This window comes from Notamacropus eugenii, chromosome 1, assembly GCF_028372415.1.
Source record: "Notamacropus eugenii isolate mMacEug1 chromosome 1, mMacEug1.pri_v2, whole genome shotgun sequence".
Taxonomy (NCBI): Eukaryota; Metazoa; Chordata; class Mammalia; order Diprotodontia; family Macropodidae; genus Notamacropus; species Notamacropus eugenii.
In genome coordinates this window covers 526,948,361-527,070,256 of record NC_092872.1, presented here as the reverse complement: position 1 = coordinate 527,070,256, position 121,896 = coordinate 526,948,361, and the positions used below count along the sequence as shown (strand labels likewise).

Genomic DNA, 121,896 nt, shown 5'->3' with positions numbered 1-121,896 from the left:
GTCACAAGTACAGGAGGAGGGAGAGAAAATTTCTTATGAACCTCCCCTTACACTGGGGTCAGACTATAAGTGGAGTATAATGCTCATTTGGGGGTGATTTTAGCATTAGTTGGCCAATTTTTTCACCAATTTATAACCCAAATAAGCCCTAAAAGGTTCTGACTTTCCAAAGATCACAAAGGAGCAGAATTTTGATTTCAACTCTAAACCTGGTGCTTTTTCTTATTGCAACACAGGGAATGCTTCACTAGAGGTCTTTTGGACGACGTCTTTGAACTGCCACAGAGAAAGGTTTGACTAGATGTCCAAGGTTCTTTCTGAGATGCTGAGTTTTATGAGGTTGGATACATCATTCAAGAGCTTTGGTGTTTCTAGTTCTAGTTGTCTTTGTAAGAACCAACAGAAAATCACCTAATCTTTTACATTCAACTTTTTTCATTACGTAATTTGTTATTTTTACTGAGGGCTTTCCACTTCTTAAGGCAATCTATATACTATGTTCTTCTCTATAAATAAATGAAGGCCAAACCAGAGTTCAAAATCAAATTTTTGTTTTTATATGAACAGAAGTAGACCATCTAGAAATATTTCAGTTTATTTAAATTGTTAAGTAGAATATGAAACCGAATCTGTAGCTAGTGCTGTACCAGAGGATGAACAAATGGGTCGATGTTTGATGAAAACAGCATCTACACAGGAGCCCAATAGACTTACAGAAAAGGGGCTAAGCCCTAATATTAAGCAAATAAAAGCTTATGTTTTAAACAAAGATTATACAAAATTGATTTATACTCCATTTTCCCTTTTTTGATATTTAGAAAGTGCAGATTTAACAAAAGGTAGCCACATCCTGCCTATTTACAATGCCGATTATAATTATGCAAACAATGAAACTGTCAGTCTATCACCCAAAATCCCAGTGTTTTATTTCTCACCTTAAGTCACCCAATGAAAGCAGGTTTAACCAAATGAAGATGGCAAAAAAAAAGCAACCTCCCTTACCCCCATTCCCCACAAAACAAAAACCAAAAAAAAAAAACAACCATAAAACAAGTTTACATGCCAGAGAAAAGGGAAACAAAAAATTCAAATGAAATTACTATGCTGACAGCAGGTCAAACCTAGAGCTTGGAGAATGCTTTATACTGCTCTTTCAGTATTTTATAATATTTTTTAAAAAAAGTATTTGGCAAGGTTGCTTTTAGTAGGAAGTATGATTAAATTGAGAGGAAAAAAAGACACAGTCACCCACCTATGAGGCTCAGAAAGGTACATTTTAGGGTGCTACTTGGAAAATCCATGGATTTTCAGGGCAGAAATCCTCCCTTGTTTGCATGAGCCAAGAGGACGTTAACATGCTGTTCACGAAAAGGCAAGACTCATTTTCAATGGGAGCTGCTGTCCTAACCTCAGCCTCTGCTAGAAATGAATCATGCTATTCAATAATTTCAACAAAGGTATCATCTTAGGATGCCAGCAGCAAAAGGAACTTAACTTGTGCTATTCTAATAAGCAAAAGCAGCAAAACAACTGGAAACATAAGAAAAAATAGGAGCAGGCTAAAGATGGCCAGTGACCTTATATTTACATGAAGTACTTTTGGCTGTCAGTTTTCCAATCCATGTTAATTTAATTTTCCAGAAGATTTTACAATTAAAAGAGATAAAACTAATTACAGTTGAGTTTTTGAATCTTAAGGTAAACAATCTTAACACTGGAAAAAATATTTTGGGGAGGCCAAAGCTTAATACAACTGGCAATTTGTGGTGTTCAATTTGACCCTTGCCCTATGAAAAAAAAGCTCACAAACCTTTTTCTGGGCTACCAACCTGCTAGAGGAGTTGCCAAAATGGAGACTGTGTAAATTTAGGCTAACTGATACATTGGGGAACTGAATACTCTATACACATAATTAGAAAGACAAACCACATCACCCTCCATTGAAACACTAGTGCATGCAAATAACTCTTCCGTTCTCAACGGATACATAGGAGGGGAACAAGGAGAGGAAGAGGTTAGGGAAAGGAAGGTAGGGGAGAGAGAGGAAATAAGGAGAGTTGGGAGAGAGCAGATAAGGGAAAGACACCAGTGAACTGACATTTGCTAGTGGGAAGTAGTTAGTAAGTATATTTGAGAGTTTATCTTGCAAGTTAAATCAGTGCTTTGTGTTAAACTTAGCAAACATTGGTTTGCCCCCCTCTCCTTTTTTTTAATTTAAAAAAAAATTTATACCATGAAGGAAAAAAAAAAACAAATAAAGCAATATGCAGGCAATGAGGTGGGATGGGGTAAGTGGACAAGAAGAAATAAAGGTATCAGGAGCAGTTTTGAATTGCAAGGCCATTTTATAAGAAGACTCAGCAAATGAAAGTTACCGTTTCTGCATTGTCTGTTGTCTTCAATTCACTACACTGACAATCACAGCCAAGCAAACCACAAACATTTCATATTTAAAAATGGTTACATTTGGATATGTCTCCTGCACATGCGTCCACCAGAACAAAAGGAAAAAAGAAACAAAAACCAAAAAAAGTTTCTTTCCACGTAAGGCACAGGACAAAATTAACCCCATTTAAACGTTCAAGGCGGAAATGAGAATGTTTTCCTGTTTTTTTTTCTTTTCTTTTGCTAAATGCATGTCTACAGGTTATAGGGACTCAAGCACATTATCCATAACAGAAATTCCACTGTTGTACAAAATAAAATTGTTAATTCTAACTTTTATTCTTAGACAATTTGCAGAATAGAATCGAAATGATTGCTATAGGTTTTAATGTTGATAAGAACTGGACTATAATACAACCAAAACATAGTGGTGAGCTGAGCAAGTACATTTAAAAATGAAGTCACGGACATGATTCTTCTATACACTTTTGTTTGGAGAAAATTATATGGTCAGCAAGCAGTCATAAGATGAAGAACAAAGAGAGGGCAGATAGTTGTTAAGATGTGGAAAAAAATGTTTGTTTAGGTTAAAAACGGACAGAGTGGTTTATTTTGCAGCAAGAAGAGAAAACGGTTGGTGGATGGCAATTGATGAAACAGGAGAACGCTCAGCAACATTTGCTCTTCCAGCCTGTTACTCCTCCTCCACTGCTGATATCTACATTTTCACTGTTGGGCTCTTTTACAGGGGTCTGGAATAAACATACACAAGAAATTAACTGATGCCAAAAATGCCAAAAGAAACAAAATTAATGTCAACAGAAGTATTTCTGAAAATGTAAATTTTTTCAGTAAGATACCAGTTTAAATTAGATATATACATATAATAGTAAATGAAAACCTAGTGATCAGTCAACTTGACTGAAAGGTCTGTAAGCTGACCACCAAAAGTCTTTGAAATCCCTCTATGAAGAAAGCCTGAACTGATTAGTAGACAAAATGAATGGCAATTAGCCATGCCCTCTGAATACCTATTGTTATTTTCTACCCTAAAAAGTTCAAGGACTTACATGAGGAAAATTTTGTGAACTTTAGTTACAGAAATGTGATTTTTGTACTGATCAATATTTTTACTACCTGTGTATCCTTTCCTATATCTGTCGCAGGCTGTGCTATATCTCCAATTATAAGCTCCTTAAGAGACAGGAGTCACATCACTGTAGTGGCCTATGATCACACAATCCTTAACCTCAAAACAGGTTAAATGGGTTATATCCCAAAAGGTTATAAATCAACTGTTTCTACATGAATGTGCATTTAGAGTGCTATAAACAACATAGTCACTGGGGGTTTTGGGTCCCCAAACAAAATGGAAAAATCTTAAAGTCTAAAGTCGCTACAATTAATTTTTTACTTCCTCCTTGAAATAACCAGCCTAATGTCATTTCTCCACCTATAATGGATATAAGAAATACCTTCTTCCTATCACTAAGGAGAAACTATCCCTAAAAAAAAAAATAAATAAATCAGTTGTTCTATGTATGGATATTTTAAAGTTGGAAATTCTTAATCCTTGTAGCCTGCCTTTTCTTTTACTTGCTTTCTCTTACAGAGTTCCTCAGAACTTGTTTTCTAAAAGGAAAAGTGCATCTTGACAGGAATAAAAGTTTTAAAATGAATCATGACTTTTAAAGGTATCTAATTAGACATTTACCCTGATTTCATTGCAACCATTCTAGTACCCCACTCCTCTAAGATCCCAAGACAAAGTAGGCTCCTCTGTCAATGGTTGACAGCAGGCAGGCAATGACAACACTAATGACACTAAGCAGCTGCTGCTACATAGGAATCAGGGTCAACTGTATAAAATATTCTCAAACACATGATGGATTTTATTTTTTTAAAAAGTTTCATTAAATAACCAACAAAGACTCTCCTCTTGAGGGGTTCACATTATCCTAAGGAGAGGGGATCTATGACCTGTACACGGTACACAGATAAGTACATCCATGTGAATATGAGGAAGGAAAAAAGACTAATGATGGAGAGAGGCAGGAGTCACAACAGGTTTCTTTTGGGAGGTGACCAGTGCCAAGGCCAGGCTTGAAGTAACCTAGAGATTCTGAAAGATGGAGGTGAGCTGGGAGAACAGTTGAAGTATGGAAAACAGCTTATGCAAAGGCATGGAATGCTGAGTTCTGGGAGCAGCAAGGTGAGTCTGGGATTTAAGAACAGGCTGTTTGAAAGGGATGAATTGTTATAAGCCTGGAAGGCTAAGACTAGACTGTAAAGGGCTTTAAACACCGATGTGAGGTGTCTGTAGAGGCATCTGCTGAAGGTCACTGAGCAGAGGAGGGACAAAGTTAGAGACTTCTACTTTAGGAAGACTGACACCAGGGTGTAGAATGGATAGTGGTACCGAGAGGTGTCACTCTTCTCTCACCTCATAATGAAAGGCCAGTTCCTTCCTGCCCTCCTCTAAATGGAAATACAGCTAAAGCAACAAGTGGCATATATGTAGAGAGATAAATGAAGTATGCAATGACATGGAGAGGGGAGCAAAAGAAGGGAGAAAGTGGAAAGGAGAGCATGGAAAAGGGCCTGGGAAAGATTTCCAGTAAGTCACTCTATGGGCCTCAGTTTCTTTATAAGATGTGAGTTTGAACTAGGTTACTTCCAGCTCTAATACTGATTATGATACCAATTCCATACCCACCCCACCCCACTATGCATAAATCACCAAAACCACTTTTCACTTTATAATTGGGTCAGTCTCAATATAGTAAAGGTAAACCTCACAACAATCAGTTTAGTGGATATATTTTAAATAACAATGCTTTTAAAGGAGTCAAACATTCAAATGAGTTACTTCAGGTATTATTTAGAATAACTTTTAAAAAAAACCAAACCCCCCAAAAACTTACCTTTCGAAGTATGTCTTCTGCTAATGTGAGGAATGCCTTCTCAATGTTTATATTTGCTTTTGCACTAGTCTCAAAAAATCTAATACCATGCTCCCTTGCAATCTAAAATAGAAAAAAAGCAAAATGATCATAGAAAGAACAATCTAGCACATAACTTCTCCACTGACAGGTCTACAATAAGCAATTATATAAAGGTGGATAATATTTAGGGTTGTCCCAAGGGGAAATTTTAGAATAACATTATAAAAAGGCCAAGGAAAGAAAGATATAACTATATTTCTGCTCTACCGAGAAGTGAACTTAAGAGAGTAGCAGAGAGACGTTTTTCTTTCTTTTTTTTTTTTGGTTTTACTGTTCCTAGCCATGATTAGATAGAGTATGTGAAAAAAAATTAAAGTGCCTACTTGTTTGCACAAGTGTCTGATGCACAGCAGGGGCTTAATAAATGCTGGCTGACTAATTGCCCAGTTTCTCAAGTCACTAGTTTTAGTGAGCACACAATTATTAAATGCTTCTGACCCTTTTACATTCTATGAATCTTTAAGTTCTATTTAGTATTGGATTCCAACAATATAGATCCAAAGTGGAATATGCTCTTTAATGTAGAATAAGAGTTTGAAACTAAAATTTAATGAGCATTAAATATTCCTTCATTCAACAAATAAATATTAAGTGACCATTTTATATAATGACTTACAAATTGGCCCACAATGTTTTTTTCATATATGAGCTGGACATTGAATGAGGAATGGCTATTTTGAAGTGGTTTGCATTTTTTCTACTTTCTAACTTATGTTATAAAGCAGGGCAAAGGTGATCATCTTAAATCCCAGTTAACTTTGCATTAATAATTGCTGCCCTATGCCACAAACCAAAATATTTGGTGGGATGAGTGGTCTCAAAGTATGGTCATATGTATATGTGAATGGCTTGGCATCAACTATTACCACGACTATAATAACAAATGAAAGAACATTTTCCAACACTGTGCCAGTTATATCTTCTCCATGTAAGATAGTGGGGGTGAGGGGTCGGGGTGGGGGTGTGATATTGTATTTCTTAAAGTCTGGAAGATATATTGGGAAAACAGAAGAACTGAGAGTCAAGGAAAGTACTTAGGCCAGGTACCGGCAACCATGACTGACTGAGCAGCGACCAGTGAGTTTCTGATCTAAGTGACTGATGGCATATTTGTTCATTCTCCTGCATCTAGTCCTGCATCAACAGCCTCTGTAATCCTGTTCTTAATATTCTGAAATCAGCATCTACCCTGTATATAACCAAACATCTTCTGTGCAGTTGGCTCCTACACTCCAGTGTCCTCCTTTCTGTGTGTCTCATTACCTTATACTATTATAATACAGTTATTTATGAATCCGTCAGGCTGACAAGAGAATGGAGAGGAAGAAACACACCCTTCCCACTGGCCTAGAGATCACCTGTAAATATACATTTAAAATGGAATTAGTACAAAGACCTGTAGGTCAAGACTGAGGTCTACTTGGAGACTGGCCAACTGCCACTCTAAGAAATCTGATCTCGCTGATCTGAGCCCTTCGGAGCTACATGATACTAAAAAAGGGTGGTGGTGGAACAACAACAGGAAGGAAACCACCTCAGTCCTGCCCTCTGACTAGACAAGATGTGGGACGCTGTCGGTGGGCTGAATAAACATGTTTCATTTAGTTATGTGGCTGACGTGAAGAACTTCTCTTGACTATCTGCATTAAATGAGTCTACCTTTGCAGTATGTGATATAGTTTTTCCCCAAAACGCTGAAAGAAAAATGAGATAACATTAATTTCATTCAGGACTTGTTACCTGTTCTCCTTTTGATTTAGGTACAACTCTCTTATCCTCCATGTCACACTTGTTTCCTAGCAGCATCCTTTCCACATCTTCATTGGCATGCTACAGCGGAACAAAATTTTACTTTTCTAAAATATATTTTCCAAGTTTTGACACAAGCGTTAATCTTTTTCAAAATAATTATAACAGCTTCAATTTAATGTGTGTTAACATATTAATATTTAACTTATATAGCACTTACTTCATTGAGTCTCACAACAAACCTGAAATAGGTGCCCAACACGGATGAAGAAACAAGTTAAATGATGATTTGAGGTCACATAGGATGACCTCTTTTGCTAGGTGAGTGCATGTCATCTTCTTTGAATCTGCAACTATTGCACTTAAATAATACAAGCTCTAAAGCTATAATTTAAGTTGCCACAAATTCCTGTCATCCAAAAACATACACACACTAAAACAACCCCCCAAAACTACAAGGATATCCTTGACAAACATAGCAGGCACTTAATAAATGTTTACTGATTGATTTATTGATTGATAAAGTGGAAAAACACTGAACTTGGTTATCAGAAAACATACAGTTGAGCCTCTGGTTTCCCTATCTATGGAGAAAATATCTGTACTATCTATCTCACAGGGCTGTTATAAGAATAAAGTGAGAAAATATATGCAAAGTACTTTGTCAATCTAAAGTATGATACATAAATCGTGATACAGTAGAATGCTGAATTTGAAGCCAGAAGACGATAAATGACAGCCAAAATCTGAAACTATCTGAATTCCATGGGTCAAGTCCCTTAAACTCCCCCTGGACCTCAATTTTCACATCTGTACATGAGGGGGTCAGACTAGGTGAACGTTAATTTGGAAAGCTATTATTCATCCCTTCTTTTAGGTCTAGATCTATGATACTTTAAATATGAACCTCTATTACTTTTTAGATATTACTACCAAAATATGCCACAGTGCACAAACGAGGGCTAAATTCAGCTGCCATCTTGAAGACCGTCTTAGTCTCAAACTTTTAATTTTGGAGATTAGAAAACTGAAGTCCAGAGTGATTTAAATGACTTACTTGCTTGTCAACAGAGACAGAAAGTTGGTAAAGGCAGTCCTTTGACTCCAAATCTAGTGTTTTGGACAAAAGCAAAATCCCCATACGGAAACATCAAAATGCACATTTAGGGAGTGTTAACTTTCTTATTCTACATATTACACCAAAAAAAGAACATTTCTGTATATAAATAAGACACAAAAAGATAATTGTATATGAAACTGCAACTCTCCTTTATACATAGCTTGCTTTCTTTTTGTGTTTTTCTTTACAAAGTGCTTTTCTCACAATATTCTCCCTCCCATGTGGTAGATAATGCAAACATTGTTTCCATTTTAAAGATGCTCAGAATATGATGCTCGGAATTCAAACAACTTGTCCACAGTCATGCAAGTAATAAAACACCAACCCTTATAACCAGAATTTGTAGTACAACATTTTTCACTTTCCTAACTGAATTATGCCTATCCTTATAAGAGTCAGAATTTGAATGCTTCAGGGATTACTTCAAATCAATGCGGCTTCAATCAACCTATCCTTGGAAACATTTTCAATCATTAAATAGAAAAAAGGGAAGAAAATAAGGTAGATCAGTCTGAAATGAAGGCTACAAAGAGGTATTCACAATTTTGGCAGAAATGCATTCTATCATGACAAAACATTGGTAAATGTGAAAAAGGTAGGGAGGGGGGCCTCTTGTTACAGGCAAGTACAAGTATCCTTTACTTAACAGAATTCTAATGTTAAGGGATTAAATAATTAAGCCACATTTACATTAAGGAAAAATGCCTTCTCTTTTCTTACGGAATTTGAGAGTTCCATACTATAGCCTTATTCCTCGTTAACATCACTAAATGGAATATGCCAATCAATTTCTAACATGCTACAGCTAACCACAAGGTGAACTAATACTGTGGATGTAACACCACGAGGAACACAGAGACAAGCCAGTAATACTCATGGTTGGGGAATATTTAGAAGTTGCTTAACAACTATATTCCCACAGACAGAGATGAGCCTTCACTATTAAATAAAGATAGCTACTTCAGTCCTTAACTCAATGTGTTATCTCCTTTTCACAGGTAGCATTGTAAAGTATAAAGGATTTATTGTTGTGTGTAGCTGAAGACATCCAAATGAAACAAAGCAAATTCAAGTGGTGAGAGAGGTGCAAAAAAGTAAAAGAATTACATTGGTTGTTGAGTTGTAAGTGTTAAGTCTTTGGCTGTTGGGAGGAAAAACAACTAGCTGAATTGCTAAAGTCTCATTTTTAGGGGAAAATTAATCAAGGCAAGTAAAACAGTTAACTATATTACAATAGTTGGAAGTACTATATTTCTTTCATATTTTGCTCTGTAAAACTGATAGCCCAGCATTATTCAAGTTTTATCAGAAAGCTGCAGCCATTACTGTATTTTCTTCCCAGCAGTACAACTCAGTATCACAAGTCAGTATCACAAGTGCGTGGTACTATTTACAAGGTACTCAGCTAGATAAAATGTGTTGTGACACTGTGAGGAAATAAATTATGATTCTTGTTTAAATTCCACATCAAGACAGTGGTGCTTTGTAATGTGTCTACTGAATAACACAGAGCTTCTTTTTATCTCATTGATTAAGGCATTCTCCAAATGGCCAGTATGGTAGTTATGAGGATGTCCTAACCTTGTCCTTGGAGCATGAACCCTGCCTACTGGTACTAGCAAAATATATAAAAAGCCAATTGTGCTAATTTATTTTCCATATCCATGACCTATTTATTCTCATATAAAAACCTTAAGTTTTTCTCAGCTTGGTTTTAAATTATTTACAATTTAAGAATCCTAAGCATCACATTCCAATATCCAGCTATCACCCCCTCTCCTTAATGTAAGTAAGTACCACAGGCCTGGCACCAGTGGGTTTCCAGTGATACAACTTTATTCTGAGATTTAGAGCACAAAGACACAGTAACTATATCTGGATATCCTTGTAACATGACCTAAACTTCTATGTTTTATGGGGCCTTTTGCATATGTCCTGGGGCTTCTAAGCCACTGCAAGGGGATGTAGGGTTGTTGAGATAGTCAAAATTTTAAATTTCCTATTAAGGGTGACTAAGTAAGTTTACAAGCAGAGGCAATGGAACTGTGATTCCAAGGTACTCCTTGAGACTCCGGTCTTCCACTATTGCTAAATGATCATTGATCCGTCCCCTGGGACATTGCTCCCATTTCCCCAAGGATAAGTACCTAGGGATACAGGCATACACAGACTTATAAAAGTATGTAGGTGACAGTGGATGGGAGAATGTAAAAGGATGTTAGAAGGAAGAATATAACTGAACGTATAACCAGTGGATGAATAAGAAAAAAAGAATCAAAGTAACCATAGGCTACTGGTGCCAACAGAATTTTCTTAGTGATAATTTATTTGCCCAATGGCATCTAAAAAAAAAAAACAAATTTGATTAATTAACCTGAGTCTTCAAATTCAGCTTTAAAATGTGTGTAATTATGGAAAGATTAACTCCATTAATATGGAATTCAAAATAGTATATGTTTATACTTCAGAAATCCATGACTTCACTGGTATATACACTTCCCTCCACTAGGAATAGCCCTCTTCATACTTCAGTAGGTGGTCTTCAGGAGTTGCTGTTGAGATTCTCTCTACCAAATCACCACAGAGTGGGCTAATCTTCTCTTGATGAGTCTCTCGGAAATACAACTATCCTAATCTTCATAGAACAGACAGAGACCATTGCAAGGCCTGTTCTTAAAACCCTGGTATGACTTGTTTTGACTTAATTCTTCCAATCAGTAAAATTAAAACAAAGGCAATTGTTTTTCAAGGTGAATGTTAAACCGTTATTTGTGCTCTTAAGCATTCTATATAACAAATTATTTTTTAAAAGAAATTTTGGAAAGCACCTGTGACATAAATGTCATGATCACAGGGAAGGAACCAAAATTACATAATCTCATGCTTGTCTCTTATACCTATGTAAAATACCTAATGTAAAAATGGGAATGCTGACGGCTCAGACTTCCACTTTCCTTTTATTTTTAGAGTTACCAATTAACTAAAAAAATGACAGGGTCCAAACTCTCATAAGCTAGAGTTTTTAAGTGTTTTAAGGCTGGAGTTTTTAAGTGTTTGCAATACACATTGGCAGAAGTTTGGTTGACCTTAGCAAAATTAAGTGTAAAGGCCATTAAATAAGCTATTTTCTACGTGTCTGATATCTGTTTATAAAACACAAGTTAAGAGAGTCAAACCTAGCAAAGAATACAAAGAGTCAAAAAGTTCCATGTACTCTGTGCTGAGTAAATTAAACTGCAAAAACTAACATCTTCAAGAAGATTAAGAGCATTGAAAAAGAGGTATTCTTTTTTTCAAAACACAATATACTTGGGTTCTCTCAACTCTCAGAGGCTAATACCTCTGAAACACTAGCCCCAACTCACTTTAGTCTGCTCACACTGTCTTCAATTTCTCAGCCTGAAATTTGTGTCACTAATTAAACCTGAGATGGTAACAAAGATGATGATGACAAATCTGTGGCTTGATGCTCCTGGCCTACATAGAAATTAAATTAGAACACAATGAATTCGTGGCTTTAACACAGAGAATATTTCATAAAACATTTTATGCCCAACAGTTATTACTGTTATATCTGTTTAATTAGTAGATTATTTGACTTCTAAATTTTCTAAGCACTTTGAGAAAATGGGTATATTCTCACCTCATAAAGATAAGTGACTTCACTAAAGCTTTAACACTGAACTGACTCAAGCTCATCCTTTTTGTGCTATAGACTTCATTCAATAAGAATGTTTTTAGAGACAATACTATAAAACATGTGCAAAGCTGCAGAGTCAATAATTATTTATTAAGTGCCTACTATGTGCTAAGAACTGTAGACACAAAAAAAGCACAAAAAACAGTCCCTGCTCTCAAGGAGCTCAGTCTAACGAAGGAGACGCTAAAGGAAGAAAGTCTGCTAACAGACGGCACCAACACCTAAAAAACTCAAGTACATACACGACACATACAGGGTGATCAAGAGAGGGGAGGCAGAAGAATTAAAGGGGTTGATGAAAAACTTTCTATAGAAGGTAGAACTTTAGCTAGTACTTGAAGGAAACCAGGGGACAGAGATGAGGGAGAGAACTGTGGTGTGGGTGACAGCCAGCGAAAACACCCCAAATCAGAGGCGTATTTTATTCAATAAACAGCAAGGAGGTCAGTGTCACGGGATGGAAAAATACTTGTGGGGAGTGTAAGAAGACAGGAGAGGGAGGTAGGTTATGGAAGGCTTTGAGTGTCACACAGAACACTTCATATTTTTATCCTAGAGGTAAAAGGAAGCCATCGGGTTAACTGAGTAGAGGAGGTTGATAAGGTCAGATATATGCTTTAGGAGGATGCCTGTGGAGAGACTTCTGTCAGGCAGAACGATCAGCAGACTACTGCAATAGTCTCGGTGTGCGGTAACGAGGGCCTGCACCAGGATGCAGCGCAATGTCAAAGGAGATAAGAGGACATATTTGAGAAAGGTTACAAACCGACAGGGTCTTAGGCAAGAGATTAGATATGGGGAGTGAGAGAAAGTAAGGAGTTGAGGATGACATCTAGGTTGTGAGCTTGAATGACTGGGAAGATGACAGTACTCTCAAACACTAATAAAGAAGTTAAGAAGAGAAAAGGATTTGAGGGAAAAGATAATGAGGTCAACTTTGGACCTGTTAAGTTTAAGATGTCTTTGGGACATGTAATGTAATTATGTTCAATTATAACATCTAGTTCAAGAGGTCTACCTCCAGTTGGAGATCTCAGATTAGATCTAGGTCAGCAGAAAAGTTAGGGATGGATAAGTACTTTAAGAATCATCAAGCATAAAATATGTACAGAGGTGATCACTGCATTTGCAGTGGACCTGATCAATATGGTTTCATGATTTTTCTCTAGCTTTTTTCAGTAGCACATGTGTAGAAGCAAAGGCACTGGAAGGCTGGAGCAATCCAAGTGTGAGGTTTTGCAGGGCAAGTTCAGCAATACAAAAAAGGAGCGAGAAACTCAAATGACGACTAACAGTGTAGAGCTGAACTGGTCCATCAAGAGATCAAAGTGGGAAAAGAAAGAGAGTATAGTAAATACAGTGATGACAGCCTGAGGAAGAACTGAGGGGTTACAGGACTGGAGATCACAGTGAGGACAAAGAAGTGCTTGGAGTTGCATGGCAGAGGAAGAGACGAAATGACAAGACTGTCAGAGTTATAATACAATTATTCATAATTACTATGAAGGAATTGAGGGGATTAGGGCAGCAAGTGGTTAATTGCGAGAATTGAGTGAATCACACTGACTCCATCTTCTGACTGAGTTCTGGAGCTCCCTAACCCTAAATGCCTTGATTCTAAGCCTCAATTCTAAGCCTCACTTCTAACCCTAACCCTTTGTGTTGAATTATGGGGCTAGTCCAAACTCTGTCTTATGAGAAAAGTATATGCAATTGTGGAAACTGGGAGAAAACCTTATTGTATTGGTTCTGAATGGTTGAGAAACTGGACTATTTCTATCTGCTATTTAGAGACACCTAACCAAGGACTTAGCTTATGCTGACCAGAAACCTAATCAGATCCAAAGATCGGCAACAAGAAGTTTTCTCACAATTGTACATCTCAAGCAATCCACAGCTCTTATTTGAAAACTGGTCCCATACTTGATCAGTTATTGTTTCCATGTTTCTTTGACTATTTACAGACATTTAGGGGAGATGGGACACCTCCTTTTCTGATTTCAGGGAATTTCCCTTGTTCACTCTCCCCCTCTCAACTTGAAAAGTTCCTAATCTTTCATTCAATTAGAAATCAGATTACCTAATGTTGTGTTGTTTCTGTTTAATTAATTGGTCTTATTTGATTAACTGTTTTTAATGTATAAAAGTCTGTTTCTCCTTGGGTTCCAGCTCTAAGTAAAGGAAGAGGCCTGGTCCTGACTGGTTAGGCAATTGGCATGTATCACTTAATAAACAGATAAACCCAGAAGAGTGAACCTTTGTGTTTCTTCAGTTATTTCATCTTTCACCTGTCACAAACAGTAGGGAGTAGTAGACAAGAAGTATTAACTAACAGGTAAGGCTGGTATTTCAAATCAATAAGGTAGTAACATGTCACTTTCCTTGATGCTGTACTTCAATCTGGTAAAACATACAATGGAGCTTTATAATATAACCCTTCAGCATCTTTATCAAAGTGATAGGGTATAGACTCTGGGAACCTCTTCGAATCTCCCCACTTAATCTGGCTTTTCATACCCAAATCTGTTACCCTTAACTAGCCTGGCTCTCCATTGTTTGTTGCCTCAGGATTGTCCCCGCCTGCTTCCCATCCTAACCCTTCATAGTCTTGATACCTCAAGCATTGATCAGTCACCCCAGTCCCATTAAGATCTTCCTTGGACTCGTCCTCAAGACCCTCCATAAACTCTGCCTCCCCTCACCCCAGACTACTAAACCATACCCAGATCCCTCCACAGTCTTTCTGTATATACGATACTTCTCACCTTCAGGAAGGCACTCGGATTCAATCTGGTCTGCTTGCTAATACAAGTGACACAAATGGTGAGAGGCTTCTTAAGAGTCAACCCAATATGGCAAATCTTTAATAAACTTTGTTTTACTTCAGCTGAAAGAAGGCTTGGGTCGAATTCATTCAGGTAGCACCCAGGGTATCGGTATTTTGGGGTCCCAAACCTTAACATTATGGTTCCCTGACCTCAACAAAAGGGCCACCTTAAATATGAATGCCATATAAAAGGGTATGGAACTAAGAAGTAACTAAGCTTCCCTTTAATGATGATTAAGACAAATTTACTTGGTGTCCAAGCATGGTTCTAATGATTTATCAACATGTTCTAAAAAACTTCAATGATTTAATTAGCTTTTAAAAAGATGGAATACTCTCATAACATAACTGCACAATACCACATAAGTCCTAGAAAATATCAGCTTGATTAAAATTTTTCCTAAACAAAAACCTGAATTCATGAAGGAACCAAATACTCCTGTTTTAGTCTTACCTCATCTATGTTTCTAAGCCATTTGCTGATGTTTTCAAAACTTTTACCATTGGTGATGTCATACACTAACATGATTCCCATAGCTCCTCTGTAGTAGGAAGTGGTGATAGTGTGAAATCGCTCCTGTCCGGCTGTATCCCTGGGAATAAACACCCACATTTAATATATTATGCATTTAAATACTAATACATTAAAGAGAATTTTACACAATATAGATAAACTGACCATCATAAGCTAATATGTAAGTAGCAATGCAGAAATCACCACTCTCAGCACTTTAGAATATTTTAGATCTTAGGCAAGATCACAGGATCACAAATCTTTAACTGGGACTTCAGTAGTTGTCAAGTCAACCTCCATTTTAGAAATGAGGAAGGTCCAGGTAAGACAAGTGACTTGCAGGAATTAAAAGGTAGTAAGCAGCAGAGGTAGCAAGCATATAATATCACCCAAAGGTGAGAATAGTGATAGGTACTAAGAGGTAAACCAAGATCAAAATTAATTAGCACCAAAATGGGAGAACTAATGAGGTTATCATTTCCCCCTTTACCTAACAGTATAAAGCAATTATAATCAGACTTCATACGAAAATGGAGAACAGAATAATTGATACCAAAAAGACCATAACCATAAAGGTTAATGACACTTCTTGATTTAGAACCTGATCTTACCATCACTTTAAGAAGTTGGTAGGCTCTGGGTAATGTAACCAGATTATATCACTCCTTTAAAAAGTTTGTTGGTGGGGAGGAGCCAAGACAGCAAAGTAGAAAGACACACATATGCTAGCTCCAAACCCACAGCCTATAAAATATCTGTAAAGAAGAACTCCCAACAAATTCTGGAGCAGCAGAAGCCACAGAACAATGGAGTGGAGGAGATTTCTGTTCCAGAGAGCCCTGAAAAACTGACCCGAAGGGTCCATCAGGCACCGACCCGGAGCGGAGCCCAGCCCTGCCTTGGCCGTGCAGCATCGAGAGGAGCAGATCCAAGCAGGTTTCAGGGACAGAATCTCAAGCGGCCACACAGGTCCCTCCACCCACAGGTGATGGGGGTTGGTGAGAGAGTCTTTTTGGGCGGCCAAGAGGGGAGTGGAGTGTCCCCGTGGTTCGGACCCCCTCGGGACACAGCAGCAGAGGCAGCAGGGGACAAGGGCTCCCAAAGCAGGTAGGAGCTTGGATCCACAGTTGAAGGTCTCCACATAAGCTCCCTGAGGGAACTGAGCCCCCTGCGAGCACCTGAACTTAATCTCATACTGAATAGCAGCCCAGCCCCCACCGAAGCCCTAAGGCTGGGAAGCAGCATTTGAATCTCAGAGTCCAAGCTCTGGCTGGGAGGATCTGGAGGCAAAGTGGGTGTGGAGATGTCACTCAGAAGTCAAGTCACTAGCTGGGAAAATGCCCACAAAAGGGAAAAAAAATAAGACTATAGAAGGTTACTTTCTCGGTGAACAGATATTTCCTCCCTTCCTTTCTGATGAGGAAGAACAATGCTTACCATCAGGGAAAGACGCAGAAATCAAGGCTTCTGTATCCCAGCCCACCCAATGGGCTCAGGCCATGGAAGAGCTCAAAAAGGATTTTGAAAAGCAAGTTAGAGAGATGGAGGAAAAACTGGGAAGAGAAATGAGAGAGATGAAAGAAAAGTATGAGAAGCAGGTCAACACCTTGCTAAAGGAGACCCAAAAAAATGCTGAAGAAAATAACACACTGAAAAATAGGCTAACTCAATTGGCAAAAGAGGTTCAAAAAGCCAATGAGGGGAAGAATGCTTTAAAAAGCACAATTAACCAAATGGAAAAGGAGGTTCAAAAGCTCACTGAAGAAAATAGTTCTTTCAAAATTAGAATGGAACAGATGGAGGCTAATGACTTTATGAGAAACCAAGAAATCACAAAACAAAACCAAAAGAATGAAAAAATGGAAGATCATGTGAAATATCTCATTGGAAAAACAACTGACCTGGAAAATAGATCCAGGAGAGACAATTTAAAAATTATGGGACTACCTGAAAGCCATGATCAAAAAAAAAGCCTAGACATCATCTTTCATGAAATTATCAAGGAAAACTGCCCTGAGATTCTAGAACCAGAGGGCAAAATAAGTATTCAAGGAATCCACAGATCACCGCCTGAAAGAGATCCAAAAAGAGAAACTCCTAGGAATATTGTGGCCAAATTCCAGAGTTCCCTGGTCAAGGAGAAAATATTGCAAGCAGCTAGAAAGAAACAATTCAAGTACTGTAGAAATACAATCAGGATAATACAAGATCTAGCAGCTTCTACATTAAGGGATTGAAGGGCATGGAATAGGATATTCCAGAAGTCAAAGGAACTAGGACTAAAACCAAGAATCACTTACCCAACAAAACTGAGTATAATACTTCAGGGGAAAAAAATGGTCTTTCAATGAAATTGGGGACTTTCAAGCATTCTTGATGAAAAGACCAGAGCTGAAAAGAAAATTTGACTTTCAAACACAAGAATGAAGAGAAGCATGCAAAGGTAAACAGCAAAGAGAAGTCATAAGGGACTTACTGAAGTTGAACTGTTTACATTCCTACATGGAAAGAAAATATTTGTAACTCTTGAAACTTTTCAGTATCTGGGTAGTTGGCGGGATTACATACACACACACACACAGCACAGAGTGAATGGAATAGGATGGGATCATATCTTAAAAAAATGAAATTAAGGGGTGAGAGAGAAATATACTGGGAGAAGAAAGGGAGAAATGGAATGGGGCAAATTATCTCTCATAAAAGAGGCAGGTAAAAGACATTTTAGTGGAAGGAAAAAGAGGGGAGGTGGGAGAAAAATATGAAGTTTACTCTCATCACATTCCACTAAAGGAAGGAATAAAATGCACACTTATTTTGGTATGAAAACCTATCTTACAATACAGGAAAGTGGGGGATAAGGGGATAAGCAGGGTGGGGGGGATGATGGAAGGGAGGGCATGGGGAAGAGGGAGCAATTTGAGGTCAACACTCATGGGGAGAGACAGGATCAAAAGAGAGAATAGAAGCAATGGGGGGGCAGGACAGGATGGAGGGAAATAGAGTTAGTCTTACACAACACGACTATTATGGAAGTCATTTGCAAAACTACACAGATATGGCCTATATTGAATTGCTTGCCTTCCAAAGGAAAGGGGTGGGGAGGGAGGGAGGAAGAGAAGTTGGAACTCAAAATTTTAGGAACAACTGTTGAGTACTGTTCTTGCTACTAGGAAATAAGAAATACAGGTAAAGGGGTATAGAAAGTTATCTGGCCCTACAGGACAAAAGAGAAGATGGGGACAAGGGAAGGGAGGGATGACAGAAGACAGGGCAGACTGGTGATAGGGGCAACTAGAATGCTCGGTGTTTTGGGGTGGGGGGAGGGGACAAATGGGGAGAAAATTTGGAACCCAAAATTTTGTGAAAATAAATGTTAAAAGTTAAATAAATAAAAAAAATTTAAATAAAAAAAAGTTTGTTGGTTTAGTGTTTTGTTTTTTGGGGGGGAGGACAGAATTTGGGTTGGTCAAATCTTATATATACACAACACAGAATCATAAACCATGTAAATGAACAAGATATAACATTAATGATACATTCATTACAAACCAATAAAAAGAAAGTAAACAATATTCCAATTTTTAACTTACTCTACAACTTTAAAACACAATATGGCTTTGGTACATATAGTTTTTTAAAGGTCACCTATGTACCAAATAGTACAACAAACTAAATATCTGCAAGAAGAATGTAGTGCCTATATAAAAGATGTTTAATAAAAGTTTGTTTCATTTATTTGTTGAATCTGGGGACATATCTGTTTGAGTTAAAATTAGTATAGTTTAGTGCTACCAAGTGAGATTAACAAACTTTGGCCAGCCAATTAATTAACATGATACAAGAGTCAACAACCTTTGGAAGAGGTTAAATCCCAGCCCCTTCTCTCTCACACACCTTTTTTTCTTGGTAGGGCCCCAGGATCCTTCCTGTTGAATTTAGGCCACCACCAAACATCAAATTAATAAACACTTGAGCTGTGGAATGCAGCATAATATGAAACTGTATTAGCATTATGAATGCTGGCACCTCCAGGTACTTTGGCCCTCATGAGGGAAGGCAGGTAGGAAGAGTTTAGGATATCTCCAAGTCATCTCCTTAGAATCTGTTCATTAACAGAATCCTGGTACAGATGTTTTTGCTATCTGATAAGGATGCGGTACCTCCAACACAAAACTACCTTATAATCCAATAGTCAACCTACTTAAGGTTTAGCTGAAGTATACTTAATTCAATGTAAATGAAAACTTTAAAAAGCTCAACTACAGCGGAGTACAACAGCTGCAGTGTAGGAGGGTTAGAGGATCCACAATTCAATTATCTTTAAAGTAATAACTATTTAGGGAAAACATCTTCTAAAAATGCTGTCCATGTAAACACCCACCAACCACTTTCTGCATATTAAACACAATTAGCAAATTATATACACAAAATTCCATGCCTATCTGTGACTAAATTCTTCACCCAAGAGAACACTACCACAATGGATCAGGAAGCTAAATGTGAATCTAAAGTACCTGGTAAACTATCTTTCTCCTGACTACGTCAGCCTTCTGGCTATGGTTCCCATTAATCCTCCAAAGGACTCTCATTTCTAAATAACCCTCTCTTTCCAAAAGATCCTATCCCTATAATGCATATATTCTTCTGTGAAGCTTCTTTTGGTGGCCATCTGAAACCTGTTTATTGGGAAAAGAATTGTTTACCTACAACCTATTAAAGCTTAATAAAAGTGAATCCTCCCTATCTACTTCCTCTAAGCTGGATAAATTATGTTTTTCAGTCTTAGGTGCAGCGTTGCGATCAGGCCTGAAGACACAACTAGTTTTTGGCTAAAGTAAAGTAAGATTATCTATTTCAGATTTTAGGAGACAACATTTCACATAGCTTACAAAAAGGAAGGATAGCATCCCATGACCTAAGTTTCTATAGGGGAAGCTGGATCAGAAGAATGATATGTTCAAGAATGAAATTCTAAAGACAATCACAATATGATTCTGATAAGAAAGAAAAGGAGAATCTGTCAAAACAGACGAAAAGAACTACATGGGACTGTCCTTGTACTAAGAGTGTCGATCAGAGTCTGAAGACTCCAGTTGAAATTCCAGCTTGGCCACTTCCTCTTATGATCCTGAACAAGCTATTTAACGTTGCTGAGCTGATTTTTTCTTTTATAAAATGAGGGGTGTGGATGGACTAGGTGATCTCTGAGGTCCTCTCCAATTAAGAGATTCTGTGAAATCAAATGCTTCTTTTGAGTCAAAGGCAGGTATTTGAATTGTGACCAAATCTTACAATATGCTCAGAATAGCTCTTAGATTCACCATAATCCAAGCTCCAATTCAATTTGAAACATAAGTGCTTTCAATGCTCAAGGAGCTGTATTAGGGGATATAATACATATTTCAAAGTGGCTAATCTGACTACATCTGAAAGAGAAAGACAGAACTGTGAACCTATAAAATATAAGCAAGTTTTTGAAATGGAAAGAATTAAGATCACATACTTTAAATATATATAAAATATTTCATTAAACGAGATTAATTTTAATGATACCTAGAAAAGGAAATTCTATCAAATTATATATTTTTTTCTACTCAGAGGAAGACTGCTATATACTCTAAATCTAATTCATAGCTAAACAAGAATTATCTCTATAACCTGTCTGATATAAAGTCATTGTCTATAGAACTCCAAGGAAGCAAACCAAATACCACTTAAAGCAGTCCCTTTCACTTTGGAATACACAGTTCTAATTGTTAGGAAGTTTTTGTTTATAATAAGCCTAAATGTCTCTCTTTTAAACTTTCACCCATTCACCCTATCTCTACCCTCTTGGACCAAGCAGAATAAATCTCACCTTTCTTCCAGATGTTGGTCATTCAAATAATTCAACAGAATTGTCATGTTCTCCTTTAAGTGTTCTCTTCTCCAAGCTAAACTCATTATTCCTTCAACTGATCCTTACATGGCATAAAACTTAACAACCTCCATCATCCTGGCTGCCCTCCTCTGAACTCTTTCCATTTTACCTATTTCATTCTGAAAAATGTAGGGCCCATAAATGAACACAATACTTCTGATACTGTTAGAGCAAGGTAACACATAGTGGAACTAATCCTTTCCTAATTTGGTTTAAGAAAACATTAGCTTTTGGGGAATTCCTGATCCAAACATTGACTTGATAAAGGCATCCACAGATTATCTGCTTTATCAGATTTGAAAATGACATGAAGCTGGGAAAGATAATTTACATGTTGGATCACAGAATCAGGATTCAAAAATACCCAGACAGGCTTGACTATTATGTGCCAAATCTGGTAAAACTGACTTCAGTAGGAGTAAACGTAATATCTCATTTGGTTTCAAGATATAAACTTTACAATGGGAGTTAGCTAGCTGTGCTGTCTTGATCTTGTAAAGGTGTTATCAGCCCCTTAGTCCATTTGGTTTACTATTTTATCCACTCTCCTAGTTTTTCCACCAACTTAGTCTACTTTTGTCTTCTTATTTACCCCAGCAACAAGATGATTTTTTTTTTTGTATAAAAGGAGAGTGGTAGCTTATATATAACAAGCTTGATCTTTCTGCATTGCTTCTAGCAGGGCTTAGCCTACTCAACTTTGAAGGAGGACATGGGAAGCTAAAGAAGCTTTTAAAATGACCTGGAGTTGGCTTCCCCTATCCAATAATTTCTAACAGATGGAGTAAAATCTCATCCATTTGAGTAGTAGTGGACCATAGCCATAGATAGATATACTCCACTTGATGCAGAATTAAATCAAAGCTGTTGCATAATTTGAGATTACTATTTTAAAAAAAGACACTACCTAAAAAATATAAGTCAATATCTTGTTGACTGACAACATTCCGTTGGAAAATAATTGCACTTATGTGTATATGTTGCTTACTCAATTTTTCATGTAAAAAATATTCAGGGAAGGGATCTATCCACAGGCTTGGCAAGATTGCCAAAAGGTGTCCGTGACACAAAAAAGGTTAAGATCCCAGTCTAGCTCACGCAAGGCAGGGTGAGGGTGATGAAGATGAATGATTAAAAGTAGGCTGGAGGATCAGAGTCAAGATGGTGGAGTAGAAGGAAGGAAAGCAGCTGAGCTCTCATTCACAACTACTCTAAACATCTATAAAACGCACTAGACTGAATTCTGATAGAGAAAATCCAGAAAAGTAACAGGAGTCCTTTGTCTGACCCAGGATCAACAAAGGAAGACAGAAATCTGTAGACACTGGAGACAGTTGGAATAAAGAATACTCCCATGGGCAAAGTACTTCAGTTCCCAGGGAAAAGGTTATGCACCAGTACAAAAGAAGGCTCCAGAACCATACTAGGGCACCCCAGATCCACACCAGGGTACCAATTGTTAGCTATATCAACCTCTACCCAGTCCCTGATCTCAAGAAAAGGGGATCTGTGCACATTAGTGGCATTCTTAGAAGGGAGGTCCTGAACAACATACCAAGAAAGGAAGAAGCCAGAAGCAGCAGTTGTATGGCACAGATTCAGACCAAAGCTAATGCTTATTGCTTCTAAGCCTCTATTGCCCAGCCTGTAGATGAATAACCAAGGCAAGACACCCTGGCCAAAAGGGGCTACAATTCTGCCACTTTGAAACAACAGACTTTTCCCACAGGCTGACAGGGGTGGAATCCAGCAGCAGTCTATTCTAGCACAGATCCAAATTCAGGTCAGGAACTTGTAGCACTCAGGCCAGGAGGACAGCGATCAGTCAACGTCCTGAATCAGACCCCTTTGGAAACAATGAAAGCATGTAAGTCTCCAACCTATTCCTGAGATCCTGGAACAATACAACACTCAATACCCCCAAGAAATTAGCAATAGGACCAGCCAGAACTTCCTTCCAAAGGGTTGGCAGAGCTCAGCCCTAACAATAATCCAAAACCAATTATCAGTTTAGAAGAATGGGCCAACCTCTCCCCACCAATGAGCTATTATGGTGGAAGGGATACTCAAGACACAAATGTAGAAGAATGGATCCAAAATATCTACAAGCAATACTTCAGAGAAAAACATAGCTTGAGCACAAACTCGATCAAAATTCCTAGAAGAGATGAACCAAGCGTTAAAAAAAACCTCAAATTTTTTTTTTTTAAATTATAAATTTATTTATTTATTTCACTTTTAACATTCATTTTCACAGAATTTTTGGGCTCCAAATTTTCTCTCCCCTTGTCCCCTCCCCCCACCCCAAAACACCGAGCATTCCAACTGCCCCCATCCCCACTCCGCTCTCTCCTCCATCATTCCTCTCTGCCCTTGTCTCCATCCTCTCCTCTGTCCTGTTGGGCCAAATAACTTTCTATACCCCTTTACCTGTATTTCTTATTTCCTAGCGGCAAGAACAGTACTTGACAGTTATTCCTAAAACTTTGAGGTCCAACTTCTTTTCCTTCCTCCCCACCCCCTCCCTTTGGAAGGTAAGCAATTCAATATAGGCCAAATCTGTGTAGTTTTGCAAATGACTTCCATAATAGTCGTGTTGTGTAAGACTAACTATATTTCCCTCCATCCTATCCTGCTTCCAATTATTTCTATTCTCTCTTTTGATCCTGTCCCTCTCTGTGAGTGTTGACCTCAAATTGTACCCTCCTCCCCATGCCCTCCCTTTCATTATCCCCCCCCACCCTGTTTATCCCCTTGTCCCCCACCTTCCTGTATTGTAAGATAGGTTTTCATACCAAAATGAGTGTGCATTTTATTCCTTCCTTTAGTGAAATGTGATGAGGGTAAACTTCATGTTTTTCTCTCACCTCCCCTCTTTTTCCCCAAACTAAAAAAGTCTTTTGCTTGCCTCTTTTATGAGAGATAATTTGCCCCATTCCATTTCTCCCTTTCTCCTCCCATATATTTCTCTCTCACTGCTTGATTTCATTTTTTTTTAAGATATGATCCCATCCTATTCAATTCACTCTGCACACTCTGTCTCTATGAGTATGTGCATGTGCATGTGTGTGTGTGTAATCCCACCAAGTACCCAGATACTGAATAGTTTCAAGAGTTACTAATATTGTCTTTCCATGTAGGGATGTAAACAGTTCAACTTCAGTAAGTCCCTTTTGACTTCTCTTTGCTGTTTACCTTTTCATGCTTCTCTTCATTCTTGTGTTTGAAAGTCAAATTTTCTTTTTAGCTCTGGTCTTTTCATCAAGAATGCTTGAAAGTCCTCTATTTCATTGAAAGACCAATTTTTCCCCTGAAGTATTATACTCAGTTTTGCTGGGTAGGTGATTCTTGGTTTTAGACCTAGTTCCTTTGACTTCTGGAATATCCTATTCCATGCCCTTTGATCCCTTAATGTAGAAGCTGCTAGATCTTGTGTTATCCTGATTGTATTTCCACAGCACTTGAATTGTTTCTTTCTAGCTGCTTGCAATATTTTCTCCTTGACCTGGGAATTCTGGAATTTGGCCACAATATTCCTAAGAGTTTCTCTTTTTGGATCTTTTTCAGGTGGTGATCGGTGGATTCTTTCAATATTTATTTTGCCCTCTGGTTCTAGAATCTCAGGGCAGTTTTCCTTGATAATTTCATGAAAGATGATGTCTAGGCTCTTTTTTTGATCATGGCTTTCAGGTAGGCCCATAATTTTTAAATTGTCTCTCCTGGATCTATTTTCCAGGTCAGTTGTTTTTCCAATGAGATATTTCACATTATCTTCCATTTTTTCATCCTTTTGGTTTTGTTTTGTGATTTCTTGGTTTCTCATAAAGTCATTAGCCTCCATCTGTTCCATTCTAATTTTGAAAGAACTATTTTCTTCAGTGAGCTTTTGAATCTCCTTTTCCATTTGGCTAATTCTGCTTTTGAAAGCATTCTTCTCCTCATTGACTTCTTGAACCTCCTTTGCCAATTGAGTTAGCCTATTTTTCAGTGTGTTATTTTCTTCAGCATTTTTTTGGCTCTCCTTTAGCAGGGTGTTGATCTGTTGTTCATACTTTGCTTGCAAGTCTTTTATTGCTCTTCCCAGTTTTTCCTCCACCTCTCTAACATGATTTTGAAAATGTTTTGAGCTCTTTATGACCTTTTCCCAGAACTGATCCCATTGAGTGGGCTGGGATGCAGAAGCACCAACTTCCGTGTCTTCCCCTGATGGTGAGCACCGCTCTTCCTCATCAGAAAGGAGGGGAGGAGAAATCTGCTCACCAAGAAAGTAACCCTCTATAGTCTTGGTTTTTTTCCCTTTTCTGGGCATTTTCCCAGCCAGTGACTTGACCTCTGAATATTCTCCTCACACCCACCTCGCCTCTGGATCCTCCCAGCCAGTGCTTAGGGTCTGAGACTCAAATGCTGCTTCCCAGCCTCAGGGCTTTGGGTGGGGGCAGGGCTGTTATTCAGTGTGAGATCAAGTTCACCTGCCCAGGTTGGGGCAGGGCTGCCTCACGGGGCTCAGTTCCCTCAGGGGGTTTATGCACAGACCTTCAACAATAGATCCGAGCTCCTGCCTGCTTGGGGAGCCTTGGTCTGCTCCCGCCTCCGCTGTTGCCTCCCGAGGGGGCCTGAGTATGGGAGCACCCCACTCCCCTCTTGACCCACCAAAGAGACCTTCTCACCGACTCCCGTCACCTGTGGGTGGAGGGACCCGCGGCCCTGGAGATCCTGTCCCTGAAGTCTGCTCGGATCTGCTCCTCTCGGGAGCCGCGGCAGGGCTGGGCTGGGCTCTGCGTCCACAGTGCGGTGGACCTTTTGCGAGAGGTTTGCAGGTCCCTCTGGGACAGAAATCTTATCCGCTCCGCTGTTATGTGGCTTCTCCTGCTCCCAAATTTATTGGCAGCTCTTTACTACAGATATTTCATGGGCTGTGGGTTCAGAGCTAGCGTATTTGTGTGTTTCTACTCCGCCATCTTGGCTCCGCCCCCCGACACTCTCAAATGTTTTAAAAATGGAATAAGAGTGTTTGAGGAAAAAATTGGAAAGAGAATTAACAGCTTGGCAGAAGAGGTACAAAATCTTGCCCTAAGCAACAAGCTCCCTGAAAAATTGGAATATACCAAATAGAAGCCAAAGACTTAATAAGGCAGTAAGAAATAGTAAAACAAACTCAAAAGTCTGAAAAAAGGGAGAAGCAAATATAATGTATCTCATGGCCAAAATAACTGACCTAGAAAACAGATCCAGGAGAAAAAACTTCAGAATCACTAGACTGTCTAAGCACCACAACCAAAAAAAGAGCCTAGATATCCTATTTCAAGAAATCTTACCACTTCACACCTATGAGACTGGCTACTATGACTGAAAAGGAAAATAATAAATGTTGAAGAAGATGTGGGAAAATTGGAATAGTAATGCATAGCTGGTGGAATTATGATGGGAATTTGAGAGTGCCCCTAAGTTGGAGAACAGAAGGATAGGTTATAGTATAAATAAATGTGATGGAATACTTATTGTGCTGAACTCTTTATCAGCGTAATGACTAACCAGGATTCCAAACTACTAATTATGAAACATGCTACCCACCCCAAGAGGTAAAAGATTCAGAAGGCAACAAAATTTTTTTAGATAGCCAATGTGGAAATTGGTTTTGATCGACCATACAATCTGTAATGGGTTTATTTTTCTTGTGTTCTCAGCTGGGGAAAGGTGGTCAAGGTAGGAGCATGAGAGAGAGAAAGAAGTCCGCATGGAGGGGTAGGGGTGGGGGAAAAGGCACAACTGGAAAAAATTATATATACAATGTTAATAGATGGGGGGTGGGGGTGGGGGCGGAAGGTAGGCTGGAAAAGTCCTCCTACAGAAGTTGGGATTTGGGCAGAATATTGAAGGAAGTCAGGGAGGTAAGGCTGCAGAGGTGAGCAGGGAGATCATTTCAGACACTGGGGAAAGTCAGTGAAAAGGCACATGACACAATGCCATGAGGGAGAACAGTAAGGCCAGTGTCGTGGATTTAAGAGTACATGAAGGCAGAAGCCAGATAGGAAGGGGCCAGACTCTAGAAGTACAAGAAAGCCAGTGGAGTTTACTGAGGGGTAGGGATGCAGGGGTGGTTGAGACAAAGTATAAAAAGAGATATATTTTATTTCTTCTCAGTAGCTGATGACAATAAAGCGCACTCTAGCCTCTAACTGGTCAACCAATATTGAATGAGCAGGTCCTATTTGGCCTCTCCCCTGCAGTAGTCTATAGTCTGGGAATAGGGCTAGGAATAGGCCACATCTTCTGCTAAAGTCATGGGCTTCTTTTGCCTCTTGTCCTGTTGGCCTAATGTGGGTATTGGTTTGAACCTATCTTTGGATTAATTTTGTGACCTGCTGTGGCCCTCACTGGCCCCAGTTGGCCTCAGGCCTCACTCAAGTCTCTCTTATTACTGAACCAGGAGGAGCACTGGAGAATAGCCATCCTTTCCTTGTTTTCTGCCTCCCTATGTAGTGACCTATGGTTGATCCTGTTCTCCTGCCTATCTCACACAGGGTTTTCAAGAGGTCATGTTGGTTGATGGCTACTGCCTTCTCCTTCCCCTATCTGAAAGCCTGCAGGTTCTTCCTATCTTCTTTGCAGTCTGTGATTGTGATCATCTTCAATGCTATTCCACTTGGTGCCTTTTCAGTTCTTTGTTGGGTGTTCAAGGGAGAGTTGGACTCCTCCCTTACATGTCATCATATTAATAAACAAAAGGTCTAAAAGTAATTTTAAAAGCTACATTGACCATTTCCTATTTTACTCTCTTAAATACAAAAAACAAAACACCAAATTCTTTTGTGCTTGTGTCCAGTCTTTAATTAAAATTTTTCCCCTGTGAATAAGAGGGCTCCCATAAGAAAAAGAATCTCCATTCTTTCATAAATGGTTATCAACAATAGTTATTTGAAAAATAGCTAAAAATAAGAACAACAACAACAACAATTGGATATCAGACAAAATGCTCACTGCAAAAGAAAGTTTGGGGAAAATTCTACTTAGAAACAACAGAGGAAAGTAAAATACAATAAAAAGAGAAATGTACAATGATGTATCCATAACTCAGGTAACCTTAACTAAGATAACCAAAGAATTAAGGAGTGAAACATATAAATTCTCAGTGAAAAAAACATAGGAATCTAATAATCAAAGTTAAAATACAGATTGGACAACTTAACAGTAATCACTAGTCAAGTACAGTTTAAGACACAACAGCTAAAAATAGTGAGATGATGAAATTAGTGTTGAGTTACAGATGAAATTTGGCAAATAATTCATAAAAGGAATAAGTCATGTCCTTAACAATAAACTAGAAATCTGTATACTGATCACTAAGTTATAACCTTATTTAGGGAGGCTAGAGTGTTATGTTCTAGAATAGTGATTCCAAACTTACAGTCCACTGATCCATGGGGTACTGGGGTGTTTTTACAAGGAGTCTTAAAATTCATATGGCATCTAAAGCATGTCATTTCTATATTTATTTGGCTCTAATAAAATACACACTGTTTTATGTCAATGGTTTCCTATCTCCAACACTTCAACGGATAGGGAATTTTTTGTTTTTAATTTTTAGAATGTGATATAGACTTTCCTTTTGCTGAGACTCCTCTCCTGGGAGATGGGTGGTGGTGCACCAAGTTCTCAGTTATTTACTCCTAGATTTTGAGGTCTTTTAAAAGAAGATATATATTTAAACTATAATAAGGTATTGTGACATAATGGAAAGATCAGATGATCAAAAGTTATCATAGGAGGACAGATTTTGAAGCAGAAGCACGTATTTTCTCAAATCAGTGGACACTAATAGTATAATCACAGTACATACAGTACGACTGCAACTCACCCTAGGTTCCAAAGATAAATGACAATGCCAAAAGACTGGAACCCAGGTCACTTTCTTCAAAGATAGCACTACTTTAACTACACCACTTTAACTACAACTTTGTGTGTGTTAGGGGTTGAGGGGAGAGGGAGGGGGCAGGGTGATGAGGCAGGAACTGCTTGATACTAAAAAGAGATCTTAATACTAAAAAAATTAGTAACCATGCATTGCCTACGACAAAAATAATTTCTACATTAATGATTATTGGAGTTAGGCATTGAAGTGGAAGAGGGGAGAGGGTTAGAATGTCTTACGACAGACTTCATGAAGCGGGGAGCAATGCATAATCAACCTAAAAAGTAAATCAATCAGATCATGAAGGACTTTAAATGTCAGTGAGGAGTCTGCATTTTATTCTAAAGGCAAGAGGGAACCATTAAAGCTTCCTGAGCTGAGAAGTGATGTGTTCAATGTTTGTACTTTAAGAATATTAATTCAGTAGCTGTAAAGAGATTGAACTGGAGAGGTTACAGGCTAATCAGGAGGCTTCTGCAAAAAAGGCTTGGAGCACTTTTGTGTGGTGTGGTGTGAGCGCACAAAAGGAAGTTTGTGAGAGATGGTAAATGGCAGAATCAGCAAAGATTAGATACACAGGGTAGGAGTAAAGACTTGAAGAGGACACTAGATTGCAAGAATGGGTGACGAGAAAAACGTGGGTACCCTCAAAGGAAACAGGGAAGTTAGGGGGAGGGGTGGGTTTAAGGGCAAAAGATAAAAGTTTTTCTGGACATGTTTAATTTGAAACACTTAACATCCAAGAAGAGATGTCTAGCAGGCAACTGGAGAAACAGAAATGGAGTTCCAGACAGAAGCAAGGACTAGATTTGTAAATGTGTAAAGCAACTTCACTGAGAAGAGAACTGAATCCACGCAAGCTGATGAAATGAGCTGAGGGAAAGGAGGACCAGGACAAAGCCAAGGGAAACAGGCATACAATAGGGAAGGACAGAGAGCCTCAAAAGGCTTTGAGTTAACCAAAGAACTAGCTAATCAAAATATTTTACTGAGCTTTGGGGCATGAGGAGCAATATAAAGTACTAAGGAAGAGGAAAAAAAGAGGCTAAAAACATTAGAGAGAAGAACTGGTAAGGTGGGAGCAAAATAAGGTAAACATACTACCTAATAAAAGTCAAATAAGCAACCTTTATTAAGTTCCTCCTATGTGCAGGCACTAGAGGATACAAGGACAAAAAGTAAAACAATCCCTACTCGTAAACAGAATTTTAAGGAGATGGTCAAGAAGTAAGAAGCCTTAAAGAAGCCACTGGATTTGGCAAGAGTTTCAAGGAATTCACCTGGAGTTTCAAGGAATGAAAGAGCAACTGAAATACTATCTAACCTCTTGACTACTTTACAAAATTTTCCTGCTAAATATATTTGTCTATTGGGAATACAAATTTGAACTAAAAGAAACCTCTCTCAACTCCAAGAAATTGGAAAGTAGGCTGTAAAGCTAGTATAAAATGTGCTTGATATATTGAAAACCTGGGTTTACAAATTACACAAATGATCAGTTTAAAGAGATTTTATCAAAAGGAAAAAACAAGTGGAGCTTAAACTGGTTGTCTTATTTTCAGAGTGACCTAAATTTATACACTGTGATTTGGTCAGAACCATAAACTTAAAAGACTTTGGGGTTGAAAACTAGACAATAGCGAAACAAGAAATAAAGTTAATATACAGAGAAAAGGAAGAAGAGGATGATTCTATAACATCTGTAGAGAGGTTGCTGGTTTTTTTCCCAATAGTTTTCTTTATAGTATAGAAGTGTGTGTTTTTATTCCTTCTGTGATAAATAGAAAGGTTGGATTCTATTTGGTACTTAAGAAGACAACAGAGAGGCACCATGCTTTCTTTTATGAGTGATCATCTTCTAATAAAACTGAAAACAGAAGGATAAAATACACTTCCAAAAAGTCTTAATATTTATTTCTAGTAATCAGTTGATTTACAGTCTCCTGTAAAAGATTCCCTTGTCATTTTATATATAAAAGATACTTTAATTCTATTCTATGAAAACCATTGCGAACTATCACTCACACTGAATACTGGTCAATAATTCATCAAAACTGATGGCATCTACATATGAAGCAGCACTTTCGCTATCAACTCTTTTCAAATATAGATCACTGAGATTCACAGGGAAAAAATATTAGCATCACTTACCAAATCTGTAGCTTGATCTTTTTTCCTTGTAATTCAACTGTTTTGATCTTAAAGTCAATTCCTACAACAGAGAAAACAAGAAAACTTTTAATAGTGATTTCACAATATGTAACTACAATTAAATTTGTATACAATTTTTTTCTAGTTTTTGGCTAAATTATTAGAATCATAGTTATGATGAAATTCACGCTTTTTTAGAAGTAAGAATAAGGCTAAAATTAGAAGTACCTAATGACAGGATAGCTACACAGTTTTTAAAATATCAACTTAAAACAGAAAAAAGTAGACTGTACATGTAACTTTTATAGGTCTCTATTTTGCACAGTTTGCTTTTCTTATCAAGCACGTTCAACCTATTAATTTTCAAAGTTGTCCTCCTTGCCTGTGTTCCTTTCTAAGTCTTCATATGTTTCTCACTCTCTGCATTTTATGGTGTCTCAATAAACCTCTTTTTCTTTTTGGTACTCTATCCATGTCTTTGTCTTCCTACTTTCTCAATGGAGAAAAAAATGTAACAAACACATACTGACAAGCAAAATAAATTCTCACATTAGACTGAGCCTGAAAATACGTCTTTTTTGGTATCTTCAATGCACGACCTCCCCTATCAAAGTACGTCTTTTGAAATTATAATTGGTCTGGGCATTGCTCAAAGTTTTCAAATCTTTCGAAGTTTTTTTAAAAATGTTATTATTATACTGTTATCCTGGTTCTGCTTATTTTACTCTGCATCAGTTCACACTTTTTTTTTCCAAGTTTATCTGAAGCTTCATTTCTTACTGGGCAATAGTATTTCATTACAATAATAAATCATAATTAGCCATTTCCCAATATAAATAATTTTGTACATATGAATTCTCTCACTGTTTTTTATCTCATTGGTATTTAGTGGTACAGGTGGGTCAAAGGACAATTTAGCGATTTTGGGGAACAGTTGCCAGTTTCTTTCAAGAACAGCTAGACCAATTCAATTACACCATCAGTGTACTGGTATGCCTGTTTCCATCATTTGTCATTATCCTTTTTTGTTTATCTTTGCTGAGATGGAACCTCAGAGTTGTTTTATTTTGCATTTCTCTAGTTATTACTGATTTGGAACACTGCTTCATGTTTGTTTATATTTTTCCCTTTGAAAATTGCTTCTTCAAAGTTTTTGCACAACCAAACCCAATGCAACCAAAATCCGGAGGGATGTAGTAAATTGGGAAAAAATTTTTACAGCTAAGCTCGGGGATAAAGGCCTCATTTCTAGAATATATAGAGAACTGACCCAAATGTATAATCATACAAGTCATTCCCCAATTGATAAATGGTCAAAGGATATGAACAGGCAATTTTCAGAGGAAGAAATTAAAGCTATCTATAATCATATGAAAAAATGCTCTAAATCACTATTGGTTAGAGAGATGCAAATCAAAACAACTCTGAGGTACCACATCACACCTATAAGATTGGCAAACATGACAGAACAAGAAAATGATAAATGCTGGAGAGGATGTGGGAGAGTTGGAACACTAATTCATTGTTGGTGGAGCTGCGAGCACATCCAACCATTCTGGAGAGCAATTTGGAACTATGCCCAAAGGGCTACAAAAATGTGCATACCCTTTGACCCAGCAATATCGCTACTAGGACTATATCCCCAAGAGATCATAAAAATGGGAAAGGGTCCCACATGTACAAAAATATTTATAGCAGCACTCTATGTAGTTGCCAAAAACTGGAAGTCAGGGGGATGTCCATCAATTGGGGAATGGCTGAATAAATTATGGTATATGAATGTAATGGAGTACTATTGTGCCATAAGAAATGATGAACAAGAAGACTTCAGAGAGGCCTGGAAGGACTTATATGACCTGATGCTGAGTGAAAGGAGCAGAACCAGGAGAACTTTATGCACAGCAACAACCACAGTGTGTGAGAGTTTTTTCTGGTAGACTTAGATTTTTGTAATAACACAAGAACTTCTGAAAAAAAAAAAAAAATCCCAATGGTGGACCTCAAGGCAAAATACCTTCCACACTCAGAGAGAGAAATATGGAAGTCACTCACATAATGTAGCAGATCATGTTTGTGTATGTGTATCTGTTTGTGTATCATGTTCTGATTTGTAATACGGATTCTTTCATTTATCTTAGTCTGACTACATAGCATCACTATAGTGAAAATATACTCAATAGGAAAGTATATGTAGAATCTATACAGAATTGTATGCAGTCGTGGGGAGGGAGGGAGGTAGTGGGGGGTGGGTGGGGAGGGATAAAATCGCAATTGTATGGCAGTGATTGTTAAACATTAAAAAAAATAAAAAAAATAAAAAAAAAATGAAGGACAAACACAAAAAAACAAACAAACAAAAAAAAAAGAAAATTGCTTCTTCACATCCTTTGACCATGTATCTACTGCAGACAGTTGTCCCCCTTTTCCAGAGAAGGCTAAAAATACTACTGGAAAAGAAACTGGGAAGATGGAGACCAGGAAGTGAGAATTAAAAGCAGTGAATATGGTGTAAAGACTTACTATAGTCTAGAAAACTTCTTTCCAACTCACCCACCTCACTATTCTCTATTTTTTCTATCTACCTAGCCATGCTCTCTCCTATGTAGTATTTTCTTCCTTTTTACCCTATACTCTCTGCCGCTGCTCTAATTATAGGGCTTCTATGACTTCCAAAGAACAGACCCCAAAGATTTCTGAGCTTCTCTGTAGCATGTACTTTAAAGTCTCAGTGTAAGTGTGATGTAACCACATGCCAAGTCCTGAAAGTATCATCTTGACAGGCTATTCCCTTATGTGTTATCTCCCTATCGCAATGTAAACTCCTTGAGGGTTTTTGTATTTGTATCCCTACCGCATACCATAGTGTTTGGCATATAATAAAGGGTTTAATAAATAATTATATTCACTCACTGCTATAAGGCCACTCTGCTTGAGGCTGCCAGACAGAATTTCTGATTATGTATTTCCTCCTCACTCTTTCCCAGAACCCTTACAAAATTGTCAAGACTGGTACTAGTGTGAGAGGCTCCCCTGTACTACACTAGCACTCTTTTCCTTGTGTGTCTCTAATTAAAAGGAATGGGCCTTTCCTTAAACATATCAAAGGATCTTTTGGTTTCAGCACTAACTGGTTTGTCTCATTTTCTGGGAAGTCATTTTAGTCTCAAGCAACAGACTCTGAGGTAGAGGCTACATTTTTTTCACAGTAAAAAGGAAAAAAATCCATTTACTCCAAAAAAAAAAAAAAGTTCATTACAAACATTTTTGCTGGAGTTAAAGTTCACAAATCCATGGAATTTGAGGGCTCTTAGAGGTCTCTGTTCATAGGATCATCAGTTTTTTTAAAAAATTAAATGATTTTGTTTTCAGTGTTCTACAATCACTTCTATATATCCTAGATTTTTTCCCCCTCCCTCCTATTCCTTCCTCCTCATTGCCTCTCTGAGACAATGTACAATTTTATATAGGTTCTACACACATTCCTATTAAATACATTTTCACCAGTCATGATGCTTGGAAGAATTAAAATTAATGGGAGAAATCATAAAACAAAACATAATACAAAAGAAAATGGTCTACTTCGTTCTGAGAACAAATTCCACAGTTCTTTCTCTGGATGTGGAAGGCATTTAGCTTCAAGAGACCATTGGGAATTTTTTAAGTCCTTGCATTGCAAGTCTACCAGAAAAATTCCTCACACACTGTGGTTGTTGCTGTGTACAAAGTTCTCCTGGTTCTGCTCCTTTCACTCAGCATCAGTTCATATAAGTCTTTCCAGGCCTCTCTGAAGTTTTCCTGTTCATCATTTCTTATAGCACAATAGTATTCCATTACATTCATATACCACAATTTATTCAGCCATTCCCCAATTGATGGGCATCTCCTTGATTTCTAGTTCTGGGCCACCACAAAGAGAGCTGCTATAAATATTTTTGTACATGTGGAACCCTTTCCCATTTTTTATGATCTCTTTGGGACACAGTCCTAGAAGCAATATTGCTGGGCCAAAGGGTATGCACATTTTTGTAGCCCTTTGGGTATAGTTTCAAATTGCTCTCCAGAATGACTAGATCAGCTCACAGATCCACCAACAATGAATTAATGTTCCAACTCTCCCACATCTCCAACATTTATCATCTTCCTGTTTCATCATGTTAGTCAATCTGATAGGTGTGATGTGATATATCTCAGAGTTGTTTTGATTTGCATTTCTCTAATCAATAGTGATTTAGGGCATTTTTTCATATGGCTATAGATAGCTTTAATTTCTTCCTCTGAAAACTGCCTGTTCATATCCTTTGACCATTTATCATTTGGGGAATGACTTGTACTCTTGTAAATTTGACTCAGTTCTCTGTATTTTAGAAATGGGGCCTTTATCACAGTGACTAGTTGCAAAAATTCTTTCCCAGTTTTCTGCTTCCCTCCAAATCTTGGTTGCATTGGGTTTGTTTGTGCAAAAACTTTTCAGTTTAATATAATCAAAATTATCCATTGTGCACTTCATGTTTTCTCTTATTTAGTCAAAAATTTCTCCATTCTCCATAAATCTGATAAATACACTATTCTTTGCTCCACTAATTTGTTTATAGTATCAATCTTTATACCTAGATCATGTACCCATTTGGACTTAATTCTTGTGTACGGTGTCAGGCATTGGTCTATGCCCAGTTTCTGCCACACTGTTATCCAGTTTTCCCAGCAATTTCTGTCAAACAGCGAATCCTTACAGGATCATCAATTTTGAGATGGAAGGAGGATAAGCAGAAGCCATCTAAGTTCAATCTCTTTGTTTTAAAGATAAGGAAATTAAGTCCAGGGGTTAATGATTTGCCTCCCAGGTTACACAAGTATGTAACAGTAGAGCCAGGATGTTAGTTCAGGTTTTGTGGTTCAGAACTTACAAATTCCTAAGGACTCACGTGAGTTCACCCAACAACCAGTGGATGAATTGGTACAAGTATCCAGACAACCTGACTCTCATTTGCTAATATATAGAACATTTCCTTCCTAGCTAATAAAAATATTTTAATAACTACAAATAGTTACTCCAAACGCAAATAAGTCAAACTAACATTTATATTACTATTATTTCATTAATTTGTTCTGAACCTTTACAAAGTATAAGCACAGAGCAATCTCTTTTACATAGCACAAAAAATATCTAAAATCAAAAGTAAGCACTGTATATGCAATGGAAACGCTAGAAGTGGTTCCAATAAAAACGAGATTAAAACAAAGATGCCCCCATCTCTTCACTATTATTTAATAGTTCTAGAATGCTAGCAATAGTCATAAGACAAAAGAAATAAAAGTTGTAAAGACAGCCAAGGGGACAAACTATCCCCATTAGCTGATGACATATTGGTTTTAATTTAAAAAATCCAGAGAACAAAAAGAAACAGTTAATAGATTCATAAAAGTTGCAAGCTATAAAATAAGTCTGCAAGACCCACACAACTCCCAATATAATAACAATAAAATCCAAGACAATAACAAAAAGGATAATACCATTCAAATAAATACAAAACTCAAAAAATTTGGGAGGCAATCTACCAAAACACATTGAATATTTGTGTAGACTGAATTATAGAGTGTTACTTTAAGAAATAAAAAATTAACTAATTGGTCAGTGTAATGCTCATGGCCGGATCATGTCAATATAATAATACTATCCAAGTTGTTTGCATAAGCCAAATTACTAAAGGGACAAAAAGTTAGATAAAATAGTAACAAAATTCATTTGGAGAAATGATGAAGAAAAAGATAGGCATGAAAGGGCACTCCAGACTCCAAACGATAAAATAAAGTAACAATTGTTAAAAACTATTTGGCACTGGTTAAAAATACAAAAATTTATCAATGTAACAGAATAGCCAAAGGAGACTAAGAAATAATGAAACCCAAAAGTCTGGCATTTGACAAACTCCAAAACATAAACTACCTAGGTTAGAACTCCTGTATAAGACTTGTGAGAAAACTGGAAAACAGTCTGACAGAGATTAGGTTTAAACCAACATCTTATATTCTTACACCTTACCATAATCCACAGCATATTCAAAATGTATATGTGACCTGAATATTACAGATCATAACCTAAAGAAATTACAGAGAAAGTCAGATGCCTCCGTAACAGCTATGGATGGGTGAATTCTTAACCAAACAAGGGATAGCAGTGAGGCAATTACAAAATATAAAAAGGATAATTTTGATTATCTTTGTGTCCAAGATATAAGACAACTAAAGGAGTATCTAAGACCAAAAAAACTTCCCTAATAAGATAAGTGGTCAAAGGATATGAATAGGCATTTCTCAAAAGAATTTCAAAATATTGGAAAGAATATTCCTAACAAATTACAAACAAAAAAATGGAAACTGCTAAACAAATTGTGCTAAGACTTACATGAACTGCAAAAGTGAAGTAAGCAGAGCCAGGAAAACAATATATATAATTATAACAAAGTAAATGAAAAAACCACAAAACAAAAACTGATTATTGTGAAATTAAAAAGAACAGATCTGGACCCAAAGAAGAGATATACACATCCCTCAATTCTTTTGCAGAGGGATGTGGGGGCAGAGAGGAGGCATGGCACTATGGGTATAAGATAAAATATAAGATATATTTTTCAATTTTTAAATTAGTTTTGCTGGTTTGTTTCCAATCTTTCTTCATGTTTTCCTTTCTTTTATCCAAATTTTTGTCAAAAGGGAGGTTCTCTGGAAAGGAGAAAGGAGAAATTCAAGTGATGCAAAAATAAAAGACATCAATAATAATCTATTTTTAAAAACTGATGGGTTAGATGCTTATATCACTGAGGAACCAGAAATGCCCTCCATGTGATGCTCTATCTTTGGCTTTTCTGTCTCTTTCTTGTCCTCTGGTGTTAATATACATTTATGACATTTTGATGATTCTGTTTCCTTCTTCCTCTTTTTCTTTTACCAGGAATAATGAGGTGACATTAGTCCCACTGTCTTATGTCCCAGTCACACTTCATCTGGATAAACAGATTAAAACCAGGTAAAATCTCATTATATTCAGTTCTTCCTTTTCGCCACTTTCTGTTTCATTGATTCCTCTCATCCAACAATAACTACCCCAAAAACACATGCTGAGTAATCTTGCCTGAAGCTCAGTAAATCTTTTCCTCCAACAATACAAGAGCTCCATCTACTGACTGAAATAAATGTAGGCAAACCTGTACAAATCTAAGAGTGCAAGACAAGAGAGATGGCCTGAAATCTTACTAAAATTTTTGTGATGTGAAGTGATGGCCCTAGATTCCTAAAGTCTATGTCAGCACAACAAAAGTGCCAGAAGATCCTACCAGGCTCAAAAGGCTTTTCTTATGGGCCAGCTAAATAGAATATCATAGGAGGCTCATCCCCTGAGATTTGTCCAACCCCTGGATACAGAATTTTTAATAGCAGGAGCAACTCATGGAATCATCTAAGGCTCAGGTTCTTGACTTGGCGGATCTGTGAACAGATTTCAAGAATGAACTTTGAGGTGAAATTATTTTTGTTTCAATATAACTGATTTCCTTCTTAAACCTAAACATTATTCCAAAAGGAAGTCCCAAGGCTTTATGAAACTATCAAAGGAGGTATATAACACACAAAAAAGTTTAGAACCTTTACCTAAGGTATAAAGGCAACTAGACTGCACAGTGGATAAAGCACTGACCTTCTGAGTCAGAAAAATCTAAGTTCAAATCTAGCTTCAGACACTAGCTGTGTGAACCTCTTGATCTGTCTGCCTCAGTTTCCCCATATGTAAAATAGATGTTAATAGCAGGGTTTTTGTGAGGATCAAATGATATCACATTGGTTATACTGGTCAAATGAAATATTAGCAAACATTAGGGGGCACCACATAAATGCAATCTATTATTTTTTAGGGGGGTTACGAACAGTTACCTGTGGAAAGGCTGGTTATATCACTGAAATCATATATCTCTTAAAGTAAAGGAAAATGAGAAAACAACTCATATTCCAACAGTTTCCCTGATCATACACAGTGAAAACAAAATTAATTTCACAGGGCAACCAAACTATTTGATTGAAATGGAATTTCACTTCGTGGTTACCAAGAAGTGACAAATCAAGGACTCGTGACTGGAGAAGGAGGTAGGATATTCACATTAAGAATAAGAGATAATAGAAAGTGATGTGACACTTGGGCTTAAAAGGAAAGCTCCTAGAGCCTGTACAGGAATTGCACAGGATGAGAAGGCATGGATAAGTTACCTTCATCAATGGAAGAAATATCCACACCACTGGCTATGGACTGAGAAGCAAGCACGTTAGACTACACAAAGGAATGGTGGAGTAGGAGAAAATGGTTAAAATGAACACACCACTAGAAACCACATCCCCAATCCCAAAGTGTCAAAAGCTTTCCTCTAGCTATCAGAAGTGGGTTTGGAGTGGGGTGGTTGCTCTGAACCCAGCAAAGCAAGGAGAAAGGTTCTTTATTTGGTCCTTGTTTGGCTAAGATGTCTAATATGTTGAAGAGCTGAAGAGTAATAAACACTAGCCCGTTGAGCAGAGATCAAGCATTACTTGGTAGATCTATACGCTGGCAGCTGCTTTAATAACACAGGGAAGGGAGTAAGGATCAGGACAGGGCCCATGTTCTATTCCTACCTAAGCAATCTCAGATACTGAAAAAAATCAAGAGTTGCTTTTCAGTTCAGAAATGGTTAGGAAACCCTTGCTATGATTCTACTACATGAACGAGGTCCAGAGAAAGTACTCATCTGGGTGGTGTTTTTGGGGGGTTGTTGTTTTTGGTGTATAAAATTTATTGTAACTAAATCAATAAGCCCATTCTATGGCCAGTTGTGAAAATATGACAACTGTCAACAAGAAAATTATCTGCAATGGTATACACTAGGGTGAAATTTTACCTGTAAAACAGTCCTACTAAAAAGTACACCAGAGATGGCAAAATGAATTGTGGCACAGGAGTATAATACTATATAACTACACTGTAAGACGTGAAGAATTCAGGGAAACATGGGAAGACTTAAGATGAACTGATGCAGAATAAGGCAGAACCAAGAAAGGAGTATGCCCACTGATGAGAACATAAATAGAAAGAAGCACAGCCCAAAAGTCTTATGTAAATAAAATGACCAAATCTGGCTCCAGAGAAGAATTGAGAAAATATACCTTCCTTTCTTCGCAAAAATTGGGGGGAGATTATTCAAGTGGAATACTTAATACTGTCAAGACACAACTGATATGCTGGTTGGTTTTGCTGATATTTCCCCCTTCCTTTTAATAAAAGCTATTAATAAGATTAAGAAAAATAAATGATCATCATCTAATTCCCAACTCTACTCCAATCTGCAGTGACAGAGTAATACAATTTGAAAATAGTTTCAACAACAAATGTACTAACTTTTAAAACTAGGAAACATATCCTGTTTGGAAAATTAGGACTATATGTATATCTTAAGGCTGAAATGTGAACACTTATCCATTTCTAGTCATTCAGACATGTGCTAACTTCAACAGAAATGAATGCAGCATTAAGAACTTTAAAATTTGGAGAACTATGACCTTGGGTCTGCTAATGCAGTCAATCCTCAATGCTCATACTTTAACTTTTGCAACTTCAAACATTTCTGTGATTATTCAGAATCTCATTTTCACTTTCACATCACAACTGTGTACATTCACACCTATGTGCAGTAGAGCCATGATGCACTCAAGTCTGTAGAGTGGCTGGTATCCTACTAGATGCTTCATTGTTACAAAGAGCAGTCCATGCATTTGTTGTATATTTTCATTGTTTACCTTTAAAACTTGAGTTCCATATTACAATTATGCCCCCAAAGTCATTTAGGCTCTAAAATGTTATTATTGAGACCTGCACAGTTGCAGCATGTTCCAAAAGCAGTGAATAAAGTCCCAATAACTTCTTCCTTGGTTTTTAGAGGGTGGCCAAGGTAGGAGGTCTAAAGAAGCACAGTACACATTATAATGTCCTCGTGATGCGACACAACATAACAGGCTAAAAGATAGCTTAGTTACAAGAATTTTATTTGCTATACAATATTTATGATACTATGGATTTCATGTAGTATGAAAAGTGAACACTACCTGAAATAATTTTTTGAAAAACTGAGATGTTGTCACAATACCAATGAGAAAAAATATTCTGCATGTTACTAATTTTATTTTGTGTACTACATTTTATGGGTTATTTCACAGTTACTATTAGGAAAAGTGCATATTATCAGAATCAATGCTTTGTTCAAAAAAATACTATACATCAAAGTGTATTTTCAGCAATCTCTAGCAAAAGATTGTATTTTTTGGTGGTCTTGGGAACCTAATCTCCTACTTTCCATAGGTTCATATCAACATCTGCATTTTTGACTTTTGCACCATTTTCTAGGAACATTGGCCTCCAGTAAAGGTAAGGACTTTCTAAATCACTCTGTATGAGGCAGGGCTGCCTCAGATGTAAAATGAATAATGGGCTAGATAGACTCTAAAGACCTTTCCACCTGTGATTGTGATGCTACTGTACCTTTTCAATGCTACCTATTAATGCCTTCCATGAACAATCAATATGCCAAAATGTATGACTCTCTGCTCCAAGACGCTGAGCTCTCAGTAAGTCATTGCTTAGACAACAACTCTACAACAATTTCAAAGGGACTCATGATAAAAAATGTTATCTGCCTCCAGAGAGAGAACTGATGAACTCTTGAATGCAGATTGAAGCATATGTTTTTCATTTTTTTAAAATTTTTCTTGCTTCCCCCTCCACAATATGGCTCATGTGAAATATGTTTTACATAACTCAATATGTATAATGGGTACTATATTCCTGGCCTTTTCAATGGGTAGAAAAGGGAGAGAATTTGTAATTGAAAATACATTTTAAAAAAGTTTTTGAATACCTCTAATTCTATTTTATCCTATGAACTTATATGAAATTGATGTAGATGGCAGTCTGAAACTTGTATTCATGTTGCTTAGTAGAACAGTATAAAAGGTAACAACAATCTAAATTAGGGCTATACTGTTATCACAGCTATAACATAATATGCTACAAAGAAGTTAATAAAAAGAAAACTGCCACTGGCTCCTTCACATCATAGAAAATTGGAAGTTAGTTGTTCATGCATTACTTCCTATTACTCAATGACCAGCTTCTGGAATTTACAATCAAGAGATTCAACAAAGGTCAACAATTCTATTTTTCAAGTGAAAAAGGCATCACATATCTCATTTTCTCAGACAATTTCACCCTAGAAGATGGAAGTATTAAACTGAGAGTAACAGTCTAGGCAAGCAATTAAGCATACAGAAAACCAATTTGAGAAGCATGGTTTTTATGAAGACTATTGGTGTGTGTACAGTTCAAAACAGCAAGTAACTTATAGAAATAATTTTATCTAACTTGGAAATGTCTTTTAATAGCTTCATATATACCCATCTGATCTTGGGAAACTCACTTTTGACTAAGTCTGATCTTGAAAGAGCTAAGCTACAACTGGTTTCAGAAGAACTTAGGTTAAAATGCCGGTTATGAGGGCCCTTATAGCTCCAAATCTATGACTGTATAATCCACTCTAGCCTGCTAGATAACACTGCTGCATAAATAAACTTTGTAAAACTATATTAAATGATACTTAACACATTCATTCTTTTCCTAATCACATACAAGCTCTCAGTCTGCGTATTTACATAGTCTGCCTGTAACTGAGCAAGACTGCTGCATGCATAAATTGTGCTTTAATATTTTTATTTTCAAATGATCAAAATAGTTATGGGAAACCCCTTCTACCTTCAGTTAAACACTGGAGTTGATTGTATTTCCTAATATAAAAAGAAACCTAAGGCAATGAAAGCAAGTACCTTTGACATTTGATTTCTTCCCAGAGTTAAGCAATGAACCAGAACTAGCTGAGAGAACATTTAAGTATCAAAGGCATGGATCACAATTTCAAGGGCTGATCAGCTGCTAGTGACACTGTTGTTGCAAAGCAGAAAGAAAAAAAAGACTAGATAAATGAAAATGAATGTTTAACAACCATCAGCAATCTAAGACTGCGTTCCTAATCTTCTTTTAAATTTACTGTTACTTCTCCTAAACAATATCTCTATTTTGAGTGCAACTATTTTTACATTTACAATCTCATACATAGTCTGATTACAATATGGATCTAGGGAGTCAAGTCAACAAACCTGTATTAGGTCCCTACTGTGTTCCAGGCACTATGTTAAGTGATGAAAATATAAAGAAAGGCACAAACAATCCCTGCTCTCAAGAAGTTCAGTCTAATGGGAGACAGAGCAAACAAATGACCGTATACAGACAAAATCATCACAAGAGAAATCAGGTATCTCAGAGGGAAGATACTAAGACTAAAGGGACACAAAAAATGCTTCTTGTAGTAGCTGATCCAAAAGAACTCCAGGCATGGGGAACAGCTAGCAAAAAAGTCTGGGGTAGGAATATGCAGTATAATATTATAGAAATGGTAAGAAGGCCAGTGTCAGGGGACTGTTGAACACATGGAAGGGAATAAGGTATAAGAAGACTGGAAAGGTAGGAAAGGGCCAGGTTATGAAGGGCTATATTGCATTTATAGTCAGTGCATAAAAATTCCATCCCACTTTTTTTTCCCTTACAACAAGCTTGTTTGCTGGCACTTCAGTTATGAGTCACTACTAAGGTATATAGTTACCACCTATCCAACAAAGGAAGGAAGAAAGTAATTTTGTCCCTATAATCACCTCAAAAGTTATGAATGTATACTCAACTGAGACACAAATAAAATTTAATTACTCTCTCCAAAGGGGAAAAACATTTTTTGCTTTTTTAGTAATTTATATCAAATTGTTCCTACAATGGTCTGAAGATAAATGAGTGTCTTTGATTTAAACACAGCACATACTACCTCTCCTTGCCAAGGTGGCTTTGAAAAGAGATAATGCAAGTGAAGTGTAAATAATGCTAGACTGTAGTCAAGAGAGAGCCAGTTTAAATCCAACCAATGATACTGGTGTATGTGAACACGTACAAGGTATTTAACCTCTGAGCCTCTACTTCCCCTCAGTAAGGTAGAAATATTAGATTTGGTATTGTATCTCACAAGATTATGAAGAGCAACTGTAATAAAACTGTAAAATGCTTTGTAGGCCTCAAATCATTATTAAAGGTCAATTATGATTATTAGTAGGAACTGTTTAATCTGGGTCACTTTTACTTTAGTAGCAATAACAATCCTGAGAAAATTATGCCCTGGGGCTACAATTCTATTGAGGCCATTGCTCTCAGTTTAAGTAAACTGACCATGGGAGAGGGGGTGGCAGCAGAAAATGTTCAGAGATTGTATGAATAATTTTCTGATTCAATAAAATGAAGGTTTTGATCTAGATTTGTATCTGATTATCTTAAATATACTGAGTCTGCTATTCTGATCTGCTACCTGAGAAGAAAACCATAAAAGACTTCTGCTATCTACAATAAATGACACTACTTTCTTTCTTCTCACTTGTCTTCTCAAATCTTTAACAGCATAGGTATCAAACTGGTGGCCCCTGTAAAACTCCCGAGGGCACCACAAACCAGATTAAAATGTAATCAGGAAGTGTTTAACAAAATAAATGAAAACATAATACAACATACATAACGTTAATTTGTTGCTTTCTAAAACATCCACAGCAAGTAGGGAATATGTTTCTATTTGAGTCCGACAGTATTGCTCTACATTATGGCTTCCTCACCTCACCATTCAACAGAAAATTCTCTCACCAAAGTTACTGATGATTTCTTAATTGTTCAATTTAATGGCCTTTTCTTAGTCTTCACCCTTCTTGACCACTCTATAGGCTTTGACACTATTGATCACCACCTTTTCCTTGGCATTCTCTTCTTTCTAGTTTTTCATTGCACTAATTTCTCCTGGTTCTCCTACAACCTATCTGACCACTCTTTATCAGCCTCTTTCGCTAGACCTTCATCCAGGTCACACCCACCCAAAGAGTTCTATCCTGGTCCTATCATCTTCTCTCCCCCTATATTATTTCACTTGGTCACTGACTCCCACAGATTCAATTATCACCTTTATGCTATTGATTCTCAAATGTATGTATGCAACCCTAACTTTTCTGCTGACCTCCAGTCTCACTTCTCCAAACAGAGATAGACATCAAGAATTCCCAGTAGACATCTTAAACTCAACATGTCCCAAGCTGACTATCTTTCTTTCAAAACCCTTTCTTCTCTCTAACTTCCCTATTACTGTTGAGAATATCCCAACTGTCCTTCAAGTCAGCCAGGCTTGACCAAAGTTTCATTCTTGCTAGATGCCTTATTTTCTCTAGACTCTCACATCCAATCATTGACAAGGCTTGTCAACTTTACCTCTGTAATCTCTTTTCTCTGATCCTCTCAAGTTCCTTGGTGCTGGTCCTCACCACCTCAAACCTGGACTATTGCAATAGCTGGTTGGTTGCTCTCAGCTGGTCACAATTCTCTGGTCCATCCTCTACTCAGCTGTCAGAGACCTTCTGCACTTTGTGCAGGTCTGGGACAACTTCTTGGTCACATGAAGAAAATAAAGGACTAGACATTTTCTCCGATTTTCACAACCTCTCATCTCAAGCTCTCCAAAACAGAAATTATGCACCAAAGATAAAGTAATTCCAGTCCCATGTTCTTGAACACCCAAATCCAAAGGGGAAAAAAAGTACTCCAAAATAAAAAACAATGAATTGAAGTTTACTGACCCTGAAGCTCACTCAGCATCCCTCTCCCAACTCCCATGCTACTGACACAAAGGCTGAATTTTGTTGTTCAGTTGTTTCAGTCATATCTGACTGTGACCCTATTTGGAGATACTAGAGTGGTTTTCCATTTCATTTTATAGATTAGGAAATGGAGCCAAATAGGGTTGTGACTTGCCCAGGATCACCCAGCTATTAAGTGTCTGAAGCCAAATTTTAACTCAGAAAAATGAGTTTTCCTGACTCCAAGCCTGGCCCTGTACCCATCCCCTACTCCACCTAACTGCCGCTCCCAAGGCTGCAGACCCAAAAACATGACACAGGTAAAGAACAAAACCCACACTTAGATCCCGGGCCTCCCTCCCTCTTTCCAGGTTCATCAAGATCCTGAGTCCAAGCTGTGGATGTTTGTTTGGTCTTCAATAGCCAGCTTGGCCACAACCCTTTAGGACCAAAAGCCTCTTGGGGCTGAGAAGAACCAATGCTGCAAAACTCTGAACTGCTATTTCTGGCCCACAGAGCTGAAGAACAGAGGGAATGAATGAGATAGATCACCAGATAAGGATACTATGTTGATGGGAATGGAGGAGGAGAAGTAGTGAAACACTCCACCAAGTCTGAGGTCACTTGGGGAAGACAAATACAGTCCTAATACAAACCAAAAAGAGAGAACATAGAAAGAAAACTATAGGCCAACATCAATAATAAGCACTGACTCAAAAATTTTAAACAAAATTCTATCAAACCAAGTACAGCGACTTAGCCAAGAAATCATTCATTATGTCCAAGTAGGATTTATGTCAGGGATGCAAGGACAATTCAATATTAGGAAAACAATCAACATAATTAAGCATATTAAAAATCAAAACATCCAAACCACAGGATCATCTCAATAGAGGCAGAAAAAGCCCTCGACAAAGTACAAGATTCTTTTACAAACCCTACAAAGCATAGGAATACAGATCTTTTTTTTAATGTTATAAGAAGCATCCTTCAAAATCAAAAGCAAGCAACATCTACAATGGGGATACACTAGAACCTTTTCTAACAAATACAGGAATGAAACAAAGATGCTCACTCCACAATTATTTAATATAATTCTAGAAATGCTAACAATAGAAACAAGACAAGAGAATAGAATGAAAGGAACAAGACAGATAAAGAGGAGATAAAACTATCCCTATTTGTTGATGATATGATGGTTTACCTGGAAAATTCTTGGGAATCAGAAAAGACAGAGACAATAGCATCAGCAAAGTTTTAGGTTACAAAGTAAATCCTGAAAAATCAACAGCACTCAGTGAAGTGCGCAGAACCAGAAGAACATTCTAGACAGCAACAACACTGTCCAATGATCAACTATGATAGACTTAGCTCTTCTCAGCAATATAATAATCCAAGACAATTCCAAAAGACTCATGATGGAAAATGCTATGCACATTCAGAGAAAGAAGTATGGAGTCTTAATGTAGATCAAAGCAGACTATTCTTCCTTTTTTTCTGTGCCCTTTCCCTTCTGTTCTGTTTCTTCTTTCACAATATGACTAATGTGGAAATGTTTACACAACTGCACATGTATAACTTCTATCAGATTGTTTGCCATCTTGTAACTCAAAATCTTATTAAAAAAATGAATGCTGAAACCTGTCTTTACCTGTAACTAGAAAAAAATAAAATACCATTTACAAAAACAAGTCATTTCTATATAATAATTAAAAAAACAACCAAGAAGCAATAACAGAAAGGAGAATCTCATTCCAAATAACTCCAAGTAAATGCATAAAATATCTAGGGACCAACCTCCCAAAGCACAGTAAAGTCTTATGTAGATTCAATTACAAAGTTCTCCTTAAAGAAATAAAGAATTAGGTGGAGGAATACTCAGTGCTTATACTCAACTTGTACCAATAATAAAAAAAATTGTTTTATGCTTTTGGTTTATACTTTTAATGATGTACCAGTCAAATTACCAAGAAGTTACTTTGCAAAATTTTATAAAATAATGACAAAATTCATTCGGAGAAACAAGAGCTAGAATATCAACGGATGTGAAAAGAAAGACAAAAGGGGAATAGCACTTTCACACCTCAAAAGCCAATAGTTATCAAAACCAAGTGTTATTAAAGTACAGAAATAAAGTAATGTAATAGACTAGATAAAGGAGATTCAGAAATAATAGAACTCAATAACCTGGTGTTAGATAAAGTAGAAAACATAAATTACCTAGAGAAGAACTCCCTATTTGATAAAAACTACCAGAACTGAAAAGGGAAAAAGACCCAAGTACAAAAATATTTGTAGAAGCTCTTTTTGTGGTGGCAAAGAATTAAAAACTGGGGGGATGCCCATCAATTGGGGAATGGCTGAACAAGTTGTGATATATGGATGTAATGGAATACTATAGCGCTATAAAAAATGATGAGCAGGATGCTTTCAGAAAAACCTGGAAAGACTAATATGAACTGATGCCAAGTGAAATGAGCAGAACCAAGAGAACATTGTAAACAGTAACAGCCACACTGAGTGATGACTTTGATAGACTTTGCTTCTCTCAGCAATACAATGATCTAAGACAATTCCAAAAGACTCAAGACGGAAAATGCTATCCACATCCAGAAAAAAAAAAAACTATGAAGTCCAAATGCAGACTGAAGCATACTATTACTCTCTCTTTTTTTCTTTCTCATGGTTTTTTCCTTATGTTCTGATTCTTCTTTCACAACATAACTAATGTGGAAATATGTTTAATACGACTGTATGTGTATAGGAGGGGGAGAGAAAGTGAGAAATGGTCAAAAGATGCAAACAAAAAGTTCTCAAAAAAAACCCCCTGCAAAACATTCACAATTACATGAAGAAATTCTTCAAATCATTAATAAGAGAAATGCAAAACAAAACAACCCCGAAGTTTCACCTCACAAATTGCAAAATGGCAAAAATGACAAAATGTCAACAGGCAATATTGAAGGCGCTGTGGAAAGACTAGATACTAATACACTGTTGGTGGAGCTGTGAAATCATACAATCGTTTTGGAAAGCAATTTGGAATTATGCAAATAAAGGGACTAAAAAAGTGAACCACAGACTCCATTACTAAGCTCATACCCCAAGGAAGTCACCAATAAGGAAAAAGTCCCCATATACTCCAAAATAATTATAGCAGTACTTTTTTTGTGGTAGCTAAGAATTGAGGGAAAAAAGTGTAAGTCCCTCAACTGGAGAATAGGTAAACAAATTGTAGTACATAAATGTAATGGAATATTTCTGTGCTGTAAAGAAATAATGTGTGTGATGAATACAGAGAAGCATGGAAAAATCTGTGTGAACCAATACAGAGTGAAGTAAGCAGTCAAGAAAACAACACATAGAGTAACCAGGACAATGGAAATGAAAAGAACAACAAATTGAAAAATCAAAAGTAAATGTAATAAAATTATAAAGATCAAATGAGAATCAAATGAAGAGATATGAGAAGACACACGTTTCCAACCCACCCCTTAGTGAAAGTGGGAAGTCTACAAGTATTACACGTTGCATATATTTTCAGACTTTTCCAATTTATCTGTCAGTTATGTTGATTTTTCCCCTCTCCAAAAAACACTTTATCACATGGGATAACTCTTTGGGAGGGGGACTGGAAGGGAATGAATACAATGGATGCTACGGTAATGTAAGAAACAGAAAATATCAATAAAAACTTAATTTTAAAAAAAGTACAGGTCTGACTTTGTCTCTGTCACACATGAGTGGGATAGGTTTAGTGAAGACTTCTCAGATTGTAATTCTTCTCCCAGGGGTGAGGTAAGACCTAGAGGCTCAAGGTTACAATACTTTTAGAACAGAATAGTTCCATATAAGGATATAAAACTGTGTAGTGTATTAGGGTCTTAATGACTGGATAAAACATAATTCCTCGATGTCTTCATTTCAAAAGGGATTGGTTAGATTTTGTGTCTAGAATGTAAGATCATATTCTCAGCTAATGAGGATAATGGTCAGTGGGGGAGGAGGAACTTGCATTAGGGTCTATATAAATCACTGCCTTTTCTTTGTCTTTGTCTTTCCTACTCCAGATGAATTGGTGTAGGATTGTCCCAATTCTCAAGAATCTAGTAAATAAACTTTCTGTCATCACTTTGAGAGGCCTCTGAGTAATTGATGTAAGTAGGGACCTGAGCCATCCCCCCCCCACACACACACACACACACTGTCTCTGTCTCTCACACACTCACTCTGTCTTGTCCAGTGGCTCCCTATTACCTCTAGGACAAATATAAAATGTTCTGTGGGGCATTCAAATTCCATCAAAATTTGACCTCCCCTCATTTTCCCAGTCTTCTTACACCTTACACCTGCCCATCCCTCCAAATATTTTGTGACCCAGTGACATTGGATTCCTTGATGTTCACTGAATGAGATAATCTATCTCCTGACTGGGTATTTTCACTGGCTGTTCCCAATGCTAGAAATGCTCTTCTTCTTCATCTCCATCTCCTGGCTTCTCCTGACTTCTTTCAAGTCTCAGTTAAAAATTCTACCTGTTAAGAAAGCCTTTCTCTTTTAGTGCCTTCCTTCCCCTGATTATTTCCAATTTGGGATATATATATATATATATATATATATATATATATATATATATATATATATATACACATATATATACATATATACATATATGTATGTATATATATATATCTTATATGTAGATAGCTTTTTGCATGTTTGATGTCTCTCCCATTAGACTGTGAGTTCCTTGAGAGCAGGGATTGTCTTCTGCCTTTCCTTAGTATCCCTAGCACTCAGCACAGTCCCTGGTACATAGGTGCTTAATAAAAGTTTATTAACTGACTCAAATCATTCTTTCAATCAGTTCAGTAACTTTTTTTATGAAGAATTTACTAATCAATGAAGGTTCATGGGGGGAGGGGAGGGAGCAAAAACAAACAAACAACAAACAGAACACCACCAAAAACAAAAAGCAAAAACCTAACCACAAAAAGGACACAGAGATACCTGGGCTTTCTCCAGACTTGAAGGAAAATTTTTGACATCTACATTTAACTGACTTTTGTCTAAAAAATAATCTCCAAATACTAGTCTACTTATTTAGGGAAGTAATGATTATCAATGTAACAATTATAAATTCTAGTTCCAAAAACACAGAATTCTATCAAATGGGAAGTAGCTACTAAAAGATGTATGCCTGATTTCTATTAATGTATGTAAAAGATCATTATGAATCGATTTGATTAACTAGTTCATAAAAGCTAAGTAAGGTGTGTGTAGAGAGAATACAAACTCACACTGAATATAGAATATAAAAAGCAAAATCTTCCTTCAAGTCAGTAAACTACTTCCCCTTCTCTGGGCCTCAATTTTCTCACCTGTAAGATAAGTGGGGCAAACTTATTTCCTAACTTGATGTCCTAGAGATTCATCTCATTAACTGAGTATAAAAAAATAAACCTCTGCAGATTAAGTGTCCTACACATATATTACTACTTTTTAAAATTTACACGAAGATTCTGTTGAGCTCAATAAAATACAAAGTCACTTAAAAGTATTACTGAATTCAAAGTGACTTTTAACAGATGCTAACAAGTACAATTAATATCATTTGGAGGTCTGAAAAATTTGATATTAAAAATGAATCTCTGCACTCAAAAAGACTGGGAACTGGCTAATCAGGGAGTTGGAACCCTTGGATAACCTTTCAAATATCCATAAACTTGGGGAAAAAATTACATCTTTATTTCACTACGTCTAACTGAAATTTAGCATTTCCTCCAGTTATTTAAAAACACTGTTCTAAAGAAGAGGTACATAAGCTTCATCAAACTGCCAAAGGGCCTCATGACACTAAAAAGGTTAAGAACCCTTGGCTAGATGATCCTTTTGGGCTCTTCTAACTTTAACATTCTATGGTAGTTACTCTACCAAGCTTATCAATGAGAAATGTAACAATGCATAAAAGCAATGTCAAACTATATTAGTGATTTTCATCACAACCTATCAACTTGACAATCAAGCTTTATTAAAAGGATTAAGAGAAGCATAACAGCCAAAAAAAAAAAGATATGAGGAGAAAGATGTCCTGGAAAAAACACTAAATAAAACAGTTGTAAAAATCAATGTGGATTAAGACTATTTAATGAGTATTACATTACATTGTGATTTAAGCCAGACATCATCTTTCCTTACTACTGTCTTCAGTCCTATTCCTTTCTGATCTTACTTTAAAAAATCTTCAAATTCTCCTTTCTTTCCAAGTCCACAAATGTGTTCCTTTCTCCTAAAAAGTGAGAAAAATCAGCTTCCTTCCCTGAACTCTAGAAAACCTAAAAGATATCTCCATTTCCTTTCAATGAGAAACTTGATATGTTTAACAAAAGAGCAGACTATGTTCAGTGCCTCCTTTTTCTCTTTGCCCATTCACTCAATACCTTACAATCTGGCTTCTGCCCCCAAAACTACTGAGAGAGAATTAATGACAACTTCATCACCAAATTTAGTGGCCCCTTTTCAGTCTTCGCAATATAACGAATAGAAAGCCAGCCTTGAAGCCAGGCAGACCTGAGTTCAAGTCTTACCTCTGACACAAATGATCTGCTGTAACCCTGAGCAAGTCTCTCAACCTCTCAGAAGTTGAACCAACTTAAGGTGTCAACCTGCATTGGAAGAGGGAGGTCTCTATACTAATGAAATCACAAGTCTAGCCTTTATCCCTGTCCTCCTTACTTTTGTAAATTGTTTAAATTTAAAATATTAAATATTATTATTAAATATATTAAATTTAAAATACCTTTAAAATTGTTTTTAGTCTCTTGCCTTGTCTGGCCTCTAAGACACTAAGATATATTCTAACCTATTTCTACTTTTCTGTTTCTCTGTCTCCTTCATTAGTTCTTTTAAAATTAAATTCAAAACGTACTACTGAAATAGCCTTACTCAAGTCTCTCTATACACCAAAGAATCCTCTACTTAGCAACTAAAGGCAATTTTTCCTAAAGTGGAGAGGTCCTGCCCACTGAAGACTCAAAACCCTCCCCTATTCATTAAACTCCAGGGGTTCCCCATCACTTCTAAGATTAAATATAACGCAGTCTTCCTTTAAAGCCCCTAATTGAGCCTCTTCTATCTTTCCAAGACTTTTACACTTTACTTCTCCACGCACATTGTGATCCAGTCACACTGGTCTACTCATAGTCCCTTGTATAGGATACTCCAACTCCAGAATCTATACTTTTGCAAAGATTATCTCTCCCTCCCCCCCACGTCTACATACACCCTACACCACATCAAATTGAAATGCTTTACCCTCTCACTTCTGCCTTAGCTTCCCTGGCTGGCATCCTTCAGCTCAAACCCCATCTTCTACAAAAGGTTTTTTCCTAGTGTTCCTATTCCACCATTACCTTTCTTCTACTACCTATAGACCTAATAAATACATAATTATTTACCTTTTCTCTCCCCCATTAGAAAATGAGCTCCTAAAGGGACAGTTACTTGCTTTTCTTTCAACATTCAGAGCTTAGCAAAGCACCTGGCACACAGTGAACCCTTATGCTTCCTGACTAATCTTTTTAAGAGCCTATTATATGAAGAGTGGACAGCTATATGGCACGATGGATAGAGTGACAGGCCTGGGGTCAGAAGGATTCATCTTCCTGAATTCAAATCTGGTCTCAGATACTTGGCAGCTGTATGACCCTTGGCAAATCACTTAATCTCATTTGCCTCACTTTCCTCATCAATAAAATAAGTTGGAGAAGAAAATGGCAAACCACCCAATTATCTTTGCCAAGCTCAAATGCTTCTCAGAGACTTGGATGCCAACTAAAATGACTGAACAACAATATGCAAAGTACTCAGCAGGGTGCTACTTATGCAAAAATTAATTAGGCCTAGAACTTCTTTTCATGAAGACTAAAACAAATACCCATCACTAAGAGCATTCATCAAGAGGAGGTCATGCCACACAAACTGATGAAATCCTAATAAAGCAGTCCCCAGACTCAACATAGCCACAGTCCCCAGATGCTATTCACATAGTTGAACAGGTGTGTTCTTGTATTCAACCACAATCACATCATCCAATTAGCCCAAGACAGGACCATAATGTCTAACTATCCATCTTGACCACACAGGACCACAATATCTAGTCAATCAGGAAGCAGCATGACCAGGATCTTTGACCACCAAACCATAGAAGAGACCCTTCCCATTACCTAATCCCTTAACAAACCCTTTCTGCCTTTTTAATATCCATAATTTTTGTTGTGTAATCAGCATCGTTACACTATAAATTTGTCTGTGTTGTCTTACTGAGTTGCTGGTTCCTCTTGGAACCTAGCCCACTTCTTAGAGGAGTCAATCCTCAATAAATGCCTGTACTTGAATTAGAAGCTGACTGACACTTAATTCTTTGAGATAGTGCTGCCATAACACACCATGAAACTGAAACACAAACTACATTTCCTTTTCTGACACTGGTATGAAATTGATAGATAAAGTGAATCCAATTAACTTGGATTTTAACAAACTTAAGTGACAGTCTCTCAAACTATTCTTGTGCAACAACAGGGAGAGAGGGGATTAGACAGTAACAGCAAAACTAGCTAGATCTAGCATTAGCTGAAATAGCTAAATGGCCATACCTATATAATGTTGTTCAGTCATTTCAGTTATGTCAGACTCTTCATGACCCCATTTTGGGGTATTCTTGGCAAAAATACTAGAGCGGTTTCTCATTTCCTTCTCCAGTGCATTTTACAGATGAGGTAACTGAGGCAAACAAAGTTAAGTGACTTACTCAGAATCACACTGTAAGTTAAGTATCTGAGGCTGGATTTGAATTCAGTTCTTCCTGACTCTATCCACTATGGCACTCTATCCACTATCTACGGCACTCTACCTACTACACCACCATGAATGGCTCTGACCTGTTTAATAATTTTATCAAGGACCTGGATAAAGACAAATGTTGTGTTCACACTTATTAAATCTGCAGATGGCATGAAACTGGGAGGGAAACAGGATGACATTTAATAGGGATGAATGTAAAGTCTTACAACTGGGATCAAATAATCAATTTCACAAGAAGTAAATAGGGAAGGAGGGACTAGATAACAGTTTATAATAGTTCGTCTGAAAAACAAACCAGGAGTTTTAGCAGACTGGAAGAATAATACGAGTGAACAATATATGGAAGCGAAAAAACAAAAACAAAAAACTCAAATAAGTTAAATAGTTTCTTAGTCTAAAGAGATGATAATCCCACTGTACTATGCCCTAATCATATTTTTGGCAAAACGCTGATAGGCCACTAATGGTATAGCTTTCCCCTTTCCCCTTCCCACCCCAAAAACTGAAAGAGCTGGGAAACCAACTGCCTGGAGAAAACTCAGGAGGAATATGACAGTTAAGTTACATTATATACACCATACATATCACATACATACACATTACATAATACAGAATGTATTATGGATAGACTTATTCTGCTTGGCAACAAAAGATAGAACTGCAAAGAACAGATGTTAAGTTGCAAAGAAAAAATTTCTGATTTGACATTAATAATTTTTTCCTTACTATTACAATTATGAGCTATTTGAGGAAATAGTTTCTCCTCACTAGAAATCTTCAAGGAAAGACCTAAATGACCCCAATTTTCAGGAATGTTATATAGGGGATTCTTGAGCAAGTACAGAGTTGGATTACATGGTCTCTGAGAAGCACCTTCCAAATCAGATTCTGTCTTTTTCCTTCTGCTTTTCTTCTGCCCCTTTCAATTTAGGTATTCCCAAAGGTTCTATTCTGGGTCATCTGTTCTTCTACTTTCTCCCGTGGAGATTTTTAACACACTAGTTTCAATAATCAGCTCTATGCAAGTAATTTTTAAATTTATATTTTTCTCCTCAGGACCCATGTCCCATATTTCCAAATACTAACTAGAGCCTCTCCATGTAGATGTTATATTACACTTCAAACAGCATACCCCAAACTAAATTCCCTTTTCCCACTATGAAAGATGCAACTCCCTAGGGCACCTAAACTCACTGAGATCAGTTACCAGTTGAAGTGATCAAGTTCATCCTTGGATCCAATCCAAGGCTTTCACCACTTTATAAACATTCACTCTATTAAGCCCTAATTGTAGCTACCAAGTTTCCTGGAACGTTCCTGGTCCCCTGAGTCTTTTTGATTCCCAACATTCAAGTGGGAGAGAAGAAGAGAAGTATAGTAGTAATAGCAGCAATAATGATGATAATGATGACAGCATTTGCAAAATGCTTTAAGGCTTGCAAAGGCTTTACAAAAAAAAAAAGTAGGGTTAAAAAAAATTCACTTTTTTTGGTTTTATATCATAGTCTTTTCAATCAATTACACAAAATCCTCTAGACACCTGCTCCCCTTAATCTTGGATGATAGCGAAAGTTTTTCCTCCAGCCAAAATATAGAACTAAATTTAGATGGGTTTCCAACTGATAGATATACATATTAAAGAGTAAAAATGTGAGTCGATCCTTTGACCCAGCAATACCGCTTCTAGGGCTATATCCCAAAGAAATCATAAAAATGGGAAAAGGACCCACAAGTACAAAAATATTTATAGCAGCTCAAAATCAGTAACTTACACTTATACTTAATAAATCTAAAAATCAAGGGTTCTAAAAGAGAATCAAACACAGTACATCTGCAATGTAACAACACAAGGTTGGTTGCACACAAATGCAAGTTTTTTTAATACCAGATCATCATCTATTTTCAGAAATGGTTAAATTATACAGTTATAATTCAAATACCTTTTTAAAAAGAAAGTCCTTGCCCTCAAGGGGCTTATAGCTCAAAATCCTCATTATTTCTTGCTTTGATTTATTATTGCAATAGGACTCTTAAATGGCACATAACAAGCACTATATAAATGAGTATTCCATTCCCCTTTCCTAGATGATTATCTCTATTATTGGAGAGTTCCTTCTATAATCTTATAGATAAAAATATTCACTTACTTCCATGACCTAGTTCTTCCCCTACCAGTCCAAGATTCTTAAAGCTGATAGTGGCAAGTCATTTCAGTTTCAGATGTAGTAAAAAGATAATGCTTGGATATGTTAAGGAGTCCTGTGATCTCTTAACATGTATATTACTTCCAATGACAGTGCTGATAAAAACTCATCTGTACATATCCTGAATAACTCTAGCCTTCATCTTTCCAAATTTATCATAGTAGGAACATTCTAATCCCTCCCCCTTTCACTATATAACTAGCTCATTTTTTCCCTGTCAAATTTCTGATAAAAAAAATCAGAATAGTATTCATCATTTTTAGGTACTTTCATTAATCATCCTTTAAAATATATAGAAGAAATATTACTGTCCTTTTAAAGATGGGAAAACTAAGGCTCAAAGATTAAGTGATTTGCCTATAGTCATTAAGAGGCAGAGCAGCAACTCAAACTTAGGTCTTTTAATTCCAAATCCTGTGGGGTTTTTTTTTCATTGTAACATAATGCTTTCCTACTAGGTAACTATGGAGGTCGAGGCAAACTGGGTGCAAGAAGAAGACACAAGGATTGCCTTTCTTCTTATTTGTATTCCAACACTTAGCATTGTTCCTGACGCATAGGAGATCCTTAATAAATGTTTACAGCATTGTCTTAACATATCCCCCTCTGTTCTATTTTACTCTCAATAAGTGTTCTAGCAGTTAGTCCACACCAGAGGTCCCCAGTGCTCTCAGTTTCCATCCTACAAATAAGCTCAGGACAATATTATGTTCCTTTGGTCCCTCTAGGACCCACTCAACTGCTTGTTCATTCCAAGAACATTTAATTAAATGATACTGTCTCACATACATTTGGGGGGGGGGGAGGGCAAATGTGTGTGTATATATGTATGTGTGTGTGTGTGTGTGTGTGTGTATATATACACACATATACATATACATACACACACTTATTTCCTAGTTTTCTGATTAATCAAACAAGCATCTAAGTGCCTACTATGTATCTAATATAAAACCAGAAGTGTCAGTCCCTGCCCTCATAGAGCTTACATTTTGCTAGAGGAAATAACAATATGCTCAGAAAGAGAAATACACATTAATAAGCAGTGATGGGGGGAAGAAGTGAAGGAAAATGCCAATAAACTGGAGAAATCAGATGGTCCTTGAGTTGAGCCTTGGGGGGGAAATAAAGAGTTTCAGAGGCAGAAAGAAGGAAAGAACATTTCAGGAAAGAAGTCAGCGTATGCAAAATGTACACTGATATAAACTGAAATGCCATGTGTGAAGAACATTAAGAAAAAGCCAAGTTAGCTGGTCTACAGAGTGATGTGTCTAAAGAATGCATTATAAGGCTGGAATAGGAAGCTGGATCTAGATTATAAAGGGGTTTAAATGTCAAGCAGAAAAGTTTGTTTGATCCTAGAAGCAATAAGGAGTCACTGAAGTATTCTGAGCAAGGGATAATCAGTAACAGAAGGGGCATTAAAAAACAACTGTTTACATAAGTAAGAACTAGGTTTTCTCTAAAATCCCAGTAGGATCCCAAAATGACTACAAATTCGATGTGAATAACTTATTTTGTTTTCTCAAAAGAAAACAAATTCAAAGTACCAAGCAAAAATTAAAGTAAATCAAGAGAGAAAATAGTGATTTTTAGTCTTAAGAGGATAAATAAAAGGTAATAGGCAAAGGGGCTCTAGCAGAAATAAGCCTGACAATAACCTCCTTCTAATGAATCCCACTTGAATTCCTTACCCTACAATCTTACTACACTGAAATAAACAGAAGTAATTATCACTTAAAATATTGAAATATGTGCAAAATATTTGGGTTGTATATACAAGACATTCTGACAGGTAGGTGGTAAAGTAGATTAGAGAACTCCCCCCACTCCCCCACCCCTGAGGTCAGGAGCAACTGAGTTTAAATCTAGCCTTAGACACTTCCTAGCTATGTGACTCTGGGCAAGTCACTTAATCCTGATTGTCTCCAAAACTAAAGATAAATAAAAGAATGAATGCATAAATAAATGAATATGTTACTGAAAATTGGTAGAAAAAAGGAAAGAATCATTTATCAATTAAGGATTAAGAAATTTTCTACCAAACAAATGCACTGAGAGATTTGATTATTTTATAAAAATGATTATATACACCAAAAAAATTACCACTAAAAATTAAAATATTGGGGAAAATATTTGTAATAAATACATAAATTCTGGACATTCAACCTTTATCTGAAAAGATACAAATCATAATAGCTCGAATTTATTTTTAGTCCTTTGCAAAGCACTATAGTGTACAAAGTTTTCAAAGTGATTTACAAATATTATTAAATTTGATCCTTACAAGAACTCTGGGAACATCTTATTATGATCCCCATTTTTATAGCTGAGGAAACTGGAGACAAATGTTAAGTGACTCAGCCAGGATCATAAAGCTAGAAGCATCTGAAATAAGATTTGAATTCAGGTCTTCCTAACTATTCCAGCACTTCCAATCTACCACCTAATTGCCTATCAGCAGTTAGTATCATATTCTCCTCCAAAGGAGAGTGACAATTTTTTTTTGGAGGAGAAAATACAAATTGTTAATGAGTAATGTTCAAATTCCCTATAATTGGGGGACCATAAGTCAAGAAATTCAACACAGGTGGGCTGAGGAGAAACAAGAGCTCTATTACATTGCTACTAGGATTATATGCTGAAAAGAAGCTTTCTGGAGGGCAGTATAGCAACATAAGAAGCTGTCAAGCCAACCAAACCAAACTCTTTGACCAAGTAATCTTACAAAATCTAGAACTTTTCACCAAAGAAATCATTAAGAGGAAAAACAAACTTGTCACCACACAAACATTTATAGCTTCTTTATTCATGAGAGCAAAAAGACTGGAAATAGTCTTTATAACCAGTGATAAAGGAATGGATAAATAATGGTCTGTTAATGCAACACAATGACCTGACACCCATCCCCCAAATAAAGTAAAAATAGGAAGAGTTATAGAGAAAAAAAGGAAGTGACGAAAAAGGAAAATGACAGCAGAAGCAATGCAGTGTACACTAAAGAAAACAGAACTCTATAAGAAATTGAACTACAAAGGAATGAAATGAATTTTTGCTTTTTTCCCCACTTTCAACAAATTTTAAAAATTACTTTTTGTAAACTATATATTAATTTCTTTAGCAAAAATAGAAAGGAGTCTAAGTACCAAGGAAACACAGCATCACACAAGACCTGGCAGTTTCTACTACAAATGAGATTTTAGAGTACAATATTCCAAGAGGCAAAAGACATGGGCTTACAACCAAGAAAATTTATCCTGTAAAAGTGAGCTTAATCTTACAGGGGAAAAAATGGACCTTAAATGCAACAGAATCTAAATTTAAAACATTTCTGAAGACCAGAACTGAGTAGGAACTCTGAAATGAAAACAAGAATCAAAAGAAACCTAAAGGTACTGTGTGATGATGTAGTGCCAACATTGTAATAGGGAGAGAAAAATCAAGTGTTCTATAAGAATCTTAATGTCTTCAAAGGATATTGAAGGAGTTAATGAAGAAAAAGAGGACCTGGGGGTAGACTGGTTTTCTTCTAAGGTTTTTAAGGGGGAAGAGGGGGGAAGTAAGGGAGGGTAAAAGGAATACACCAGTGTAGAGAAGAAGAAGAAGGGAGTAGAACCTGATTCATAACCGGAGTCTGAAAAGAATATACAACCATGGAGGAAGGGGTGGGTAGAATAGTTATCCCATAAATTCCACTAATTCATAAAATGCAAAGGAAGGTTGAACACACACACAGAATTCAGTGTAAAAACACATCAAAGTCAAGCAGAGACAAGGAGAAGGAACATTAAGTGGGCAAAAAAATGTAGATGGAAATAGTCACAAGCAAAACTTTCTGATCCTTAAAAGGGGATCAAAAAGAAAAAAGGAGAAGAGGATGTCTATCAACTGGAAATGTCTTTTACAACTATCACTTCAATCTTCTCATACTATCAGGTCCTCATCATCTCATGCCTACAACACTACAAGAGATCCCTAGGTGGTTCCTCCTCCTACAGTTATCCATTCTCCACAATGCCATATCCTTCCTAAAATACTGTTTTCATCAAAACCACCCAAGTGCATTAAGTTTTAAAGTAAGGCATTACATAAGTTGCTCCCATCCTACCTATCTATACCCCTTTTTCTTGTTTGGAAATATTAATCCTTTACTCTGACCTCCTGTCCCTTAAAGATTCAATTTAACCCTAAGCACAATGCTATGAGTTGGCAACACAAAAACAAAAACAGAATAGTTCCTGACCTCAGGAAAAAACAGAACTACAAACTAAGTAATTTTTCCTCCTTTTTTTGGGGTGGGGGGTGTAGGGAAGTAGAGACCACTAACCAGAGGTATTAGGGAAAAATCATGCAGGCGATGGCATTTATGCTCCTTAAAGGGAGCTAGGGATTCCAAAAAGTAGAGGTAAATAGGCAAAGTATGCCTGGTAAGCAAAGCAAAAGATGAGAAGAGCAAGCATACAGTTTTCCTGGAATGCAGTGTGTAAAGGTCAACAATCAGTCTGAAAAGGCAGAACACCAAATGGTAAAGCTATTAAATGTCAACCACATGAGTTTGTATTTTATCCTAGAGAAAATAGGGAGCTACTGAAGCTTTTTGTGAAAGGAAATGACATGGAACACGTGTCCACCTTACTAGGTATGACCTCCTCTGCTTATTCCAATCTTGAAAGGAGGTGGCATTTGGCTAGACTTTAGCTCACAGACTTAAAGCTAGAAGGACCTTAAAAGGCCACCTTATCCAATTCTCCTCATTTTATACATTAGAAAACTGAAGCCCAGAGAAGTTAAATGACATGTCCATGGCCTCATGCCTTAGAGCTAGGATTTGAACCTTTCTTCCTGACTCTAAATCTACCTTAAAGCTTACTAAAAGATCCCATTCCCTCTATCAAACTTCAGTTATTTATAGCTAATATATCAACATTAGCCAATTTGTTCATGAAATACAAACTAAATACCAACTAGAATAAAAGCTATATTGACAATGCATAGGGTCTTCTTAAAATGAAATAGTTACAGTAGCTAAGATGAAACCTAAAGAGTCACATTACACTAATCAAACACCACATCACACAATTGTATGGCTTGTATAGTTAGTAGCAACATCATGAATTCATTTGGTATGCTTCTCTCTCCGTCCTCAGAGCATACAGTTCCTTGCTAGGTTCTGTCCTTTCTGCAGTAAGGACTTCTTTGTAGTTTCATAGAGTAAAAACTCAGAGCAACACAACATCCTCCTCTCTTCTTTGCGTTTTACAAAATGAGTACATGTTGTAATGGTTTTTGCTTCAGTAGCTTCTAATTACTACCACCACCCTTCTTGAGGGAATGACTCACAGTGGACATAGCTAACTAAAATTAAACAAGGTTAGCACAATTAGACATAAAACAAATAGGTGTCTTAACATGTCCCATTTCACTGACAAGAAAAAACAGGTACAAAGAGGATAGATATGTAATGTGTGTAAAGAGCAATGCATTTGGATTGAGAATTGAGTTTAGAACCTACTCTGTTACTATGTGACCATGGCACACATCATACACTAGGACCAGAACCCAAATTTCTAGTTTAGTACATTTCCCATGAAAAGTATGCCCTACACTATTATGAGACCCTCAAACAAGGATTAAATTACATTCACTTCAATCTATTATATCTACTACAGTAGTGAAGTGCATAATTAGACAGAGAGCACCTAATGTGGGAACCATAAATTTGTTTTTTAAATATTTAGATAACATTCAATAAGTAGTTTACTTTATAATTCTATTTTATTATATGAATTCAAAACATTATTCTAAGGAGTCCATATTTCCCAATTCTGACAAAAGTGGTCCATGACACACAAAAAACTTACTTTAGATTAAAAAAAAAAAAATTCTGGACCTTGAATGAAAAACTCAACTAACCTGAACATCCAATCCCTTTCTCCTCTATCTTTCCCTGCCTCCAAACACTTCCAAGTCAGTCAAGATATCAACCTTTAACCCCCTTTGGAGACATAACAGGCCATTTTGGTTAATGTTGGAGGCTCAGTTCTCAAGTCAGCACCCTCTCAGTTGAAGTTCAATGTCTGAATAAAATGAGGTACTCAAGTCATCGAACATTTACAAAAGGAGATTTACTTTGCTACAACAGCAAGGACATACAACAAGAATAGTGGCTCTTAGCTTCTCTGGACAAGTGTTTCCAACCTGAAATGAGTTTGGTCAAGGTAGGATGAAAAGTCTTAGGCATCCAAGCCTAAAATACCTAAATTCCATACAGGTAGGGTTTTTTATGTCCTGAGATGACCAGAAACTCTGTGTCAGGGAAGCTGAGGACCATCAGGTCCTTAGGACAACTTTGTTTTCTTTTAGGTAAAGGTTTCCAAAATTATGGGTGGGAGGAGAGGAGTTATTTTCTCATCAAAGTTTAAATTCACTTTTTAAAGTCACTTGGGTTTTTTAATTCTTGATTGTATAATTTTTTAATTTCGAAGAGCAAATAACATCCTCATCTGTTCTATTATTATTGGCAAGGATGATAGATGACAGGTGGATAGCCAGAGTTACAATGATGTCCTCCCAATATGTGGACAAAGTGAAGGTTTCCAGCATGCTAAGTAAGAGGACATGGACAAAAGTTGCACAGGATGTGCAGATATGGATGGGTTTTGATATCCACTGCTGAAGAGAAATCCTGAATAAAAAAGAGATCTCAGAGTCAAGAACTTTATATACTACTCCAGCTGAAAGAAGCAATGGAGAAGGGGGAGAAAAAACCCACAATGGAAAAAGTTCCTTCCTCTTCTCCCTATTCCATTTTTTTGGTTTAAACTGCTTAACTTAAAGGTTGCTTAGATTCTGGAGATTTAAAATAACAGAAATCTCTATACAGATACACAGTTTTGTTTTTAAAGTTATAACTAATTTTCCTGAGACAATACAACAAAGTCACTTGTGATTTTTCAAAACTCAACCTGTCCAGAAAAGGGTATCATTCTTAGCCCTCTTTGTATCAATTTATAAAATCTGGCTGAGGCCAAATTTCAAGGAACACTTTCTAAGAGTAGAGATGGAATTCTCAAAATGGAAATTTTGCAAAATGGAGGAAGGCTTTTTCAGATAATGTATAATTTTCTTTCTAACTTAGAAATTGCTGAACTTCTACATTTTACAATACAAGCTTCTCTCCCCCAAAAAAATCATTTCAAGAAATGCATATGTTAATAACTCTGGAGAAAAAAAGCCAATTTAAAACATGCCAAGTCAAGTCTAGCTGTCACCAGAACATTCATGTTCTGCCATAAATATGGCTACATATAGAACTCAGACTAGAAAATTCTTGTGGAGGACATCTATATGCCATGGCAGATGATTTCACCTAAACCAATCTAACATACTCCAGTGATACTCCTCCTAGTAAGTTCTCCCTATTAAGAATATACCTTCACTTTCAAAATTGGTGAATTTCAATAATAGTTTTAATAAATTCTACCAAAGTCCTCAATGGAGAAAATCTATGAAATATTTACCACTGCGATGTGGTAATCTGTGCCCAGAAGGAATTCAAAACTAAATAAGGTATAGTAAATCATGAGTCAGTATTTACTGACTGCCAAAGTGCTACAGCTAGAATTATTATTTTAGAGAGAACAGAAAGGTGAAAGAATAAGAAAGGCAACAAGAAGACCCAAATAAATTAGACAATTTAAATAGATACCTGCAGGGAAGATCTGGTAGGACACTAGACATATTAGCAAACAATGAAAAGGGGAGTGGAGGAAAAAAAAAGGATGAAAAGGAAAACCACAGAGGAAAAAGACAGAGAAAAGGAATTAAGAAACAGTGGGCAGGTATGAAGACCAATACATTGACTAATTACTATAAAAAGTACTATAACACTATGCAGTTCTTAATAAACAAGCTTCCTAGTAGTAAACTTATTTAAGAATAGGATTCCCTAGATAGTAAGTAGGTTATGTCTCATGATTCTCAAACATTTTATAATCTCTTGTAGCGCCAATATGATATTCACAGCGCCTACATGGTCAAGAATATCCTGGAGCAATTCTGAATCCTGAAATGCAACAGACTCTCCACATGGAGGACAAAACCAAAACATTTATTCAGATACCAGAGAGTCAAATACATCATAATAGCAAAGACATCTATACACAATAACAATGCAGAGCGCGACACCAATCTCAAGCCTTCCCTCTATTCCCAGCTCCATTAAAGAAATCACAAACAAGTTCCCTTAAAGAAAATGCCCTTCTCTCACTCACAGCCAGCTGCCAGCTTGCCTGAGTCCTTCAGTTCTGACAGCTCTCTCACTAACTTCCCCTCAATTCTGCTCAAGCTCCGCCTCTTCCTATTCCACCCTTCTGGTTCCACCTGTTCAGCAAATTCTTCCCACCACAGGTTCCATGTGACTCAGAATTCCATGTGACCCTAATGAATAGGAAAGCTCTTCTCATTTAAATTACCATTACAACTCCTTATTAGAGAATCCAATATATTTTGTAAAGCATAGTTCTTTTTATTTACAACATTCTGATTACAAGTGCTACATACTTATTCAACACTCCATTCTCAATGGTATAATGTATCTTCTCTGTCAGGAATTCACAACCCCGATTTTATAACACCCTAGGGTATCTCAAATTACTTTCAAGAGATATTGAGAAAATTTCCAACAAAATTACTGAAGCTAAAATTAAATTTATTCCACTTCTTAGTTCATTAAAAGTAAAGAACATCTTTGCAACAGATTTCAAGACTAAAACATATGGTTTCAAAGATAATAGAGACTTCATAGAGACTTAGTATTTTCTTCTAAAGAAATAGTAATGTCATACCTAGATATATAACTTGGATATAGACAAACTTGTTAAGTCTGAACAAGGAGAGGCAGCTATGGCTTAGTACACTGGGCACAGATTTTAGAAATGTGGTTCCCATACATATGAGAAACTGGTCAAGTCACTTCAGTATTTGGGCTTGTTTCTCAATCTATAAAATAAAACGCTGGACAAGATGATTTTAAGGTCTTCAAGATCTAAATTCTGCAATTTCCCCATCATGAATTCACATGACAAGTGTGCAGGATTTCTCCAATTTAAAATTCCATATCCTATGTAAAGTTGAAGAGATATTAAAAAGCTTAGTGATCTGGATAAACCAGGTATCTAAATAGGCAGGCCTAGATAAAATATTTTCCTAGGATAAAAGTTAAAAATTTCTTTTTAGGTTGAGGCAGATCAATAACTCAATAATTCTTTTGCTTTCATTATGCTCTGAAACCTCCTTACACTGGGGTAACTCAAATTGAAATAGATTATTAAATGAAATTTGTTTCAGTGCAGTATATTATGGAGAAACTAATCTCATTTTCATATGCTATATTCTTTGTACTTCCTCTGACACTGGAATGTAAAGAATCAAAAAGAATAGTAGGTATCAGGATCCCATGGTTATCCTGGCCCCTTTATCCCTGAATTTTTCTTACTTAGTGATCTCATCAGCTCTCATGCAGCTTAATGATTACTTCTACACAAATTACTCTAAAAACTAAATATTTAGACGTATTATCTCCTCTGAATTCCAGTCCCACATCACCAACTACCTAAACCCTAGACATCTCCTACCAGGTGTGCCTGCCACAAGCATTTCAAAGTCAACATGTTCAAAAATCATCTCATTCTCTCTCCCTCTAAATCTACTTCCCTACCCTATCCCATCTTCCTTAACTTCCCTTTTCCTGTTGAGGGTACTCATTAATTCTTCTAGTCACCCAAGTTCATAATCCTAGAATCACTCTCAACTCTTCTTTCTCCCCTTAACTCTCCATAGCCAGCCAGTTGCATCTTGTTGTCAATTCTAATTCTATAACATACATCTCCATGCACACAACTACTGCCCAACCTTAGACTTTTATCAGCTCTTTTCTGGACTATTGTAAGAGCCCACTTAATTGGTCTCCCTGTCTCCAGTGTTCCTTCAATCCATCCTAAATAACAGCTGCCAAACGATAATCCTAAAGCAGCCTCTTAACATGTTTCTTACTTGCCCTCCCATCTGAAGTACCAGTGGCTACCACTTGCCTCAAAGGTAAATACAAACTCCTCTATTAAGTTTTTTAAAGCCCTTCACAATCTGGCTCCTACCCTTTCCAAATTTAATGCACATTACTGTCTTTTAGGAAGCCTACATTCCAAACTTTCTTGCTTGATGTTCTCTACACAACATTCCATCTCCAGCCTTCATGCCTTCGCAAAAGCTGCACCACACCCCTCCCCAAATCTAGAAACATCCTCTCTCTTCTGCAGTAGAATTCAGTTTCCTTCAAAGCTCAGTTCATTTGTCACTTCCAATAAAAGGGCGATACTGATCCCAAGTTCTTAGTGACCCCTCCCAATTTTGTCTCCCCTTGCCCCAATAAAATGTAAGCTCACTGAGGGAAAAGATTTTAGTTTTCTTCATCTCCAGAGCCTAACAGAGAACCTGAAACAGAGTGAGGACTTAATCATCATCCAATAAAATAAACAGCATCAATTATCATAAAAATTCACCAGCAGGTAGACCTCTGCTCCTTCTGGCTGCAGTAAGTACCTGCAGACCCAGGGTTATCTATACACCTAGTGGATGATACAATAAAGAGCAAGGAAAAGCAGCCCCTGACAATGACACATCAGGGATGTCTACAAGTTCTGTTCTTGCAAACTCTGACACTTTTCGAGCTCTGGGGTCAAAAGAGCTACATCCAAATCTTGCCTCTGAAATCTACCTGTGTGATTTTGGCAAGTTACAACCTCTAAAAGTCTCAATTTTCTCACCTGAAAAAGATGCAGTTAGCCTATGTGGTTTCTTCTAACTCTAGATCAATGATCCTATGATCCTACCTGAACCTCTATGTTAGTAAGAGTAGGCAGGCAGACACCATGGATGGTATGAACTACTAATCGTGGCCCTTTTTCAATAGTCCTGTCTGCTTGTAGGCAAGACAGTCTTTGACAGATAACTACAGGTGGATGACTTTTTAGAGGCACAATCAAACACTGAATGTGAACAGCTCTTTCTTAAAGTTTTTTAAACAATGCAAATTTTGGACTCCCAAAATAGTAATGACACCATCAGTATCCAAAGACTACAAAAATACATAATGGCAAAGTTAATATGAATACAATAATGCTTTGAAATGCATTTATATTTCATTTTCACCCAAGTCCTACTCAAGAGAAGAATTTTCAAAAAGACCACAATGAAGATAACTGTAGAATGGGAGAATACAGAAACTCAACCCTCCAAGACCCTCCAAACTATATAAACATAAATTTTAATATTCCATTATTTCAATGAAAAAGTAGGCACACGAAAGGACTAATCTATTCTTGTTCATGTCCAGTAAGTCTTGCACAGAAGATAATGTGCTAGGGAATTTCCTCTAGATTCTTTGAAACTGCATAGATTCCAACTGGGTTTCAATATCTACCATTTGAAGGAATACAACACTGATAAAATCAGAGTACAACCCCAAGCACCTACAAAAGCCTGACATGGGATAAAAATACAAAAAAAAAAAAAAAAGGTACTCCCCACCCTAAAAGAGCTTAGATTCTACTGGGGAGATTCAATTCATATGAGTAAATGCAAAGTGATGTCAAGGGAAAGTACCAACTACTATGAGAACCAAGAAAGACTTCCTGTAGAAGGTGGCATTTGAATTGTACCTTGAAAGGAAGCTAAGGGTACCTACTGATAAAGATAAGGAAGGAGAGTATTCCAGGCACAGAAGACAGACTGTGAAAAGCTAGGGACTTAGAAAATGAAGTTTCTTGTACAGAATGAGGAAAGAACAGCAGGTAGGCTGGAACACATAGTCCATGAGGGGGAGTAATATGCAGTAAGTCTGGAAACTGGCTAGAGCAAGACTGAGAAAGGCTCTAAATGACAAAAGAAGTTTTGGTACTTATTCATGAATGTAACAGTGAAGCACTGAAGCTTCTTGAGTAAGGGTCATTCTGGCAGATTATGGATGACAGACTGCGAAGGGAAGAGGGAAGGGATTCAGGGAGACAAATTAGGAGACTTTTATAATAGTCAATTCTCTTCAGCACTGATTTATATAACTTGGACAACATTGCCGGCATTTAGTTAACATATTTTCTATAAGAGGAATTTCTGATGTCTTCCTCATATATATCTCTTTATCTGTGCTAGTCTTGTGACCATTTCCTAAAAAGGCAGTCCTGTTCCAGCTAGTATTTTGCTTTTACCATTGGTCACTGCCACCAGATGTTTGTTTATTGGTGCTTCTTTTAGGCAGCATATCAAGCACAACAATTTAGGCTTTGTTTGAGTCTCTACCAAAAATTCCAGTGTCCACCACTCTATAATCACTAGTGGATCAAGTGAGATATTAGTAAAGCACATAGCACAGTGCCTGGCACAGAGCAGGCAATAAAAGTTTATTCTATTCCTTTCCTACTATTGTTCTCACAAAGAGAGGTACGTATTTAAATTCACTTTTAACTCTAAGGGCTGTATTCTACTATAAAGACCTAAATGGGGCGGGGGGGGGAGGGAGGAAGGGAGGAGGGAGAGACACCTAGTGTACAAACATACCCTGTCATTTCTGACCTGTGACATCTTACCACCTTTTCCTAACTCTGACCTTATATCACAAATTATTCTTGGCTAATAAGTGCCTGTCTCCAATAACCTCCAATCAAAGAAGGAATTCCTGGTGTGGAAAACTCATTCTATCAAACATATTATAGTATCCTCTCTAACCAACACTCTTAGCAAGTTGTCTAGGTAACACACAAGTTAAGTAATTTGCCTAGGGTCACACTGCTAGTATTTTGTCAGAAAAACTCAGGTCTTCCTGACTCTAAATCTAATTCTCCATCCACTACAACCCCACCCTCCACCCCCATCTCTCTGTAAGTGGTTAAAATGTTAAATGCAAACAAAACTACTTTGCTACTTACTAAAAGCAAAAATGTATCAAAGCCCTCAACCAGCTGTACTGACCAGGGAGGTGATGTAGAAATCAGATCTGGAAAATACAGCTCTACTATCCCTAACATTCTCTCCCCTGAGATGCCTGAGAGGGGGCCCCTGAGATCTGATGTTTAGTACCTCAAAGATCAAAGGAGGTGAAGGTCAGAAGAAGAATCCTGGGGACCCACGGCAAGACCAGGCAGAGCCAACCACCCTAAAAAAATATCCTAAATTGGGCTAGAGAAGTTTGGGCATGGGGAAACAACCAGAATTTAATAGATGCCTAATATCTGTCAGGCACTACACTAGGCATTAGAGATACAAATACAGAAGCGAGTTAATCCTTGTTTTTGAGCTGATATTCAGCAGGTACAAAAGCCAAAGAGGTGAGAGATGAATAGAAAAGTCTAAATACCACATGAAGCTGGGTCATGTTAAATTGAGTAACAATTTACCTGTTCATGGTTGTTCCTTGACATAACTACACAACTCAGTTCTTACATTATAAACGTCCAATTTCACGACACAGACTCAAAGCAAATATTGTGAAAATTATCAATCAGAAAGAAGCAGAAATAGTAAAGCCATGGTTGGCAGGAAGCTGGCTTTGGAAGAGAACTTCCACATGGGACTCAAAGAAACCAGGAATATTTAGCCTGCAGAACAGATTTAGGAGCACCTTCAAGTCTTATCCTTCTTTCACATAACAAACTTTCAAATATAGTATTGTTGTACCGTGATGTACACAGGAGCCTCCACAGAACATAAGAAATCATTCTTTGGGGAAGGGAAATAAAAGTGGTAACAACGTACAAGAGTTGGCTTTAATGCATATTCATTCATAAAGTTTCAGAAACTCAGAGGGGATATCGTCTAATCTTCACCTAAACAAGAACTTCTACAACAAATCCCCACCAAGTAGTGGGGATCCAACAGTTACAGAGAGAACCAGCTACTGTTGAGGCATTCTACCTTTGGAACAGCTTGTACTTGCTAAGAAGTTTTTCTTTCCAAATAGCCTTAAACCTACCTTCTAAAAACTTCCACTGATTACTTCTAGTACTGCCACCTTATCTCAAGCAGAACAAGCATTTGAAGGATCATATGAACAAACGATGAAAAAACAGATGCAGGAATGGAAGATATCTCCTCTCTTTCCCCCAAAAGGCTTTAAAAACATAATCCTTAACAAATTTTTCCTGGTTTTCTTCTGCAAACTGCTTTTTTCTCTGTTGCAGCATTCTTAATACTATTCTTAGTTATGCCTCATTAATTTAACAACTTTTGTTACTAGAGTCTTGATTCTAATTCTGTGTAGAGCCTTTCCAACTCTAAAAATAGATAATTCTACTCTGACTCTAGTCTGTAGGACCTAGAGATAAGAATATGGATGTTATCCATATCAACAAGAAAAAAATACCGGAAGAGGAGGAAAGCCCTATACATACACAGGTACTCTATTCCCCAAGCCTTTTTTTTCTCTTAATTTTTTTTATCTTTCTGTGTGTTCCATTGTAGCAAGCAATTTGGAAGTCTCAGTGGTTTTTCAATTCAGGTATTCGCATAAATTTCATGTAAGGAAGAGTGAAAGGAGCTGAAGGTTAAATCAATGAATGCAATAAACCTGCTCAAAGCTCAGCTTTGTTCTCCTTTCCCAGCTTACCAGGCAAATAGCAGCCACCAAGTACTATATAGTAACTGTTACATGTTAATAGAAAAAGTATTTGTTCTAATAAGTGCATGTTAAACTGAACTGAATTACAGGATAATTGTTTAAATAGATGTCACTGTACCCAGACAAACAAAGCTCTGTTTGTATGAGCCATGGAGGCATGTGGAAAATAACGCATACAGAATCTTTATTTGAAATGTCACTTGTTATAATAGGAATTTACCTTCAAATAAGTAAACAAAAGAAGCCATCTTTCACACTGGCATTCATGATGTACCTAACGCTATGTGAGAGAATATATAAGAGTATGAAACAATTTATATGGCATGAGAGAGGTAATCTGGGAGAAGAAAAAGCAAATGTTAGGTGGACATGGGATGGTATTTACAAGTATTTGGACTTGAGAATAAAAAAATAAGTAAGTTTTACTGTTTAGAATGAATGCTGTAAATTGCTGTATCTCATAAATAGCACACAACATGAGTTCTCTCCATACCTCCATGTAAGTCTCAAAATATAGATATCTGTATCAAATCCTAATTCTGCTATTCCAGCTCTGACAACTCACAATCTAAGTCTCATGTGCATTTCTAAAATATCAAAAATGAAATATATATATTTAATAAACTACCTAATTAAATGCAAATTACTTGGGACATGAAGTTTTTTTTCTTAAACTAATTAATGTATTGTGTGCTTTTTAAAAAGCAAAATGTAGATCACAGAGATTTGTGGTTTGATATACAAGACTATTTTTCTATCTTTGTATGTGAAACTACTCAAAAATGTTGATTTTTGTCAAGTTCAGAACTGAAATAAAAAGAATACTGATTTGCTGATTAATTTCTTTGATTTAATTTCCAAGCTTCTCTTTTTAAATGATTATACCCTAGGAAAAGGCACAAATTAAGACATGAATAATTATTTATCATACTTTACATCTTTGCATGAATTGACTTCTAGTTTCCTTTCCTGGACAATTAGTTGAGATCAGAGCAATGAGGGAATAGCACTATATATTTTTTAAAAACTGAGTAATGAACACCAAATAGAATAAATATTTCCATATGCATAGTAGAAAAGAAAGAGGATCGGACATGAAATTGCAAATCCCTAGCATACAGTTTAGTTCTCTTTTACAGTACATCAAAAACTCATCAGATAACTTGCAAGGCTGCCCTATTAATCCACGATTCCTTCTGGCCTTCTTTCTGTTCTCTTCTGTGCATTTTTTTGGGGGGGAAAAGTACTTTCAAAGATCCTCCTTTTTTTTTTTTTGCCAATACTGTCTCTACCTCTTTTCTTTCCCAACTGAAAAAAAAGCAAAACAAAATTTTTATAGCAAATACAAGCAAAAGTCAAGCAAAACACAACAAATTCTCACATCGGCCATACCCAAAAAGGTGTCTCATTCTGTACCCAGTCCATCACTTCTCTATCAGTAAATACAGGTAGCATGCTTCATTGTAGGCCCTCTAGAACCATGTACAATATTGGCTTTCATCAGTTTTTAAAGTTGTTATTGTAGTAATTGTTTTCCCGGTTTTGCTTCCTTCACTCTGCATCAGTTCATACAAATCCTCTCAAGTTTCTCTAAAATCGTTCCTTTGATCATTTCTTAGGTAAAATCATAGTGAAGAGTACTGTTATTTTTTTTTGAAGTCTAGACTTTATTTTTTTTATATAACCAAAATCTTGTCAGTTCTACCTCCATTATTTAGTTTCATTATTCTTTTTTAAGTTTTCAATATTCACTTCCACAAAATTATGAGTTCCAAATTTTCTCCCCATCTCTCCCCTTCCCCAACCCCAAAATGCTTTGCATTCTGATTGCCCCTTCCACCAATGGGTCCTCTCTTCTAATATCCCTCCCTTCCTTTATTTCCATCTTCTCTCCTGTCCTGTATGGCAAGATAAATTTCTGTACCCCATTACCTGTATTTCTTATTACCCAGTTGTATGCAAAAACAATTCTCAATATTTGTTCCTAAAACTTTAGGTTCCAACTTCTCTTCCTCCCTCCCCACCCATCCCCACTGAGAAGGCGAGCAATTCAACATAGGCTATATATGTGTCGTTTTGTAAATGACTTCCATAATAGTTACGTTGTGTAAGTCTAGCTATATTTCCCTACATCCTATGCTGCCCCTCATTTCTTCTATTCTCTCTTTTGACCTTGTCCCTCCCCAAGAGTGTTTACTTCTAATTGCTCCCTCCTCCCATTTGCCCTCCCTTCCATCACACACCCCCACCCTGCTTATCCCCTTCTTCCCTACTTTCCTGTAGTGTAAGATAGATTTTCATACCAAATTGAGTGTGCATGTTATTCCTTCCTTGAGCCAAATGTGATGAGTAAGCTTCACTTTTTCCCTCTCACCTCTCCCTTTTTCTCTTCCATTGGAAAAGCTTTTTCTTGCCTCTTCTATGAGAGATAATTTGTCCCATTCCATTTCTCCCTTTCTCCTCCCAATACATTCTTCTCTCACCCTTTAATTTTATTTTTTTAGATATGATCCCTTCCTATTCAACTCACCCTGTGCTGTGTGTGTGTGTGTGTGTGTGTGTGTGTGTGTGTGTGTAATCCCTAGAAACTGAGAAGTTTCAAGACTTACAAATATTATCTTTCCATATAGGAATATAAATAGTTCAACTTCAGTAAATCCCTTGCGATTTCTCTTTCCCATTTACCTTTCTTGATTCTTGTGTTTGAAAGTCAAATTTTCTTTTCAGCTCTGGTCTTTTCATCAAGAATGCTTGAAAGTTCACTATTTCATTGAATGACCATTTTTTCCCTTGAAGTATTATATTCAGTTTTGCTGGGTAGGTGATTCTTGGTTTTATTCCTAGTTCCTTTGACTTCTGGAATATCATATTCCAATCCCTTAATGTAGAAGCTGCTAGATCTTGTGTTCTCCTGATTGTATTTTCACAATACTCGAACTGTTTCTTTCCAGCTGCTTGCAGTATTCCTTTACCTGGGAACTCTGGAATTTGGCTACAACATTCCTAGGAGTTTCTCTTTTTGGTTCTCTTTCAGAAGGTGATTGGTGGATTCTTTCAATATTTATTTTGCCCTCTGGTTCTAGAGTATCAGGGCAGTTTTTTTATCATGGCTTTCAGGTAGTCCCATAATTTTTAAATTGTCTCTCTTGGATCTATTTTCCAGGTCAGTTGTTTTTTTCAATGAGATATTTCACATTATCTTTCATTTTTCTCATTCTTTTGGTTCTGTTGTATAATTTCTTGGTTTCTCATAGAGTCATTAGCTTCCATCTGCTCCATTCTAATTTTTAAAGAACTATTTTCTTCAGTGAGCTTTTGAACCTCCTTTTCCATTTGGTTAATTCTGCTTTTTAAAGCATTCTTTTCATTGGCTTTTTGTAACCCTTTGCCAATTAAGTTAGCCTATTTTTAAAGGTGTTAGTTTCTTCAGCATTTTTTTGGGTCTCCTTTAGCAAGCTTTGACTTGCTTTTCATGATTTTCTTGCATCTCTCTCATTTCTCTTCCCAATTTTTCTTCCACCTCTTTTACTTGATTTTCAAAATCCTTTTTGACCTCTTCCATGGCCTGGGACCACTGCATATTTATTTTGGAGGTTTTGGATACAGAAGCCTTAACTTTTATATCTTCCCCTGATGGTAAACATTGTTCTCCTCATCCGAAAAGATGGAAGAGAATACCTGTTCACCAAGAAAGTAACCTTCTATAGTCTTTATTTTTTTCCTCTTTTTTGGGCATTTTCTGAACCAGTTACTTGACTTTTGGGTCCTTTGTCAAGAGTAGGGTATACTCTGGGGACAGGTAAGTTCTCAGTTGCTCCAAGGTGGCACAATCAAGGGAGAGGAGTTTACTCCTCAGGAGCCTCACAAGCCCCAGGCCTGTGCTCAGGGCTGAGATTCAGATCAGCTGCTTAATTCCTCCAGGGCTTTAGGTGGAGGCAGGCTGCCACTCTGGGCTGAGGTTCAGATCAGCTGCTCAATTCCCCCAGGGGTTTTAAGGTGAGTTGCTCCAACAATGGAGCCTGGGGATGGGGCTAGGGGAGGACCCTGCTCTCAATCTGGTTGAAAAAGCCCTCTCACTGACCTCTGGCATCTGTGGGTTAAGGGATCTGTGGATCGCTGCTGCTGGGGATTCCTCCCCACCTGCTCTGGTCCTGCTCCTCCCAGCACTGTGCAGTCAAGGCTGGGATGGGCTCTGCTCCGCATCTGGTGCAACAGACCTTTCCCATCAGCCTTCCAGATCATCTTGGGCTGGAAATCTCCTCCACTCCATCATTCTGTGGTTTCTGCTACTCGAATTTGTTGAGAGTCTTTCTTTACAGGTATTTTATGGGCTGTGGGGGAAGAGCTAGAGTATGTGTGTCTTTCTACTCTGCCATCTTGACTCTGCCACCAGCACAAAGTTTAAAAGTGATAAACAGACTTTGCCTTAAGGAGTTTAAAAGTCAGGGATAAGATACACAGGGATAAATGTAGGATACAAAGATAAGTTCCTAAGGACCTCAAAGGTCTCCTCATCTAATCCATAATATCTTGACAAGTAATCATCAGTCAATAAATAAACATCTATTAAGATTTTATAGTTGATCCTGGAGGTAAAGAAGGAAATCACTGGAACTCCTTGTAGGAGTGGGAGTAGGGAGGAAAGTGATCACTGTGGTGGCTGAACAGAGAAAAGACAGATTAGAGAGGAGAGATTTGAAGTAGTGAAACCCAATTAGAAGACAGTTTCAGTAGTCCCAGACTAAGGCACTGAGGGCTCTCACCAGGGGTGGTGATTGTATAAGTGGATAGGAGTCACATACGAAAAATATGAAGGTAAAAGCAACAAGACTTGACAATAGACTGAATATGCCATTTGAGTGTAAGGATTTAAGAATGACAACTATGCTGTAAGCCTGAATGGAGATGATCTTGACAGTAATAAGAAAGTTAGGAAGGGGAGTGGGTTTTGGAAAAAGATAAAGAATTCTGTTTTGGACATACTTAGTTTAAAGAAGCCTATGGAACAGTATGCACTATCGAAAAGCCAATTAGATGATGTAGGCCTGGTGCTCAAAAGAGAGACAGGATAGAGATCTGTGAATCATCTCTACAGAGACAACAAATGAACCGCTGAAGAGATCACCGAATAAGACTGTATAGATCAAGCACAATAAGGCCCAACAAAGAGTATTAGGGGACATCCACAATTAGTGGGCATAACCTAAACTGAAGATTTCTTTCCCCAAGGAGAAGGAGAAAGAAGGATTACAAAGACAAGAAGAGAACTAAGAGTAAGTAAGCAATGTCACAAAAACCTAAAAAGGAAAGTATCTAGAGATAGATATTTGATAGCGGTATCTAAAGCCCATTAAACCTGGCAATTAGGAGATCATGGGCGATTTTGGAAAGGAGTTGCATTTCAATGATGAGGTCAGAAGTCAAACTGCCAAAGGTTTAGAAGTTTTGAGGAGAGAGCAAGTGGAGGTACTGATTGTAGATCACTTTTTCAAGGAGTTTAGTCAAGGGGAGTTGAGATACAGGACAACAAATAGAAGGGATCGCTGGAACAAGTGAGAGTTTTTAAGGATACGGAAAATATGGGTGTGTTTATAAGCAGCAAGAAAGGAACCAGTAGATAGACATTCAAGATTAATGAGAAGTTGTGAAAGATATAGGGGACAGTCTGCTGGAAAAAATAACAGGGAATGGTATCAAGGTTATATAGAGAGGCTTTGGCCTTGGTAAGAGGCCATATGTGATAAGACCACATATTCATGTGAGAGAAGAAGGAGGAGACGGTGGGGAAAGATATTTGAATGATGTGAGATCAGGAAGCTCATGGCAAATGGCCTCAATTTTGGGGGTGAAGTATGAGGCAGACCTCAGCAGCGAGAGGAGGTGCTACAGGAGGCTTAAGGAGATATGGGAATGTTTGAAAACGACGCTATGGTGAAGAAATCATTCTATTAAGAAGGTAAAAAAGGATTACATTGCTTCAGTGAGGGCCAGTAGAGATTACATACACATATATAATAAATACATACATATATGTCATCTAACAAATCTGTAGTCTAAGCATAATTTCAAGATCTTTTCCAGCTCTATTTAACAACATGTGAATAGGAACAAGGGAAGTGGATGTGGGAATAATCCAAAGTTGGGGTTTGTGTGACTGGCAACAGGACAAAGGGTCAAGTGTAGATCTGGAGCGAGTCACTGGAGTGGCAGATTTGGAGGGGAGCAAACAGGGATGGGGAAGGAGGGTTGTTCACCAGCATCTAGAGGTTCAGAATCCCTGGGATGAGGGAATATAAGGGGATGGAAGTATGTTAACCACTGAAATAGGCAGGTGATTAGACTGTTCAAGGTCCTCCCTCAAGATCCAACCTCATGGCATGCAGGAGACCCACCTCATAACAGGTAAGAATAGGTAGGAGATAAGGTGGGTGGGAGGTGGGTCTACTATTGGAACACAATAAAAAGATAAAGGTCATGAGACAGATGACTGGTTCTTAAACTGATAGAGGGCTTGCTAAGTAAGAGAAACTAGAGGCTAGGAGGTGGGTGGTCAGATGCAGGGTTGATTCAGGGCTCAATGTGAAGGCTTTGGCACAAAAACAGAGGCTGGATGCCAGGGAGACACAAGGCCTATTTAACTTTCATTTGAAAAATTCCAGCCATGGGAAACCCACTTTGTCTCCTGAGACAGCTCATTCCAATGGTTAGGAAGTTTGTCTTTCCATAGAGCCAAAACATGCTTGGTCTGCAACTTTCACCAACTGCTCCTATTTCTGCCCTCTAGAGATAAAAAGAAGGCTAATTTCTTCCATATGATAGCCCATGGGTCCAGAAATCTTGCTGCCCCCTCCATTCTCATCTCCATACAAATCACTCCCAGTCCTTTCAAATGTTTGTATAGCATAACTATATATGCTATAGGTTTTCTCTCTCTCTCTCTCACACACACACATATACACATTTCCTCTAGAGGCACTGCGGTTAAGTCAATTCCCTTAAAATATGACACCTAAAAAATGAACACAATATTCCAGATGTGATCTAACCAAAACAGAGTAAAGATAGTCAATCACCTCATTTGTCCTGGATATTATACTTCTTTGTCCCATTTCAATGCCTCATCATGGAGTAGGAGTGACCTAGGCTTCTCAAACACAATCCAGTCTGGCAGGTCCTAAACCAAGTTAGAAAAGGCTTCAAGTACAGTGACTCACTCTAACAGTATGTCTGTCATCAGAGGACCAGTTCAAAGAAACTCATCACCAGGTTGACTACAAGGTAATCTATTTCAACCACTGTGGCTCCTGCTGCGTGATTTTGTTGAATTATAGCCAAGTTTCTGCTCTCAATGAACTTACATTCTAACATATGGGGAATGAGTACTTATTAGGAAAATTTAGATGCCAAGTGGATAGTAAATCCTTTAAGGACTCAGCAGCAAATGGCAAAATGGTTCTTAGTACACATCAGTAGAGTAAATAGAACTACCCAAGATCCAAAAGAAGTAGTGGCAGAGCTGAAGACTTTGTGGTAACATTTAAAAAAGGAGAGAAGAATGCCTAGTCCTAGGATAACATGCAACAATACAGGTAGAGTACAATCAGAAAAAACAAAAGGATATTATGTCAACATGTGGATATAATAGGAATTAAGAAGAGATACTATTAAGGCAGTGATAGCAGCTGGCAGACAAATGAAGTAAAAGATAGTAAGATGGAATAAAATGATACATTCTAATTTCTATTCAGGTGAGTTTATTAGTGATATGCAATTTGGGCAAAGTAGAATTTAGGAAAGGGTTTATAAGAAATGAAAAAAAGTTACTTTATTAACTTTCAATAATGGAGGGAAATCTGAAAGATGCTATCTACTTCTAGATGACTGGTTTATTATGTCATGTTAGTTTTTCTCTTTATCATTTGCTTTTTAAGTGAATATCATCTTTTGGATTTCCTACCATTACTGTTTATAAAGTCTTTACTTAAATCCACAAAGACAGAAAAATGTGCCCAGCAAGTCCCACTGGTATCACTCAAAATCAGAAGACAAGAAAAAGGAGAAAAAACCCATCTAAGGTCCCTAAATAAACATAAGAGTGGTTCAAGGAGAATCTCTCAGAACAAATAAAACAAGTGGTTTTAGGAGCATAGAGATGAAGAAGTCTTCCATTTCTCTAAGTTCTTCAGTTAAAAACAGATTCTGGTATCACTGCCTTCTTTGCAGAGTGGGGATCTAAACGTGGAATGCTGTTTACAACGGCCACAGTTGCTTTAAACCCTGGTTGGTTTTACTGAATTGTTGTTTTCTTGACTATTTGGAAATGACGGTGAATCAATGAAGAATTTTTTAAAATATTTGTTGGTGGTGCAGTGGATAGAGCACCAGTGCAGGAGTCAGGAGGACCTGAGTTCAAATTTCACCTCAGACACTTGACATTCACTAGCTGCGTGATCTTGGGCAAGTCCACTTAACTCCAACTGCCTCATCCTGGGTCCTCTCCAGCCATCCTGATGAATGTCTGGTCACTGGATTCAGATGGCTCTGGAGAAGTGAGGTGGTGACCTTCACAGTCCTCCCTCACTCAAAAAATGAGGGAGTCATGTCATCATTTCTCTGATGGCATGGTCTTCTTTGGCAACGAAGGACAAACACACACTGGTTGGTTTTACTGAATTGCTGTTTTCTTGACTATTTGGAAATGAAGGTGAATCAATGAAGAATTTTTTTAAATACCTGTTGGATTCTTTTTACTAGCTAATTTCAAACTTTTGTACTCAAAATGGAAAAAAAATCACATAAGTATTGGTTCTGAGTTCTGGCTCTGCCACAAATCTATATAACCTCCAATAATAAGTTATCTCTGAGTTTCAGTTTCTTTACCTCAAAAATAGGGATAAGAATGCTTAAAACTATCTAACTGAAGCAGTTAGTAGTCAAAGTATCACATAAAGGTCAGCTATTATCATATTTCATATTCTTTTGATGGTGAGAATTCATAAAACAAAAGGGAAGGCAAAACAGATTCAACCAATCAATTAAATGATTAATGAAAGGATTTTCCTTAAACTTGTATTTGTGGTTTCTTACTTCATTAGAAACAAAAATACATCATACACTATCATATAAAGTAAACTTCCATAGACACGTATTTGCTAATTACACAAGCAAATTACAAGGATATTTTTAAAGGGAACCAAATGCTACCTAAATAAAGAAAGTTACTTTGTGTTGTTTACAATTAACTAATTCACTCCATACCAAGAAATTAGTCAAACTGCAAAACTATGCCATAGTGCAACTTAAAATCTGTGAATCAGCACATGATGATGATGTAACAGAAATGATGTCATTTGAGGAAAGTACATTAAGGAGAAAGACTCAATGGTAAACTTCACATAATGTTCAAATTGTTAAGTCAACAATTATTCAAATGAAGGCCAAAGCTCAATTAGCAAACAAGATCTTTCAACACCACAGGGAAAATAAATTAACTTCATTTCACTTGTCCCCATCTGTTAAAAAAAAATTCATAAGAAATTGAAGAGATTTTAAAAACATTTTAAATTTGTTGAGTATCTCCATTTGAAACTCTCCCACAACCATGAAATTTTAAGCCCAGCAAATGACAAATCTAAAATAACTCATATTCATGTAAAGCAAAAAAAGGAAAAAGAGTCACAATCAAACAAATGGGTGTGTCTTAAAGAAAGGGGAGAATACCATGATTGAAAAAAATATTATATTCTTGAGAATTCCAGGAGTTCTAGTCTTATGGATACATAAAAAGAAGTGTTCTTATGGGAAGAATACAAACGTATAAGCATCAGTCACTATTGTCCACCATAACTATCACTTAAGCAAGGAGGTTCAACAAACTCTACTGTCAAAGTTGAAGACAGACCTAGAACAGCCAGGTTATTGGGGGGAGGTGAGGAGAAGGGGGGGAGAGAAACTGTACTTCATGCTGGTTCCTGAAGCAAAATGAAAATCAGCATTCGTAATCAGACACTTCTCCAATTAGATTCTCCAAGAATAAGGTTATTTGCTTAGACTAGCCACCTAAGAAAGATTCCAAGTGACACAGTTGTCCCTAGATCAAGACACAGGGGCATTTTAAAACTACTTCAAAACACAAACTAGGCAGTAAGATAAACTTTTTAATTTTAATATAGTTATTAAGCTAGGGATAGGGACTGGACCTGCGATTTCATTACTACATATATGGAAGTGTATCTATCAAGGTAGATCAGCACCTTCTCTGTGATTTGAAGCCTTAGAGTTACCTAGGTTTCCTAAACTTTTTCCACTCAAGACCCCTTTTCAAGTTTTGACAGCGTTTGTTGGCACATACATGGGCATGATGGTGTATGCAGTGCAAAGTGTGCCTGTTGTGTATTCAGAACCAAGGCTGCAGCGAAGTTGTGATGCAACACCAGGTGTTTGATTTTTAATTAATTTTTAGTCTTCACACATTCAGAAACCTTTTACTATTGCCAAATATGGAGTCACGACCCTCAGTTTAAGTAGCGATGACAGTGATGTTGAAATTAAACAGAAATGGGACCACTAAACCATACGTAAGGGTCCCTGAGGATGTTAGCTATGTTTGATTGTATTTTTAAATGTATCTTCTTAAATATTTTTCAATTACATTTTAAACTGACTCAGGCAGCACTTAGGATTGCTGAATGTCCAATCAACTTGCAATTATGAAACTGATAACAAAATTAAAGATCACTTACACTATATTTTGAAATGCCTCACGTTTTCCTTTATACTTTTTGCATCTTAAGCATACACTTACTGCCATCAACCTGTAATTTTAAAATTGCAATACATGAACCAAAGTGAATAATCCAATTCATAAATCATAAAATAGTAGCATAACAAAAGAAATCACCACTTTTAAAACTTCTCTTTGGAACATATTATTGACACTAGTCATACAATTCTAGACAAGGCTGTGTGCCTCAGTTCCCTCATATGGAAAATGTGATAACAGGGACCTACCTCAATGTTGTAAGGATCAAATGAGATATTTGTAAAGTGCTTATTAGCACAATGCCTGGCACATAGCAGACAGTATATTAATGCTTATTTTTTCCTTACCCCCTTATTATTTAAAAACATAAAAACTCCAAACTAGGTCTGACCCAGGAGCCACCAAGCTCAGTCTTCTGTTAGTCAACAGTGGTCCCAAAGGAAATGACAAAAAAGGACTCTCCTCCCATTGGCCTAAAGATTAATTGTCTATCAACTTCTCTCTCATAAATTTGTCTAAATACTTTCTAAATCTATTTTATTTCTTCTGGTAATATGTCTTGGGATAATGAATTCCACAAACTTGCTACATACCTACAGAAATAGTATTTCTTTTTATTTGCCCTAAACTTGTCTGCATCAAGTTTTCAAAGGTACCTCTCCATTTTATTTAGGGATTTGGTGAACAAGTCTTTCCACCTTATCTATTTCATTCAAGACTTTATGGAATTCAAGCATATCATCTTTTCTCTCTGAATTGTCAAATCTGATAGTCTTTTTCAAGTCCTAATTCTTCTCTATTTCTACTGCAATTAACACTATTAACCTCCCTGTCCTCCTGAATACTTTCTCCACTTTGTTAACATCCTGTCTAATCACCTCTTAGTCTCTTTCGCTGAATTTTTCATTTACATCATATTGTAAGTGTAAGGGCTCCCCAAGGTTATATTCTGGGCCCTCCCCTCTTCTAATTTCCTGGTAACTTTATCAACTCCCTAGGATTTAACTATCCTATCTATGCAGATCTACATTCATCCCAATGTCTCCCCAAAGCTTCAGTCCCACCAATTGTCTATTGAACACCTCCAACTAAAAGTTCCAGAGATACCTAAAGCGCAATCTGTTTAAAATTGAAGTCATTTTCATACTCACCAAACCTGCCCTACCCACTTCTGAATTTCTCTATCTCTTCTTAAGGACCCACTATCCTTCCAGTGTCTAAGGTTCATAATATTAGCATTGTCCTCAACTCACTCTCCTTCACCACAAGTTGCCAAATCTTGCCATTTCTACCTTTACAATTATCTCACATCTGACTGCTCTCCACTTATACATACAGCTAACGCATTTTGCTTAGACTCTTCTCAGCTCTCACCTAGATTACTGCAACAGCCTCCTAATTGGTCCCCCTGCCTCAAGTCTATGACCACTCCAGTCCATCCTATATACTGCCAGCAAAGTAATTGTCATTAGGCATAGATCTGACCACGCAAAAATGTGATCCGGCTACTGAAATAATTTCAATGCCTTCCCATTGTCTCTAAGATACAATATAAACTCCTCTATTTAGCTTTTTAAAATTCACAACCTAGCCCCAACCTATCTTTCTAATCTCTCTGGACATTAATCTCCCTCTTACTCTGTGATCCAAATATTTTCTTGATGGCTAAGGTCATATCCATAATTCACTCCCACCATTATCTTATTGTTATATTGACAGAATGCTGTAGACTAAAAACAAGGTAATTATATCTGTTAAAAACTAAGTGTTGAATACACAAATATTTGTACACACATACTTAAAAGTGTTTAAATACTTTTGGCTAAACAGTAATGACAATATATAGTTTTAATACAGTGACTCTGTGACAGTTATTTCAAGGGTTCATTGTTTTCTTCAGTTTTAGACCAATTTTAACAGCAGCAAGATTGCAAGACTAGGATCTGCATAAAAGAAAGAGTACTAAGTGCTTACTACGTGCCAGGCAGTGTTAGGCACAAGGGATAAAAATAGACCATCCCTGCTTTCAAGGAGTTTACAATCTAATGGGGAAAGCTAACAAGTACTGAGGGCAATGAGGAAAGAAAAGAACCAGCATGCTTTTGGAAACTGGCCTGAAAGGACTGGGTAACCTGGTTCCAGGACAGGAAAGATGAAGCTCATCTACCAGAGTTCACGACTCCAGTTCCTGGGGGAGGGGAGGAGGAAGATAGGCTACAGGAACATGTTTTAGAAATGACGGGTAAGAGCAGCACTGTAGTTGTACTTCTCCAGTTCTACTACATTTCTAAAGGTACTTATATGAACCAGAACTGAACATAGTTTTACAGAAGAATACTATTATTTTGAGATTCCCTAGCCCACTTCAAGGTTTAGCTCAAGTGTCGTTCCCTTCAAGGACCTTTGGCGATTCTCCTCCTATTGTTAGCCCTACCTCTCCCAATCACTTGGTATTTATATTCTATTCATTCTGTGTTTTTTTTTAATCTAGTTTTTGCTTTTCTTTATGTCTCAGTTCTTTGAACTCACCTGGCAATGGTAAGGACTTAATAAATACTTGTAAGACTACGAAAATGTTATATCATCCTCCCCAACCCACCCCTACCCTACTCAGCCCCCACAAAAGACTAGAGAGAGGAAAGAGAATTAGCTCCAGTTAGAGGACCTGAGTAACCTAGCGCAATCCATTTAACATTCCCGGACTTCAGTTTCCTCCTCTGTAATATATGAGGGGGGGTAGAAGTAGATGGCCTCTGAAGTACCTCCTATCTCTTGAGTTTTGATCCTCCAAATTCTATGATCCTAAACTCCTTGATGGGAGAACTACCTCACTTTTTCATCGCATGTCCACAGCCTACCACAGTGCCTGGAACATATTAAGTGTTTAATAAATGCTTGATGGTTAATTTGTACGGCAACTTAAAAGTTTAAAACTAATGTTTAGAGCAAAATTTGGGGGAAAAAAGACAACTCAGAGGCACAGCTGTATTTTCTAGTTTATTATTCTTTTTTTGAAGTTTTTAAAAACATAACTTATTAAATAGCTACATCATATGGAAAATAAACTCATAAATTATATATGTCATAAAGGTTATTTTTACACCAACTTGGATGTTTTTCTCTGAATTCTACACCACTACATCCATATACTAAGCCATAAATATCTACCTACACATCCTAATATTTACTCCAGTAAAACATCATTAAAATTATACCTTATCTAAACCTGCCCAAAGTATGAATGACAAGTTACTATTTGTAAGACTATATAAAGAAAAAAGGAAGACTTAGCTGTATGGTAATGAGAGTTCTGGAGCAAAATTCTTGAGGTTACTTATTGGTAACAATATCCAATTGGAAGCACTTAAAAAACATTCCCTATTAAGAGGTTTCCAACCAGCAAAAAATCACATTTGTGCTGGGCACTACAGCATAAAAGTGTACAAATTAATACAATACACAACTAACTCATTGTAAAACTTCACTCATCCCTTATAATCCTTTATAATCTATATAAAGATTACGGATTTGCTTAAGTTTGTTGTATACGTTATACATTGCAGGTTAAAGACTGTAGCTTAACACAGTCCCATGTCACACAAAAGAAACAGAGACTGATTTAACAATAGAAGGAGCTGAGTTTAAGAATATTTCAAGGGTATGCTAAGATGCATCAATTGATACAGTATACTGTTTTTATCCATAAGGCAAAGAAAAATAAAGATAGTAGAACAGACAATTTTATTTCAAAGCAAATGTTTGTGTCAATTCATGTGCTTGATCCTTCTAGTGATAATATCAAAACTTACACAAGTGTCGCCCCTTTCAAAGAAATCATCTTAGTAGATTATAGATTTCATTTCAACAATTACCACCATTATTTGATGCATTTTTGGATCTGCTTTCAGAATCTACTATTTATTATTTTGAATAAGAGGCAACCTATAGAACAGTCGATAGAGTACTGGGTTTGAAAACAGATCTGATTTCAAATACCACCACTGAAAATGACTAGTTTAATAACCTTGAGCCAAGTCACTTAACTTACTTTACTCAGTTTTTTCATCTGTAAAATGTGGATAATTGTAATAGTTCTACCTCCTACAGTTCTTATAAGATTGCAATGAAATAATGTACAAAAGATGGTTTTTAACTTTTAAAATATAACTATATCCTTGATGGTAACAAATACTTTTCACTTAAGGATGCACAGACTTGGTTTTGGTTTTTTAGAAAAATGAAAAAAATTCATAATGAAGTGGAATAAATAAACATTGCATAAAATGCCAGACTTTTTCCAACATATTTTGTTGGTTTTACTCATTTTTTGTCTTCATCTTAAAAAATAAAACTTCTTTGTCATAAAGGACAGCATTCTGGGTAAGGATAGGGGAGGGACACAGGAAAGCCTAGATTATAGGGAAAAAGATAAAAAAGACTTTTAAAAGTTTAGTGAACAAAGTAGGTGAATAATCTGGATAATACCATTTTAGGTCACAGGCAATGTGACAAAAAAGCATACTGTAAGCCAGAACACTGACTTCTTCACCATGACAATCACTATGCCAAAAGTTCATTCCTCCTGACACAGAATCTTTCATAATCCTGGCCGAATTTCTGTTTGACTACTTAACCTTGTAGGATGAACTCTCCATACACAAATGCAGTGATACAAAGGAAAGAAATCTTTTTCACTCATGATCTGAATCATACGAGAGAAATAAGTGTCTTATCACTAGTCACTATTTTCTTGAAAATCATGTTGTTTGTCCATATTTAGGACCTAAACAATATCTTCATGGTTTTACTTCGTTACTTAAACTTACTTCTTTGCAGAAGCATTCAAGTTCAAGTATCTTTACAATTGTCTATTTAAACAAGCTGTTTAATAACGGACAACTCAGAATCACACATTATAGCTTATCTTCTCTCTGAATATATAATGCTAAACAAAAACTGGCTTGATATTTCATCTTACTTTTTAAAAAACTGTCTCTTCCCCACTCCCTTAGTCTCAGGTTCAAGCGATAAAAGTCACCCAAAATTTGACGTTTATTCATTACTCTAAATAAGCAATTCATTTTTATGCCAACATGAAATAACCCATTTCTAAACAGACTGGCAAACCAATCTACAACTTGGTCAACAACCACAAGCTGAAACAGTTTACAAAACTGATTCTGATATCAGTATATTCCTACTATCATGAAGGAAAAAAAAGGCCATCATTACTTTGTAGAAATACTTGTAATAATTCTACCAACATGATCTCTGAATGGAAAAGATTCTTAATTTCATAAACTTTACTCTAGAATCCAGATGTGCTTGGCAAGTCAGTAGAGACTTAATAATATTTTTGCAATAAGATAGGAAATGTCTATTGAAGGAATTACATAGGATTCTCACAAGGTAAAAATTACTAAGAAGAGTATTATTACAGAAAGCTTCTCATTTGACTGTGAATGGAATTAGAGAAGAATTACACTAAGTTATTGCCTCATTTTTTTATATTAGGGGTAGTGTGGCAAAAAATACTGGAATAAAAAAATCAGGTAATCAGGTAACATTGACTTTCTTTTGATTTTGTCTGATCCTAGGTTAAGTCACCTCATCCCTCTGACCTGTCTGGCTCACCTAGAGAGAGGCAAGATGATAACAGATAATCTCTAAAACCCCTGCAGATAACGGCTGTGATCCAGTAGGCATATACAAAACCAAAATCCATGACATCTACGTGGAGCTCCCAGAAGAAAGTGCAGAGTCAGAAAGACTAAGGAATAGGAAAAGAAAAATTTGTCAAATACTGACTTGCCTATCCAATACATCTCTGAAATGTATGCTAAAGAAAACTATTGCTTTCCTTCATTCTTTAAAAAAAAAAAAAACACCAAAAAACATAGGTGGAGAGAGATCACTTCCAGGTCTTTCCTCCCTTTTCTTATTGAGTAAAAAGTATATGTGCATTCTAGAAGCCTCTAGAGTGGTTTTGTCAGCACTTAGCTAAATGCAATACTTGAAGTAATCAACTCTTCCCTGGACAAAATATATACCCTAAGGAAATAGAAAGCCTTCTACCTTAAGACCTCTCTACTACTTAATACACCTCAGAAAACTTATAGGTTTTTTTGGACAAGTAAATCAGGCAGTTTGATGTAGCAACCAGAAAATTACTCTTGAAATCAGGAAGATCTGAGTTCAAGTGCCACCTCTGACTCACAATATATGACCCCCAGGCAAGTCACAACTTCTCAGTGCTCCAGAAAACTCTTGGCTTTAAGGTGCTGATCTAAATTAAATTAGTTCATCCCTAAACCAATCTTTTGACTAATGGCCAATGATCTTGTGAGTTCATGTTGTTCGTTTTTAAAAAAAAAAAAAAAGCAGCAGCTACCACCATCACTTTCTACAAGTTAGTAGATGGTCTTCATGGAGTGCTTAACAGAAAAATTCTCACCTTGTAGCCAACTTCAAATCTCTGATAACAGACACTGCCACCTGTCCATGCCTGTACTCATACTCAAAACCTTTCCAGCTTGGCAGAAGCTATCGGCTTGTGGTCTGCTCCCTGGCATGGACTTTGAGAACCCAGGGTCACCTCCAAGATGAGACAGCAGAGTAGGGCTTTAGTGATCTGAATCTATCGAGGGAATGACCACACTGATGAAATAATAAATCCTTGAAATACTGATGTACTGAATAATAATAAATAGCTGACACTTCCATAAAGCTTTAAAGTTTACAAAGCCCCTTACAACAACCCAACAAGATAGGTACACCAGTTATTTTCTTCACTTTACAAACAAGAAAACTAAGTTTCAGAGAAGTTAAGTGATTTGTCCATGATCACACAACTAGTACCGGCTAAAGACAGAATTCCATCCCAGACCCTCTGGTTTCAGCATATTTTCCACTATTCCACACTAACCTTGAATTTTTTACTCAATAAATGTCATTTGATAATACTTTATTTTTTTCAAAGACTCTTTTACCCAAGATCAGTGTTGTTCTAATTCTGCTGAAAACAATTTCAAGAAAAATCTGAGCATAAACAAGTTTAAATACAGGTCATATTTAAGTACAATCAATATTTAAAAAACTGAAGAACATAATCTAGAACATATATTTCTTCAGACTACTGTTACTACATCAGGCTTGCCACCACTTTGACACTAATTAGTATAGTATGTCTTTTTATTTATCTGCAAGTCTGTTTTTAATTGATTGAAAAACCATACTATCTCACTAAATTTACATTCAAAGATGCAGGGAAAGAATAGAAAAGTAACGAATAAAAGACTAACTTGTTGGTTTTGTGTGTATTACATATATTTATTCTAAAGATTTTCACTATTTTCAAATACAGAGGCAAAATTAAAAGAGTAGTTTCAATTCTCCCAAATAAAAGAGATTCTCTGCCTTACTTGAGCACTCTGGAACTTCTACAATAGAGGACATTTCTAGATAACCTTACTCTTATTACTCCATCTACCAAGTAACCAACCCTCCAAATTTCGCTATTACTCTACTTACTTTTCGTTATTACTATTACATATTACTATATTAAGTAAAACCTGGTATATTGGTGAAATTAAAATATTCTAAAATAAAAAGGCTATGCAATCTACTTCTTAAAATTCCTATTTGTTCTTTAAGCTCTGAAAATGTGACTTTTCAGACAAGTTATACATGCAGACCTTCCAACTGTGCCCAAAATTTCAAGCCTAAGTAAAATGAATACAGCTAAGTGTATATGGTGATCAGTATCCATTTTATATCTCAAAATGGCAACAAAATGATAAAAATTATTGTTCAAAGACAGTAATCAATAGATATGTGCTTATATGCATGTCATTCAACCTACAATATATCATATGTAATGCTAGATTCCAACAGCACAAAGATTTCATGAATGCAATTAAAAATCAAGTTATCTACTCTAATCTACACCTTCTTAAAAGCAGGCCAAGGTGTTCTTTAACCTTTAATGAAAATAAATGCAATATTCTGGATCTAAAAATATTTTAGGTACAGGCAAATCTAAGTTGTAGAACACAATATTTTATGCTATTCTTCCCAATGGAAAATACCATTGATACATTTCATAAGGATATAAGAACATACCTGAAAGTACTGCATTAAGAGAAATAGCATAGTAAAAAACAAACAAACAAACAAACAAAAACCACTGGCTTTAAGACCAAAGAATGCTGGGTTTGAATCCTAACATGACTCTGGAGAAAGTATTTGACATATCTGAACCTCAGTTCCCTCATCTATAAAACTGAGAGTGGTTTAGAAAGTACTTTCTAAACCTTACTGTAAAACATAAATGTATCCTTTTTTTATTACGAATTATTATAAAGGACATATGCTTTGAAGTGTTCTTTCAACGGTGTCAATAGATCCTCAGAATGTTGATATTCACTATTCCTTCACTAGTTTTCCTTCTTATCAGTGACATGCCAGTTCCCAAGTAACTGACCCAAGGAACAGAGGTAAATAAGCTAACTGGGCCCAGGAAAGAACCAAGTATCATCTGGTTAGCCATATTTCTCTGACCAATTGAGCTAAGCAGTTACAGATGGAAATGAAACACATTTGGCACAATTTTAATGCCAACTATTTCCCTACACAAGAAAGTAATGATTTTGAGGGCAAGTATGGATGTGTAAAATGTTCATACACATATATAATATGCCTAAATTTATAGATAATCAAAAAATAGTGATCATGATGATAAAAAATAAATTATGAGTAAAGCAATAATCTAGATTAATTTATTTTATACCACTGTCCAGGTAAAGTGGAGTTCACATGACAAATTAAATTAAGTTTTTCTCAATCACTGGGAATTTTAGTGTATGTTAAAACTGTTTAATATCAGTTTACATTTTGACAACGTCCAGGGTGATTTGCTTTTCTTTAGGAACACATTAAAGTTAAATTTAAGGAAATTTAGGATCCCAACTACTTATACCTAAACACAAGTTTCTTAAACAATTTGTTATAAGTTGTGCCACTAACGCCACTAATTCTTCCAATCAGATAAGAAGATGCTTTTATCAGGAAGTAAGGAGGAATACTTTTCTTTTTCCTCCCGTTTTGGAGAGAATTATGCTTTGATAATGTTTCCACCATCATGACAAGGACACCAGTTAATTCTGAAGCATGAGTGGAGGGGACACCTTCAAAGAAAATGTTTTTACATCCTAAGGGAGAAACATGAGTAATGACACTTTACCGTAAGTCAAAGCACAAGGAGTAAGAAAATTGCTTCACCGTCAAAGCTTTAAAAGGAAAAGGATAAATGGGGATGGGATTAATGTCATCAGAGCACTTTAAAGTCTGGTTACAGTTCAGTCCCAAACAAGTCTCAGAGCCTCGGAATACCTCAATGGCTTACTCTGCGCGGCAGGCCCTGCTCTTTGCACCACTAGCTCAAATTACTCTTCTTTTCAACCCTAAAATTACTTAAAATCATTCACCTAAAAAAACCCCAGCATCTAGGACCTCTTCTTTTGTCCCAAGGTACGTATACTGAGGCCCTGACAGACTCAATGGGATCCAACCACCAAAACGCAGCCCCCAAGTCCATCCTGGCGCAAATCCACATCCCCAAACCAAACTAAAACCGGGGGAGAGAAAAAAGAGGTGCCAGCAACCCCTCTTACTCAGACAGTATTCTAACTTTTCCTGAAATGCCTCAAGAGGAGCAGAAGAAGACTGGGAGGCGAAAGACCGGATGGGAGATAAGGGCAGACACCGCCCCCAAAAAATTCAAAGAGCAACTTCGGCTGGGGCTGGGCCAGGCTCGGGAGTCCCGGAAACAAAGGCCACGGCCCCCGCGGGGCGAGCGGGGGGTCAGGGGCGGCAGACCCCCGGGAGGCGCGGCCCGAGGCTTACCCACCTATGGTGGAGATGAAGGTGGTGTTGAAGGCATCGTCCGAGAAGCGAAAGAGGACGCAGGTCTTCCCCACTCCCGAGTCCCCGATCAGGAGCAGCTTGAAAAGCAGGTCATACGTCTTCTTCGCCATCGGGAGGAGCAGCAGCTCCGGCTCTCGCCGCCGGCGGCCCCGCGGGATCGATCCCTACTCTCACCCCCCCACGGGCTCCTTCCTCACTTGGGTTCCGGGCCACTTGTCCCCGGCAGGCGCGGGGCAGGGCGGGGGGGAAGGGGCGCGCTCGAGGGAGGGGCTCCAGGGGCGGGGACGACGGTCCAGCGCCCTGGCACGGCAGGCTCCGACGGGCGGCTCGCTCCGGCGCCTCCGGGGGGCAGCAGCGGCGGCTCTGCGGCCTCTCCCGTTCGCCTGACTCGGTTCCGGGGAGTCGGTCGGGACAAAATGGCTTCCCCTCCCCCCTCCGGGCAGCTGGCTGGGACGCTCCCACGGCGGGCAGGCGGGCTTGGCGCGTGGGTGGGCGAGTCGGAGGAAGAGGAGTATCTGCTGGCGCGCGGCGGCAGCTACGGCGGCGATAGCTAGCGAGGACGCGACGGCGGCAGGGGACCCCGGAGTCTGAAAGCCCTCTGCTACATAGCCACAGGAAGCTGAACCGCCCCGGCCCAAACCACCTTTTTCCCCGTGCCCTCTCACGCCCGGCGTGCCCGCGCACGTACGCACGCACGAGCGTAAGCTTGCCCCTCCTCCTCTGCGCACCCGGGGAGCAGTCTGAAGCCCGAGAAGTCGGGAAGTCTGGCGCGCCTATCTAAAATGCCTCGACCTGGGAAGGGGGTGCGCGCACGCGCACTTCCACCGGCGTCTGATTGGTGAAGAAAAAAAGGCAGGCCGAGATTCAGGAGTGCCGGAGTGGGTGGAGTGGCCCGATGGGGACTGCGCAAGCGCAGATGTCCTCGCTAGACATCCTCCCCCCAGCCCGCTCCTTCCTATTGGAACTAGAGTTGTAGGAAGGAGAGATGCGGCGGAGCGGGACTCAATGGAAAGCTAGGAAGGCCTGACCCAGCCGGCCCGGGCGTAGCGTCCGGACAGTCGAGTCTGTGTCGCGAGAACCTAGGACTCTGTCATCGCCACAAATAGTCCAGTCAGCGTCGGCGTCCATGGCGCGCAAAGCACGCTCGCTTAATTGCTTCCGAGCTTTTGCTAAACTCCGCGGCAGCCCTGGGAGCGCACGGAACAGCCGGGGTGGTGGAGGAAGAGGGGAGATCCCGCCCCGCCCCGCCCCGCCCCGCCTCGGGTTTGCTTTAGGTGAAAGGGAGCAGGAATATGAAAGTGAAAAACTGGCCACGCTGGTTCAGGAAGAGATGATGTCATCTACCCGGCTGCTAGTCGGGGCGAGGAAAGGAGGACAGAGGGCGGCCAGCCCTGCGCTGAAGGGGAGGGGCGTCCGCGGCCCTCGGCCGCCGGGGGAGGAAGGGGCGGAGGACCTCCGCCCCCGCCTCCTCCCCTCCCCTCCTTCAGCCGCCGCATTCCTAGAGAGCCCGCGGCCCCGCAGCCCTCCCCGAGCCCCGGGGGGCGGAGCCGGCCCCAGGCTGCCCACGCCCGCTCGCTCGTCTGTCGTTCACACCCAGTCAATCTGTGAAGCACCTACTGGGTGCCAGTCTCCACGCCCGGTCGTGGAGGAGGCGCAGAGGCTAGGCGTTGTCCGTCTCTTGCCCTCTTCTTTCACGTTTCACATTTAGCGCCGCGCTTCGCAATCATCTCACGGCCCTTCCTACAGCAGCGGTCTTAATTCAGATCCTTCAAACCTCCACGCACCCTACCTGCCTCCCCGTCCTCTCCAAATGCACTTTCCTTCTTAGAATAAAAAAAGTCGCCAACGGCTCCACAGGGACTTTCCCAGCCCCTTGCGTCAGGTGGCCTGAGTACCCCTAAGACCTAGGAGGGAGTAGTTGGAATGAGAATTGGAAGCTGGGGAAGGAATCAGTTCGGCTTGATCTAGCAGGAACTGTGGAATATTGGGGAAGGACCAAAGCAGGTATTAACAGAATTTGAACCTAATTAGTAGCCAGCTACAGTTAACAGTTCTGACAACCTTGGTAATAGGATTCTTAGTCTCTTTTCCTCTTCTGACTCCTCTCACTGGTAAACCATCCCCACCTTCCAACTCTTAGCTTTGAGAATACTAGTCCAATTTCCCCCTGTTAGAATGTAAACTCCTTCAGGACTAGTATCTCATTTGCTTGTATTTGCATCCCCATTTCTTAAGTCCAATGCCCTGAAAATAGTGAAACTTAATAAAACAAGATCTACTTCGTTCTGGAAGACTGCCATCCTCTACACATCTCTCCCTTGTATTCTTCTCATCTCAGATTCCTGTTCTTCCTTCACTTATAGTCTTCTTTGATTCCATCCTACTTCAATTAAGAGGTTATTAGTATCATGATCATTTTCTCATTCACCCAACCACCATCCAGTTTAAGTTCCTACTGGGTGCAAAGGATCAACCCACCACTAAAGTCTTATTTCAGTGCCTCATGGCATAGAAACGACCTAAGATTCTGTAAGACTGTGCCAGCAGAGCACAAGCCCTGACAGATCTTACCAGGCTGGAAAGACTTTAAATACAGGCCCAGCAACTGAACGTGTATACTTCAAGGACCAGTCTAGTTAACTTAGGAGAGGCTACTTATCAGATTGCTGCCTGGAGGATGATGAATTTTTTTTAGCTATAGCAACCCAGAAAGAGTCTTAGAGAGTTGAGAAATCATGCATTTTCACATGAGAGAAATCACTAATCCTTGGAGTATGTTCATGACAAGTCTTGTCAACTTTACCTCTAATGATATCACATCCTTTTTTCCATTCAGGAAGCCACCACCCTAATTCAGTTCCTCATCACCTATCTCCAGGACTATTGTAATAGCCTCCAAAATTATCTCCTTGATTCACTCAATTCAATTCAATAAGCAGGTACTGTACTAGGTTGAGATGATCTTTACCCTCAAGGAGTATAAGAGAGCAGGACAGGAATATAGATAAGTAAATATAAATATTTTCTGAAGGAGGGAACTAAGAACTGAGGTGGCTAGGAGATGCAGTACATAGAGCACAGGGCTTGGAGTCAGGAGGACTCCAGAACTGAGTTCAGATCCCACCTCAGACACTAGCAGTGTGACCTTGGATGTCACCCTCTCTTTGCCTCAGTTTCCTCAACTGAAAAATGAGGATAATAATTGAATCTACTGCAGAGTTGTTTTGAGACTCAAGTTATATAATATTTGTAAAGTGCTTAGCACAATGCCTGGCACATAGAACATGCTGTATAAATACTGTTATCGTTATTATTAAGTGGAGGAATCAGTAAAGGTTTCATTTACATGTGTCCCTTGAAGCTAGAGATTCCAAGGGGTAGAGGCAAAGAGAAAGAACAGTCCAGGCATAGAGAACAGCCTACGTAAGGCATTGATTTGGCAAATGGAATGTTTTGTAGATGAGTTTAACATAAAGATTGCATGAAGCGAGGTTACTGTTACTAGTCTGGAAAGTTAGGCTGGAGACAAATTGTGAAGGACTTTCAATGCAAAGTAGAGAGGTTTAGATTTTCTCATTGAGGCAATAGGGAGCCACTGGAGCTTCTTAAACAAGGGAGTGACGTGGTCAAAACAATGCTTTAAGAATATCATTTTGGCAGCTGAGTGAGGATGGAGAAGGGAAACATGAGGAGAGGAGATTAGATAGAAGGTTTTTGTAATTAGACTAGGTGAGAGGGGATGAGGATCTGAACTAGGGTGGTTGTAGTATGAGTGGAAAGATGGATGCAAAAGATAGGGAGGCAGAATGAACCAAAACTGATAACTTTTAGATATAGGAAGAGAATGAAGGTGAGGAATCCATAACTCTAATTAAACACTTAATTATGGCAGGCGCTGTGCTGGGCACTGGGGATGCAAAGACAAAATTGAAATAACCTCTGCCCTGCAGGAGGTCCTAGAGCAAGGGTTCCCAACTGGGGGTACTTTGTACTTGAGAAACTTGTCAACAGTACTCAGGGCATATTTTTAAATAATGATGTTATTCTTTGAAATATTCCAAAAGTAGTAATGTTAGTTTAAAAAATGTATATTGTAGATTGGAGAGAGAAGGTGAGAATAAAGTAAGAGATGGAGGGAGATTTATAGTGTCTCAAAAATTTGGGATAGTTAAAGTAATAATTCCTACTGACCAAACCAAATGAATGAGCTGTGGATATGAAATCTTTTTCATACTGAGCTAAAAAATAGTTACAATGACCCAGTAAACTGTGAACTAATTTATCTCAACAATCAGGAACTCAAAATTGATTTTTAGTCCATAAAAGTTACAGAACTTTTGGTGTATTCTTGGTGCATCCCATTCTTAGTAAACATTCTCATAAGGCTTTAGTTCTGTTTACACCGACTTGTTTCTGTGACTCAGAATTCTCAGTCCTGTTCTCAAATCCAAAGCAAGAAACAAACTGGAAGCTATACATGATACATAGATATCTCTTTTCAATACAATATTGATAATAAAACTGTTCAATTTATTTGTGTTCTGATAAGCATTAAACAACTTTATGGTACTAAAATGTTACGTATTGAATAATTTTTTCTAAAAATGATTTTATTGTCATAATCTTATTTCTTACATGTATATGCATGGTAAACTCTAGAATTAATTTCCTTTCATCTTTAATAGGGAGTACAACTACCTCACACTGATCAAATTGGCTAATATAACAAAAAAAAAAGATAAATGTTGGAGAAGATGTGGGAAAATCGGAACATTAATGAACTGTTGGTGGAGATGTGAAGTTGTGAACTGATCCAAACATTCTGGAAAGCAATTTGGAACTATGCCCAAAGGGCTATAAAACTGTGATCCAGCAATACCACTTTTGGATCTATATCCCAAAGAGCTCATAAAAACAGGAAAAGGACCCACATGTACAAAGATATTTATAGCAGCTCTTGTTGTTGTGGCAAAGAATTGGAAATTGAGGGGATGCCCATCAATTGGAGAATGGCTGAACAAGTTGTGATATATGAATGTAATGGAATACTATTGTGCTATAAGAAATGATGAGCAGGTGGATTTCAGAAAAACCTGGAAAGACTTACATGAACTGATGCTGAGTGAAGCGAGCAGAACCAGGAGAACATTTATGCAAAGTAACCCCAACACTCTGCGATGATTAACTGGTAGACTTAGCTTTTCTCAGCAACACAGTGTTCTAAGGCAGTTTCTTTTAGTATGCTATCCACATCCAGAGTAAGAACTATGGAGTCTGAATACAGATAGAAGCACACTATTTTCTTTTTTTTTCTTTCTCATGGTTTTTCCTTTTAGTTCTGATTCTTCTTTCACAATATGATTAATGTGGAAATATGTTTAATATGATTGTACATGTATAGACTGGGACAGTTAGGTGGTGCAGTGGATAGAGCACCAGTGCAGGAGTCAGGAGGACCTGAGTTCAAACCTCACCTCAGATACTTGACACTCACTAGCTGTGGGACCTTGGGCAAGTCACTTAACCCCAATTGCCTCATCCTGGGTCATCTCCAGTCATCCTGATGAATATCTGGTCACTGGATTCAGATGGCTCTAGAGGAGAAGTGAGGCTGGTGACATGCATAGCCTTCCCTCACTCAAAACAAAGTCAAGTGTAAGTCATGTCATCATTTCTCTGATGGCATGGTCTTCTTCAGCAGCAAAGGACAAACACACACACACATGTATAGTCTATATCACATTGCATGCTGTCTTGAGGAGGGGAGAGAGGAGGGAGGGAGAAAAAATTTGAAACTCAAAATCTTGTAAAAGTAATTGGAAAAAAATACTATTAAGGAAAAAAGGCTAGGGAGTATAAGAAGGTTTGCTGAAAGCAAACCAAAAAAGGTTGAAAAACCCTGTCCTAGGGTAAGAGTAATCTAGCAAGGGAACATAATGTGCAGGTAGATCTATACAAAGTAATTGGGGGAATGGCGTCGGCAGGAGTAGCTGAGAGGAACAAGGAAGGTTTCAAGGAGAAAGTCACACTTGAGAAAGCAGACTCAGTCCTTCCTGGGCCGCATCCTTCTTAAAGGAAACTAGAGATTCTGAGAGGCAGAAGTGAGGAAGGACTCCCAGCCATGGAAAACAGTCAGTGCAAAGGTGCAGATATGGCAGATAGAGTGCTTTGTGTGACCAACTGTATGAATGTCATTTCAGCTGAACTATAGTTCATCTTACTTGAAGTGGAATAATGTATAATAATTCTGAAAAAGTAGCAGGGACCAAGCTCTAAAGGCCTTTAGATGTCAAACCAAGGAGTATATGTTTGATCCTAGAGGTAACTGAGAACCATTGGAATAAAGGGATAATCTGCTCATGTGATCCTGTCCGTGCTTAAGGAAAACACCTTTGGCAGATATGTGAAAGATAGATGTCAGTGGGGAGAGACTGGAGGCCAAGAAATTATTGCAGTAATCCAGGAGAGAGGTAATAAAGGTCTCAATTAGGTTGGTAGCCATGTAAATAGACAGAATGATACTCATTCAAGAGATGTAATAGAAATAACAATATTTGGCAACTGTATGTATGTAGGATGAAGAAGAGAAGTAGCGGAGGATACTAAGGTTACAAATCTGGGTACCTGGAAGCCTTCCATAGGAAGAGCAACATTCTGAAGGAGGATGGATTTTTTTTGGGGGGAGAGGCAAAGATGAAGACATCTGTTTTGGATATGTTGACTAAAATGTCTGTGGGACATCCAGTTTAAATTTCGAATAAGCAGTGGAAATTATATGATTAAAATGGCCTGGCTATATAGAGCTGAGTCATCTGTATGGAGATAATTGAAAATTAAATCCATAAGCACTGAGGAGATTACCTGGAAATAAAAAACAGAAAGAAAAGAAGGCCAAGGATAGAGCCTTTGGGGAGACTTTATGTTAGTATACACGACATGGATGATAAATCACCAAAGGAAGAGAACAAGAGAGAATAGTGTCTTGAAAGCCAAAATAGGAAAGGAAAGCCAAGAGGAGACAGTGGTCAACAGTGTCAAATGTAGTATCTCTTTGTAAAGAGATAAGAAGAAAGGACTGAGGAAAAGCCATCAGGTTTGGCAATTAAAGGATCATTAGAGAGGAAGCATAACATTGGATAGAGAACTAGAAGTCAGACTGACCCAGGTTCAGATTTAAACATCACATGTACATACTGGCTATATAACTAAGGGCATGTCACTTACTCCCTCAGTGCCTCAGTTAACTAGCCAGGACTATAAATTGCAGAAACGGAGCTGATCTTCATTGAGGAAGGGTCTTTCCTCACCATAGGGAGATGAAAACTCAGTTCTGGAAGGTAGTACAGAGGGAGAAGTAGAAGACAAGGTAAGAGGGTGAGGGAGGTACAAGTAGAAAGATTAACTAGAAAGAGAAAGTTTGGACTAGCCTCAGGGGAAAGTAAAAGGATTCTTTTGCTGCTGCAGGGCTCAGTTGAGAGTAGATAATCTAAATTTGTAATAGACTCAGTTTGCTTGGTTATGAGACTGCATCCAGCTCTTTTCAGCATTACTTAAGTAGGAGTAAAGGAGATAAGATGTTGGGAGTGTTCCAGAATAGGAGTTCCATGCCTGGAATGCTCTTCCTCCTCCCTTCTGCCTACTGACCTACCTGGTTTCCTTTAAGTCCCAATTAAACTCTCATCTTCTACAGGATGCCTTTCCCAATCCCTCTGAATTCCAGTGCTTTCACTCTGAAAATCATTTCTTATTTATTTTGTCTATAGCTTGTTTTGTATACATTTGTTTGCATTGTCTCCTCCATTAAATTGTAAACTCCATGAGGGCAGGTACTGTCTTTTGCCTCTTTTTGTATCCCCAGCACTTAGCACAATACGTGGCATATAGTAGGTGCTTAATAAATGTTTATGGAATTGAATTAACTTTGGCAACACATGAGTGGCAAGGGATTCAAGGGAGTTGAGCTGACTAACTGTGGGGTTGAGGTGAAGTCAGAGAGGGGATGACCTGAGAAAATAGTGAGAAATGTAAAGATCAGAGATCAAAGTTACAGGAGACATCTCAAGAGAAGGAAAGATTGGAGGTTTTGATTAAAGAAGCAAATTTCAGAGTTTTTGCATTGTGGAAATGGAACCATTGTAGATAAAAATCAGATCAAGAGTGTGACCCATTCCTGTGTATATATAACTGAGATAGAAGAATAGGTCATGGGAACTGAGATTGGGAAAATTGGGGCTTGGGTGTTTGAGGCAATATCCGCATGTATATTGGAGTCACTCCAATCAAGGTAGGGGTTGGGTGGGTGGGTGGAGGTTCTATGAGCCAAGCTCCTTGAGAAAGGAGGGAAATGAACTAGGAACTAGTGGATAAAAGCCACCTCAAAGGAAATTAAATTTCAAGGAGATTGTTGTTTCACTTCATCACTCCATTCTGTCAAGATTATTTTGAGTCCTGATTCTATTAGAGCTGGGGTAAAAGTTGAAAGCCTCACACTGAGGTTGTGAGGACAGAGTGGGTTGAGTTTAGTTCAGAGCTAGATCAGTGCTAGGGAGATGCATGGATGTGTGTGTATTGCTGGGAGAGGAGAGAAGGAACCTGAAGCATGACTTGTGATGAGAGAAATTTAAAAATTATTGCCTGAATCAGGATCTAAGGTATTAAAGTCAGAAACTTAGTTGGAAGAGGAGGTAGGGGATGTGACCACAGTTGGCAGTGTACTTAGTCCCTCAGACAAAGCTATTGTCTACTTTTATGTACCTGCCTGTATCTCTGGAAATGCTGCATAGCTGTAGCAACCTCTGGACCCACTTAGTTGTGCTTTTCAGTTTTGTGTAATCCAAACATTTGATAAGTATCTTTTTTTTTTTAACTTTTTCATTCAAGGCATTGATAAACCTATTGAATACGACAGAACCAGGAATTGTGGTACTCCACTAGATACCTGCTTCCATGAATCAATGTTTTTTTGAGTATGATTATTCAACCATCTCCAGTCATCCTAATGAATATCTGGTCACTGGATTCAGATGGCTCTGGAGGAGAAGTGAGGCTGGTGACCTGCACAGCCCTCCCTCACTCAAATCAAAGTCAAGTGCACGTCATGTCGTCATTTCTCTGATGTCATGGTCTTCTTCCCCAACGAAGGACGAACCCAGCAGCAACAACAATTCAACCAGCTAGCCAGCTTCCTTTAAGGCTCATCTCGTCTCAGCCATCTCCTAGGGGAAACTTTCCCTGCTCATGCTACTTGGATTCTCTCCTTTCTCAGATAGTCATATCTGATGTTCTCCAAATATATGCATATACATATGTATATGTGTATATATATGTGTGTATATGTATATATACATATATGTATTGTGTGTGTATATATATATACGTATACACACACACACACAGTAGAACCTCGATTTAGGAGTAATCTGGTTTATTATGTATGCTTCGCTGAACAAGGACAAATTTTTCGCAAAATTTGTCTTGCAAGACGAACAAAAATTCACAGTATGAACATCATGTTTAGACTTGAACAGCTCCCGAAGGTGGATGCTGAAGACATTCAAGAGCTTGTGGAGGAACAAAGCCAGGAGCTGACGACGAAAGAACTGATGGATCTGAATGAGGAGCAACAGTGAGAGGTTGCAGAAGATATATCATCTGAGGAGGAGGGTGAGAGGTTGGAGGAATCCCTCATGGTGAAGTGAGATTAGGGAGGTTTATCAGATGTGGGGAAAAGTGCAAAATTTTGTTGAAAAACATCACCCAAATAAGGCTGTAGCAATGAGAGCCACGAATATTTTTAACGATAATGCAATGTCACATTTCCATGACATTCTGAAAAAATGTCAAAAATAAGTGTCATTAGATAGATTTCTAGTCAGAAGCAAATGTAAAGAAAAAAATCATTTTGTCAAAACATGAAAGTGATTCTAAAAAATGAAAAATAAGTGAAGGCAGTAGTGTTAGTCTTACTTTCAGTGAAAGTAGCATAAGAGAGAACACTCCCAATGTTGAAATCTCTGATGTTCTCATAGAAAGAGATTCTCCTTCCAAGCAATAACCCTTCCTCCTTCTCCTCCCTCTCATCTCCCTCACTCCAGCCCCGACTCTTCTCATTTTATTTGTGGTTTATATTGTGTACTGATCATTGCTATTGTATTTCAGGTGTATTAGGGACAAAAAAAAACTTACTTAAAATTATAAATAATTATTTCATATGAATATTTTTGGGAATGTGGTACCGATCATCTTACTTTACATTATTTTCTGTGGGAAGATTCACTTTGCAATATGAACAAATTGCATGACGAGCAGAATCTCAGAAAGAATTAAATTGGTAAACCGAGGTTCTACTGTATATGTATGCATGTATACATATACATATACGTGTGTGTGTGTGTGTGTGTGTGTGTGTGTGTGTGTGTGTGTGTGTGTGTGTGTGTAGAGAGAGAGATAATATGGTTCAGGAAGGTTCCTGTTTAAACTAGGGAGTTTTCCTAAACAACTGAACACAGAATATGAAAGAGTTACCTAAGCAACTTGATAGCAAAGGGTAAAAGCATTTCTTCAAAAACTTGACATTATAAAGCATTGGCCACTGGATGAATTGATTCTAGTAATTGATTGACTGAGGAAAAGCCATGCCTCTTGTGTCTTTAAAAAGCAAACTGGTCCCATTTAACAGTCAGCTTGACCAATCAACTTTTAGGAGTCAGCTCTGTGCTTTTGAGGACATACTTGTGCCTCTTACAGAGTATAAGAGATTGAAGAATATTTTCCTAACTCCTCCTTCCTCCACCATTGTCAGTAGCATCCTGCAGCAAAAGTACATGTCTATAGGAAATATGCTTACATGCACTTTGAGAGGGAAATTCAAGATAATTGCTTCCTAACCCTAGATTTCTGTGTAGAGAATGTTAAAAAGAGAGGAAAATTGGCATCTGGAGCTGGGAAGCTTGCTCAGGAGATGCCAGGAGATCCAAAATTCTGAAGAAGCAAAAATGGGGAAGTATCCAGATGATCCCAGGGTAGATTCTGGTTCTTTGGAAAAGAGTGTAGCGGTAGCTTAGTCAAAGATCACAGGTCATCCAGAAGCTGAGATGGTCAGAGACTATAACTAATGGATAGATCAGTAAGCCCAGTTGAACAACATATTTAGCAGAAAATAAACCTAACAGGCCCAGCAAACTAATATAATGTGGTATTTACCAGAGTCCCTGCCATAAAGAATGAGCTAATTGTTTCCTCTAAAAAAGCTGGGAAGCTATCCATGCTATCTGATTAGCCCAAGGAACTGTAACTGTTGACAGTGTGAACATTAAATCATAAAAAAGGATAGCCTATGAGGAGTAGGTGTCCCTCAGGTTTGATAGATGTCCTCCATCTGACCCAACACACCCTATTGACTAGACATATTTCCATTTGGACTCTAGGGGGCTACATGTATCTGAACCAATATTGTTAAGTAAACTCCTTTTTCATTAAATGTTGGATAATCTACAAGTATTTCACTTCTTTCCAGTCTTGAACCTGAACCACCTAACAGGTCTGAGTTAGCACTGGTCCACAACATATGCCCAGTCAAAACATTTTGCCCAGAGTCTAGCATCTCAGTCATCACAAGAAGACAAAAACAGCCTTCTAGTGTTAAAGGTACAAGTTTCAGTTTACATATGATCACCACATATAGGTCCCTCATGTGCAATCTCTGTACGTCCTTTCTTTCCTTATCGATGGTATATATATATTTGAAAGAAAATACAACTTAAATGTATAGAGGAAGGGGATGCAGTTATATTACATTTTAAATGCCAGCCCAGTAAATACCTTTTCGCTGAGTAAATTTTGTTCTAATTAAAAGGAAAACACATTAGTAAAGGCTAAAGAAGTATAGTTTTAGGCATATAGACTTACAGAGAACTTTAAACCTGGGGGAGCCTTCTCTTTGATTTGAGAGAAGCCCATACAATACTCCAAGTTCTTAACTTTTTACATGTTATATCTGCCCAACAGAATGTGATCTCCTTAAGGGCAGAGACAGCACATATCATAACATTTTGCACATAGTAGGTATGTAATAAATATTTATTGTTTTAGATTGGTTCTCTTATCTTTCATATGCTGCCCAAAGCCCAGATAAGGGATAATGTCCATTCATCATAGGAATTAGAGCTATAAGAAAAAATATATCATTTTTATGTTAGAGTCTGAGGTTTCTGGAAAAGTGAGTGCATGGCTACCTATTATGCCCCACACCTATTTAGAAAGCATTGCCATGTTTTCCAATTGCTATTATTAAAGGTATATATACTCTGCTTTGGTTAGCTGAGTATATTCATGAGAGAAAAGAGAGATTAAGAAGAGTGGGTCTATGTAGGAGAAAGAAAGATGCAATGAGTACAGGTGAAAAATGAGGTACATGTTGTGTCCAGTAGTCTGGCGACCTAGAAGGTTAGATGTGAGAGAAAAGGTTAAATTGTGAGTGCTAACAGGAAGGAGCTGTATTGTTTTTATGTTCTAATCCTCCTTCCACCACAGCGTTGGGCAATGATGATGAAAAATCTAGTTAGATGCTTTATTGTAATAGTAAGTTTCTGAGCTGCCTCTGTTCTCCATATGAGAGGAAAGTGTGTTTGGAGAATGGAGTCTAGCCAGGGGATGAATGAGAGATCCAAAGCAATGTAGATCAGGGGTCTCAAATGTGACCCTCCCAAATGCTGCCAGAACCAGAGGAACATGTAATTGGGAAATATTTAACCAAATATATAAAAATACAATAGAATATAGATTTAGGTTAAAGTGTCTTTTTGTAGTCAATATGCATCTGCAAGAATGTGATTTTGTAGCCAGTGTTCTATTTGAGTGTGGCAATACTAGCCTAGATCAATACCCTTATTTTACAGATGAGGAAATTGAGGTCCAGAGAGAACTAAATGTTTTGCTTAAGATTACAAGTTAGGAAGTAGTAGAGCTATTATTCAAACATAAGTTCTTTGGCCCTAAATCCAGTGCTGAGAGGCAAGGAGATTCAGCTGTCTCCTACAGTTCTGTCAAACAGCCATCTCTCCTCATCTTGCATGCTGTAAATGTGCCAAATGAATTAGAAGAAAAGAATAAGATTAGAAGTCAGCCAAGTCCTCCACTCCAAAAAAAAAAAAATGTTACCCTTGGAAAAGGGAGTATATGGAGACAGAGAATGTGTGTGTGTGTGTGTGTGTGTGCCCATGCATGTACACATGTGCTATCTTTATGCCTGTCTATGGGGTGTTCAGGGAGGACTAGCACCTTTGGCATGAGGACTTAGGCCAAGCCCTGAAAAGGGCTACGTATCCTCCCTTGGTTTCCACTTCTTACCCAGCTCTCACCCGTGGCTCTAAGGAGCAGTAGCATGGGCAGCGACTACACCCTGTAAAACCATCTCAGTAGACGGGCTAAACCAGGTTGAGGCAAACCTCATACCTGACAACTTCGTGCAACTTTGTCTCACTTAAATCCAATTCACAAGTGATTCACTTCACAATGTCATTAATCCCCTTCCAAAATGAACAAACTAAAGAAAATACAATCAGAAATCCAAAATATTGTAGAATCCCAAATTACTTTGTGTTGGGAAATTTAAATAATGTTGAGGTGCAGCATATTTACTTTCCTAATTATTTTTTATTAGGCTGGTAAATTTCAATTTTCATATGACAAGCACATATTAGTTATGGCAAAGGAGCGGTGTTCTTGAAGCATGTATCGCAACATGGAGGAGTCAGTATGGAATTAAAAATTTGCTATGGAAAATAATAAAAACTGACTACATTCAATTTGCATACTAGGTATGGCATGCTTCTTTACTGTGTTAGCTCTTAGAAAGTCTGTGATGAGTTAATGTTTCCTATCCAGGCTAGCACAGTTTGAGTGCTTAGTACATATTTAATGGTTCCTTCTAACAACGATGATAAGAGTTCACACGTACATCTTTTTGCTGTTTATAAAGTGGTTTCCTAATACCTAGAGCTTGCTATCTCTTTTGAACCTACCTCTAATATAATGTTAAAAATATTTACCATCAATGAAACCACAAAACATTCTGGGAAGAAGAAAAATATCTGGCAGATGAGTAACTGAGGCACAGAGGAGGAAAGGGAGTGTTTCAAAATCATTTATTAAACTAGAAGCTGAACTTTCTTCTTCAGAACCTTATGGTCCACTTGGGGAGAAGATTGTTTTTATTATGTGTGTCCTTCTGTTTTGAGGACTAATAAAGTCACACAGTGATGCTTTAACTCATGCTTGAAGTGGGTTTAAGTGAGGCAGGGTTGCACAAAGCAATCAGCCTCACTTTCTTTTCTAGAATCATTTAAGTCCAGTAGCAAGACAAAATTCAGGACAACTGGCAATGGCCTTGGATGTTGAGTGGCCTTGGCCCTTTCTAAATTAAGATCTTTCCCAGGTCAGTTTGTCTGAGGCAATGCCCATTCAATAAGGGCTAGGGAAAAGCTGACACAAAAAAAAGATCTAATTTATCATCATAAAAACATTAGTCTGGGAGGGAAGGACCCTCAAAGTTCTTGGCCAAAACAGAAAACAATTGCTATTTATACCCATTCTACCCCTGTAAAGTATAATAAAGTACTCAACTTGAAAGGGAGAAAGGGACCTGGTTATGGAGCACTTTATAAGGCAAAGAGAGGATTTTATATTTAATCCTGTAGGACAGGGAACTACTGAATTTTGTTAAATGGGGCAAGGGTGACACAGTCAGATCTACATTTTAGGAAGATCAGCTTGACAAATGATAGATTGGAGTACGGAAAGACTTGAGACAGGGAGACCATCTAGCCATTGTAGTAATTCAGGCATACAGTAATGGGGGCCCTGCCCCAGGGTGATAGAAATGTCAGAAGAAAGGCATATGCAAAAGATGTTATTTATGTAGAAACTACAGGACTTGACAATGGGTTGGATATGAATGGTGAGAGAGTTAGGAGTCTGGGATGACACATAGGTTACAAGCCTGGGTGATTGGGAGAATGAAAAGCAGAAAGGATATGGGGGAAGATAATGAGTTCACTTTTAGACTTGTTGAGTTTAAGATGTCTTAAGGACATCTGGTTTTAGATGTGTAATAGGCAGCTGGAGATGTAAGACTGGAATTTGGGAGAGAGGTTCCTTTTAGAGAAAGACCAGGGATGGCAATATGCATTTGGGAGTCAGCTGCATAAATGTAATAGTTCAAACTATGAAGTGGATGAAATTTTAAGCAAGAAAATAGTGAGAAGAGAGCAAGTACAAGGACAGAACCTCAGAGAATGCTTGCATTTTAGAAATAAGAGGGGGGAAAAAGGATATAGAAAGGGGAACACAGGAGTTGGTAAGAAAACCAAAGATGGCAGTATAATAGAAGCCCAGGAAGGAGAGAGTTTCAAGTACCTAGGTGACTATATTCTTTAAATCTTGCTCTAAGGTATATAATCTCTTTACATAGTATTTATGCTTTTATATTGTTGTTGTTCAGTTGTTCCAGTAACATCTGATTCTTCATGACCCCATTTGGGGCTTTCTTGGCAAAGATACTAGAGTGGTTTGCCATTTCCTTCTCCAGCTTATTTTATAGATGAGAAAACCCAGGGAAACAAAGTTAAGTGATTTGCCCAGGGTCACACAGCTGAGGCCAGTGTGTGTGAGGCCAAATTTGAACTCAGGCAGAAGAGTCTTCCTGATTTTAAGTCCAGTGCTCTATCCACTGCACCACCTAGCTGACCATGCTTTTATAGCTAAAAATTTCATTTTAATGGGAAAATTACAAAATAGACCTACTGGATCTGTGATTTCATTGGAATAGGTAACTGCCTGGATGAGAAAATTCTCTAATACAGGTCAATACCTTTGCTACAATTAATAGTCTTTAGAGAATTGCTTAGAACATTTAATAACTTACTGAAGGTTGCACAGACAGTATGTGTCAGATGTTGGACCTAAACCTAGGCTTTGATGCCCGCTCTCTATCCACTATAACACACAGTATTTCATAATTGAGAGAAAAGTCATAATTGAATGGGAAAGGATACCTTGTACATTTTTTAGTCTTCTCCAGGACCTATCACAGTGCTTTGCCTCTAGCGAATGAATGTATGCACGCACAAATGAATGAATGGAAAAGGAGTTAGTAGGATCTTCTATGTGCCAGGCAAGATGCTAAACAGTAGAGATATAAACATAAAAAGAGAGGCAACATTTGCCCTCAAGGAGATTACATTTAAATAGTAAAAAAACAGCATCTATATGGGAGTGGTAGCTAGAAAAAGAAAGATAGAAAAAATGGAGCAAAGAGTGGAGTGCCTATCTGTGATAGGCAGATGGCAAGTTGATTTGGGTGGTCTGGGTGGATGGCTGGATGGAATGTGAAAGTGAATGAAGCATCAATAGATTTAGAGGGCTAAGACTACTAGTTTTTCATCCCTTGGTCACCAATCAACTGTGTTAGACCCTAGAGCAGGAGTTCCAAAAGTGAGTGGACTCACTTCTCTAAAGGTTAGGGGCATGAATTTTAGAAGTCCAGTGTTGAGGTTGAGAGCTAACCAATGCTTAGTAAATATTTGCTGAATTAAATTTGATTGTTGAGTTTGAGAGGTATATATGCCCTCAAAACCTCCTTGTAGGAGGTCATATGATGTGGCAGTGTTATTAGGATTCTCCCATAGTTCCTTTAATGAGAGACAACAAGTTGTAATTTGCAAAGCACTGAATTGTGGGGTAGAAGATCTGAGTTCAAGTACAAACTCTACTAGCTCTCTGCTTCTCAGTTACCTCATTTATAAAATAGGGATGATACTACTTCCTCTACCAATCTCATAGTATTATTGAAAGGAAAGCACTTTGTAAATTATAAAGTAAGACTATATAAATGGGAGTTAATCCTCTCTCCAAGTTATCCAACTGCTCATACAATGACTTGTTAATGAGGCCAAAGTACCTATCTCAAGTCACCTTATCTGGCTAGGCTTGTGTCAGCCTTGAGTCTTAATGAATTCTCATGCCTATAAAGAGGAAAGGATAGAACTCCTATGCAAAACTTTTCATGGGACCCAGATTTTCCAAACCCTAAATCACCTCTGGACTGAGAGCCTCTATGTGGGACTGTTGTCCAAGACGCTACATCACAGGTTTTCAAAATCCCTCTCAGTTTCACTTTCCACAGCTACCATGTGGACAATCCTAAAATGCAAAGCTGACCATGTCACTCTCCTATTCAAGCTTCTAGGAAAACACAGAATCGTCAGTCCTCCAAAATATTAATCCCATCTATATTATTTCGTATGTTTCTCATTCATATGCTCTCCATTCTAGTCAAACTGGCCTAACCCCTCCAAAACACCTTCTGTCTCCTGACCTCTGTTTTTTCCCATGTGGTCTACCATTTCTAGAACTGAGTCCTTTGTTCTCTGTTTTATAGATGCTCAAGTGCCCTTCAGAACACAGTTCAAGTGCCAACATCTACAGTTGTAAGCTCTCTCTCCCTCTCACAAATATTTTTTTCCTGGATTCATGTTCTCCCAAAGGAAGGCACAGGGAACTTAACCTGTTAGCATTCTCAGTAATTCTTCTGGATAGTAAGTTGCAGAGACAGTGTTGATCTGCTTTAGGAAAGGGAGGGAGTTTCCTTTAACAATGAAGTCACAGGTCCAGACCCAACTTCTAACCTACTTGGTTTATACTTTGTATTTACTTCTCAGTGTAGATGTCACAGCTCCCCAAACAGTATATAAGCTCCTTGAAGGTCAAGATTGTTTGGTTTTGTCTTTGTATCCATAGTACTAGTTAGACATCAGGCTTGTTGAAGTAATTTGAATTGGTAGGACAGAGTCCCAAAATAATGCTGTGTCAGAGAGGTAGCTCTTGGCTCTCTTAGAAAGGCTTTATCATCCTAGATTCTGCCTAATAACAGACTGGCCCCACCCTGTGGAGCAGCACAGTCACACAAGATGCCCAAGAGCAAGGGAAAGCTATGATGTCATCAGCTAGTTCTCAGAACCATCTTCAAAGCTCAACCCAAGTGCCATCTCCCATTTAAGGCCTGTTCTGATACCTGCCTTCCCCACTTTCCCAGAGCTAGTGCCTCCCTGCCAGGCCCCATCACATACACCTGACTGTCTTGCATTAGTTACATTTTGCACTTACTCATATGTGTATATTTTCCCCCAACAGAATGTAATCTCCTCAAGGTCCCAAACTATCTCCTTTTTTTTTTTTTTGGTTTGTTTTGCTTCTCTAGAGCCTAGCACAGTGACAGGCATATGGTAGGTAACAAATGCTTTCTGATTGATTCATTTGGTTCTAAACCAGAATAGTAACAGGGAATTTGTTTTTCTTTCTGATTGAAAAAAATTAATTTAAAAAATAAACTTAGGATAGTGCATCACTGATGGAGTTTTTTGTGCTGGGCACATGTTTTACCAAAAAGAAAAATTATGAAAGGAATATTTTCATTTGGGCATATTAACCCAGTAGGATTCAGATTTCTGGTATAGTGAATGTTTATTGTCCATTATGAACCTCATGGTCATTCATATTCATGAGAATAATTCACTTTTTTTCTACTAGTGTTGCCAGGTCTCCAGGGCAGTGCTCATTTCAAGCAGCTACCGTTTCATCCCTGCATTGTCTCTTTACCTAGGTCATTTGTCTTCAGTGATGGGGAGGCTGGAAGGGCCCATCTCAATCGAGCAGTTCTTTAAGGATGAATTTCTGGAGATGTTTAGCCCCCTCTCATCTCCTCCACTCCCTACCCCAATCACAGATGAGAATGTTGGACCTACAGGAAAGGGCAAATGGATGATCTTTTGTTGGGAGGAGGCAATGTTAATAGATAATAATTAACGATGTTAATTGTCCTTCCTTGCTGAAGAAGACCATGCCATCAGAGAAATAACGACATGACTTGCACTTGACTTTGTTTTGAGGGAGGGCTGTGCAGGTCACCAGCCTCACTTCTCCTCCAGAGCCATCTGAATCCAGTGACCTGATATTCATCAGAATGACTGATGATGACCCAGGATGAGGCAATTGGGGTTGTGACTTGCCCAAGGTCACACAGCTAATGAGTGTCAAGTGTCTGAGGTGAGATTTGAACTCAGGTCCTCCTGACTCCTGCATGGGTACTCTATCCACTACACCACCTAGCTGCCCTAATAGAGTTACATAAAAGAGGGCTGAAAGAAGAACTACAAGGGATTGTATATTCTGGAAATACACCAGGAAAAAAAAGGGAGGGTAGCCCTTCCATCCCTGAAAGATTGATTACAGTGAAGTTTGGGTTGGAGTGGTCTCAGTCTATTTTCCTGACAAGACCTTCATAGGAGAGGCATCACATTTCAATGAAACGAATATCAGGTTTGGGAGTGAGAGGACTTGGGTTCAGATTATGGTTCTGCGGTTGTGTGACCTTGAACAAGTCACATAAGCTCTCTAGACCTCAGTGTTCTCATTGATAAAATGAGGGGGTGGACCAAATAATCTCTAAGGTCCCTTTCAGTTAAGCCTATGATTCTGTGAAGTGACCCCTGAAACTCCTGCAGCTGCTGCATGAATAAAATTAGTGCCAGGTCTTCTAGCCCAGGGATTCTTAAACTTTTCTGAGTCATGGATCCCTTTTGCAGTCTGGTAAAACCTATGGACCACTTCTCAGAATAATGTTTTTAAAAGCATAAAACAAAATACACAGGATTTCTAAGGAAACCAATTATGTTGAAATACAGTTATCAAAATATTAAAAAATAAATAAATTCCCAGTCCCCAGGATAAAAACACCTATCTAGAATGATGAGAGCAGGTCAGCCTCAGGGGTAGGAAGAGGAAAGAAATCCATGGGTAGCTAGTGTGGCTCCCCAACCCTTCCCAAAGCTAGTAGGGCGGAGTCTCAGAAGAATTCCAAGCTAGTGAAGCAGCTCTCTCATAGCTGTCTCAGAAAGGCTGTATCAGCTTGGACTCAGGCTGACCACACCCGGTGGGGGCAGTACCAAGCTTAGCCACAGCATACAAGATACCCAGGGGCTAGGGGGAACATTGACTCTGTTAGAGTGTTGTCTTCCCTGGGGAGACAGACAGTGACACACCCACAGGAGAGGCTTTCAGGGAAACTCCAGGATCTGACCATGATCTTCCCCAGACCCCAGAGGTTTACAAAGGTCTCAGCTACCTTCCCATGGTAAACAGAAAGACTCCGCAATAGCTAGGCTGCTTGCTTCAAACTCCTGCCAAGGAAAGTTTCATTTCGACACTTCTCTAAATTCCCAACCTGGCTACACCCTGCGACACTCATGATTCCCCCCCCCCCCCTCAAACTTGTGATTTTATCAGTATAAAAAACTTCCCATGTGAAAATTCCCTCCATTGAAGCAGATCAGCATCTCCTCTGTAACTTACAGCCTTGGAGAGTCAGGGGAGGAGAATGAAGCTAAGACTCTCTGATCCTGATGCTGGCCCTCCAACCACCAGGCCACACTGCTAGGAATACCAATAATGACAGCAAAAGTGGCCAGCAACTTCAGACTGCCCTGGATAAAGTCTAACAGGCTAACAGGTTTTATAGTCTCTCTGCTGTTCCTGCGCTAGGTACTATAACAAAAGGGGGTCTGGTTCTCTTACTCACCACCTGTGTGACCTTGGGTATACTCCTTAACTTCCCTGGGCCTCAGTTTCTTCCTCTGTAAAATGAAGGCATAGAACTAGAGGATGTCAGACAGATATCCTCCCTTCCAGCTGTAGATACATGATCCTATGAGACACAAGGACTCATATTTGTTTCTGCATTCTACATAAGACAGAATCTGGAACCAGTTGAAAGAGGGGGACTTTTCAAGGAAATGATGGTGCACAATCCATCACTATCTATCACTATCTATTCTAGAATCCATCCTAGAGCAGCTTGTTCCTTCCCCTCCTCTAGCCCCCAGGCTCAGAGACCAAGATTCGAGAAAGCAAAGGTTGGAACCCTTCGGGAACAGATAACAAATGTTTATCAGTCCTCACTGCAAACACCGCATTCATTAAATACATTAAGCAGAGAATTGTGTTCAGGGCTAAGATCATAAATTAGACATGGTCATTGCCCTTGAGGAGCTTAAAATCTAATAACAGTCACTCGATAGTTTGTAAAACACTTTAATGTTTACAAATCATTTTCTTTATAACCATCTTTGGAGGGAGATATAGAAAGTGTTATTAAACCCATTTTATAGAAAAAAAGGGGTTTAGGGGAATTATATAACTTGCCAGAGATCATACAGGTACGTAATGCCAAAGATAAGATTCAAACCCAGGTCTCTTGTCTCCAAGTACAGCACTTCTTACCACTGTTCCATGTTGTACTTAGTAGGAGTGGTGAAGGTATAAAGACTTTAAAATATATTAAATAAGCCCTACTGCTGATTGCTTATTGAGAGCCAAAGGGTCTAAGTTCGAGTCCTTTCTCTGATACATTCTAGGTAATGGCTTGTAAGCAAGCCACTTAACTTCTCAGTGCCCCAGGCAATTCATTAACAATGTAAAATGCAGCGTAAATATTGATTTGCCTCGGCAGAGTTTGTTAGAGTAGCTAGGTGGAGCGTTGGGTAGAGCCACCCTGACTAAAGTCAGAAAGACCTAAGTTCAAATCCAGCCTTGGTGCTTACTTGGAGTATCATTTTGGGCAAGTCATTTTACCTCAGTTTCTTAATTTGTAAAACGAGGACAATAACAACTACCTCCAGGGTTGCTGTGGGCAGCAAATGAGAAAACAATCACAAAATACTTGTCATAGGCACTATATAAATGGTATCCATTATCATCATAATCATAATTATTATTACAATTTTCTCAGTAGGAGTTCCCTTTCCTAATGAAATCTCAGGTCCAATTCCCCTCCCTTTTCAAATAGAATATATTAAGAGCACAAGAGGAGAAAGTGCTATGAGATCAGATAAAGGAGAGACCGTTTCCATCTGGGAAAGATCAGAAAAAGAAATAGGAATGGGCAGAGCTCATCCGGTATCTCAGCTTAATCCCATTTCTAAAAGGGCAAGCTTGATATAGGGTGGGGGAGGAAAGGGACGCTGACTCAGGACACAGGAGAGTCAGGTTACGCAAAGACAGCTGTTCTCTGAGTGTCTTTAGAAGGCTTTGGCTCCCAAATTTCCATTCTCCAGTCCTGTTTTTACATCCAATTCCAAAGCTAATTACATTCTGGAAATAAGCAAAGTGAATTAAGACATTGCCCCCACCCTACAACATGGAAAGTATTAATATCCGTTAGATGACTTCTGCTAACCATATACCTCAGTTATTTTCATGAACCAGAGACACTGAATTTTGTTATTATTAAAGAGATAGAATTGCTTTTAAACCCAAGGAGACCTGGATTCAAATTTCGCCATGTGACTCGAAGTGCTCTAAGCAAACTCTCTCATTAAGTTGCAGAAAATATACTGACCTCTACTGCTAAAGAGAGTTCCTCACCCAGTACAAGTCTGGTCTATGTCCCTCTATATTATGCAGAAGAAGACTCAGAAAAAATTGTTTTGGCCTATTAAATTGAATACAGACTTAAAAAAAAAAACCTGCTAACAGAATTTAACAATGTCATGTGCCATCCTCTTTTTCTTGTCCTTTGTATGTTGAAATACTAGTTGATGATTGTTAATTTTATAATTAAAATTGTGATTATAAGATGAGAAGCAACATGTTGCAGTGGATTTAGAAGAACCTAGATTCAAATCCTATTTCTAACTAAACATTAGCTGTATAACCAAGGGCAGATTTCATCACAGTCTTGGTGCTCCAGGCAGTGCTCTAAGGCTCTAAGTTTTAGCTGAATTGCTGATCTACATCAATGGAATGGGTTTCCACAGACAGTTTCCTACACAGATGAAATAACCATCTAGATCAAAAAAGGGGAATGGGAGGAAGAATGGCCCTGATGTCCCTGAACCCAAAGGGACACAGGAAGCCTGATAAAGTAGAAAGACAAAAGCAGTGAACTGGATTTAACTGTACCTTTGCCCCTCACTAAGAGGGAAGGAGATAAAGTCACAGTCCCTTTGAACCTCAGTTTCTACGTGTGTAAAGTAGTATTAATACTACTTTATGTTCAAGAATCTGTTGAAAGAATAAAAATGAAATAATAGAGGTAAAGCCTTTTGTAAACCTTGAAACTTATGTTAATGTCAGCTTCTATTATTATCCCATTATAATTGGCTCTGGACAGTGGAGAATCTAGGCCTGCCTGAGATCCATATGGGGGACTCTGGTTTGGGATCTGGATCTTAGGCATCTCAAATACGATGAGGGAGGGGTCCTATCAGAAAAAAGGGCAAAGACTCAACCTGAAGGACAGAGAAGCCAGGAAGAAAGATAGCAAGCCAGGATTCTGACAGGTTTGAGCTGGGAGAAGAATCCTGTGATTAAGTAATATATCCTCCTCTACTCTGAGTAACTCCCAGTAACTTCAGATAATTTCACAATTGTGGGTATAAGATGTATAGACAGGAACGGGGAAGTTGCAGCAAAGGCAGCAAAATTATCTCATTAATACTCTACTCTAGATTTACACATCCCTTCCACTGTGCTCTGTGGAATGCTTGCTCCATAGCTAGCAAACTTGCTTTCCTCTTAATTCTTTTTTTACTCCTTCCATCTTCTGACACTCACTGAGACCTGGCTTCCTTCCGATAATGTGGCATCCTTGGCCATCTTTTCCAGTATTGATTGTATTTTTGCTGGTCATGGTGGAGGAGATGGAATACTCCTTACTCCCCATTGCTAATTCCAGATTCTGTTTCTACTACCATCACTCGTAACCGTTCCTCCTTTGAGGTTCATACAATCCATTTATCATCTCATCAGTATTCTGGTAACTGTTGCCTATGGACTCCTCCAGAATTTTCTTCTTCTTTCCTCCATGAGTTCAGTGCCTGACTAACAGTCTTTCTCTTCTTTCCAACTCCTGCTTTTATGCTAGGTGACTTTGACTTAGATGATAACATTCCTTCAAACACTTTACTTCCCAATTCTTTAATTAACTCATTTCCTATGACCTGCTCCTCTACTTCACTTTAGTTGTACCTAGAGATAGACATACTCTTAATATTGCAATCATTTATGAGTATTCTACCTCCATGTTCATGAACTCTGAAATTCTTTTGTTTAATCATAATCTTTTATCCTTCTATCTTTTCCTCTGCCTTTCAATCCCTAGCCCTACTCTTCAAGTTCACTGTGACCTTCAATTCCTCCAACCCTCAGGTCTTTTCTAGATCATCTAGCTACATTATCCTCTCTTCCCTATCTTGACTCCTTGGGGAACCAATTCACTTATACTCTATCATCTATACTCGAGTCTCTTATCACCTTATTCTATTACCAGCAGGCCTTGCCAAGAACCTTGGATCACTTCCACCATCTGCTGCTTTTGCTCCTATTCACATACTGCCAAATGGATCTGGAGAAAATTATGAAACCATGCTGACCAGATCCACTACAAATTTTACATAATCTCAACTTGAGCCTCACTGCAGAAAAACAAAAAACAAAAAAGCCCTAATCAACCGTCTCATTTACCACAAATAGCTTTCCCAAACATTTTCATCCTTTCTCAAACTCCCTAACACTATCCTCTCAGTTGATAACCTTTCTTCATAGTTTATTGGAAAAAACTGAGGCCATTCTCTGAGAGTTCCTTCTTCTGCCCTCCTTTTCATCTCACATCCCTCACATCACAAGTGTCTTTCTGCATTATCTCTTACCTTGCCTATGTCTTACATGAAGATGTGGCCTTTCTTCTTGCAAGGCTTGACTACCCACCTTGACTCCAACATAGCGATGTCATTTTGACCCTCTTTGAGAACAAAGGAGAAGAGCCAACATGCACAAGTGATCTTATTCCATCCCATCTTCTCTAGCAGATTGCTGCTTCTATTATCCCCCCTCTCTCATGATCTTCAACCCTTCCTCTCTGCCAGTTGACTGCTTCCCTGCCTCCTTCAAACATGTCTTCCTCAATCTTAAAACATCCTCTTAATCTTAATCTGATCATCCTTACTAACTTTCATCCTATTTTTCTTCTGTTATTGGCTAAACTCCTTGAAAAATCTATCTACAGTCATTGCCTCCACGTCTTTTCCTCTCACTCTCTTCTAAACTTTTAGCAGTCTGGCTTCTGACTTCATTTCAGTGAGACTGCTTTTTCCAAAGTTATGAATGATCTAATGACACTAAAGCATTGCTGGTGAAGTTGTGAACTGGTCCAACCATCCTTGAGAAAATTTTGGAACTACTCCCAAAAGGCTATAAAGCTGTGTATACTCTTCAACTCAGCAACACTACTACTAGTCATTTTCCAAAGAGATTAAAAAAGAAAGAAAAGGACCTATATGTCCAAAGATATTTATAGCAGTTCTTGTGGAGGCAAAGAATCAGAAATTGAGGGGATGCCCATCATTTGAGGGAATGGCTGAGCAAATTGTGGTATATGATTGTGATGGAATATTATTGGGCAAATAGGATGAGCAGGATGATTTCAGAAAAACCTGGGGAGACCTATATGAACTGAGGCAAAGTGAAATGAACAGAATCAGAACATTGTACACCATAACAGCAGTGTAGGAGGATGACCAACTGTGAAGGACTTAGCTATTCTCAGCAATACAATAATCCAAAACAATTCCAAAGGACTTGTGATGAAAAATGCTTTCTACCTCCAGAGAAAGAACTGATGGAGTCTGAATATAGATAAAAGCATATTTTTAAAATTTTCTTTATTTTTCTTGGGGTTTTGGGGGGATGGGTTTCTTTTACAACATAGCTAATATGGAAATATGTTTTGCATGACTTCATATGTATAATTGATATATTGCTTGCTTTCTTAATAAGTAGAGAAGGAGCAAGAGGGAGGAAGAGAATTTGGAACTCAAACCTTAAAAAAATGCTAAAAATTTTTAATGTGATTGGGAAATATCTAATGAGATTGAATAAAAATTATATTTAAAGAAAAAAACATTAAATGCAATAGACATGACAATATGTAAAGCATCATCTGACAGAATATTTCAGTGACAATATGCCTTAAGTTACATGCAGGATATAGTGTGTGAACAGTTCAAGAGTATATGCATATTCATTGTGTACATTAAAGCAATCATATCCAATGAGGAAAGCATGGATATCTAACAAAGTAAACCTTGCTAGGTGAAATAATACCACTACACATAGACCCATAATGAAAATACAGCTTTCCTGTAATCATTAGCATATAATTAATATAATATAGCAAATAATTAACAAAAAGACATTGCTGTAGCATGAATATAACACAACACAGTCAAGTGAACATAAAAGCAAAATAAGAAATAAGTACAGTCATGCATAGAGCATCCTCATAAACTTTATAGAAATGTGAAAATAGATACATTGTCAGTAATTGCTCATTTATTTCTACATCTTCCCATTTATCCTTTTTTGGGGTAAGGGAAGCAGGGCAAAGGAGACTAAAATTCCTTTAGTGATTTTTTTCCTACTACTTTATAATTTCCTTTTTGAAATATCCTGAAAATCACTCTGTATGTATATACCTTCAAAATTGTGTCACCTCCAGCATGGAATCCTTCCATGTGTACTTGGCCAAATCTATGTCTTCTTTTCAACTTTTTTTTTTAATTACTATTTCCATTTCTTTACATAGTATATCAGGTACTGAGGTGGTACAGTCCAAATGTAGTGCACTGTCATCAATATGAAAATGTCACTATGGAAATGCTGGCAGATATGTTTCACATCATATCTAGTTGTTGTCATAATCTCAACCATAATCCGTGATTTAGAACTGAAACACAGTGTTTACATCGACTGGTTTCGATACGGTCCTAGAAAAACTCTCCTAAGCTCAAGCTCCTGAGGTTTCCCTAAGATATATCAGAATTTGACTCATGTCTAGAACTCTTGAAAAAGGCAAATGGCCCTCAATACTGTCTTCAATTAACAAGATATCAGTAATATAGGAAAGGCCAAGGACTCACATCTAAGCCTATAAACAGGACAACTCTCCTTTCCTTTAGTGGGTCTTCTGCTTCTCAGGGACTTATGTAGTCCCCCTAGTCTTCTAGCATGCCCTGGGTGGTACCTCCATAAGGAGAAGGAACTTAGGGTGCTTAGAGCCAAACAACTTGCCCCTCTGAAGAGTCACTTCTCAGAGACCTATAATATAGGACCACAGGGTCAAAGTTTTAGAGGGGGAAGAGATCTTAGAGACCATCAAGAAAGTAACTGAAGCTGAGAGAGGTTAAGTGATTTGCCCAAGGTCCTATGGCCAATAAGTCTTCTTGACTCTGAATCTATCATTCGATTAATTTGGCTATCTAAGTCTTCTGAATTGATAGTAATACCTTAGGCTGGTGCCCTTCCCCAGCAAGAGGAAAGTCTTCAGGCAAAGTGAGAGTCAGCTTCTACACACCGTGGCTCTATTCATTTCTGCTTCTTAACTTCAGCAACCACTTGGTCCATGAACAAAGGGGCTGAGCCTAAGAATTGCTCCTCCATTCTGCTATTGTTGCTTTTCCCTGTCTAGTTGAATACCTGAAGCACCTTGGTAGACCAAGAAAATGTCCTTTGTCCTTTGACTTCTTTGGATTGTGCTATTTCACCTCTGCTAGGAGATCATGAAGATGTGCAGAACTCCCTTTAGGGGACCATCGATGTAGAATCTTTCTCTTCTGTTTCTCTGCAACTCTCCAGTGTTCAGTATTTCTCTGTACCTCCTTTTATTTTTTAATTTGATTTAATTTTTAAAAATTATTTTCAGTTCCAAATTCTCTCCCTCTGATCCCTCGCTTACCCATTGAGAAGGCAAGAAATATAATACTCATACATACAAAGTCATATTTCTCTATTAGCTGTGTTGTAAAAAAGAAAAAAAAAGTGAAAGAAAATATACCTTAGTGTGCCCTCAGAGTTCATCAGTTCTCTCTCTGGAGGTAGACAGCACGTTTCCTCAGGATATTTGTGCATCATCATGTTGATCAGAGTAGCTAAGTCATTTATAGTTGATCATTATTACAATATTGTTGTTACTGCATACAATGTTCTTCTGCTTACTCCTCTTTGCATTATTTCACATGTCTTCCAAGGTTTTTCTGAAGGCACCTGCCTCGTTATGTCAGCAAAATTACTGAATTTCACCACATAATCACTGCAGATTTTATGACAAATTTTTGAGCAAAAAAGGTGAGGTGTGGCCATTATGAGAAGCTTTTAAAAAATTGCACTGATATTACTTAAAAATCATTTATTACTAAGCTATCTTTGGTGCAAGATCAGGATGCATGGAATACTCATGAATATATGTTAAAATTAAATACTTGCAGCTTGAGTGCACTGAGAATTCTAGGCTCCCAGCTTGCAATGCATCAGAGATAAAGGCATATCCATATGCTACTGGTGAATACATTGCTACTCTATTTAGCTTTTAAGCCACGTGCCAAACAGAATTGTACCATGTGACCATTATGAGATGAAAGGTCATAAACCAATTTTTAGACTGAAAAAACAGTGCGCAATGATTATGCGGTGGCAGTTATGTGAAACACAGCAGTATTCCATCACCATCATAACAACCTGTTCAGCCATTCCCCAACTGATGCGCATCCCCTGAATGTCCAATTCTTTGATGCCCCCTTTTAAAGGCCAACTCCAAGGGTAGTTCAGGAACTCCCTAAGAATTGTCAGCAATCAATCATCACTAAAGAGGTATCAATGGGACAAAAAGAACTTAAGGCAAAGAATTCACGCTTTATTAAGGAGACATCTTCAGTGCTAAAACAAAGGCAACATAAATAAAAATCCCAGGACAATGTCTGGGCACAGGCATTGCACATCTGGGACTAATCTGGATTTGGTGTCACATAATAAACTTTTGGCATCCCCTACTGCTTTTCACTGCTTTGTGATTTATCCTTTTCCAAAATGTTTTGCAAACAGCCCTTTGGCAAAAATAATAAGTGCTTCCTGGTTGATCCTAGGCTCTTCAGTCTTCCTTGTTAAGGTCACTTTACAGTGGTTAAATTTTCTAGGAAATGATGGTAGTCTGAGTCAACATCTTTACTTTTATCCACCTCCTATTTAAACAATTGCTTAAATAAGTCATATTGAAGTTTTAAAAATTCTACTTAGTATCTTTTTTTTCTCACCTCCATTCTTTCTTCTAATTCTATGCTAATTTTTACCTTTATTCTAACCAGCTGATGTAACTGCCCAGGGATGGTTGATTTAGAAAGAGATTGTCACGTTAATAACAAGTCATTTCTTGTTAAAATATTATCAGTTTCAGTTTTGTGATGTCATGCCATCCTCATTACATCCAGCCAAAAGAAAATATACAGGCATGATATTTCTCATTTTGTTAACCTCTTTTTTCTTTCGCCA

The 121,896-nt window shown here is 37.9% G+C and overlaps 1 protein-coding gene across 1 annotated transcript; it reads right to left on the bottom strand.

Moving 5' to 3' along the window:
- Window positions 1-534: 534 nt before the first annotated feature.
- Window positions 535-92,579, bottom strand: RAB10 (RAB10, member RAS oncogene family). The gene is made up of 6 exons (XM_072633927.1): window positions 92,450-92,579; window positions 31,281-31,341; window positions 15,241-15,379; window positions 7,131-7,220; window positions 5,310-5,411; window positions 535-3,137 (listed from the first exon to the last, which is right to left on the bottom strand). The coding sequence occupies exons 1-6, from the start codon at window positions 92,574-92,576 to the stop codon at window positions 3,054-3,056; spliced, it is 603 nt and encodes a 200-aa protein (XP_072490028.1). The 5' UTR covers window positions 92,577-92,579; the 3' UTR covers window positions 535-3,053.
- Window positions 92,580-121,896: the final 29,317 nt, after the last annotated feature.

Excerpts from the sequence above, each read along its gene's own strand:
- RAB10 (XM_072633927.1), bottom strand. The coding sequence starts at position 92,576 with ATGGCGAAGAAGACGTATGACCTGCTTTTCAAGCTGCTCCTGATCGGG. Across the intron at positions 31,342-92,449 it reads CACCTTCATCTCCACCATAG|GAATTGACTTTAAGATCAAA; the intron begins GTGGGTAAGCCT and ends TCTCTGTTGTAG. Across the intron at positions 7,221-15,240 it reads GGCTTAGAAACATAGATGAG|CATGCCAATGAAGATGTGGA; the intron begins GTAAGACTAAAA and ends GTTCCGCTGTAG.